The sequence below is a fragment of the Bombyx mori genome, chromosome 21, assembly GCF_030269925.1.
Source record: "Bombyx mori chromosome 21, ASM3026992v2".
Lineage (NCBI taxonomy): Eukaryota > Metazoa > Arthropoda > Insecta > Lepidoptera > Bombycidae > Bombyx > Bombyx mori.
This window is the reverse complement of record NC_085127.1, coordinates 12,109,892-12,254,070: the sequence shown is the minus strand read 5'-3', so window position 1 is coordinate 12,254,070 and position 144,179 is coordinate 12,109,892. Positions and strand designations below refer to the sequence as shown.

Sequence of the window (144,179 nt, the reverse complement as noted above, 5' to 3'; positions counted from 1 at the left end):
TCGGTACAAGACTCTGGGCTGCTAACTATTACGCCAGCGAATTAATCAAAAAGAGCATAAAATTCATTGGGTAACCATCACTATATATTTCTGCCGTGAAGCAAAATTGTGCAATGCGCTAAATTGAATAGTGGGCTAGGACAGCAGTTGTATAATAAAAGTATGCCTATGATGCCATATATTTCAAGGTCGGTAGGGCCATTAACTTGACAATGTCTATTTATTTATTTTATTGCCCTTGTAGGCAGACGAGCATACGGCCCACCTGATGGCGAGTGGACTTTAGCAATGCCCGGAGCAGAGCCAAGCCCCTGCCTACCGTTACGTACTCTCTACAAGCCTCGTTTGAAGAAGGAAATGTCATAGCGCTCGGAAAACACCAAGAAGGGGAGCTCATTCCAAAGCCGGATGGTACGTGGCAAAAAGATCTCTGGAAGCACTCTGTGATGATCGCAGTGGCTCCAGGTAGTATGGATGTACTCCCCATTGTACATACGATACAAAATACAGAGAGAAGCAAAGTTTCCCCACAAACCCAGAGGTTCCAAACGATCCGTCTATGGACTCGGGTAACCAAAAAGATTAGATGAGCAAACAACTTTTGACAAACATCACTTTGAAAAGCTTTCAAAGTATAGCTTTAGAAGTTTATGTGAAATTCTAGTAAAAGCGTATGCCGCAAACTTTGCGCTGTCTAGCTTGTATAGACTAATGCTTACCAAACCCCTTACTCATCATAAACCCTCTTACAATGATATCATAAGAACATACCAGTCTCGGTTCGGGTCAGATATTCATTGAAGTGGGACGTTAACCAATTTCGCTCACTATCTCTAAGTTCTTTTATTATAATTAGTTATTCTTTATAAATATTTTGTAGTGTCGGATAAATCCTCTTTTTTTTAAAGAATTCGCCCTTTTCAGTTCTAACAGCACGAACCATTTTCTATTATACGTTTTATGAAAAAAATTTAAAAAAAACTTGGATTGTGACACAACACACGAGTAAATGAAATACAAACACATACAGACTCTACAGTCGCTATCTAAATATTTTGTGTGTATTCAAAATAGTTAATACAGCTACATGCGAGTAGTTACATTGATATATTTTTTTTTATTGCTTAGATCGGTGGACGAGCTCACAGCCCACCTGGTGTTAAGTGATTACTGGAGACATCTACAATGTAAAATGTGCCACCCACCTTGAGATATAAGTTCTAAGGTCTCAAGTATAGTTAGAACGGCTGCCCCACCCTTCAAACCGAAACGCATTACTGCTTCATGGCAGAAATAAGTGTGGTGGTAGTACCTACCCGTGCGGACTCACAAGAGGTCCTAACATCAGTAGAGTTCTTTCCTCCTATCGCAGTATAGGTCAATATCATAACTACATAACCCAAATAGCGTTCCACTGTATTTATGTCTGATGATCATTAAGTAGATTTCAGTCTATCACCGCGCAGAGCGTCCTAATCCGATTAATTAATATTTTCATAAATAACCAACACCCTTTTGATTCCATATAAGCTTCCCAATTTACGCTTCGAATAGATTTAATAGATTTGATTGTCAAGAAAATTCCAGAAATAGTAGGCGCAAGCCCTTCTTGACATCGAAATGATCGGTACGAATTAATTTATGCTCCAGAGTGCCCGAAATTCTCCATATCGAAATAGATTAGATAAAATTAACGATGTTTAGAATTTCGGCTCGCAATTTGAAGATTCAAAGAAACAATCAGTTCCGAGTCACTATTCAAATGGTCTTACGCGTGCCTGATATTAGGTGATGTAACATATTTGTTGTATTTATTAGATTTAGGGTGAACGAAGTCACGGCCCACATGATGTTTAATGCTTACTGGAGCCCATAGATATTACAGCGACCACCACTCACGTTGAGACAATGAGGTGCTAGTCCGAATATTATTGTATTGTGGCTGTTTCGCCAAACAAATCGGACCGCAAGAGGGCTTTGCGTTTGGGCCATCGCCATTAGGTCGGATAGTGTATAGTGGTGATAGGGTATCTTGTGAGTCCGCACGCGTAGGTACCACCACCACACTTATTTCTGCCGTGAAGCAGTAATGCGTTTCGGTTTGAAAGGTTGGGCAACCGTTGTAACTATACTGATACCTTAGAACTTATATCTCAAGGTGTGTGGCGCATTTACATTGTAAATGTCTATGGGCTCCAGTAACCACTTAACACCAGGTGGGCTGTGAGCTCATCCACCCAGCCAAGCAATAAAAAAAAATTAAAAACCTTGAAGACCATACAATTCGCTCCAAACGAGCCCTGACCATGGACACTAGTGGAGTTCATGTTGAATTAGGCCTGGACAAAGATATTTAACAATATGGGGTAGTCACAATGAATCGATGGGTATGGGAGTAGTTGGTGTGGCCTTAAATTCCTACTGCCCATGACATTAACAATAGATAGTAGTTTGGCTACAATTGGTATTACTTACGTCCGAGATCTTCAAATCGATTTTCCCAATTGTAAAAACATCTCGACGGCTCTCGATGATCTTTCGCAGTCTGTTTGCATCAAGTCCGAGTTAGTCACGATTAGAACAATCCGAGCTTGGGTCACGATTTATTTTTATTTATTTTATTTATTTTTATTTTATTTTATTTATTGGGTACCAACATGTTATACATCAGCACAGAACATTACAGGTATCATATACATTGATTTCACACTAAATGCTAACACAGTTACAGGTACCGACTGCATGCATAAAAAAAGCGGTTCATTATATAAAAAACAAAGAAAAACTATATATAACATTACATGAAGACCCTACATTAATACACATTTACTACCAAATACGCTATTACTTAATTGAAAAAAACTCATTGAGCAAGGCTGTAGACTTCTCGTCTAAAACTGTCAACAGTGCCAACAAAAACGTCCAGAGAATACTTGTTATGCAAATTATTTAATTCCCCAACTAGTCTGCTGAGAGGCGCGTTCTTACCTAGGTTGGTGTAGAATCTGGGAACCCTGAACACCATCAACTTCGAGGCCCTTGTCGACGTCAGCGGCACGTTAAAGTTCAGAAGAGATAAGAGATCAGGGGCATCGTATTCTCCGTTAACAAGTTTATGCAGGAACAATAGATCGAGAGTGCGTCTCCGCTCCGAAAGAGAGCTCATATGGAAATACTTTAACCTAGCCGGGTAACTCTGAATGGTTCTAGCAACATTGCAGGAGAAAGCAAGGTGCCACAGAAAACGCTTCTGGACCCTCTCTAACTTCTTTTTGTACACGTCGTAAAAAGGGTTCCAAGTGACACTGCAGTACTCCAGGGTGCTACGAACGTAAGAGTTGTATAGTAATATTTTTGTTTCCGGTCTAGTAAAGTCCCTGCTGTTCCGCAAAACAAAGCCGAGGGACTTGAAAGCCTTCGAGCAGATCTTCTCAATATGGACGTGAAATCTTAATTCTCGGTCAACTTCTACGCCGAGATCCCTAATACTATCGACCTCTTTTATGATGCTATGGTTTATAGTGTAGTTGTAGTAAGATCTAGTTTTTCTTCTGGAAAAATGAATTGAATAGCATTTGGCCGGATTGAGGTCCATATTGTTGCGTGAACACCATGAAACCAGGCGGTCAATGTCGTTCTGCAGGAATATCACATCCGACGCACAATTTACAACCCTGAATATCTTCAAATCATCCGCAAACAGATAATGTCTGCAGTGGTGAAAGCAATCACCAATGTCATTTATAAATATATTAAAAAATAGAGGACCGAGATGGGATCCCTGTGGCACGCCAGAGGGTGTCGAGAAAGGGTCAGAAAAAAACCCGATGCTACGACCATTGATTGCCGGGCCGAGAGATACGATGAACACCAGCTCAGCAATGGCTCAGCGATGCCGTTATCAGAGAGCTTCTGCAAAAGGATTCTGTGATTCACGCGATCAAACGCTTTGCTAAAATCGGTGTACACAGCATCAACAGCCGAGCGCCTGTCGACCTCAACGGCAATTTCGTTAATGAAAGATGTCAGGTTTGTTGACGTAGATCTAGACTTCGTGAAACCGTGCTGATGAGGGCTGATTAGATTTTTGAAATGCCAAGCCAAAATCGGGTGGAGAAGTTGCTCGAAAATCTTTGCAAATACAGCAAGAATTGAAATAGGTCGGTAGTTCCTGATAAGATCCTTCGGGCCGTCCTTATGCAAAGGAACAATCAACGCCAGCTTCCAATCGCTTGGGAAAACACCGGTTATTAACGATTTGTTGTATATAAGACGCAACGGGTGAGCAAGTACTGTAGCGCATCTAGAAACAAATACTGCAGGAAGGTCATCCGAACCAGCTCCCTTATTCAGATCTAGTTTTTTTAAAGCTTTAAGTACCTGTGCGTCGTCAAATTGGATAACCGACAAGTAATTATTTAATAATTTTGCAACGTGAGGGGCCGAGGAGGGTAAAGAACTACTGTTGTATACAGAAGAGAAGCTATGGGCAAAGAGATTGCAAATATCATTGCCGTTCGAGGCACTCTTGTCCTCCAGAGTCATCCGTGCAGGGAAGAGGCTACCGTTCCTTCTTTTGTTCTTGATAAAAGACCAAAACAATTTGGGGTTGTATCGTAAGCTTGATTCGAGACGAGCAATGTAGTCTTTGTAGCATGTAACCATAAGGTGTTGGGCTCGCTTTTTAGCCAACTCGAAAGATAATTTATCCAAAGGGTTTTTATTGAATTTTTTAAGCTTGTTCCTATATTTCAGTTTTTCCTTAAGAAGTTTAATTAAGTCGCAAGAAAACCACGGAGGGTACTTCTTGCTTCTTGGTGAACGCTTCGGCACATGTTTCTCGATAACCATGCGAATATGTTTATAGAATACCAAAAGCATATCATCGACAGACGGACAAACTTCCAGTTCGGTGTCCCAGTCGACGTTTATTAAATCTCTGATGACGTTGTCGTAATCTGCTTTATAAAAATAGAGACGGTTATTGTTGTCCGGAATCAAATTGTTGTTACAATTTTTCCTACCACCATCAGATATGTTGAAAACAAAAGGTGGGTGGTAACGGTCAACCTTCGAAAGTGGATCACTGCTTGTACATAAATTGATAATATTGGTTCTGTTACTGAGCACTAAATCCAAGACCTTGTCGTCACTGTTGAGCGTGTGGTTATATTGCTGTAATTTATTCATCGAGCAAAAATCAAGAAGCATATTAGGCAATAGGTGATTACTAGACTTACAGTTAAGAGACTGCATGTTATTAGTTACATTCCAGGTTATGCAAGAGAGATTAAAGTCACCGACAAATATGACGTTTTCAATTTTATTTTGTTCCAAGACTCTATTGGAATTAACCAAAAAGTCCTCAAGAACATCCTGCCTAAGAGGTGAGCGGAGGTAAACTGAGCATAGGTAGAAGTGCATTTGCTGACCTCTCTCATTAAAGCTTTTGATTCGTAGCCAGATGTCTTCACAGTTCGATTCCAATTCTCGAAGCCGGCTGGAGATGTAGCATTTGGACACAGCCACAGCCACCCCACCCCCATCACTCTTACCATGAATATTGCTAGACTCCCCATCGCGTCTGTAAACCACATATCTGTCATCGAACAACTCAGAATCGAAGACGCTGCCGTCACACCATGTCTCAGTAATCACGACAATGTCGTAATTATCACAAGCAACCCTGCTAAAAAAGAGATTTGATAGACAGCTAGTCGGATGGGGGACAGTTGAAAAACATATCGATTATCGTGGACTCGATTGTAAATTCGCACTAATCGCAGATCTTTGTCACTTGAGCATCTCTAACTCTATTTTTAATCCCAGAATTTCAAATAGTTTACATGTGATCATATGAAAATAATGTCATCGGTGACTATGGCCAAAAATAGTTTTAATTGTATTTACCACACGCGAAAACATAAGAGAACACTATGTATCTCGTGTTTGCTATGATTCAGTGAAGATTCTGTTTGCTGGCACGTGTAACGAAGCTCTGACCACAATGGAGCAGTTATGTAGGAAGCGTCCGAATGATTGCGTTCTATATTACCTCATTATCGACAGAATCCTCCCCTTCTGCATCATCCACCAGAAAAATGATATCTATTATCAGCAAACTCTCATTTGCTCGTTACATTCAAGTACTCAATTCTGCTACCTAACTTGAAACATGAGGTTGGGTGGTCTATTTTTGACATGATCCCGCCTATTTCGGCCGCAATTAGTTGGATGTGAAGGGTGGGGCAGCTGTTACCGTAAACTAAATCAAACAAAAGATCCCAGTCCACATTGTGATTCCTTGAGTTTGTTTACCTGAATTAAGCAACAAAACATATTTAAGGTTTGGATAAACAGTTAGCTGTATTATAAGTCGCAAGTGAATATAGTAACAGACTATAGGGTTCCTTTATCTAAAAGCGATTCTGGATACTCCACCAGTTTGACCGGTTGTATTTGACCGATTAATTAGTTGTATGATTTTATCCGGTGTATTTTTTTTATCCAACAATTTTCAGATATAGCTATTTCATATTATATATAAATGGTATGTATCTGTTTATTGTATGTTTTAAGAATGTATTGTTAATAATACACCGCAATATATATTATATAATAAATAATATAAACAATATATTTTATTTTTATCAAAATTCCTGTTAATAAAACTGTTGTCTGAAAATAAATTCTTCGACCTCTACGTACCAGGCCCAAGAACCCACGGTAGCCCCAAGAAACGCTGATTGGATTTGGTAAAGTTGGGTATGGAGGAGAATAACCTCACCCAGAAGGACACTGAAGACCGGGCAAAGTGGAAGAGCTTAAGTTGGAAAGCGGACCCTGGCACTTGACCGGGAATACTTTTTTTTATTGCTTAAATGGGTGGACGAGCTCACAGCCCACCTGGTGTTAAGTGGTTACTGGAGTCCATAGACATCTACAGCGTAAATGCGGTCACCCAAGTTGAGATATAAGCTCTAAGGTCTCAGTATAGTTAGTTACAACGGCTGCCCCACCCTTCAAACCCAAAGGCATTACTGCTTCACGACAGAAATAAGCGGGGTGGTGGACCTACCCGTGCGGACTCACAAGAGGTCCTACCACCAGTAAAAACTCTAGGAAGAAGAAGAAAACGGCCATCTGGAACAGATCGCTTTTAGTGATAACACAGCCTACCGTACAAATATGTCTTATTGTTGACTGTTTTTTTAATGGTAATTGTGTTTCGTGTGCAACAAAATATATTATATTCTCTCTCTCTTCTCTTCAAATTAAAAGTAAATTACGTACACTTTGCTGTCGGTTCCGTTTCGTCTAACGTTACGAGCCTTTGTTAGTTAGCGCTACATAAATCTTCGAAGAGTCCGTTTCGACTAATGTATTGGCTGAGCGCAATATGCTCCACTGAATTTTGTATAGTAAAAGTCGGAAATTATCGAATTGTCGTCATGACATGAGCTCTTGGAAAATAAAGACGTGTGGCACTCGGAGACCGCCGCGGTAAAGCTATCGCATAGCATTTTTTATCAACTTATGTAATTATATTTATTTATTTATTTTATTTATGCAGTATTTTTTTCCTTTGTTTTTCTTTGATTCAAGTTACACTTTTTGAGCGTGGTGACCGATAAGAAAACAATTTTAATTCTTTTATTAAAAAAATGAGCTGTTAATATTGTTCAAAATATTTTTATTATCTTACAATACATGTAGGTTATTGAGGAATATTTATCATTGAAACTGTAGGTTTTTGGTAACTGAAATAAGAAACATAAGTTAAGCTTAAAATCATTACAGCTATGAAAGTTACATATAAGATCGATGTGCCAATTAAATTGGTGCAAACATCAGTCTTATACGAGGGTGGCACTGAAAATTTCGGGAATTAACGAAGTGACACAACATTACTATTTAAAAATGTATTTATTGCTTTTCGAAGTATTCTCCGCGAAATTTGACACATTTTTCCATACGATGGAACCAATCATTGAAGCAACCATTCCATTCGGAAGTTGGGGTCTCCAAAATGGCCGTTTTGTAGGCGTCCACAGCTTCTTCAGGTGATGAAAATCTCTGTCCACGCAATTTATTCTTTATTTTAGGGAAAGTATAGAAATCATTAGGGCTTAGGTCGGGGCTGTACGGCGGATGGTCTAATAATTCTATGTTTTCTTGCTCTAAAAACTCTTTTGTTTTGTGCGCGGTGTGAGAACTCGCATTGTCGTGATGGAGGATGATGCGGCGGTTGCAGTTCTCTTTACGGAGTTCAGAAACGACCTGTGGCAAACAAATGCTAGCATACCATTCTGCATTAACCGTTCTTTGTCCCTGAAGAGGAATAGTCGTAACATGGCCGGTTTTGGAGACAAACGTGGCCACCATTTTTTTTGCAACACTCCGTGAACGAACATTTTTTGTTGGCTTTAACCCATTTTCGAACACCCAAACTCGTGACTGGTTTTTTGTTTCGGGTTCGTACGCGTATATCCAGGATTCGTCACCTGATACAATGTTGTATACAGCATTTGAGGATCCTGCGTGGAATCTTTCGAGAGTTCTGACGCACCAAGTAACGCGAGTCGCTTTTTGCTGTTCACAGAGAGAATGCGGTATCCATCGGGAAAACCAACTTTTTTACACCTAATTGTTCATGCAAGATTATTTGTATTTGACTCATGCCAATGTCTAAAGTTGCCTGAATTTCGCGGTATGTCACATGTCGATCTTCCTCAATCAGCTTACGCACAGCATCAACGTTTTCTTGAGTGACTGCAGTTTTTGGACGACCTTGACGGGGATCATCACTGAGCTTGACACGTCCACGTTGAAACTCAGCAAACCAGCGATAAATTGTGGTTTTGGATGGGGCTTCATCACCAAATGCAGAAATCATCCGGTCAACACACTGTTTTTGTGTTAAACCACTTCGAAAGTCATAGTAAATCATCGCTCTTGAATTTTCTCGAGTCAATTCCATTTTCTCAACGACTAAACAAGTTTGACAAAACCTCGTGACAAGACCGAGAATCTTTTTTTAAATAAATAAATGGTATTCGATTTTTAAAACCAAGGAGTTTTCAATTAAAAAGATTTTAATATGACAGGAACAGTGGAAATATTCCATTCCCGATACTTTTAGTGCAGCCTAGTAAGCTGTAATACATAATTGCTTCGGGTCTCCAATCAGTAGGACCGTGGTATATATCAGTTCCAATCGGCTATTTATGTTTTTATTTTACCTTGGCAAATCCAGTCTACAGATATCCCGCCAATGGGAATCAGGCTCGATTATGTCAGACCCCAAGGCGACTATGACCAAAACCCATTGATCACTCTCCCAGTTATTTCAAAGTAGTTGAATAAAAGTAGTCGTAGCCTAAATGAGCGAGACCGTCCTTCTACTGAGCGACCTTCTCATTCGGTAAGTACCAATTTTCTTAATAAATTAACACATGTTCACGAATTAATTCCACGATGAAGGAATAATAGCATCTTTTAATAAATATAAAATCCGAAATAATTTCCGTAATCACTTGTGGCAGGGCTTCTTCTGGGGCCGCACTGGTACGTTGTCATATTTTTTTAATTGCTTATGTGGGTGGACGAGGTCACGTCCCACCTTGTGTGATGTTAAGTGGATACCGGAGCCCATACACGCCTACAACATAAATGCCGCCACCCACCGTGAGACCTGAGTTCTAAAGTTTCAGCTTTACAGTAGGGGAAAGTGGGGGATATACGAACACCTAAGGGAAAACTTAGATAAAACAATGGAATTTAATCACAGATTTTTTAATTTTTTTTTATTATAAAGTTTACTTATCTGTCTAACTTATTCACTAATCATCATTTATATTTTTTTAATAAACTGCAACAATATGAAAGAAAAACAAAACCCTTAGAGTTCGGCTTTGCCCGACATCAGTCGGGTAAATACGAACACCAAGTGGGGTGATTACGAACCAACATTATTAACGACATAGATCACATTTAAAACCCAACGATGTTGACTGTCCGTCAGTACAACTCTCGTGAGCCCATTTTTTGCACACATAGCACACAATCTAGTCTTCAACGGGAGGATCGATATATTTATCTCTACAAAAAATACAAAAGTAGTCTTTATTTTCTTTTTCGCCTTTTTCTTTTTTTTACGTATTTTGACTAGAGTCACTAAAGTCTTTTTTTATATTGTTCAAATTCTTTAATAATATTTCATACTTCTTGTTTGAAGGTGTTCTTTCATTACATTTCAGTCTTTTTATTTGGGTTCCTTTTTTGCCATCTTTCCGTTTTCTTCTTGATTTCTTACGTTTCCTGATCGTCTGTAAATAAAGGTTTTCATCCAACCATGGCTGTATTAACACTTCTTTCATTAGATGGTCAAAATTAGTGGTTTTTGGAACATTATATGTTTCTGCTGCTTTACGCAGGGAGAGTTTTTGGTTTTAACATCGTCTATAGCCTTTTTGAGATCTTCTAAACTATATTTCAGTTTGGTCTTTCTTTTGTAAGTACAAGGCATCTGTAATAATATTTAAAAAAAAGTTGAACGGGGTACTAACAAACGGGAGTGTCACGGCGAATGTTCGAGATTGCCCGACATGGAGTGTTCGTCTTTACCCCGCGGAATCGAAAATAATTAAAGGTCAAAAAACAATTTTGGTTAAATTTTTTTTGCCTCCTACATCATTATCATTTAGCTGAGTAATATGTGATTATTCCACTATGTAAAAGCTGAATTATTATTGTAGATAGAAATAAAGTTACATCAACTTGAATTTACCAAAAAATTACATCTAACACATACAAAATATTGAAAAATGCATACCTTTTTAAGTACGTGTGTCCGCGTCTCTCGTGTTATTGACTGGCATCAGTGGTGGCGTGATCTCCGAAACGGCGGCAAATAAAATTAGGATATATCTTTCTAACATATTAGAACCATTGAATTCGGCATTACCCAGCGTTCGCGTTTCCCCCACTTTCCCCTACAGTACAACGGCTGCCCCACCTTTCAAACCGAAACGCATTACTGCTTCGCGGCAGAAATAGGCAGGATGGTGCTACCTACCCGTGCGGACACACAAGAGGTCCTACCACCAGTAATTACGCAAATTTTACGGGTTTGATTTTTATTACAAGATGTTATTCCTTCACCGTGGAAGTCAATCGTGAACATTTGTTAAGTACGTATTTCATTTGAAAAGTTTGATACTTGCCTGGGCAATTCGAACACCGGTGCATCGCAAAATACGAGCGCACTGGACGTCTTATCCTTTAGGCCACAACGACTTCAAAAATGTACCACTACCACCACCATCCTGGTTATTTCTAGCGCGAAACGGTAATGCGTTACTATTTAAAGGGTTAGGCATCTGATTTACTACACAACAGAAGCTCGGATTTTGACGTCAAATCGACCATGAGCTTCACCAGTCAGTGGAATTTAAAAATAAATGATATTAAAATAATATAATGTAAAATTTAAAAGCATAATTTTACACAATCGAGTAAGGTATGAAGTAGTAAAATAAAGACCGATATGCCTTAAAAAAAAATTTTTTTTAGTGCTTAGATGGGTTGACGATCTCACAGCCCACCTGGTGTTAAGTGGTTACTGGAGCCCATAGACATTTACAATGTAAATACGCCACCCAACTTGAGATATAAGTTGTAAGGTCTCAGTATATTTACAACGGCTGCCCCACCCTTCAAGCCGAAATATCAGTATCATTTCGCTTAGGCAAGCAATTTTTCTAGAAGTTTCCGTGAAAAATTTGCAAACGTTTCCCGAAATATTTCACCTGCGAAACGAATGAGAAACATAACAGACAGTAGGCGCCCTGGCGATTTTATGAGACAACTTGTCAACTTCGGCGTAGCGTGCCTATTTTCGTATATTACCGCCCCGTTTAGTACAAGAGTATGAATAAATTCCTTTGTGCTTTTTGTCGGAAATATCCTGTGCAAGGACTCAGAAACGTTATGAACGTTAATGTTTTTAAACTCTTTTTTTTTTGTTCCAAGTCATAATAATATGATGACTCATTTTGTCAAGTCATATTATTATGATGACATATTTACGCAGTACTGTCTATACGTATAAATAAAATTGGAGTGTCTGTTTGTAATATTGAAATAACCACTTTTTACTACATGCCTATGAATACGGTACATACACCAAAATAACATTTTTTACAATTTTTGTCTGTCTGTCTGTTTGTTCCGGCTAATCTCTGGAACGGCTGAACAATAACCTTGGCTTGGCTCTGCCCCTGGCATTGCTGACGTCCATAAGCGACGGTAACCACTCACCATCAGGTGGACCGTATGCTCGTCTGCCTATACGCCAATAAAAAAACAAAAAAATCGCTGGTTACCCAATAATAAAATTTAATCTTTCCGAAGCGAAGCGAGGGCGGATCGCTAGTAAATAATAAAATAATAAAGAAATTAATGACAAAGTAATAAAATAATCAACTAAACAAAAAAGTAATTACACGGTGTGTTTGGTCAATTAATGCGCTGTATGTTTCATGCTTTTTGCGCAAACAAACAAGTTTTCTTCTTGATTTTTTAGCGGTTCCCAGAGTTCGCAGAGTATTTATGACATATGTTTTCCTAGCAGTGATACCGTCCCGGATAGACTCTTGAAACGATTTGGTTGTTAAATTAAGTTATCTTATTGAACATAAATAAATGTTACGACAACCTTCAAAACAAACTCAAAACTCCGCAAATGTAATAAATATGATATTCTGAGTAATAAAAGAGCATGAAAATATAAGGCTTTACATTAAGTTAGGTTCCATGAGCTCGGGACAAGCGCAATATCCGCTAAAACCGGACACCGAACGCCCAGGACAGAATAAGCGAACATCGTAACTGCGAAAAATCTCAGTTGATTTTTGGAATGAAGTTCCTCATGAGACGATGCGGAGGGGTACCCTATCCGAGAAAAAACGTCCGTAACGTAAGATTTTTATTATTATTGTGAGTAATGCACACAGTGTACGACTTAACTTTGTAATAACGTACAAAAAAATTTTTTTTATCATTCATTGACCACGATCTCAGAGCGTTCGTTTGCGCAATACACTAACTCTTATGTAAACAACCGTGAATGAAGTGTACCACAATAAGTTCGCACGTTACCGAATGACCGTGGGTTGTTGCGAAACCTCCAGTTTTATTTTCTTTATACCTCCAATAGAACTTAAAATTAATATTTTTATAGTAAGGAACTTCGTTCCTATTCGGTGTCCCACGACACTACACATCTTTTTTTTTATTTATATAAATATTTTGTAAGCACAAATTTGTTTTAAAATTATTTATATCTGCTTTCCGTAACTTTGACAACCCAGCAGATACTGTGGGACCCGACTGACATCAAAACGCGAGCACAATCTCCTACAACGGTGTGTGAGCGGAATGGTTATTTTTTAATGCAGTTAAAGCCATTCTATGCAATTCCAATCAACAAAGCATTTCTAATTAACACTGGAATACATTGATGATGTCTCATTTTATTATGTCGAAGTCGAGTTAATTTTTGACGTGACAACGTCTTATAATTCGATGGAGCCGGCTGCACGCACGAAAAAACATGACTCATGCGGCGTTACCTCGCTCTGAGGCGTTCCACGATCACGTGGCTAAACTTGCAATAAATTTTTCCAATTATTTGATGATAACAAAGACGCGATCATGAAACGCCGTAGTCGATTCGAGTCTAATTTGAACATTGAAAACGTCATGAGAGAAACTGAAGCGTCACGATCAATTCAATAGTGATTTCCATTTACCTCCTTCTCTATATCCATACAAAATATCTATCAAACAAATAAAATTAAAATTTTCTTTTGAAAAATTTAACCATTCCATCAGTATTTCTTATGACGTTGTCACGTTCAACTATTGTCAGTAAATCGACTTTACAGACAATCGATTTTTTGTTCAAATTTTATATAGTTGTAACTATCAGGCTTGAGTATAAAGACAGGATATAATAAAAAATCTATTTTTTTTTTTTATTATTATAAATAAATAAATATTTACTAACAATCACGCCACGTTAACTGGTCCCGTGATAAGTTCGTAAAGAACTTGTGTTACAGGTACCAGATATAAATGTAAGATTTTTATTATACACATACATATATTTAATATACATCCATAACCCTGGAAAATACATTTATATTTATCATACAAATATCTTCCCTTGGCGGGATTCGAACCCGCGACCCCCTTGTGTAGTGACCATGTCAATTACCACTACACCAGACGGCCGTTAAATCTATGTGCATAGCGTGAGTTTAATTCATTGGACAAAGAAAACTTATTGCTAGATACATATTCCTAATTTAGGACAAAGTAACATACACTTATACACATGAAGTAATAATGTGCTATGGACGACCGCTCTGTAAATATCGCCGAGTAGCCTTTACTTCCTTTGTTTAAGCTATTGGAAGGACTTTGAAAGCATTTGAATTTTAATGATGTTGTCTTCTAATGGGAAAGACGAATAGGCTACTTATCTGTATGATGTGTTTACAGCTTAAACTGATGCAGGTACGAACATTTTATAAATAAATCAATTCATAATATGATATGTGTGTTCACGTTTCAACAATGGTTTTTTTTTATTTTTTTATTGCCCTTGTAGGCAGACGATCATACGGCCCACCTAATGGTGAGTGGTTACCGTCGCCCATGGACTTCAGCAATGCCAGAGGCAGAGCCAAGCCGCTGCCTACCGCTAAAATTAAATTTTATTAATTAACATTAAATAATGTAATGAAATGATTTTGAATTATGAAATGTTAGGACTTGACTTCAGATTTCAAAAGGACCAGAAGATATCGCATGCGTAGCGACTGTGGTAAAGTCTAGTCTGTAGTAAGTCTAGTCTGGCTGTTCCTGTGGTAAATCGTCATTTGCTTCGGATTTCCCGAATCTCGAAAGAACGATTAAAATTAAAAAAAATTGTTATAGAATCTTATCTATACGAATATATAAATCTACAGTGGTTTTTACGGATGTTCCGTTATAACTACTGAACCATGCCTCAGATTGACTTGAAACTTGGTATCCATGTAGAAAATACGTGTACTTAATGGATAGGCTAATATTTATATGAGTGTTGGACTGCCTAATAATAATGACAATAAATAATAATGTTAATTTTATATGCCCAGCGAAGCGAACGAGTGCGGCTAGTAGGTTTATAAAACACGATGTTTTTTTTTATTTTTTTTTATTGCTTAGATGTGTGGACGATCTCACAGCCCACCTGGTGTTAAGTGTTTACTGGAGCCCATAGACATAAATGAGCCACACACCTTGAGATATAAATTCTAAGGTCTCAGTATAGTCACAACGGCGGCCCCAACCTTCAAACCGAAACGCATTACTGCTTCACGGCAGAAATAGCCGGGGCGGTGGTACCTACCCGTGCGGACTCACAAGAGGTCCTACCACCAGTCATTACGAAAAAAAAAACTACCGGCCCCTTAGTAGTAAGACTAGATGACATACACCAATAAGTCATTATAAAATTGCATAAAGCATAAAAATTTACAGTACCCTGATTACGGAAGAGGATGTGTACAGGACTCTATATTTAGAACGATAAAATATAAATTTACGTTGATGTTACTACAAAAATATCCGCGAACACGTAGTTCGTTTGCAGTGTATTCAAAGTGACCCAGTTTTGTTTAGACTCGCGTAACTTTTGGCCCGGGGACGGAAACGGGGTACCTATTTAATTTAGTTCCGTCCGTGTTTTTTTTTTTTTGTGCCTTAAATTCACTGCCGAGTTCTTTGGCTAATCCGAGATTCTTTGCTTGAACGAGAAAGTTCGAGGCGATTTTTTATTTTTAAATAGTTTAAATGTTTTATTAATGGGTGAGCATTCACCCAATTGCAGTTTTTTTTCCTGTCTATTTTAGTAACCTCGAGTGGTTATTCTAGATTCACCGAATTAGTAGTTAATCTCGTGGGGCTCAAACCGGATGACGTTGCTAACACTAACCCTAGCAAGAGCAGTGTTTCGCAGAATTTACCACCGGATCGGAAACGCGACCCACTGAGAAGATCCGGCGAGAAACATAGTGGGCTGTGTCTGTGGGTTAATTTACCTGTCGAGACCTTCGTCGCAAGCGACGCGTTCGTTATTAATTGGTGTCTCGATTGTATAGTATACTGCTTCGCATCAGAAAAAGCTAGAATGGTAGTACTTATTCGTGCGAGCTCACAAGCGGGCTTTGCTATTGCCATGCTATTTCCTACTTTGTGGAAGTAAATATGTCATTAAATACTTATTTCCTTATAGAAAATAATGCCACACCACGAGACATAATTGCACAGCTCGATATGAGTACCTCAGCTGTCTAATGCTTTAGGCCACGATGACTTCGGGTGCCGGGTGCGGGGATGCCCGGTACTCGGCTGTTGGTCCGGTGGTGAGGCGGCGCAAGGGGGCTCCTGTGCACCGCTTACGGTGTGTCTCCGAGACGACGTCCTGCGGGATTTTCCCGTGGATGGAGTGCCGTCCTATTAACAGGATGGGTACCGGCGACGGCGAGCCTTCGGCGCGCACTGTGCGGTACCGTGGGATTCGTGGAGTCGGAGTGGTGGGGCTCGATGGGGTTTAGTCGGTAGTCGTTCTGCGGGGCAAGTGCTTCGCGCCTTTTTCAAGGCGTAGTCTCCTGTGAGAAATTGGCGGAGGTGAAGGACCTCGGCCCTTCTCTTCTCCCCTTCTTCCTCTCAGGAGGCGCCGGAGTCTGACATAACTCGGTCCGTTACTCCCCTCGACCGGGTATCCGTAAATGGATTCCCCAGCGTAAAAAAAAAAATATATAAAAAAAAAAGACCACGATGACTTCAAACTACCAAGACTTGTATGAAGTTTTTGCTGCATATTAGTGTACGTAATGGACATGCGTGCTCTGTATCTCTTAAAACAATATTATCAACCCAAACTGCAATTTTATGTCCCAAGGTGAGCAGTGAAATACACGTTGCAGTTACAGTTATCGATGAACTATAAATGTGTCGTGTAAGCTCGTCTGCTTATTTAAATTTTATTCAATAGCTTAAAAACTAATGAAACACTCTTAAATAGCAAACAAAACTGAAAAATTAACAGTTTGTATGCTTGTTATTCTGTTCAGAATAGTATGCCAACGTTATAAAAATATCGTATCGTCCTTCATAGGTGAACAGATTTTCATGTTAGTCCGACGGGCATGTTAAATTTCGTGAAATTTACTTTCAAACATTTCGATTCGTAGTTAAGACACGGGATTGATAAAAATGTTGCTGTTTACTTAATTTATGAGTCTAACGTGTAGCAAAAGTCAGACCCTAAAGTCTTGTATAACCTTGAGTCCTCTTGAAAGTTCTATACAAACCTAAAATCACATTATCAGTATTACACTAATAAAGCGATTAATCTTCATTTCGTCAATCCTAAATAAACAAAGACACATTCCGTAACATTAATTATTTAACATTGAATCGGATAATTGAAATCAATTATTAAATTGTCTATTAGGTTCAGTGATAGATGCGTTTGGCTTTGAAATAAATCTCGTGGTAAATTAGATGATTTTTAGGTCAATTAACTGTTGGAGTTGCTTTCTATTCATTTAGACGGTCTCAAATGTCCAATGTTTCGAATTAAATAGAAATTCGGTCCTTCGAAAATGTATTACTAAATTTAATCTTTACAAATATGTGGTACCTACCCGCGCGGACTCATAGGACGTCCTACCACGAGTAAAAAGTTTCCTCCATTAGTTTTATCTTTCTTGTTTATCTGAGAGTGCCTATTTTTGCTTGTGGCTCATTCTTGAAGTCATAATTATAATAAGTACAGAAGCGACTAACTAAAAATGTAGATAGTGTTGTTTAGTCGTATCTTTTCCAAAGACAAGCTGTAATATTAGAAATATTAAAATTCATTATTGAAAATTATCACAATTTATGAAGGTTCCGTACTCAATTCAAATGTAACTGAAAGTTAAACGGTTTTTTTTTAAACTGAAGCATCTTTTTTATTTTAAAACTAGCGGCCCGCTCCGGCCCGCTCGGGCTTTTAACAAAAAAATTCAACCATATTTAACGTTGTTTTATTTTTTTTAGTAAAAGAACACTTATTGCGGCATAACTATAATAGTTAGACATATTATTATGCTGTCGCGCCCCTTGTTATAAATAATAATGTGTTCTACAAAGTCTTAGTACATTATTTTATTCTAGTCAATAGTTTTCGCCGGGCACGCGACGTAAATAATATTTTAGGTAGTTTTTTACACCTTGGATTACATTAGTGGAGTTTTAGTAAAGATTCCTAATTTCTTTCAAAAAAGATTATAGCCTATGTCACTCGGGAATAGTGTAGCTTCCAAACAGTGAAAGAGTTTCTCAAATCGGTTCAGTAGTTTCGGAGCCTATTCAATACAAACAAACAAACAAATCTTTAATTTAATAACTAGCGACCCGCCCTCGCTTCGCTTCGGAAACATTAAAACACACATGAAACAAAAAAAAAAATATTAAAAAAAGTAGCCTATGTTCATCAGGGACAATGTCGGCTTCTAATGGAAAAATAATTTTTCAAATCGGTCCAGTGTTTTCAGAGCCTATTCGAAACAAACAAACAAACAAATCTTTCCTCTTTATAATATTAGTATAGATTTCTAATAAAAATATTTACTAAGCGTCTCCATTAAGTTGTAAGACAAAATTAATGTTTAAGCCACTAATAAATTATCAATGCCAATAAGGTTCAATATACACACTAAATAAATATAATTATATTATACAGAACGGATGAAAGATGACACTGATTCTAAAGGAATTACTATGAATGAACTCAAACAAAATATCGAAATTTATGTATTCTTAGATAGACTTTCCTCGAAAGTCAAAAAAAAAACTCGTATTCCGAGTAATTCCTTTGATTTTCGTTGAAAATTCCTCGACGTCATGACAATATCATAAATTTTGAAAAAGACCTGTTTTATCACGAGACGCGTAATCCTTGTCGGGTTTTAAGTAAAATAGTCTGTTCCGGGGTCGAAGGAAAAATTTAAGTTTTTACTAAAATATGAATTACCTTCGCTGTTCGTCCCGAGAACAAAATAAATTACTTTATTTTCAGAATTTCCGTTTTCATATTATTATTATATGGCTTAGATATTCTTAAGTAGCGTGCACATAGTTATTATATGATATTTTATTTTCTCAACTTTTAAAACCCGTATTGGAGATGTTATTTATTTATTTATTTACTTAGACACACCAACAGCAATACACACAAAACATTCATTTGGGGGTCGATTGCTTCCCGCTTCCGTAGGTTTAACCCACGATTCCCTACAAGTGACCCCTGGGTGGTGCTAAACGGGAGCCGAATACATAATCGGTGGTAGGACCTAGTCCGACTGGCTGGCGACCACCCTCCAACTAGAGTCCGCCGCCAAATAGCCTAGCTGTGTTCCGGCGTGTGGGTTGGAGAGCCAGTTTTATTCCTTCCCTTTCCTCTTCCTTGTTCGGGGTGAATCTTGATGATACCTGGAACATGCGGAGCAGACGTGCGTGCAAGCTCGCGGGACGTGATTGTTTGACGGGGGTATAGGGAGACCCAGTGAAACGGTGTTCGCCGCCGCCCGCCGGTCAGTTGGGGACCTGAACCCGGGTGTCACTACTAAACTCCGCCCCGGGAAGCTGTCCCGCCAACCGGTGTAAAATCCTGTCGTGCGGTCGTCGTGCCGGAGTCGGAGACCGGAGTGGATCCCGGCGATCGCACGCAGGGTGGACTGGGGGCCCTTCCATGCCCTGCGTCAGTCTCTCACGCAACCCGTGGTCAAGCACGTACTGTGTTCCGCGCTTTATTCAGGTATTGTCATGATTTTGCCTCGAACTTCCTACCCCACCCAATCCCACTCTCCAAAAAAGAAAAAATATGACAGTTAAAAAAAGGAAAAGGTTTTTGTCGGCGATGCCCCATTCCACATTTAATGTGGATTTCAGCAATGTAAGGGGCCTACATAGTAACCTCGACGCCGTACACCACCATCTTGAGACGGCGCAGCCTGCCCTCCTTTTTCTGACGGAGACACAGATATCTGCTCCGGATGACACTTCGTACCTTGAATACCCCGGCTACGTATTGGAGCACAACTTCCTGCGTAAAGCCGGGGTGTGTGTATTCGTCCGGGCTGATGTCTGTTGTCGCCGTCTACGAGGCCTCGAACAACGGGACCTGTCCATCTTGTGGCTGCGCGTAGATGACGGGGGTTGTACCCGAGTCTACGCATGCCTGTACAGGTCCCACAGCAGTGATGCAGGTTCAGCTCTGATAGAGCATGTGCAAGAGGGGACTAACCGCGTGCTTGAGCAGTACCCATCTGCGGAGGTGGTGGTTCTTGGAGACTTTAACGCTCACCACCAAGAGTGGTTGGGGTCCAGAACCACTGACCTCCCGGGTCGGGCTGCCTACGATTTCGCTCTGGCCTACGGCTTCTCCCAGCTGGTGACACAGCCCACCCGTGTCCCAGATATTGAGGGGCACGAGCCCTCTCTGTTGGACCTTCTGCTGACCACCGATCCGGCCGGATACAGTGTGGTGGTCGACGCTCCACTTGGATCGTCTGATCACTGCCTTATCCGTGCTGCAGTACCGATCTCTCGTCCTGGTCGTCGAATGACGACCGGGTATCGAAGAGTTTGGCGGTATATGTCAGCAGATTGGGATGGGTTGCGTGAATTTTACGCATCCTACCCATGGGGGCGGCTCTGCTTTTCCTCTGGTGATCCTGACGTCTGTGCGGACCGACTTAAAAACGTGGTGCTTCGGGGGATGGAACTGTTCATTCCTTCTTCCAAGGTGCCCGTCGGGGGTCGCAGTGGACCCTGGTATAACAATGCCAGTCGGGACGCTGCACGCCTCAAGCGGTCCGCATACGCGGCATGGAATGATGCCAGGAGACGCCAGGATCCTAATACCTCTGAGGAAAGGCGGAAATTTAACGCCGCTTCTAGGTCCTATAAGAGGGCTATTGCCAGGGCGAAGTCGGAGCACGTTGCCAGAATTGGCGAGCGACTGAAGAGCTATCCCGCCGGGAGCCGTGCTTTCTGGTCGCTCGCTAAGGCTGCAGAAGGTAACTTCTGCAGGTCTAGTCTCCCACCACTACGCAAGTCCGATGACAGTCTGGCCCATAGTGCGAAAGAGAAGGCTGACCTTCTGGTCAAACTCTTCGCCTCGAACTCGACTGTGGACGACGGGGGTGCCACACCACCGAACATCTCCCGGTGTGATAGTTCCCTGCCGGAGATCTGCTTTACACAGTGTGCAGTCAGGCGGGAACTCCGACTCCTGGACGTCCATAAGTCGAGTGGGCCGGACGGCATTCCTGCTGTGGTTCTGAAAAGGTGCGCCCCTGAGCTGACGCCTGCGCTAACGCGTTTGTATCGCCTCTCTTATTGCACTAACAGGGTTCCGTCTTCATGGAAGAACGCCCACGTCCACCCTATCCCCAAGAAGGGTGACCGGTCGGACCCATCGAGCTATAGGCCTATCGCGATAACTTCCTTGCTTTCCAAGGTGATGGAGCGAATTATAAATATACAACTCCTGAAGTATCTTGAGGATCGCCAGCTGATCAGTGACCGACAGTACGGTTTCCGTCACGGTCGCTCAGCTGGCGATCTTCTTGTATACCTTACTCACAGGTGGGCTGAAGCCTTGGAGAGCAAGGGCGAGGCTCTTGCTGTGAGCCTTGATATCGCGAAGGCCTTCGACAGGGTCTGGCATAGGGCACTTCTGTCGAAGCTACCATCTTACGGAATCCCCGAGGGTCTCTGCAAGTGGATCGCTAGCTTTTTGGATGGGCGGAGCATCACGGTCGTTGTAGACGGTGACTGTTCTGATACCATGACCATTAACGCTGGCGTTCCACAAGGTTCGGTGCTCTCCCCCACGCTTTTCATCCTGTATATCAATGACATGCTGTCTATTGATGGCATGCATTGCTATGCGGATGACAGCACGGGGGATGCGCGATATATCGGCCATCAGAGTCTCTCTCGAAGCGTGGTGCAAGAGAGACGATCAAAACTTGTGTCTGAAGTGGAGAGCTCTCTGGGGCGAGTCTCCAAATGGGGTGAATTGAACTTGGTTCAATTCAACCCGTTAAAGACACAAGTTTGCGCGTTCACTGCGAAGAAGGAACCCTTTGTCATGGCGCCGCAATTCCAAGGAGTATCCCTGCAACCTTCCGAGAGTATTGGGATACTTGGGGTCGACATTTCGAGCGATGTCCAGTTTCGGAGTCATTTGGAAGGCAAAGCCAAGTTGGCGTCCAAAATGCTGGGAGTCCTCAACAGAGCGAAGCGGTACTTCACGCCTGGACAAAGGCTTCTGCTTTATAAAGCACAAGTCCGGCCTCGCGTGGAGTGCTGCTCCCATCTCTGGGCCGGGGCTCCCAAATACCAGCTTCTTCCATTTGACTCCATACAGAGGAGGGCCGTTCGGATTGTCGATAATCCCAATCTCACGGATCGTTTGGAACCTCTGGGTCTGCGGAGGGACTTCGGTTCCCTCTGTATTTTGTACCGTATGTTCCATGGGGAGTGCTCTGAGGAATTGTTCGAGATGATACCGGCATCTCGTTTTTACCATCGCACCGCCCGCCACCGGAGTAGAGTTCATCCGTACTACCTGGAGCCACTGCGGTCATCCACAGTGCGTTTCCAGAGATCTTTTTTGCCACGTACCATCCGGCTATGGAATGAGCTCCCCTCCACGGTGTTTCCCGAGCGCTATGACATGTCCTTCTTCAAACGAGGCTTGTGGAGAGTATTAAGCGGTAGGCAGCGGCTTGGTTCTGCCCCTGGCATTGCTGAAGTCCATGGGCAACGGTAACCACTCACCATCAGGTGGGCCGTATGCTCGTCTGCCTACAAGGGCAATAAAAAAAAAAAAAAAAATTCAAGCTTAAAATTAAAATGTATAAAATTAAGTACTGTATGTAAGCCAGTTACAGGCATGGTGCTTTCAGGTACCTCAAGCACCGATCACCGTTCTCGTCGAACCCGTCGCTTGCGACGAAGGGCTCGTCGAGTAAATTAACCCTCAGACACAGCCCACTGAGTTTCTCGCCGGATCTTCTCAGTGGGTCGCGCTTCCGATCCGGTGGTAGATTCTGCGAAGCACGGCTCTTGCTAGGGTTCGTGTTAGCAACGTCGTCAGGTTTGAGCCCCGCGAGCTCAGCTACTATTTAAGGTTACGCTGAAATAGCCTCTCAAGGCTATCAGCTTAGGTAGGAAAAAAAAACAGGCATATACAGCAATCTCTTATAACACACTATGACATGTTACAGCAATTTTACAAACAGCGGAAAAATAGGTAAATTTTAAATGTTGACAGTACGACATAAAAAAATAATTAAAAGTACATGAAAACAAGAGTTACTTAACATTCTCTCATCAATTTTAAACAAAGGAACTTGGATACTAGTTTGTTTTTGAGACCAGGACACGTGTCGTTAAAAATGTCGATGCCGTCAATTAATGCACATATTTGATTATATTCATTACAAATCTTTGATAAAGGGAAATATTTAAGAAGGTTTGTTCTACTTGCAGGAATATGGAAAATTTTAGTGTTAGGATACCGTGGGCAGTGGTATGGAACGCTAATGAAATAATTCACTTTGATGATTTCTGTAGAAATTATTGACTTATTATTTCAATATATGCTAGTGAATGAGGAATTGTGTATTTTATCAGCAAAACGAAAGAGTCGCAGTCATAAAACACAGGACGCTATCATTTTAAATCGAAGCACATCTTTGGTGTGAAATCGGGAAGCTCTCAGTACGAGTCGCAATAAATTCTGAGCTTTAGTCGGGACCCCAACGAAGACTTGTAAGTTATGAAGACACTGAAACATAGTAGTGATCCAGTCCACAGATGTTGTGAGAAGCAGGATTAAACTTTTCTACAAATATGTGACTGCCCATCTTAAGCAGCACTAGAAACCCAATCTAATATTTACTTCATATTTTCATTAAATTTAACAATATATCTGTGAATAATGGTTTTTACCACCGCAACGCCCGCCACCGGAGTAGAGTTCATCCATACTACCTGGAGCCACTGCGTTCATCCAAAGTGCGCTTCCAGAAATCATTTTTGCCACGTACCATCAGGCTTTGGAATGAGCTCCCCTTCACGGTGTTTCCCGAGCGCTATGACATATCCTTCTTCAAACGAGGCTTATGGAGAGTACTTAACGCTAGGCAGCGGCTTGGCTCTGCTCCTGGCATTGCTGAAGTCCATGGGTGACGGTAACCACTTATCATCAGTTGGTTCATAAGATCGTCTGCCTGCAAAGGCAATAAAAAAAAGTATTACGACGAAAGGAAATATCTTCCACCAAGCAAGTGATATTGCTTAGTAGACCGACGGTCCAAATGTTGTTGTTCGGAACTTGTATATATGCAAGCTTATCTTGAAAATGTCGTAAGCGAGATTCAGGCATCCGTCAATTATCTTGTGTTGTGTGATGGCTACCCGCCACATATCCCTTGAGATGGTCATAGTAAATCTTTTTCGGTCGCAATGATTGGTACGCTTACTACTACAAAACCACACGAGCAATCATAATCAAATTGTGTCATTTACTATTAATAATATTTGAAAATAATTCTAATACACGCAAAAGTAAGCTTTATTCTAAAGACACAGACTATATTTTAGGTATCACGATATTGCTCAAGCAGTAGATGACGATGAGTTTGATGCCCTATATTTAGGACATTATTACAACGATTGTTATTATTTAATATAAATGTCACAAAATACTTTGTACATTTTGTTAACAATTACAATAATAATCTTTTAGTGTTTTACTCTTGAAAATGCTCGACTTTGGTAGGATTTTTATTATGTACCTTTGTTACGGAAAAAATAGTTCTTTAGTAATATATAATATATAAACTATTATAGTACCTATTTACTAAGACAAACAAAAGCTATATTATCGTTTGAGGCGATACGTTGAAAACCAGATTGCAAAAGAATTTTCACCTAAAATTGCTTCCCAAAAATACATCGGTTCGAACGACGTTCAAATCTAAGAACATTAAATCATCCATTCCGAGCGAACGCCCCCCACTATTTTGACGGGAACCATCTGTCAGTATACAACGCAAGATTGATTAAGATCCCCAACGGAAGAAAACGTGTCTCCACCTCTCACACAATTAGCGTAGCCCGGATTACCCCAATCCACCATGTCGTGAACAAATGAACGGGGAAATTGAATGATGGCGCAACATTCCCTGATTTATTATGCCAATTTTTGTTGTTCGATCCTTATTATTCAGTGTTCGAGTGTTCTTTTTTTTCCCCGTTCATTATCCGAGAGGAATCCTGCTGAAATATCGCGAGGTCCTTGCTCGATTTAATGATGCCGAAAATTTATTTTCTTATACGCACATATTGCTCGTATTTTGTTTATATATTTACTTGCATTTTGCTGGCGGTAGGATGTCTTGTGAGTCTGCACGAGTAGATACCACTGCCCTGCCTATTTATGCCGTGAAGCAGTTATGCGTTTCGGTTTGAAGGGCAAGGCAGCCAGCCGTTGTACTATAAAAACTGAAACCTCAACTCTTGTCTTAAGGTAGGTAGCGGCATTTATGTTGTTGATTTGTTTAATTTACAACCAGGATTCCAGTTATAGAAATTTCCAGAGGCAGTATACTGTATTTTTAGCAATTTTGCAATGCCAGGGGCAGAGCCAAGCCGCTGCCTACCGTTACCTACCTACCACAAGCCTCGTTTGAAAAACGAAATGCCCTAGAGCTCGAGAAACCGTAGAGGGGAGCTCATTCCAAACCCAGTACGTGGCAAAACAGATATCTGGAAGCGCACTGGGGATAAACGCAATGGTTCTACTATGTTGACTTCTACTCCGGCAGCGAGCGGTGCGATGGTAAAAACGAGATGATGAGATCATCTTAAGCAATTCCTCAGAGTACTCTCCACGGAACATACGGTACAAAATACAGGGAGAGTCGAAGTCTCTCCACAGACCCAGAAGTTCCAAAGGATCCGAACGGTGATATCTATTGAAATAGGCTTACAATTCGCACCACTACATGCAATTAAGCAACTTTATAAATTTTAAGGGTTTCCTTTCATTTAATGTTCGCCCAATGATCGAAATTTGACCATAATCGACATTTGAAATAAAATTTGACATTTGAAAATATCAATATTTGGATTACGTAAACGCACTCCTTCATCTCAGGAGTCGTCCACATGGGAAAATGTTTACCTGACGTTTTCAAGCAATAATAATAATAATAATAATTTGGCGAGTGCAAATCCGCTAGACTTCGAGAACCACAGGAGTGTATGTAGCTGCTTCTACTAAAGTGTGTATTTGCGTTAAGTATTAACAAACAAATTTATTTTTGTGATAAGAATATTAATTCACGAAATAAAGATTAGGTACCCATGAGCGAACGCTATGGAGGAAAGCCACATGTGGTCGCGATCCTCAGCAGTGAGGGAACGATGATGATGAAGTAGAATTCATAAGGTTCAAAGGCATTACGGTGACGAGTACCAACGAGCAGCTAATATAAATAGTTTTGAGGTACACTGTAGATGTAGATGTAGAATGTAGAGACTGTACGCTCGTAGAAGTGGATAATTCTTACATCATTGCCATGAAGACTGTTGCAACGATGAATCGAAATCTGCCTATTCAAGTGATTATACAAATCGATATAGCTTAAGAACTAATCGAATCTAAGTACATTCTTATCTTTAGTGAGAAGTCGTCGTGGCCTAAAGGATAAGATGTCCGGTGCATTCGTATCTAGCGATGCAACGGTGTTCGAATCCCGCAGGTGGGTACCAAATTCTAATGAAATACGTACTTAACGATTGACTTCAACGGTGAAGGAATAAGATCGTGTAATAAAAATCAAACCCGCAAAATTATAATTTGCGTAATTACTGGTTGTAGGAACTCTTGTGCGTCCGCACGGGTAGGTACCACCGCCGTGCCTGCTTCGTGAAGCAGTAATGCATTTCGGTTTGAAGGGTGGCCCCATCCTGCCCGCAACGGCATCCCAGCCGTTGTAAAAATACTGAGACCTTAGAACTTATATCTCAGGAAGGGTGGCGCACTTACGTTGTAGATGTCTATGTACTCCTCTACCACTTAACACCGGACGGGCTGTGAGCTCGTCCACCCAACTAAGCAATAAAAAAATTAAAAAAAGCAAAATACTCTGAGTCTTTTAGATTTTTATTTTAATCTGCACTCATAATGAACTCAAAAAATCAACCAAATATGTTACCCTCAAAATTAACAGCCACCGAATAGATTGCATTTCCAAAACGAGCATGGCCACGTCAATTCCATGTATATTTTACTTCGGTTTACTGGCAATTTCAGCTACAAACAATGCACCGTCAGTAAAAGCGCGAAATTTGCTATGTCACGTGACGCTGCTATAAATAAACCGATTCCACGCTCACATCCGAAATTAACGATTCGTCTCTGATCGGTGTTATTAAATGTTCGGCAACTCGCGTTTGAAGTTCCCTTCTTAATTTAGACGATCATAAACCGCATTACGGAAGTGAGTTCCGCTCATTTAAGAATGAGGGGGCTCTCGGGAATGTTTCGTGGTAGAAGAATTTATGGTCCACCCAGGGCTCTTAGACGCGGTAACGCTAATGTTGATTACGAGACTCATGAATTCGCGGCAAAAATATACAGGGTTTTTGTAGCTAGATGGATGGACGAGCTCGCGGCCTACCTGGTTTAAGTGATAGTGAAGTAGATATCTACAATGTAAATGCCGCCTTGAGATAAAAGTGCTAAGGTCTCAGTAATTACAGTGCAACGGTTGTTTCACCCTTCAAACCGAAAATTTAAAAAAAAAAATTGGTATTAGAGGAATATTTCGAGGAATATTTTTTTATTTGTTAGGTGGGTGGACGAGCTCACAGCCCACTTGGTGTTAAGTGGTTACTGGTGCCCATAGACATCTACAACGTAAATGTGCCACCCACCTTGAGATATAAGTTCTAAGATCTCAGTATAGTTACAACTGGTGCCCTACCCTCAGACCGAAACGCATTACTGCTTCACGGCAGAAATAGGCAACCTACCCATGCGGACTCACAATACGTCCTACCACCAGTAAAGTGTTTCTATAAATATATGTTGATAACATTACCAAAATTCAGACCGGCCCATCTCAATGCCCGTTTCGTAGGTGACCAACGTGAAAGTAATATTACGTGTAATAATTCATTCTTCACCCTGGGGTCCCGCGACTTTGCGTGGGTCACCGATCGATATCATGATTTAGGTTGATAATGCCACAGTCGATACAAATTTATCGACACCCTCTTTTTAGGGACGAAAAGCTTTTAATGAATGAATTCCGTTGAGATTATTAGGGTGAAGGGAAAATTAACACGTTGAATGCCACATGAAAAATCGAGTATTTTCATTCAGGCCACGGTGCTCTTACTGAATCGTTCGGGCGATGAGGATCACCCGCGAGCCGCGTGAGGGTTCCTATGTAAACCCTTCCTACAGCCACAGATTTCAGCTATCAAACAAGACGCGTATGGAAGTGAGCCACGCACAATCCCACCGCCGTCGAGCGGGGGCTAGGCTAGGAACCGGATCTCGCCCAAACCTTGGCCCTCTAAGTGTTTCGGGTCTCTCCACATGTCGGTCTGGGGACCGGCGAGGGGGGCCTAAGAAGACGATGTGCAAGCTGCTCTGCGCACGTTTTACGCAAGAGCATCCGGGTGATGGAAGGCTGGCTATCCTCAACCTACGCTGGTTCTGGCCAGCGGGGTATTTCGTAGGATAACTCACTCTAACCGGCGCCATCTAGGCGGACTTCGGATAGCCTGCCGACAGAGAGGGCTGTGGTCGTGGCACCGACGACCGCCGGTCCGACGTCCCGAGGGAGAAGGTGATGGGAGGGATGTGCTTCGCACTAAACGCTTCACTTTCCCCCCTAGTTAGCGAATTTTATAAATTTTAGAACTTGAATCTCAAGTTGATAAAAATTACTGATTCCCTGATTTTGGCTTGGCCCAAATGGTATTGTACTAGGCCCACCGGTGAGCCGCATGGCGTTCAACCTGTTAAGTATGTTTTCTTTGTTCGTGTAGATGGACTACAAGGTCAGGGTGAAAAGTGGTGTATCAAACCCATAGGTACCATGTCGTGGAATCCTTTGCCTACTATAATACAAAGAATTTTCAATGTCGTAATAGTTCAGATTTAATAATGAATCAGAATTAGAAGGAAAAAAATTAAGTTGATAATTGATTGCATTTGACTGGAATTTATTGGTCATAAGGCACAACTTTGCACTGCCTTTGGTACCGCAGCCTTATCTATTTCGGTCGCAAATCAGTTATGCGTTCCGGTTTGCAGGATGGGATGGTATTCATACAAGCATTGAAACTTCTACCTAATGTCTCAGCGTTGACGGTGACATTTCCAATGTGATCTATGCGAACTGATATTACATTAAAATATGGAATCAAAATTTAAAATTCATAAAAACGAACATAAAAATCTCAAACGCCGGGCATCCCTCAATGTATGTACACTGAGGAATAAAACCCTCGTCACATCGCGTATCCGAAAGCAAAAGTATTGCAACAACTGAATATTTAATGGAATAAATTGCATTTCTTCGTTTATTTTACGACGCGGACGGTGGCGCGACGTCAAGTGGAAAGATATGTATAAATTATTCGATTGCAGAATGATAATTTTAGCATTTTTATTACAGGAAGGAGAACCGCTTCTATATTCCATAGCAAAGCATTTTTCACTCGACCGAACTTTACATATAAATTTCACGTCCACACTCTAATGTGTAACATGTTTTGGCTCTCCGCTTAACAGCAAAAGAAAATGAGAACAGATCTGCCGCTTTACAATAATTAGACTAAACAAATTTCAACTCACATGAAAAACTTTAATATTACATTAGATTACAAACATTATTAAGCTATTGCATAGCTTTAATCGCGAACTTTGAGCGCGGCGACCGAATCATGAAATTCCGTAACGAAAATAAAACCTAACACCCCCACTCCGCCTACTATATAGCTCGCGTTCAACACATTCACACGTTGCGCTTGTGTGGTGTTCGTGAATAAGCGCGCGGCGTGACGTCGCACTGCATGCGCATCATGAAAAGTCTAGCCATCTCTCTCTAGGATATGAGTCTTTTTAGTCTAGGATATGAGTATGAAGGGGACAGTTTGCTTTTGTTATTTTATTATTGTTTCAATATTAAATTATTATTGTCTAATTATAATTGCATACGTTCATAAAAAATGCTATGTAATAACTTTACCGCGGCAGTCCCCGAGTGCCACACGTGTTTTTATTTTATTTAGTTATTAAACTTCATGTAAATATAAATGTTAGACTTAATAGTTCACCGTTACTTAGACATTACATAAGCGTTAGGCTAAGGCATTCTTTACCAGTCAACCAAAGGTAAATGTATAGTAAATAATGGTAGGTGCATTAAAATTGACATTAAATTACAAATACATACATACCATACAAAAGTGCTCTCGCAGAAAAATCGTAAACCATTTTGAATATTTCGCGTGAAATATAAAAATCACCTTCGTGCATCCGATGTTGTTCATTTTAATACAGTCGAAGCGTTCCACGGTCATAGCTCCGTAACTGAAAATGTGTGTGTACCATTTATGTATTCCTATCTAGAATTTTCTGTGCTCAGTTTTAGCGAAATATGAAGGCTTTGAATACTAAAGCAGGAAATGACGTCAACTAAAGCTAAAATTCTCGTCGAAAGCACGGACGAACAGCGTCCCGGGGCTTATAGAAAAAACAATATATCATATAATATATAACATGTACATAAACTCTCTAAAAGTAATCCAATCCCGTTCCTGCAGGATAACTCGCGGAGCATCGTAAAACGTGAGGAATATCGACCTACAAGACGACTTAAATTTAGAACCGTTACATAAGTATCTCAAGAAAGCGTCAGAATGCTTCTTCGATAAAGCGGCGCGACACGATAACCCTCTTATTGTGGTCGTGGACGGGTCAACGCAAGCCTTGTCTGTCTTGTCTTCCGACGCATGTCTTTTTACTATAGTATAATCACCCCCACCGCCATACTACACTTGCTACCGGGCATTGGTGGTAGAAGAGCCCGTGCGGGAGGTAACCATCACCGTGACTATATCGGCCGCGAGGCAGTCATGCGTTTCAAGGGTGAGGGGTTATTCAATATAACCCCAAAGTAGATTGTGATATCCGATAGCCTCTTAACACCGGGAGTGTCTAGCGTTCATTAAAATAAACCAATAAAAAACACAAGGACTTATAAAAATAAAATTCCAATATTATGTTTTAATAATGTATTTATTCTTCGTAAACAGTCTTATAATCGAGCGATCAGTTTACACAATACGTACATAAACTCCGTAAACAGTAATCCAATTTGGCTGAGTACTAAGCGAATTTCTTTTACAAGAACTAATGATTACGATCGTTGTTTCTGTAAGGGATTTACAATTTATAACATCATTAAATAATTACTTACAGTTTATATATTTACACGAAATTGAAACATTGTAATTGAATTACGTTCCTTTTTAAGCATTTGTTTTGTGTCTGACGTCGAAAAAGGTGTACAGGCCGCGCCGATAATGTCCGTTCATCGTATTTGAGAAAGAGAAAGCACAATCGGCTCTGTAGAGCGCCGTCTCTGTCTTTCATTTGTACGACGTTTCCCTCTCATAATCGAAGCTAGCCGCTACCATTGATTCTCACATTTTTGAGTACGATAACCGTTTTTTGTTGAGCTTGTCATACGCACGTAATTTTTACGCTTATGTGACAAAAAATAATGCGGTTACGTGACTCTGAACCTTTATTTAAATTAGCTTAGCGAGTTATTCGTAAATGACATTTTTAGATCTGAATTCGCCGAAAAAAGTATATTAAATACTTTATTTTGATCAATTTTTATTTTCACACTAACTTGTGATTAATTGACTCATTAATAGCACTTTTGTATTCAAATGATTGTAATTTAACAAGAAACATTTGAATGTATGTAACGTCAGACACAAAAGTTTAAAACAACAAAGACAATATTATTTACATCTTAAAATAACTACGTAAACATGTATAAATACGCGAACAAACATAACGTGCACAAAAATATCCTGTTTGAATGGAGGAAGTTGGATGTATCTCCTTTAGCTGCTTCCGTTAGACCTGTTAAAAGGAAGGAAATAAAATTAAAATACCAAAATTTAAATTCGAGAAATCATAGTAAAATATGATACACTCAGTCTGAATATCTCCGATTTTGACTTGTTTTCTTCATACAATTTTTTTTTAAGGGATTTTATGACCTGGTAACTGAGACCTTTAAGTCATATTGTCTTATTTTAATTTATATTCATGTTTTTATGAAAAATGATATTATGGAGTGAAATGGAATGAAGATGATTAATTTGAAACAATTTGAAACATTAATCAACTGGGAAGAAATTAAATGAAATGAGATGAGATGATATGGGATGAAATATAATCTCAGTAAAATGGTACTAATATTTTTTCAGTGGACTTTTTGGAGGATCCCAAGAAGTTACGTCCAGCGGCTTTGTTTCATTTTCCCACATTTGTGCACTTTCACAGATATTAAACAGTTAATAAACCACCATTATTACACATTTAAACCCGAAGAAACACTAAAAAGACAAAATAAAACAAATCACACCACTTCACTCCTCGCGTTCCCGCCAAAAAGTCCCTCTTCATACAAAGAATCATTATATAAATGTACTATTGCAGGATATGCTTGTTTGAAGGATAAATAATTGGTATTAGAGGAATATTTCGTAAACAATTTGTATTTTTAATTAAAGTTTTAAAACTTCTTAAACGGCCGCTCTGATATTACGACATTTACAACTCACAACATACGACGATTTTTAAGGTATGATTGCTTCTAAGCCATGGTTCTGAGTTTGGGACCCGAAAAATATACTACACGCAGATATGTGTGCGTTAAATCGCGACAATTACTGATGTGCCCACAATCAGAGAGGGTTTTTTTTATTGCTTATATGGGTGGATGAGCTCGCAGCCCACCTGGTGTTAAGTGGTTACGGGTGCCCATAGACATCTACAACGTAAATGCGCCAGCCACCTTGAGATATAAGTTCTAAGATCTCAGTATAGTTACAACGGCTGCCCTACCCTTCAGAACGAAACGCATTACTCCTTCACGGCAGAAATAGACTGGGCGGTGGTACGAACCCGCGCGGACTCACAAAAGGTCCTACCACCAGTATATATAACTTTTATCTATTGCTTCTGGATATTTGACAATTTTAATCCGTATTAATCACAATTTGAAAAGACTTTTATCTCTAATTGAGAAAAAAAACGTTCCATTCGCTTAATCCCAATCAGATGCAATATGCAAATAAAACAGAGACATTCTTTTGAAATTGTTTTCATTACGGTGCACAAGCGAGGTACCTTGAAGAAAACTTTACGTGGAGTTCAATAATGGAGCTTGCGAATTATGGAGAACGGTTATCAAGGCTTACAATAAGCAAGGATTCCACATGACCACGACTTCTCTGACAAGAGTAACCGACTATGATGATGATGATGATGATAGAGTTCAATACCATATTTTTTTTCCAGTACCATGAGTTGAATGTCCTGTTGGAGTTAGGATTGTGTTTTTTTAGTGTGAATTTCTATAAAATATGGTGTCTCAAGATGTTTGGCGCGGGTTCCCATTAAAATAAAAGCCCCATTAACAATGTGGTGCCATGGAAGTTATTTCCTCGACCCGTAAACATGTATTTTTTTAATGCTAACAAGTTCTAAATCTCAGTTTTTACGGTACAACGACTGCTCCGTCCTTCAAGCTGAAACGCATTACTGCTTCACGGCAGAAATAGGCAAAGCGGTTGTACCTACACGTGCGAGCTCCATTTCCCTAAAACCAGTAAGATAAATCATAAATACAGGTTTATAAACTGTAAAAGTAATGATTAAAATCAGAACAAAACGGCAAAATGAATTTGTATCGGCAGGATCACTGCAATGCAGCTGTATTGGAGAGGTGAGCTGTGAATTCTCGTTCCGGTCAGACTTGTAAGAGTCGGGAGTTTTGGCGTGTGCATTATGCATACAGACTTTTACTACACCGATTTCATTCTGATTTCTCTCTGGCTCAATTTTTTTATTTTTTATTTTATTGCCAACGTATGGTGGACGAGCTCACAGTCCACCCGGTGTTTGATGATTACCGGAGCCCATAGACATCTACAACGTAAATGCCGCCAACCAGTTTGAGATATAAGTTCTGAGGTCTCAGTATACTTACAACAGCTGGCCCACCCTTCAAACCGAAACGCATTACTGCTTCACGGCAGAAATAGGCAGAGTGGTGGTAACTACGCGTTCGGACTCACGAGAGGTCCTACCACCAGTGAATGGTTTTAGCGCATAAAATTAATCTTAAATATCTAAAGTTTTCGTTGAAATGTGTTTGCAGATCTGGTCAACGAGGAGTGCTCCAAGTCTTTGGTATCCCGTAATTTCCTATAAACTATCTAAGAGTACTTCCTAAATTCTATACGATCTAAGAGTACTTCCTAAATTCTATGACGTATCCTTTTACAATCGTGGTTTCAGTCCTCAGCAATATATTTTATCTTGGCTTGGGTTTACTGACCACTCAGAGCGACGGTGACCGCTCACCAGCAAGGAGGCCGTATGCTCGTCTGTCAATCTATTCAATAATTAATAAGGAAACTATAGTCATTTTCATTGTGTGCTACGCACAGATCACACTGTGTGTTCATTATGTAAATACATATTCATATTATTATGTACTACCGACATAGCGATTCAAAAGATTTGATTATAGTCAACAATTATATAACATTAAACTAAATGAATAAATTTTATCATACAATTTATGAAGTTCAATAATAAAATAACCAGATTATGGAAAACGCACACAGAAATAGTACCAATAGTAATAGGAGCAACCGGAGTAATAGCCAAAAGCCTACAGAAATACATAGATAAATTAGATGCAAACATCAACCCACACATCATGCAGAAACAAGCTGCCATACACACGGTCACCATCATCACGAAAGTCTTGGGGGATACGGTCTTCGTAGGAGGGGAAACTGAGCCACCCTTTCCCTGAGGGTCTCGGGGCGGGAGCTCAGTAAACCGAGCCTAGAGCTCGAGTAGAGGAACAATAATAAATAATTATAAATAAAAGATAATAATAAAAGAAACGTATTTTAAATATTAATTTGATAGTGAAAATGTTGATTGAACAAAGCGAATGAATTTGTTAGTTAACTTCGTACCGTTATAAAGAAAATTGAAGTTTCATTGAACAACTCCCACTCAATTACAGTTTTGTTGAAGATAGCCTAATATTATTTGCATTTTCGTAAACTACAGATATTTATTTGTTTTTATTTTGTATTTTGATTTGTTTACGTGTGCTCGCAGTTTCTATTCAGCACAACAGTTTGAAACAGATTGATTATCATTTTCGTAGATAGAGAAGTCTATTGCACTACTAAGACAGTTTTTTCCCTATTCCTGCCGGAAAGACAGGCATAAGTTTGATCTAAAATGGAGGAGAGGTCATCTAGCACCAATGGGTGAAGTTTGATGTTTATAGACTCCAGAAACCATTTAGCAATCAGATAAAATTTAAGTAAATGCGGTTAGCGTGGTATGGACATGTGACGTGTAGAGAGAAGATGCATGTGACTAGGAGATGTATGGAAATGGTAGTGCAAGGTAGAGGGGAAAGAGGTTGACCGAAGAAGACATGGATGGAGTGTGTGAATGACGATATGAAAGAGAGAGAGAGGAGTGAGTGTTGAGATGACGACTGATAGAAGAGAATGGAAGACAAAAAATAGCTGTGCTGATCCATGATAAGGTAGAGAAAAAGAAGAAGATAAAGTTTAAATACCTTTAACAAACCTATAGCAAACATAGCTAAATACAGCTGCCGTATCAAGTGTTTTTAGAATATATGTATAATCATTTAACTCTGCAATGCATCTTATTACATGTCGAATTTTGTGAAGCCACAACAAAACGAGCGAAGCCTACACAGAAAAGATTTAAAATATTCATACCTCCGGCAACGCTGATTTGATTGAAGTCCTCCTGGTACGAGTTCAGTTTTATTTCTGTAAATTAATAATTAATTGTTAATTTTAAGACGAGTATAGTTGATTTTAAGACGAGATTTTATTTTGTAAAAGACTTATATTTATGTAGTACTCTTTACTGCATAAGTTGTAGTAGTGGACAATACAAGACTTCTGCGAGTGCATCATCTGCCAGAAGGCGTCACAGGGATCGCTCAGCTCTTTTGATGCCAAGCCACCGTTGTGAGGCCCTCATCTGAATATAAATCACTTGCGAATCTAGACCTTTTAATTTTAAGTACTTAAGTCCTCTTTCCTTTCGACTGTTTTTCTAGCGGTCCATCAAAATGGAATTGGGTTGGCCAATTTCAATGATTAGCCCGGTCGAACAAATAAGCGCTGAAGAATTGCTTTTTGCTATAATCTATTCATTAATATCATCGTATTAAAATGGTATTATTAAAATGTAAATTGAATTCTAAAATAATTGTCAAAGAAAACAAAGTCATAGATTTATTTCAATGTTAAAAATCTTACCCCTTTGTCATTCTGCCCAAAGTCATAAGCCCTTCGTTTTCTCCGAAACGTAATTCCTGTCACAGTCTCACCTGATTGGCATTTAGCAGTTCCATAAAATATTAATTAAACAATATTTCACATAAAACTCACCATACAATCTAAGAGTCCCTTCGCTTTTGCCGAGAGAATTCGTGCTGACACAGTTGTACGTCCCGATGTCATTCCTAGAGAACTGTCTAATTGTCAGCCACATGGATACTTTGTAGGACGCCTTCTCTTCTCTTATGGTGTATTTAGGCCTATCAAGAAACGAAAAATCAATACCATTTTATTAATATAGTTGAATTAGTCGCTCCCAATCGCCCCGGTGTTAAGTCACTACTGTAGTCCTTAGACATCACAATATGAATGCCGTTATCTCTCTTGTGACCACAAATTTAAATGTTATCAATGTTTGAAACGGCGTTCCTGAATTTTGTCCCAAAACGAATTATTATTTAGGTTAACACAATTATAAGTTATCACTATCCCACTATTTTGTACAAAGGGATAGATAAACCCATGAGCGTAATGCTGGTAACGCGGTTGCCTGATTTCGTAGAAACCTCAGTACGAGGTATGAGCTCGAAGACCTAGAATCTTGGAATAGCCGATCCATCCCCATCGAACCCCATCCGCTAACTCAAAAAGAGTAAATACACAAATATTTACCGGCAATCAATCATCGTGACAAACATTAACTAGTCTTAGTAAATTTTAAGGTAGATAATATAGTCCCTATCCGTCTGCAAACAAGGGTTCCAATTGTATTCGCTTATCTCTAGCATCTCCTATAGCTATAGACAGATCATATGAGCAATAGCTCTGCTTAATTGAGAACAAACTGGAAAAGAGATTGAAAACTAACATTTCAGATATTTTCTTACCCATCTAAGAGCATTTCTCCCCTGTTCTTGATCCAATAATTGATTGTATTAGGATAGGCCTCCACGTAGCACTTGAGTTTGACGTCAGTGCCTAGTGGTGCACCTAATAACTGGTTTGGCACTTTTACGGTAGGCGCGACTGTTGGCAAATGAAAAAATTAACCTATTGGGAAGAATAGGGTCATTAAACTATTATAGATAGGCTCGGAAAATTTAACCTACTAGCTGTACTCGTCCGCTTCGTTGGGCATTTAAAATTAACATTATTATATCCCACCGCCACAAAGATTCTCATCATTATCGCAACTGGTATAGGGCGTCCAACACTCATATAAATATTAGCCTATCCATTAAGTACATGTATTTTCCATATGGATACCAAGTTTCAAGTCAATTGGATGCATGGTTCAGTAGTTATAACGGAACATCCGTGAAAACCACTGTAGATTTATATATTAGTATAGATATGAAAGAATAGGGACATTAAACTATTATAAATAGGCTAGAATAGGATTTAAATTAGGCTTGAGTTTGTTGAGAAATTGATCAGTACATTAACAACGAAAACAGAATAATCCATGCACATTTTCGTGAATAGCGCACTCGTGACTATATTAAAATCGCGTGACGTCATAAATTTTTGACTGCCATCTATGAGGGAAAAGTTGGAATTTCCAAATGACAAATGAATCGTTCATTTTTTTTATTGTCCATCTTACAACTACACTTTACGTAACACGTATTCTTTCGTTACAGAGCGACGGCTTCAGGTCGAATGAGTTGGTGAAATTATTTCAGTGTTTTGTATTATTTGTTGTCTAAATTTTAAGTCAAACCAACAGTTTCACTCCGTCTCTATTCAATGCTATATCAAACTATATTTTCTATCTTTCCATTATGATTGAAAGTAAAAGACATAGCGCATTGTCACTATTTTTAGGTTACCGGCTTTTACTAAATAATAGTTGATCGATAACACCTTCGCGGCGCGGCGTCACAACAATGGGAATATATATATCGTGTCCTTTCTAATTATTAGCGCAGGATATGTCCAAAACAGGTTAACGGGATCCTTCGTCAAACTTGACATTTGATCGTGTTTACGCGGGTTTTTTGGGGGTTCAACGATTTCGTATGTCGTTATAAATTTTACTATCATCACATTATTTAGAATCATAAAGTTTTATTATAATAGTGGTATATTTGCATTTTGCTATTATGCAGATATTATCATATTTAGAATCAAAACGTTCAACTGAAGCAGTCGTGCCTAAGGTTTTCTTTATTTTTTATATATTTATTTATAACTTTATATACTAGACAGTATAAAGGCGGACTTAATGCCATAGGCATTCTCTGACAGTCTACCTTAGGGGAGTGCAGAGGTGAACCTTGGTGGGTGTAGTGTGATAGTGATATTACTTAAACATAATAATATGTGTATATATAACACACATAATATGTATAGATACAAATACTCGTACTTATTTAAATACATATACATAAATACATACATATATATATAAAGAAATATCAATTAGATGACTCTTTACTGATAGGGAAGCCTCGTCCTATCTTTCTTGTAGTAAATAAATTATGTTTTTCATTTTGAAGGGCGGAACAGATATTTTACAATAAAATTGACATGAAATCCTCACGTTCGTGTTACGGCCAGGTAACGTTCAAGCTCCTACACCGATCGATTGCAATAAAATAGTTTAATGGCTTCAGCTTTGAAATAGTTTTTCTATAAGTATATTGGAACGAAGTCTCTTATAGGACGACGCGGAGGGGTACCCTAACCGGGAAAAAACGTCCGTAACATAAGATTTTTATTATTGATGTATAGTCTTAGTATGATGGCTATACAGTGTCTAATGTATAGTCTACGTGATGACGGTTTTCTATGATAGAACATAATTAGGCTTAAGGGTTTCTTTTATATTATTATTATATATTTTTTATAAATCATTGTGAATAAAATAAAGTTGATAACTTTGTAAAGTAGTTTTTTTATATTTATCAATAAAAAAATCATAATAAAAATGTATACCCGAATAATTGTTTTCTTTATACCTCGAATAGAACTTAAAATTAATATTTTTATAATAAGGAACTTCGTTCCTATCCGGTGTCCCACGACACCACACATCTTTTTTTTTCTATACGTCACGTACAGTTGACTAGCAGTGTGATCCTCTTGCTGACCGCTGGAGGCACGTCGTTTGAAGCTATGCAGAGGAAAGCGCCCATCTGACGTCGATCCACGCGCCACAAAGGTAAAGAACTACCCACGTAGTTCTCAACTGTAGAGAGATAGATTAATAAGGAAATGTCTAGATTTCGTCCCCAATGAAAGATCTGATAGAAACTGAGGTATGAAGTGGAGTGAGCCACAAAATCGTCGATCGCGTTAGTTATGACTGGTTTCTGCATGGCATAGATCCTCATCGGGTCTCCGTGTGGCTTATTACGCGAATGATGTGTAGCACGTTTGCCAAGGGGATGGAATACCCCGAGTATTTTTCCACTGCAGGCATTAAAAGTTCGTTTAAAATCCACGGATTATCTATCTATTTTAATACAAAGTGTCACTGAAAAATTATCTCTTCAAAAGACACATTTAACCAACTAGGAAAAGGGAAAACAACTTTTAGGGTTTATTTTTACGTTTTTTTTGTCACTATATTGCAAAATTTTGAATATTTTACAGATTTCGTGGCTTACAATACGCAAAAATAAAAAATAACACTGAAGCAAAAGTCATGTAGATATTGACAACCTTACGAATTTAATATCCCAACACACTAAACGGTACCGAAATCGTTCTCTTCAAAATCTGTAAGTGAATATTAAATTTCTAACTCAATAATTTAACGGTGGCGTCCAATTAAAATTTGGCTTCGTTTCGTAAAGTACAAAGTTCTTGTTTGCAGGCGAACGAGTTGGTTTCGCGGCATTTACCTTTTAAATCCATTTTAAACGCGTCATCATCATTGATTTGCCCAATATTTTAATCAAAAATGCCATGGCATTGAAAATGTTTTTATGATCTAAAAATCATTTATTACGCTTATATTTTAATAATTCACTTGAAATAAGTCTGCAAAATTAATTTAAACAAGATAAAATTGTGTGTTATGATGTGATTTATTCACACGTAATTTTTTTTGTGGTTTCTTGATTGTCCGCATCTTCAAAATTGTTATGCGGCTTTTTAATAAGATTTTTCGGAAGAACGAATTGTGAAACTTGAAAATGAGGTACATAGTCTAACACAATCTTGAAATTCCTCCACTAAACACACACTTCGACCGAACGAATAACCTAATATTATCGTTCAGTTTAATATTAATTCTTAATCTAATTCAGTGAGGTTGGGTCTCCGCTGGGAGTCGTCACTGGTAATGTGGCTCGGTCAATTTGCAAGCAACACCTGCGGCATAGATCTGCATACGGTCAACCGGATTAACTCAGAACAATTCGTAAGAACATGTTATTGAGGCATTTAAGGGGTATTTTAGAATCGCCATATTTGAAGGGAAAGTAATAGTTAATATTTAAATATTTTGTAGCTTTAGCAGTGGAATAGCTGTTATATATTATTGAGATTTGGACTTTATCTCTCAGTGTAGTAGTCACTCTGCTATTCCTAAGGCTCTCAACCGTATGTCTTCATCGTGACCTGAAATATTTCGTTCACATAGCGCGCAAACACTTTAATAGCCCGGTTCATCTGGACTCAACCCAAGACTCATCGTTACCGATAAAATAAAAAGCCAAGAGGACAAAGCCCAAAACGGTGGTTTGACCAGGTGATTCAGTAGCTCGAAATGCCGATGAATTGAAGCTCTTCACCAGGTAAACGATATGAAGACGGGGTGAGAAACAGTGTGAAGACTACAGATGAGTCACGATTCTCAATAATAAGAGAAGACACTGAGATGAGGAACCTTAAAGTGCACGAAGCATATGCATTCTATAAAGAGAATTAAATTAAAGATTTGAGGTATTGTCAGTTTCCAATGGCTTTTTTTTTCAGTCAAAAATGTTTTTTTAATTTTGCTGTAAACCTCGACACGCTACCGCCAGTTATATTGCCAACGTCCACGGGGATTGTAAGCGCTTTATGTCAGGTAGCGTTGGTGTTGTACTGACCCTGATCACTGTCCTAAAATGTGGATTCGATAGAAGGTCGATGTCAATATCTTTTTTAAACAAATTTAATGTTTGCAGTGTACTTTATTTTGTGTCGTATTGCTCTTTCTGGTACTTATTGCCCTGGAGTTAGTTAGATATGTTTGAACCTGAGATCGTTAATTTGTTCGTATCAAATGTCATTTTATCTTCAAAATATTACGACTAGAAATATTACCTAAACAAGAATAAGTATTAATGTCTTGATAACAGGCTATTTAAAAGTTAAGAAGTTAAATGAATGTAAATTAGTTAAGTCAACTAATAGCTCTAAGTAGACGAGCTTACAGGCCATCTGCTGCCACTCACCTTGAAACATAAAGTCAGAGACTCAATTTTATTTCACTGTGACTCTCTTAACCTTCAAACATAAACGCTTGAACGTTTTCTAAAAATGCGTGAAATTTTTACATTCCCGTATGGGCCCTAATAACCTTACCTTTGTCAAAATCCCTCGACATGGGTTTCTTAAGCAGAATAGGTTCGTGGTCTTCCCTTCTCCACGTTATTTTGGGTGGGGGATGACCTGTCGCCTTGCAGGTCAATGTGGCATTCTCCAACTCCTGCACTGAGACATCGCCTGATGCATCATCACTGATGATATCTGGTGGAACTATAGACAGAACAGTAAACGCTTTAGTGAATCAAAAACACATCCAGTTTCATTTTTATAATGTCTTTTTACGTATAAAGTTTGACAAAAACAACATTTAGCTACTTTTTATGCGGAAAAATTTAAAATGCACTCGACATCCTTTACCCAGTAGTAGATAATATAACTAAATGTAAGACCTGATACTCATCAAAGCCCTTGAACACCAAAGTTATTAACCTCCATTCTCCTTGAGATATACAATTGAATCCAGTAAATCCGTTATAAGTTTGATGATAATTTCACGACCACTGTATAAGTTTTCTTGCACCTATAGTGGTATGGCATATTATTATAGTTCTAATACTACTGGTGTTAAAGGAGATAGAAAGTATAAAATTTAATAACGTTCATTTGAGAGGGAAGAAGATCCACAGTGCGTTTCCAGAGATCATTTTTGCCACGTACCATCCGGCTTTGGAATGAGCTCCCTTCCACGGTGTTCCCTAAGCGATATGACATGTACTTCTTCAAACGAGGCTTGGGGAGAATATTATGCGCTAGCCAGCGGCTTGGCTCTGCCCCTGGCATTGCTGACGTCCATGAGCGACGGTAACCACTTACCATCAGGTGGGCCGTATGCTCATCTGCCTGCTGGGGCAATAAAAAATAAGATGCGATATAATTAAGTTTCTTCGTCTGCAGTCTTTCTCGACACGCTTCGAAAAGTACCAACAATTTTCAAAGATTTTACAAGATCCAAATATTCCCTAAAGAGAACAAGTTAATCCCGTGTGCGGTACGCGAGGCTGGTGGAATTAAAAAAAAACTCGAACTCTAACGGTGAAGATTGTTGGCGCCTATCCAACACCTGTAATCCTCATATCGTGAAGATGAAACCCGAAGCAAAACAAACTGCTTCAAGAACTGTTAGTTGGTAATATGCGCAGAGGAACGTCAGTTACTAATTTGTATAAAAATCTAACAGAGAGCAATATCCGAATTACAGCGACCGTGAAAACATGCGGGAAACTTATGAGAATTTGACACTAAACGTAAGCGCCGTCCTAATTATGTCTATGACACCGATGAAAGATGAAGATATCGATTACAACACATGAATAATAATCGTATTAATTGCAAAAAACATTGAAATAATTTAAATGGCTTAATGGGTCTATCTCATAGATATTAGGTATACCGTGAATGGTGCCAAAAGGATTCAGTCATGAGATCAAAGTCGCAGTAATAATTGCATTATGTGACGGTAGTCCCATTTTGTAAACAGGAATGCATGATTCCTACACGACTGAAATAGGCGGAATGACGATACCTAATTAACCAGGCTTGTGCACGCCATGTCACTAATAATTAGAAAAAGAAAAGACAGTTTTACGGGTCTTTATTGCACTCCTTCATCATCAAAACTAATAAGTATTCGAAATAAATGTAATTATATCTTAAAGTTATTAAATCAATCACGTGGTTAAACTTTAAATGATTTCAAACACATAAAACAACTTTAGATCTGCAAGGGTCAGAGGCCTCTGACGCAGAAACCAGACAATCACAAATTAAGGTCACTGCCGCTGCCAGGATGATCTAGTTAATTAAAAAGTCTCTGTGTACCCAAGAACTAGTATCTGACGTATTGTACAGCACCCATATCATTAATACTCAGTCAACAAATTCAAAAAGGGTAAATATGAGCCACGCAAATCAAAGAGTATCACTGGGCCCAGTCGCTGATTGAACTAGTCCCAACCAAAAAATTACTTAAGACACTAATATCATAAAAAAGATGGCCACAAATTCCCCTTTTGATTATTATTATTATTATTATTATTTATACTATTTAAATGACAAAAACAGCTCATAAATAAATTCTTCTTCTTCTTTTTCTCCACCTTATCCCACTAGGTGGGGTCGGCACAGCTATTTTTTCTCACCCATTCTCTTCTATCAGCCGTTATCTCAACACTCACTCCTCTCTCTCTCATATCGTCATTCACACACTCCATCCATGTCTTCTTTGGTCGACCTCTTACCCCTCTACCTTGCACTACCATTTCCGTACATCCCCTAAATAAATAACTAAATAGCTAAATAATGAAATAATCATATAGCTCATAAATAACTAAATACAAATAATTTTAAAATTAAACGCCGAGATGTAATCGTACCGATTTTTTAGCCAGCTTCTCAAATAACTTCGATATGAAAAACAAATACAAATTATTAATAAATGGATTCCAAATTCACAAAGAGCGAAACGCTTTCCATAAATTGAGGGTTTTTCCTTCACCTTAAGAATAATTTATTCGAGTACGAAGTTCTCTTTGGTTTTTTTAACTAAAACTTTATAGCTAACCTTATTTTAATTAAGAGAAATGTATGGGAGATCGGGAGGGACGGAAAATTCAAAAACTCTCCTTTGGACTAATGAGAGTTAATTAATAAGTTTTACGTTATTTTTATTAACGATTCAAGATTGATAATTTTGGAATTTCAATTTATATTTTTGCTGTATATAATGTGGTATATGATGGGTGAAATCTCCATTGTCAGGAACAACAGGAACAGGTAGGCAGCGGCTTGGCTCTGCCCCTGGCATTGCTGAAGTCCATGGGCGACGGTAACCACTCACCATCAGGTGGGCCGTATGCTCGTCTGCCTACAAGGGCAATAAAAAAAAATAAAAAAATAAAAACTAATCCTGATTTCCTTCAGAATGGATTCTGTCACTGTTTTATTTCAGAAATTTGCTCAATAACGCATATTGCTAAGCTATTTATAGTGTATAATTTTTTCCTGAGTGTACATTTCTTCCTTATTTCTTGTGTGTAAGATTTGAGCCACGTACATAATATATTTGCATCAACCGAAACTTGCATAGGGCCCGTCATGCCTTACGCGAGTGAGGTGTTTGCTTGCACATAGGCACCTTCCAATTCCTACAATCTCGTTTTTGCAGATTAGCCGTTGGAGCTCCGTGGTTCGTGAAGAACGTCGACTTACACGACGACTTGGACCTCGAATTGATCCAAAAATACATGAAGTCCGCGTCAGAACGTTACTTCGATAAAGCAATTCGTCATGATAATCGCCTTATCGTTGTCGCCGCTGACTACTCCCCGAATCCTGATCACGCAGGAGCCACTCACCGTCGTCGCCCTAGATACATCCCTACGGATCCATCAGATCCTTGCATTAGACGCCTTCCGCTCTGCCACTAGGAGTAGAGACCCCGGTAACCGAACTCTTTGCTGAGTTCGACGAGCAACCTAACCTAAACATGAGCCCGTTGAGTTTCTCGCCGGATCTTCTCAGCGGGTCGCGATTCCGATTCCGTAGTAGATTCATTCGCGATGCAGCTACTCTAGAGTTGTTAGATCTTCCTTGGAGGCCCTCGGGTAGCTGTTCCCGCCTGTAGCAAATCCCGCCCCTTTTGGCTGAGCCCTTACTTGCCCAACTGTCCTTGTGAAACTGGAATGGTCTCCGGGCCACCAGTAAATCCTCAATCATAAAAAAACCTCGTCCACTAATCTAGGCAATAAAAAGGAGTATATCGAGCATCTTATCCCATTTTCGCAAATGAATTTTTGCATCCACGCATCTTATAGAAGATGACCGAAAGACTATAACCATATAAAATTTTCTATCTTAAAACCTTGTGTACAAGTACACGACATCGTATCAAAAGATCTTCCGAATAAAAGAAGAAAAAACAGAAATACTTCAAAACGTTTACAAGACGGCGGAATAAAAACAAACAGCTATAAAGCCGTAACTGAATTTAAATGTTAAATGCAAATGTAGGCTCCGACGGAACGTTTAGAGGGGCGAAAAGTTTCTTATTACGAACGAAAGAATGATAAATCAGGTGTATGAACTTAAGAAAAACCTTACCTTTCCTTTTTTAAGGAAGCTAGTTTCCGTGTGGTGTCAAATATTTTAGGGCCGGGTATTTAAAGAGAGGGAGAACGAAAATATACTTTTTCCTACAACAGATACATAACTAGATTTTGTCGAAAAATATCACATAAGAACGTTATCATGCGTTGACTCATAATTGAAGTCCTTAAATTAAATACAACATGGTAGTACAGTGCTTCAACGACAGGATAGCTAGGTAATTTTGATGCGAGGTATCAAGTAGTATGAATTGGTGATCGGTTTGGTGGGTCATTAATCATTTAAGATCCGTGACAACGCACAAAAGTACGACACTGGAATAACTGGTAGTAACTCTTCGGGCTCTCCTAAAAAGTCAATTGGACTCTCATAAATTCCTACTATTTAACTGATAGGATTTATATCATATTTGTCATTATCCATCATCTACGGCTTTGTTTTTAGCTGAAGTAAAAACGTTGATTAAGATGAGATTTTTCATTCATTGATTCCAAAATCAATTTCACTTAATTTCGTCTTTTGCTTATCCAATTAACAAATCGTTATCCACATTTTTTTCCTTACGTAATAGCTGGTAGCGTAAGGGGCTATTCCAGCTACGCTCAGGGTGGTCATCCATAGTGGCCATAGTTTATGGCCCCTTCTAAATATTTGACATAAGTTGGCGAATTATTTGGTAAGGTCATCTTGTGCGGTCTACGTTCTCTAATTTTGGTTTGATCCATGGTAATATTAAAGGCGCTGATGTTGACATATTAAATCATGCCGCAAGATGAGCGGCAATTTCATTGTTCCGATATCTACTTAACAACAGGTGGGCCGTGATTTCGAACATCAATCTAATTAAAGGACTTTGCGATTTCTTGTAGCCCACATGTGGCAAAGCGGTCAGTCACTAGGGCCCATAGGCACAAATTACAATCTCGATTCCTGTAATCAACACGGTGTCACTAATGAAATATAAACGATTCCTTTCATTTCATTTTTTCTCTCTTAAAATATCTCCTTCGTGAATATCCATTTCGCGAAATACCCTCAAGACTTACGACGTTAATTAAACTCGTTTTAAGGAATTAATATTTTAATATTGTTTCCCGAAATGTGTCCGCGTCGCGGCGTTTTGGGAATATTTATAATTTTGATATCATTTTATGGGAATGGTTTTATTTTTTAATATTTCTGTGGCGGGTAGCCATCATACAACGCAAGATATTTGACAAATGCCTGAATCTCGCTCACGACATTTTCAAGACAAGCTTGCATATACCTATATACAAGTTCCGAACAACGACATTCAGACCGTCGGTCTACCGAGCAATATCACCCACTCGGTGGAAGATCTTTTCCTCCTTCATCAAGAACTTTGGCTACCACAATTCCCGCATTCTCGCAGATAAAACAAAGTCATCAACAGTCATCCCACATTTCTATCATTATTAGGTTTCGTATTGCGAATTTTTTTGGCTTTGTCACGGTCACTAGCTTTGACTGACAAAAGGTCGAATCTCTGACCTTCCCATCCTTCAAAATAGAACGCCGGACTGCTTTGCGCGGATATCAGCAACACGATACCTGTTGGTGCGGTCTTACAAGATACCTTACAGCAAATCTAATTAGGTACGCTGTATTTTTGCTTTTCATGCCATAGTGCTTGGTTTAGTACTTCTTGTAAAAAGAAGGAAATTTTCGCAAAGCTTTAAGTTCTAGCATAGTCGCATCTATAAATTTTGTGACGTACACGAACAAACAAACAGATAGAGAATGATTTTATGTTACACGTTTTATGTTCATTATTGTTATTAAGTTTCCTATCTCCTTTCTATTCAGATTCAGAGCAATAAGCCTGCATTGAGGCATCTGTGTCGTGTGTGCTACACTAACAAATGGTAGTTTAAAAAGTAAATAAACATGCAAACCGACATAACAATTTATTTTCGTGTTGCTACTGGTCAGGTTATTAGAGAGAAGTTAAGAAATTACTGTAATGCTATCGGTCCTTGATGCTTATGCAAATGTTGAACTTAATCGGACGTCTTGACGTCCGTGAAAATGACGTTCAAAGATTGTATTACATACAAACATAGACACATACATATACCAGGGCATTGAAGACGTATTAAAAATTCCAAATCTTTCGTAATAACGTAACTCGTTTATCATTTCTTGACTGGAATATTACTGGAATTTCCAAATACCATTCTGATCTGTTCATTTCGGAAGAGGCGACTCGCGGGTTCCAGCTTTGGCCGCCAACTGAGTGAAGTCGCTCCATTTTTACGAAAGGATAGACTTCAAATAGTTTTTGAGACGGCATTGTTAATAGTTAGCAAATAATTATGAATTATCTTAATTTTTTTCGCAAAATATATTTGCATTTAAGCTATAAGAATGGTGCTACTGGTTGCAGCACAAGTTGCTGGTAGGTACCATAAACTTTCTGAATGAGGTAGCTCATCACTTCAGTCTTCGGTCTTATGTCGTATTTGAAAACCATAATTGTAACCAGGTTCTAGGTCACTGCTTATTCTCTATGTATAAAAATGAATTGCTGTTCGTTAGTCTCGCTAAAACTCGAGAACGGCCGGACCGATTTGGCTAATTTTGGTCTTGAATTATTTGTGGAAGTCCAGAGAAGGTTTAAAAGGTAGATAAATATAAAAATGCTCGGAATTAAATTAAAAATAACAATTTTCCGGACGGATTCCTTTTGTTTGTTTTAAGTTTATTTTATACAAAAGCTTAGGATTTTTATTTATCGATTGAGGCACTACGAAGTCTGCCGGGTCAGCTTGTTTTAATAAAAATAAGATTTCGACATCACGCCCCAGAGTGGATAGTGGCTCTGACATCGTGATGTCTATGGACCACTCAGCATAAAACTGCTTACGAGCCCTTCTGTTCAGCTTCCATTACAAAAAAAAAAACATTTCCGAAGAAAAGTAAGATATTTTCAAACGCAAAATTTTTGATGTCACCATCGTATTCCAGATTTATGTTCAGAAAACTCGCATCGTACGAGAATTATACGGCTCCCAAATTTAAAGGCCACATTTCTTTTGGATACATAAAAGATTCTCACACACTAATAGTGAAGCATGGTAACAAACGCCAATCATGACGACAGGGATCCGGCAACGTTTGATCAATGATCCATTGACAGGTTTTATACGTTTGAGGGGATCACGTCTATCAATCATGTGGGATTTAACTCAACGAGAGCGACGGCGGTGTTGCTCAATAAAAAACCATTGCGGAAATTCTGAATTTTTTGTAGTGTAAGTTAATATTTAAAATATAATGCGTCATACAATACAAGTGTTTTTTTTTTAATTTTTTTATTGCTTAGATGATTGGACGAGCGCACAGCCCACCTGGTTTTAAGTGGTTACTGGAGCCCATAGATATCTACGACGTAAATGCACCACCCACCTTGAGATATAAGTTCTAAGATCTCAGTATAGTTACAACGGCTGTCCCACCCTTCAAACCGAAACGCATTACTGCTTCACGGCAGAAATAGGCAGGGCGGTGGTACCTACCCGCGCGGACTCACAAGAGGTCCTACCACCAGTAAAGTTAATTGAAACAGGATGCTTAATATATTTTCATTGTTACAGTTTCCAATTAAGTTTGTTTCGTGTGAATATTAGATTTTAATTATAAAGTGAATAATTGAAAAGCAATGAAATTTAATGTATTTTTTAAATTATTAATTTATACTTTTATTCGGAAAATTTACTAAGCATTTCAAAATCTGTGATTGCAAAGTAAATTTTAATTGAAAGCTTCACTTGGTTTTTGTATAACAAAACAAATAATTTTACACTAAATATAATCAACAACATATTTACTAACAAGTATTTCTTAATAAATTTTTTAATTCAGATTTTTAGCATTCTCAGAATTGATTTCTTAGAGTGAATTCATTTTTTTTAAATCGTTTCCTGGTAACTCCGGCAGGTGTTAAGCCTTCATTGACAGATTGATGCCATAGAAGGGTTTTCAAATTGCTTTATTTTTGGAATATTTTATACAGAGTAAATTGCGTTTCAGAATTCACGTTAAAATGTTCTTACATCTAAAGGAGTTAATTTAGTTTCTTATTTAGGAAATAATTTTAACGAAATATGGAACGCTCGCCTCAAAATGTTAAATTGAAGTTGTTACTAAACAACTAATCTATACATATAAATAAAATTGGAGTGTCTGTTTGTAATATTTAAATAACCGCTTTTACTATATGCATATGAATATATATACGGTACATACACCAAAATAACATTTTTTTCAATTTTTGTCCGTCTGTCGTCTGTCTGTCTGTCTGTCTGTTTGTTCCGGCTAATCTCTGGAACGGCTGGACCGATTTTGACGGGACTTTCACTGACAGGTAGGTGATGATATAAAGAGTAACTTAGGCTACTTTTTTAGACTAGCTTCACCCCGTGGCGTCACCCGCGGTACGACAATAACTGCGGGTAGCATCGCGCGACTCAGCTAATCGTTATTATAATTTGTATACGGATGGGCGCGAATATATTATTATTTGTTATGCGCGTGCGAGCGGAGATGCGTGGTAGATGCCACTTCGGTGCTTTTTTTTCTATCTAAGCTGATAGCCTTGAGAGACTATTTCTGCGTAACCTTAACTAGTAAGTGAGCTCACGGGGCTCAAACCTGACGAATGCACTGCGCTCTCGGCGGCCGATTGTCATTGGAATTTTACTGTTAGGGCGTATTATGAACCAGTATCTGTGTGCCTGCCCATTTCTGAAAAGTAGCACTAGGGTTCAGGATTGGTACCCTATACACTTATGGCCAAATATTTATTTTACTGTAAACTCCTCGGCTTTGACAAGTGAATACATAAATAGGGTAGGTATCATTTCAACAAAACGCAACTTCTATGTGACGTACGGGTGGTAGGGCGTCTTGTGAGTCCGCATGGGTAGGTACCACCACTCTGTCTGTTTCTGCCGTGAAGCAGAAATGCGTTTCTGTTTGAAGGGTGGAGCAGCCGTTGTTGTAAACAAAAAAATGAGACCTTAAAACTATTATCACAAGGTAGGTGGCGCCTAGATGTCTATGGCCTCCGGTATCCACTTAACATCAGATGGGTCGTGAGCTCGCCTTCCCACCTAACCGATAAATAAAAAAAACGTGAACGCACAATATTAGCGGGTTCGTTTCTAAAATAAAAATACACAACTATCCTTTTTATAAATGGAAGTACTCCTTAACCTTAGCTACGGAACGATCGGTACCTACCCCGGATTACCATCACGCTAACATCGCATGACAACGAGCACGCTTCTTGCCACATAGACAAGGAAAACTCACACACCCTATTTGTTTTTGTAGACGAGTGGTCAAATCCACTATGGACGCGTCAAGGACTACGCAACGTGACCTCTATGTTGATTATTCCAACAACCTAAGCATAGATTTAATGCAGGATCAACTCTGTCATTGCTCGCTGCAAAAAGATTCTAACTTACAAGTCGCCAGCATCAAAGGTTTATGCAACAGCTTCTCCGGCTAAAGCACTCGCTTTAGTAATTTTTTATTAGTGAATTGGGCTTGAAAGCTCACGGGTTGTTGGTGAATGGTCTCTAGGACGTTGTATTGAATGCGTGCCCACAATATCTCCCATTATCCTTGAAACCATAATCCGTATTAAAATCTAACTCAATGTGGTCGTAATCAAGTTTTTTTTTATTGCTTAGATGGGTGGAAGAGTTCACAACTCACCCGTTGTTAAGTGATTACGGGGGCCCATAGACATCTATAACGTAAATGCCGCCACCCACCTTGGATATGAGCTCTAACGTCTCAGTATAGTTACAACGGCTGCCCCACCCTTCAAGCCCAAACGCATTACTGCTTCACGGCTGAAATAGGCAGAGTGGTGGTACCTTCCCGTGCGGACTCACAAGAAGTCCTACCACCAGTACTTACGACAATAATAATTTTCCGGGTTTAATTTTTATTGCCTTCACCGTGGCAGTCAATCGTGAACATTTGTTAAGTACGTACTAGAGGTCCCGCAGTAGTCGAAATTCGACTATAATTAATTGGAATTGTAAGTTTGTACACTATTATGATTGTATTTTGTACTTCTATAATCACAAATTGCGCCAAGACTACACTATAAAAAATATTAACAAAGACAAACAATATTTAATCCATTCTCAATTTGACAACAGACGTCAAGAACAAAAGTTTGACAATAAATAGTATGCATGCGTGTGTGCGTCAAATACATGGTATGTAGTGTGTGTAATATTTTCTTTATTGATTTAATGTATCTTTTATGCATTATTTTAAAAAAATATTAGCATTGTGCACTTCTTCTCTATGTTCTCTATAAGTGTGGAAAATTTCATACACCTCCGTCCGCGCAATTTTCGTAAAAAGGGATACAAAGTTTTTGCTTCACGTATTAATATATAGATAGATTGTATTGTATGTAAGTGGCCACTAGTCCCGCCAAACTAATTCACGAATGCTAAACTAAATAGGTCGTTTCAAAATGACAGCAGCCTATTTCATGACGCGCACAAAAAAAAACCGGAGCAACCACGAAATATAAAAAGTTTAGCAATTTTCTCTTTATTCGCGTCGACGTTTTGCATGTCTCGAGCGTCGAATGTCCCGCTTCCCATTCCAATTTCGAACTTGTTCAATAATAATCGAAAAGCACAACTTGACTTGCTTTGTAAATCTGTTGAGTTCTTTTTTTGTTTTTTGAGTATAAAATAAATAAAAACAGTATCGAATTTTAAATGATTTAAATGTAAAATTATGTATAATAAATAAAAAAGGATATTAGGTATTTTTTAATAAAATCGTTTTTAGGAAAACTAAGCTATTGAGCGTGCATGATATTCCTGGTAATATAATATAATAGCTGGTAAGGACTTGTAGCGAAAGACAAGAGACCAAAACGAATGGAGTACATGTGGATGGACCTACACTCAGCATTGGGTGGACTCAAGTTGAATAAGAGATTGAAGTTGAAATAGTTGAAGTAGAAGACATTCCGGTAATATTGCTGTTTTTTGTTTCTCAATTAACCTATAGGTAATCTATGTTGCACGTTGTAAATAATATTTCGGGGAGTCGTACTGGCTATGAATGATAATGATTCAAGAGAAGAATTCTAAATAGAACTTTGACGGCTATTTTCGATTTCGTTGTCACAGCAGTCGTGGCCGAGTGGTTCAGGCGTCTGACTCGAAATCAGATTCCCTATGGGAGCGTAGGTTCGAATCCTACCGGCTGCGAGTGTAGGTGAATCGCACGATTCGCTAAGTTTTTTCTTATGTTATTATAAATGCTACTCTGTATAAATGTATTTTCCATGGTTATGGATGTATATTAAATATATTATTATGTATGTGTATAATAAAAATATTACATTTATTTCCGTTATCTGGTACCTGTAACACAAGTTCTTTACGAACTTACCACGGGAACAGTTAACGTGGCGTGATTGTTAGTAAATATTTATTTATTTATTATTATTTATAAATTGAAGGAGGGTAATCTATATACGTGAAGCAAAAATTTGTAACCCTTTTTACGAAAATTCCGCGGAGTATGAAATTTCTCACAATTATAGAAAAGATAGAGAAGGAGTGCAAACTGCTATTTTTTTGTAATTATGCATAACAAAATCATTAAATCAATAAAAAAAACCTCACATTGCCATGTATTTGACACACACACGCATAACTCTATTGTTTATTGTTGGTCTGTGGTCAAATTGAGAATAGGTTGATATTGTTTGTTTTTAATATTAATTGTCTATAGTGTAATCTTGGCGAAATCTGTGATTATAGAAGTTTAATAGTCTTTGACAATAGAATCATAATAATGTTCTAATTTATAATTTTAATTAATTATAGTCAAATTTCTACTACTGGGAGACCACTTGTACCTATAAATAGAAAGAGGAAGCTAAAAGAGGGTAATTACAGCATGAGATGATTTGTTTGGATATTTGGAATGTCTGTTTGTTAGCACATATCCCCTGAACTTTACTGGTGGTAGGATCTCTGGTGAGTCCGCACAGGTAGGTACCACCACCTATTTCTGCCGTGAAGCAGTAATGCGTTTCGGTTTGAAGGGTGGGGCAGCCGTTGTAACTATACTTGAGACCTTAGAACTTATATCTTAAGGTGGGTGGCGCATTTACGTTGTAGATGTCTATGAGCTCTAGTAACCACTTAACACCAGGTGGACTGTAAGCTCTTCCACACAACTAAGCATTAAAAAAAAAGAACTATCAAATAAGTTTTCATATAACTTTCCCAGATCAACAGAGATTAATTTGAATCATGTAATATTGTGTTTTTTTTAAATCGGAAGTTATAAAAAATAGTTATTATGATATTTTAAAGATTTTTGGAATTTACTTTTACACTATACGATGTGTGAAGTTATCTAATGTAAAATATTATTAATACAAAACTAACTTCATCTGTATATTAAGTTATCAAGCTTAAACCGCTACACTTATTTTACAAAGTTCACAATTTTTTTTTTTTTTATAATGAATTTGGCTCCAACGCCTTTGGCATTGATTTTGCCAATGTCAAAGTATTTCCATAAATGACCGGTACTTAGAGGGAGAGGAAAAGTTCACAATTGGAATATGATTCAAGATTCATGAGAAGGAATTTAGGCTACTCTTCAATTCACCGCTGCGCACCGTGTTTCCGCCCACGCGATATAAAGTATCCATGTAAGTAAGGCTGCGGACGGTAATTTAATATGTACTTTAATTAGACATCAATTAATAAAGCAACATGTTAGGCAATAAAGTTATTTTGATCCCTAGACCAATGAAGAATGAAGAGTGTTTATAAAAAAGTATATTTCTTATCCTTGAAGTCGTCGTGATCTAAAGGATAAGGCGTCCGGTGCATTCGTATCTAACGATGCAACGGTGTTCGAATCGCGCAGGCGGTTATCAATTTTTCTAATGAAATACGTAATTGAGATATGTTCGCAATTGACTTCCACGGTGAAGGAATAACATCGTTTAATAAAAATCAAACCCGCAAAATTATTTTTTTCGTAATTACTGGTGGTAGGACATCTTGTGAGTCCGCACGGGTAGGTACCACCACCCCGCCTATTTCTGCCGTGAAGCAGTAATGCGTTTCGGTTTGAAGGGTGGGGCAGCTGTTGTAACTGTACTGACTGACGTTGTAGATGTCTATGAGCTCCAATACCACATAACACCCGGTGGGCTGTGAGCTCGTCCAACCATTTAGGCAATAAAAAAAGTATAAAAAAACTGTATTATTTGTGATCTTAATAAAATCTATACTAATATTATAAAGAGGAAAGATTTGTTTGTTTGTTTGTTTCGAATAGGCTCCGAAACTACTGGACCGATTTGAAAAATTCTTATTCCATTAGAAGCCGACATTGTCCCTGATGAACATAGGCTACTTTTTTTTATTTTTTTTTTATTTTTTTTTTTGGTTTCATGTGTGTTTTAATGTTTCCGAAGCGAAGCGAGGGCGGGTCGCTAGTCTATTAATAAATTAAATTACTGTCACGAAAACATTGTAAATAATCCTTTCACAAGTAACAAAACTCGAACAACAATATACGCGGTCGTTATAAAATTTGATTTCAATCCAATCTCAACAAAACGAGGCAATCACGAACTTCCTCATAAAATCATTTCTATATACACGTAATACGAAGTTGTCTGTCTACCTCACAGATAGAGTTCCGAACTTCGTTCGAAACTTACAGTGCGAATGCTCAGTTTTCATTCGTATCCTTTGAGAGGTTGTTGGGTTTACTTGGCTGTGTTTTTTTATTACAATACAACATTACTAGTATGATTTGCAAAATTTGTTTTAAGTATGTGATTTAAAGTAAAATTTACGGGAAAACTTAAAGCCATTAAGTGTCCAACGTAATGTAAGTTCTAGAATATAGCTTAAATAAATAATATCGGATGCATGATTCAGTAGTTATAACGGAACATCCGTAAAAACCACTGTAGATTTATATATCAGTATAGATAGATTGACAAATTTAACTATTCCGCGTCAAAGAATGATAGTGCTTCCTATTATATTTCAAAAAATTACTTATTATCTTTAAATACTTACGTGCTCATATACCTAATATTAAGCCGAAAATAAATAATAACTTTAAATAAAACTACTACACGGTCATCCAGCCCGTAATTAGGATTTCCTGTGCTATGTTATGTTTTTATTTATTTTTTATTGGTTAGATAGATAGACGAACTTGCGGCCCACTTTGTGCTAAGTGGTTACCGGAGCCCATAGACATCTACAACGTAAATGCCGCCACCCACTACCACTACTTTTACTGGTGGTAGGACCTCTTGTGAGTCCGCGCGGGTAGGTACCACCGCCCTGCCTATTTCTGCCGTGAAACATTAATGCGTTTCGGTTTGAAGGGCGGGGCAGCCGCTGTAACTACACTGAGATCTTAGAACTTATATCTCAAGATGGGTGGCGCATTTACATTATAGATGTTCATGGGCTCCAGTAACCACTTCACACCAGGTGGGCTGTGAGCTCGTCTACCCATATAAGCCATAAAAAAAAAAAACACCTTGAGACATGAGTTCTAAGGTCTTAGTTTTTAAACAGTACAACGGCCGCCCCACCCTTCAAACCGAAACGCATTACTGCTTCACGGCAGAAATAGGCAGGATGGTGGCACCTACTCGTGCGGACTCACAAGACGTTCTACCACCACTAATTACTGTAATACCAGCGGAGCTTGAGTGAGTTTCACTAATGCAACATTATTAACATCTGTTCGACCATTATTACGAAAATATTACTTTAAATATTCGATCCAAAAAGTTGTAGTTTAGAAGCAGAAATCGCAACAAAAACAACATTTTAGATATAATTAGATTAGTTATTGTTGTTAGTTGTGTCTAGTTATATTATATTTTCCAGTTGGAATGAGATGATTTTTTCGGACTAAAAGATAGCCTATGTCATTCACCTGACCTAAAACTATCACTTTAAAAAACATTAAATTAAAGACGGACCTATACAAAAAGATTTTGGCAAAAGTAGCTCGGTTTCTTGTTTCAAAACGTCCCGTTTATTAATACAAAAAAATGTAATACGTTCAGCTTGGTTAAATAAATAAATTAGTTTTTTTTTTTGTAAAGAGGAAATCGCCGGACTTCCGCCCTTCATTGGAGATGGCGGACGGAGCATGTCGGAGTCTTCTGTCGCTCAACAACCAACGTCCAAACCTCGCATGAGACAGAACTCATGAAAAGGCCTAAAGGGGGGAAAGTGAAGCATTTAGTGCGGAGCACATTTCTCCCATCACCCTCCCCCTCGGGACGCCGGACCGGCGGTCGTCGGCGCCACGACCCCCAGCCCTCTCACTCGGCAAAAGAAATTAGATAGCATCCATTATTTTCCAGTCACAAGGGTAGTTGTAATGTAAAATTTTGCATTAATTACCTCAGTGATAGATTAAAACAAGCACATTTTTTTCTCCTACTTATACGCTGATAGACTAAAGGGCTATCCCAGCTGCGGAAAAGGAAAAGCACAATTCTACTACAAAAACGAATATAATCAAACGTCTGGAAACTGTTAGCGACCACGCAATCGTAGAGCGGAGTATTCATGCACGCGGCTTTAATAAATAAAACTTTACATTCACGGCGAAATGAAGCATCCCTAAACTTTATATTTCGTCGTCGAGTTTGTGGGGAACATTAAAATGTTGATTCGTTTCTCAGCAAAATGCAGAGCTGTACCGGATGGAGTTTTTTTTTTTTTTTTTAAATAAAACGCGAATACGCTGCACTCGCAGTGCCGTCGACTACTATCGTTTGAAAACTCCATGAGATGTTTAAAAATTGAATTTGAGACGCGATCTAGATTGAGTTACGACTTTTTGACGGATGGAACTTTTCTTTTGCATAGAAACAAGAGAGCTGCCATATTCGTAGCAAATAGGCGTTATTGATGAGCAGTAGTAGGATGACGAATGACATCGAATATAGTCGAATAAAACTGACTGACTCGGAGGGTCGTGGGTTCGATTCTTTTTCTTTATTTATTGTTTAGATGGATGGACGAGCTCACAGTCCACCTGGTGTTAAGTGGTTACTGGAGCCCATAGACATCTACAGCGTAAATGCGCCACCCACCTTGAGATATAAGCTCTAAGGTCTCGAGTATTTTTTGTTTTTTTGAATGGCGGGATACTTGTTAGCCCGAAGGCCTTCTGAACTTCGCGTCATCTCGCGAATTCAAGACTTAAGCTAGACGGGAAAGGTAAGCCAACAAGCCTGGTCTATATAAATTATACACTAAAAATTTAAATCCTATTCGATTCAACTAATTTAACAAAATAAGGCTATTATTTCTCCGGAAGCATCAGCACGAAGACTAAGCTCGTATTCTTCATTTGACAGTATTTTATCAAGTTTGATCCTCTGGCCCAAATGTCCCTTAGATTAAAAATAATTATATTACATTTTGACATCAAAGCTCGAAAACACATTACGATATAATTTAGGTCATAGGTTGTGTGACAATAAAATATTCAAAGTAAGAATCGACCTGAACCCCAATCATCGTATTCATATTTAATATCTTAATTGCTGAAGAAAACAATACTCATTCTGAGACAGTGAACATTGCTCTAAGATTTTATACTAATAGCAGAAGGTGTATAATTATGTATGTAGGATTGGTAAGAACGGAACGTATGAAAAGAGTGTGGAACGCAGCGTTAAGATGTGAGAGTGAAAGAAAACGGAAAGAAAGGGAAAAAAGTATGACAGAGAAAAAAGAAGATGGCGAAGACGGTTAAAAAAAATGAGCAAGGCGTAATAAAAGTGTTAATTAATTTTTAATTATTATTATAACAGAAGATTTTGGAACATGAGATGTTTTATTTTATGCGCTGCGATCTCTATCCTACATATAGTACTACCTACTTGAGTCATCAGGTATAGCTAATCATTCAAATAGCCTTATCGTGCCAAATGCAGCATAAACACTACGAGTGTGTTCCACGGGCCACATTGCGGATCAAGCGAAACCAACCAGCCTCTCCTCTACTTCTGTGCATACGTTTTTACCTATTGTCTGATGATAAGGGCTTTACTCATAGCCGTTGGCAGTGTCACGAAATTGCTGCCTACAAAAAATACTTTTTATATTTATTTAAGTGTAGGCGATGTAAATAAAAGACGAGATTTTACTGAGGTATGAGCGCGTCTGATTGTCGTTCGCGCGGTGCCGATGTATCTGCCCGACAGACTGTGTTAAAAAATGCCACAGTTCTTCCGACCATCGTTGACGATCGGATGCGCTCGTGTATTTATTAAAGAAATAAACGTGAATCATAATTAACAATGAAAACATGTAAACTGTTATTATAGTATACTAGCTGACCCGGCAAACATTGTTTTGCCATATATAAGATTTCTAGGGAATTTCTAGTGTAGAAAAAAAAACTAACTTATTGTAAGTGTGTAAAGATGTGGTAAATGAGTGAAAGAGGTATGTAGTGCTGTGAACGATGAGGGAATATATAATAAAAATAACAAAACTTCATTCAACCACATAATACCTCATTATAACAAAAAAAAATGTCCAAATAAAAAAAATATGTTAAGGGTGGACAACCCTAATCACTTAGGGCTATGAAAAATATATAGTAGCCGATTCTCAGGCTTACTGAATATGCATAAAAAATTTCATGAGAATCGGTCAAGCGGTTTCGGAGGAGTATGGGAACGAACATTGTGACACGAGAATTTTATATATTAGATATATAGAACTTGATATGTGTCGCCTATAATAAGCCTCGTTTCAAGAAAAATAGCTTATAGCGCTCGGGAAATATTGTATAGGCGAGCTGATACGACCTATACGTGATACGTCCTAGGTACGACGTTAAACTTCCTCATCCTGGGTACGACGTTAAACTTCCTAGTTGCCAACCCGCATGCCCTGCGTGGTGACTTAAGGGCACAAACTCCCCAATGATAGGACACAAAATGCAACGGCCCCCAGTACCCGGCAGCTCTACTATTCCTGGCCACGGTGGCGGTCACGGTAACGGTAGGGCAGGGGGTGCGAAGAATCCCCGGTCGGCAGGCCACCATAAACAACTGACCATTGGCACGTTTAACACCCGGACTTTGAGGCGAGATGAGGATGTGGAAGAGCTGGAAGTAGAATTGAGGTCCATTAAATGGCATATCCTTGGGCTTTCGGAGGTCCGTAGAGAGGGTGAGGACACCGTCATCCTCGAGTCTGGAAACCTCTTCTACTACCGTAAAGGAGACCAGCTCTCTCAAGGCGGTGTTGGGTTCATCGTTCACAAAGCCATCGCTAACAACGTCTTGGAGCTATCGAGTGTGTCGTCGCGGGTGGTGTACATTATAGTTAAAATCTCAGAGAGATATTTACTCAAGGTCGTGCAAGTGTATGCACCAACGGCGACACACCCTGATTGTGAGGTTGAGGCCTTATATGAAGACATCTTTAAGGCCATTCATAACACCACCAAGACCCACTTCACCGTTGTAGTTGGCGACTTCAACGCCAAAGTGGGAATACAAGGGGAAGACGAATCCATAATTGGACGGTATGGTTTGGGGACGAGAAACCACAGAGGACAAATGCTTGTTAATTTTCTGCAGATGGAGGGACTCTATTTGATGAACTCGTTTTTCAAAAAGAAGCCCCAAAGGAGATGGACTTGGCAAAGTGCCGACAAAGTGACACGGAACGAGATCGATTTCATCATGGCGGATAAGAAGCGAATATTTACGGATGTCTCAGTGGTCAACAGGTTTAGTGCCGGTAGTGACCACCGACTTATTCGAGGAACCCTAAATATCGACATAAGGCTTGAAAGAACCCGGTTGATGAGATCGACTCTGCGCCCGTCTCTTCCCCAAATCATCCAAGTTTCCGAGAAGTTCCAATTGGAACTTCAAAATCGATTCAGTCTGCTGGATCCCACTGAGGACGTGAACGACGTGGTGGAGAACATGGCGGCGACACTACGTGAAGTTGGCGGAAGATACTTTGGATCACAGCGGAGAGTTCGTGAAGCCAAGCTAACCCCTGAGACTCTGGCATTAATGAGGAAACGACGAGAAGCCACTCCATCCACAAGAGCTACAGCAGAGTACGCAACCTTAAATAAGGACGTCCGGAGGATGGTGAGGCGTGACTACCGTAACTTTAATGCTAAACGCATTGAAGCTGCGATAGAGCGCAATAAAGGCCTTAAAGCCCTTGTACGGACGTCTAAAAGTGCTCCTCTGCTTAAGCTTAAGCGAGAAGATGGTTCTATAGTTACTTCCAAGCCAGAAATCTTAGGCGAGGTCGAAAAATATTATGGCAAACTCTACGCAATGCACACTTCTCTACCTACACCCGCCAACCGAGCTAGTGACAGCCGAGCACCGCTTACTCGGCATTACTCGGATGATGTCCCGGACATCAGCATCGGGGAGATTCGGATGGCCCTGGAACAGCTCAAAAATGGTAGAGCGCCTGGTGAAGATGGAATTACTACGGAGCTGCTGAAATCCGGAGGGGTTCCTATCCTGAAGGAATTACGGAGCCTGTACAATTCCGTCATACACAATGGGAATACACCATTGGCGTGGACAAGGAGTCGGGTCATGTTGTTCTTCAAGAAAGGTGATAAAACTTTGTTGAAGAACTATAGACCGATATCTCTTTTGAGCCACGTCTACAAGGTCTTTTCTAGGGTCATTACTAATCGTCTCGCCCGAAGGCTTGATGAATGCCAGCCACCGGAGCAGGCTGGGTTTCGAAAGGGTTACAATACCGTAGACCATATTCACACCCTCAGACAGATTATAGAAAAGTCTACAGAATATAATCTGCCACTTTGCGTGGCTTTCGTGGACTACGAGAAAGCCTTTGACTCTATCGAGACCTGGTCAGTTCTGGAATCCTTACAGCGATGCCAGATAGACTATCGCTATATCGAGGTGTTGAAAAGTCTATACGAAGCCGCGACGATGACCGTACAAATCCAGGATTGCCAGTCTAGACCTATCAAGCTGCAGCGGGGTGTCCGACAGGGAGATATTACATCTCCGAAACTGTTCACCGCTGCACTTGAAGATGTCTTCAAGACGCTGGACTGGAAAACATGTGGAATCAACGTCAACGGAGAGTACATGTCACACCTTCGATTTGTCGATGACATAGTCTTAATGTCGGAATCGCTGGAGGACCTCAGTCGTATGCTCAACGATCTCAATGCTGCTTCCCGATGCGTGGGACTGCGGATGAACCTTGACAAGACGAAAGTCATGTTCAATGATAAAATCGTCCCGGGCCAAGTTACCATCTCGAATGCAGTCATTGAAGAGGTAAAAGACTTTGTCTACCTCGGTCAGGCTATCCAGCTTGGCCGGGGTAACTTCAATACAGAGATTGAGAAACGCATACGACTGGGTTGGTCGGCATTTGGGAAATTCCGTGCAATCCTCACCTCGCAAATTCCTCAATGCCTGAAGACAAAAGTCTTTAACCAGTGCATTCTCCCCGCTATGACCTACGGCGCGGAAACCTGGACACTGACGGCAGGGCTGGCCCATAAGTTAAGAGTCGCACAGCGGGCGATGGAGAGAGCTATGCTAGGTATTTCTCTAAGGGACAAAATCCGGAACGAAGAAATTCGACAGAGAACCAAAGTCGACGACATAGCTCTCAAAGCTAGCAGGCTGAAGTGGCAATGGGCCGGACACATCATTTCAATCAATCAAGTCAGCGGTAGTACAGGAAACCGAAACCGGTTTAGTGGTGCTTAACTTCAAAATTAGATTCAGTATACCTATTGTCATTCAACAAACAATCTAGAGGAAATAGACTCCAGGTCGATTCTGTAACCTTGACTAGGGCTGCTACGCCCTACTAAAATGTAACGAAACTAAGTAAAAAAATAAGTGTGCAGAAGTACTTTTGTTAAAAATAGTTTTAAGTAGAAATTAGCGAAGAAATTCTCTTAACAACCTGGGAACTATATTGAGAGATCTATATTATTGTCTGAATTGGCTAAAAAAACTGCATTTTGGGTAACATTCATTCAAAATTCGCTCGTGTACCAAAATCTATATGGCATATAATTCAGTGACGAGATCATGCATTTTCTATTAGATGACAGCTATCGCACGAAAACGAATGATAACAGTTCAAATACAATAGAATCATGATAATGGTAAAGCCATAAAATCGCGTTGCTTAAGAAAAAATTAAATGTCATCTGTTGACCCAAAACGTATCTAAGTTTGAAACTAAAGTTAGTTATTGTAGAGATAAACTATTATAGACCAACTAACCGGTTTTTTTCAACGATAATGGATCAAAATTTTTACTGCGAAATTGTCTCAACTAACGTAAAAAAAACTCAATTAAATATAAATTAAATTTTAGGTCACAGCCCTAAAAACACAATCTACCGCACTTTAAAACTTTCAAAGTCACCGATCTAATCTCAAAACCGTATATAAATGTAAAGAGGACAGTCGAAAACTTCTCACGCAAACACTCTCAGAACTTGGCAAGCGTTTTATCTTTTTAAGAAAAGAAAAAAAAAACGTTTCCCGAACGTTGGTATTAGAGCCTCAGTGATCCGACTCAGCCTTGTCGACCCCACTGACACGCTTCCAATAAAGTAACGAACAACTTCTCAAATTGAAAAAGAAATCTTGCTTTGGCCCGCCGATGCAAATATCGGGGCACGGAATTGCTGAACTCGCTACGTAATACGGCGCGTTTGCACAGGCCAACTTTGAATTATTATTTTAATAAAGCTGTTAAGTTTCAAAGTTTAATGTGTGTACAACACATTCTGCCGTTTAATTGTTGCTATGTTTTTGGTTGTCAACGCGAGAGGCGTGTTCAAGTTATACTTTGGGGTTGTTTTAGGACACAAATTTCAATCTTAAATAATAGTCATTGTTTGTTTAAATTTAGTTGAAATCAGGGCTTTTCTGGTGTTAACGCTAAGTAGTTACTGAAGCCAATGTCCAGACTAGAGGTCAAAGTTGTAATAGTAATGAATTTTACTTCCCAACTTTTAAAATCCACGCACATGACTGCTTTGTAGCAAAAATAGGGGAGATGTTAGTTACTCATCTATTTGCTTTCAAAATAAGCCCTATTTAAAATCATTCGTGAATACGTGCTAGGTACGTTTTTCTTGCACGATTTCAATCCTGGCGTGATCATATCACTTGATAAGAGTAAGTACACCAAGTATAATTTCTTTTTGGTAATGAAGACTTAAATTTTTCCATTAGCTCTCCAATACAAGGGACTTGAGCGAATTTTGTCGACATTCGAAAAAATAAATAGAAACGTTGAAAAGCCAATTATTACATCATTCCTTTCATTTATATTGAACTCAGAAGTGTCACTGAAAAATTGCACATAATTTAACATCTCGCCTGTGCTTAGTATTCCACAGAGAAGGCTGCAAGTCTGGGAGTTGAAACGATATAATAATTTCTCTTAAAGTTTTAATGCGAATTCGTGGGCTCGTGTGAAATGTGCGAAGTTTCACGTTCCCGGGTACGATGTGTCTAAATCAAGATGATATTCATATTATGTCCCCTCGAGTTTGATGTTACGATAAGATGGGTACGGTTTGCGAGACAGTCAAAGCTTCTTTTATTTTTTTCCTACCTATGCTGATAGCCTTGAGAGGCTATTTTAGCTTCTCCTTGACGTGGTGACTTTACGTGGCTCAAACCGGAGTGTCGCTAACACTGGCCCCATCAAGAGCAGTGCTTCGCAGAATCTACCACCGGATTGGAAACGCGGCCTACTGAGAAGATCCGGCGAGAAACTCAGTGGGCTGTGTCTATGGGTTAATTTACTCGTCGAGCCTTTCGTCGCAGGCAACGGGTTAGGCGAGAGCGATGACCAGTGCTTGAGATACCTTAAAGCACCGTTGATGGATTGGGAGGATCTGTAATGACATGCTTAGGGCGACGTCAACTGTTTACCATTCGGTCTACAGGATCGAGTATGGCAAGACGGGAATGCCGCCATGCACTTTAAGACGAGTTCGAAGTTTTCTAAAATAGCTATTCCACTCTTTATCCAATATCGCATGAATACTTTGCAGCAGAAAAAGGTCGCACTGTGGTATCAACCTGCACAGAGGCAGTGGATTCAAAACAACTTTGTCACTTCTTATGCCTTTAGGCCCTGTGGGCATTGGTTCATGACTGACGCTCGTTGTGATGGATTAAGCTGGCTATTACGCTGTTTATAAATTTCGCTAGTTTTTGGTGAAAATATACTAATTATTATTCTTCCCCACTAAAATTTTGTTAATTTTTAAACGTGACTTAACAGAGTTAAGTTAATCCGGCTAAGAATAGATTAAACGTCTTGAGTATGTAGGTCACTTCGGCTAAGTGATAGGTGTGGCTTCTTGGTAGATGCAAGCTATACTTCAAATACAGGATGTTCATTTAGTGTTATTTATTTAAAATTGAAATTGCATATTTATGAATTTTGATACCGCACAACCCTAATTTAGAATTTATTAAATAAATACTGACAATCGTAAAACTATTACATTTTTTGATTGGTTTCGCTGGTAGACAACCTACGGTCGAACTGATGGTCAGTGATTACCATTACTCATGGATCCCGCAGCTTTTACAATTGAATGCGTTCTCTCGACAATAATTGACGGCTCATAAAACCGTGAAGTTCTGATAAATCTGAAAACTCGTAAGTCTGAACATTCATTCATTCATTGGACATGCAAAGGCAATTCGTGAAAGTCTATATAACATTTATAAAGCAAACCTATAGCTATATTATACTGCCCAATTTATAAGGCAGTAAAAATATTATACAATATAAATTAGTGATCTTACCAATCTGATTATAAGCTTCAACTCGTATCGACTATTCAGCCTAATTCAGTTACTCAAAACATCTTCAAAAGCTGTCACAGTAAATGGGGCTTAAGTTAAATTTCAGAACACTTTTGAATAGAACAAGTTGCACTTTTTTTATTGCACTAATGTTAAACGGATAAAAAAAATTGCGTTTACTACAAGCTTATTCGTGAAACAAAAACTAGAAGATTGGCAAAATAAAACAAATCACATGGCCCGACTTCGAGGTTGCCACCAAAAAGTTTCAGCATATTAACTAAACAAACCACGCTGTATATAAATCAAGCACACCTATCGATCGATCAGTGTAACATGGCCGACAAACTAACGGATATAAAAGGGCGCGGTGTCACATTGGAAACACAGCCTAGAGGAGTTTACGCTTTGGGAATATCGTTTGCGTACAGCTATGACTTATATAGTAAATGTTTTGACAAACACAAATACTGTTTGCTAGGTTTCATGAGAATATGAAAATCGAAAATATATCGCACATACAGCACATATAACATCACTTGTGTAAATTATGTAATTTTTCAGGAGAAGCGTTGGAAAATTAAACTCTTAATACAATTATGTAGTTCTTCGCGACTAAAGAAATAAAATGATAATATTTAAACTACAACTTTAAGCGTTATTATTAAAAGCGAACATCTCCTGACGTTTCAGAGCCTTCGATTCGCCTCGAAGGCTCCGTCGGCCGGGCGTCCTTGGGGTGAGTTGCGCCGTCTGGTTGTAGTGTTGACCGCGGTAACCTCTTTACCTCATCCGAGTTCTGATCTCGGAGGGGATCAAACGCTTGGGCGAAGAGTGCAGGGGAGTTATTTAGTGGGTAGGGCCTTGAAAACATCCTTGGGCCTGCGGTCTCGTAGTCGCGGACCAGTCCCACAAACCCCGCGCGTGCTTTAGGCGCGAGGACCTCGTAGAAGGTTCGGCAACAGACCAAAAAAAAAAGATATGATTCAACACAACTCACCATAAACGTCGATACAGCCAATTTGCCACTTCATATTTGGCTGTGTGTTTATCTGACACATGTAGCACCCTCTATCTTCGGCACGGAGGGGCCGGATCCTCAGCTGCCAAGTCCTCGGGGCGTCCAGGCTGACTGAATAGCGGGCACCGAGTACCGCTCTGTCGTGCATAGTTAGGACGGTCTGGTCTTCCGCTCTTAGCCACCCTACCTGTAGGAAAAATGTTTTGGTTAATTGTAATGCTCTTGAAACCAATTTGGACATACGGGATTCAACTATGGGGTTCGGCGTGTGACTCTAACATAAGTATCATACAGAGGGTTCAAAATTACATCTTGAAACAAATATCGAACAGTCCGTGGTTTATAAAAACATCGGAGATTCATGAGCACCTCAAAATCAGGACTGTTAAAGAGTCTCCTCTTTCCTCCTCAAGACCTGGAGTATGAAATGCAGGAAAAGGCTAGAAATCCATCCTAATAAACTTGCCACGCAACTAACCACACCGGACCTAATAAATAGACTTCCTAAGTCTTGATAGACACGTTTGACAGAGTGGAGCAGTCTTGTTGGAGATTTTGCTCTGATCGCCAGCTCTCAACACATCTGCTCACAGTCTAGCTGACTGATAGCAAGATAAAGGAAAAAAAATAAAATGTAATGCTCTAGATAATTTTGATTCATCCAAAAACTTCGGTCCGATTTTACCTATGTATATAGAAATCTGAATCAGCACAGCAAAAGTCAAGTTTGAAGACGACAGTTGCACGTTATACGTTATAGGATGTAGGGGATTTTTTTTAATTGCCCATTTAGGGAGTCGAGCAGCCTATTTGGTGGCGAGTGGTTACTGTTCCTCTTGGGCGCAGCAATGCCAGAGGTACAGCCAAGCTACTGTCTACCAAGCCAAGCCATTGCCTACCAAAATTTATGACCAACAATAAAATGATGCGTAATTCATTATTGTCTTTCATCATCATCATCATTCATGTTTATAGGATATGGCAATCATTCCTTCTTCTTGCTTCGATTTCCTCGATACTGAGGGTCGTGACCTCGCAACAAGAGTTTATTCCGGATCATTCCACGTCATTTGCCTCTATCTGCCGCCGAGTGTAGATCATCGTGAGCAATCATTCCAATACACCTGAGACTCCAGCCACCATTGGTGTTGGTCAATTGACTAATTTAGGAAGCACCGGCTTGATAGTTATTTGAGCCCATACATTAGCTCCCAAATAGAGTTTAAAGAAAAGTTAGAAGATATTGTAGACAATTTAGAATATGTCATTACATTACGTTTTTGTTTGGTACGTATCCAAATTTGGTATTTAATGTTTGCAAATAACAAGACGAATATTATGTTTAACATAAATCCAAATGTGGTAAAAGTCTTCGCGATATTTTGCGTTTTTAATATCAGTATTCATGAGAATCAAAATTAAACGCGTCCAAATATATTTTATGGTTTGTTTTGTCTGAATATTTTAATAGCCCTCGCTGGCGCCCTAGCCATGGTTTTATTTGCAATAGTCACTCATAAATATTTATAGCATTGGTGTGCTCCAGGATCTCTATCTACATTATAGTTCTTAAAATTAAATTAGAACGCGTCATTTTTTTCGCTGTGAAGTATCCTAACTTTCTTACATTACTCCCAAACTGATGAATCCGAAGTGATTAAAACGATAAAATCAATTGGGTACATTTTTTAAATAGTTGATTAGTTATGTTGATTGTTTGGAACCTCTACGTCTGCGAAGAGTCTTCGGTTCCCTCTAAATTTTATACGGTGTGTTCCATGGGGAGTGCTTTGAGGAATAGTTTCAGATGATACAATCATCTTGTTTTTACCATCGTACCGCCCGCCACTGGAGTAGAGTTCATTCATACTATTTGGAGCCACTGCGTTCATCCACAGCGCGTTTCCAGGGCTCTTTTTTGCCACGTACCATCCGGCTTTAGAATGAGCTCTCCTCTACGATGTTTCCCGAGCACTATGACATGTCTTTATTCATACGAGGCTTGTGGAGAGTATTAAACGGTAGACAGCGGCTAGGCTCTGCACCTGGCATTGCTGACGTCCATAAGCGGCGGTAAACACTCACCATCAGGTGGGTCGATTGATCGTCTGCCTACACGGGCAATAAAAAAAAAGTAATATGCCCACACGAGCAGATATCATGTAATTATTTTGAGTGTGAAGCAATCATGGTATACAGTTAGAAGAGTAAGTAACATGACGTGTTTGGGCTACAAGCGGTTCAGTGGTTGTTCAACGTCATTTGAGTATTTTGCTAACTACCGTCGAACATTTTATATTTAAATTGTTCATTGACACTTGTGTTTCCTTACACGCAATTAAAATTATATATTTTTATTTTTATTGGTTAGTTGGGTGGACGAGCTCACAGCCCACCTGGTGTTAAGTGGTTACTGGAGCCCATGGACATCTACAACGTAAATGTGCCACCCACCTTGAGATATAAGTTCTAAATATCGCAGTATAGTTACAACGGCTACCTCACCCTTCAAACCGAAACGCATTACTGCTTCACGGCAGAAATAGACAGGGCGGTGGTACCTACCCGCGCGGACTCACAAGAGGTCCTACCACCAGTAATTACGCAAATTATAATTTTGCGGGTTTCACTTTTATTACACGATGTTATTCCTTCACCGTGGAAGTCAATCGTGAACATTTGTTGAGTACCTACGTAATTCATTAGAAAAATTACCCGCCTGGGATTCGAACACAGGTGCATCGCTCAACACGAATGCACCGGACGTCTTATCTCTTAGACCACGACGACTTCAATATTTATATTATGTTACTAAATAAACACGAGACTAAACAGAGAAAGTATTTAATTAAGCAACATCATACAATATTACACAATAAGACAAAATCGATCTCAAAATAGATTACTTGTAAACCCTTTTCGTTTCAAGGTTTGATAATATGCTATTCAATATTGGAGCTATGTCTAGTCATAGATAGATATTATTATGATGACGTCGTCTATGAATGATTAGACCAATACTTTTATCTACGACGCAAGACTGTACGACATAAACAGGGTTTTAAAATATTGTTTTCCTTATCTCACTGATACTCGTCGTAACTACACAGCAAAAATACAATGAAAGTTTAGTAAAAAAATCATATTAACCTATAAGTAACGTCATCTGTTAATCATTTGGTAGTACTATTTAGTGGTACTATCTATACTAATATTATAAAGAGGAAAGATTTGTTTGTTTGTTTGTTTCGAATAGGCTCCGAAACTACTGGACCGATTTGAAAAATTCTTTTTCCATTAGATGCCGACATTGTCCCTGATGAACATAAGCTACTTTTAAAAAAAAAAAAATTATTTAATTTTTTTGGTTTCATGTGTGTTTTGATGTTTCCGAAGCGAAGCGAGGGCGGGTCGCTAGTCATTAAATAAATCTACAATGGTTTTTACGGATGTTCTGTTATAGCTACTGAACCATGCATCCGATTGAGTTGAAACTTGGTATCCATGTACAAAATACATGTACTTAATGGATAGGCTAATATTTATATGAGTGTTGGAGTCCCTACACCAGTTGCAGGGCGTTAATGAGGAGAATCTTTGTGGGGGTGAAAAATAATAATGTTAATTTTAAATGCCCAGCGAAGCAGACGGGTACATGTAGTTTTATTATAAGTATGTGTAAATATAAATCATACACAAATATTAAAATATTATTTTGATTGAAACTATGGTAAGGTAAATTTACAATCAGATTAATGCGAGTAAATCCACCATTTAGTGAAATTTTATTAACATAAAGGTATTTAATCGATTCCATATTGCAGCTATTAATAACTACACAATTTGATCGTATGTAAAATTTATATAGTATATAATTATAAATTTCGAGATACCACTGACTGTGGAACGTAAAATATAATAATCGAATTTCCCGATAACACCAGCAAGTAAGATTATGAGATATGTCGAACAAAATTTTGCGCCAAATTTAAATCTTCATATAAATTCAACACGCACAGCACAGATAACTACAGCACTCAAATATTTGATGAACGTCGCGACCGAAATTATAACATCGAAGTTAAATTATACTAGAAAAGTTTTCAAACAAGCGCGTGATTTTATTAAGACCGCTCAAGTTTTGATAGCTCTTTCGAAAAATATTTTAGCGTTTAGTACTGTTTCTTTTATTCACAGTCCTGGGTTTATTAAAATGATTTTATTTAACGATAGTGGCCCAGGGACTTTTAATAAAAGGTTTCGTAAAACGCTAATATGTTAAAGTAGCGATATTAAGACGAACGCATGCGATATTATTTTGAAAATACAGAAAGAATGAATAATTGATGTCATATTTTTATCTTTTTCGTAGTTGAATATTATAATTTCAATTTTAGTGTAAGCGTTTATAATAATCAAATGTATATTATTACCATAGAATCAAAGACGAATAAAGTAAAAGAAACACTAAAAGAAGAAACAGAAAAATTGACACCCTGTGGCGCCGTTCAATGGATATAACCCAAAGAGGGTTGACGTGATAAGAGGACACGCTGTATCGACTTCAGATAATGTAGCATTAGGACAAGAAGAAGAAGCAATCTTAAGTCGAGTGCAATCGAGTATTGTCGCGAAGTTTTCTGACTTCTACTTTTTCCGAAGTTTGGAAAACCTCTTGGCAGGAAAAAATCTTGAATACTTAAGAGGCAGTACAAAATGCCTTTGAAGACTGTTTGCTTCTATACACCTGACATCTTTAAGAAGTGCATTAAAGCATTGAAAAATTACCAACGCCCCGGCAGAGATACATCGATACCATGGGTGAATATTTCCATTGATAGAAATATCAAATAATAAATAAATAAAATGCTTTAACTTTCTGTATACTAAGCGCCAATTTCGTAGGTAAAGACCTAATATTTTGCAACGCTTCCCGAGTCTTCGACGGAAGCATAAATTCGCATAACACCAAACAATTTCTTATTAAAAAGTTATAACTTTTCCGTGAAACTTTATTTGTATCACAATTCAAAGAATTGAAGTATTTATTTCAGTGAAATCTTAACATCTGCAGTGCAAAAATATAACAAAGGCAACGCCCGTGTCTGGAGGCGGAGAGAATTTTAATATGAAGCTCGCTATCTAGGTGCACGAACAATGTACCGGAAATCTGTGACCGAAATATCGGAGTAGTATATAAACCCGAATGTTTAGACTTTATTTTTAATGCTCCGAATGGGTCGATAGCGTAAAAGTTAACCCAAATTTGTATGGAGTTGGAACGTTTGCCTGCGTTTGCTGCTAGGGGGCCGTTCCAACTGCATACAAATTAGAATTAACTTTTACGCTATCGAGGACGTTAAAAAATTCGCACTAAGCACACAGAACGTTGAAAACCTACCTACGTTGACCTACAATTCGTCCTAACGCTACTATTATACATTAACTACACCATTCACCCAGCTGCTCAATAAATTAAATAACTAAGTCGCTGTAGCCTGAAGGATAAGACGTCCGGTGCATTCGTATCCAGTGATGCAACGGTGTTGGAATCCCGCAGGCAGGTACCAATTTTTCTGAAATGAAATACGTACTTAACAAATGTTCACGATTGACTTCCACGCCGAAGGAATGACATCGTGTAATAAAAATCAAACCTTCAGAATCATAATTTGCATCATTACCGGCGGTAGGACCACTTGTGAGTCCGCACGCATAGGTACCGCCACCCTGCCTGTTTCTGCCGTGAATCTCGTATCTGAAGATGGGTGGTGCATTTACGTTGTAGATGTAGATGTAATCCAAGCAATAAAAAAAAGCAAGAGCAAACTTTCAATTGTCTGAAGCTTTCAAAGACATAATCTTAAGACCGGTTTAATTTATCTAAGTTCATCAGATAAAGAGTGATAGGGCCTCATTTTTTTAGCCATAAATAAATTGTGACAGAAATAAAGGCAAATAAATACTTTTAGTGGATAGCCGCTTGGCTGTGGTCAAATTGCCGATTTCTATGAACAATGGTGATCCCTTAACATCCAGTGTCATATAACCCCCTAATACAAGTTTGCCTAAAACCTTTGTAACGTGAAAAGGTATGTCCAAAAGTTTATTGGATTAACCGATGAAAGCTTTTAAGCCTCTATTGGACTGGGGTAGGTTATTGACCTTTCCTTTGATCAATGAAAAAGAAGAAACAAAAGGTTCAATGCTATAAAGGTTCAATTCAATTTTTTTTACTCTTCTGCTCTCTTCCTTTCATTAATAATCCTCAACGCTGAGGGTCATGGCTTCTCTGAACAACTTTCTCTAGGTCTATCTTGCCCAGCTCAGTCTACCTGCGGACTAGGCTGTTGAATGTGGAAAGTATCTGGTCCGACCAGCGCTTTGGACTTCTGCCTCTGAGCCTTCTTCTATAATTTTCTATAATATACAAATCTACAGTGGTTTTTACGGATGTTCCGTTATGACTACTGAACCATGCATCCGATTGACTTGAAACTTGGTATCCATGTAGAAAATACATTTATTTAATGGATAGGCTAGTATTTATACGAGTGTTGGACTCCCTACACCAGTTGCGGAGGCGTTCATGATGAGAATCTTTATGGGGGTGAGAAATTATAATGTTAATTTTAAATGCCCAGCGAAGCGGACGGGTATGTACAGCTATTCTTGTATAATTTTCTATTATTAATATTATTTACTCGTCGCGGAGTTTATAGAACATGATCTGTATACGTTTTGCCTAAAAGCAACTGTATAACGGTTGATTGAGTCACGCTATTTCAGACTTAGTAGGACATCGCAGTAGGACGTGTTAGCGGTGCCGTCTGTAAAGGCTTCGGATAGCTCGCCCACTAAAAGGCCCGGACTCTGGGAGAGATGCGTTCCACACCAAAGGACGCTTTGTCGACGCATCGTTCATTTTATTTCTGGTGTAAGGTATTACGCGCGTTCCAGTTTGATGAAGGTATTCTAGAATGAATTCCTAAACTACAGGCATTATTGACATTACTGATTGCATAGGGAATGGTTTGCGATTCGAAGACTTGCTCAGCATCATCATCATCATCATCATCATCATCATTAACAGCCTATTTTAGTCCACTGTTGGAATAGGCTTCTCCTAGTGCACGCCACGAGACCGGATACTGGGCCTATCGGCTCATCTTCATCAATAAATTGATTAGTTATACGTTTACATAAAATATATATTCAAGATGATTCTAAGAAGGTCTCCTTGTTAGGTATAATTTATATAAATATATGGCACAAGCGTTACGATCTAGGTTATTGCCCTGCGTTCGCAAAGGAGTTAAATAATAATTAGAAATGCGTTTCAAATTCAAGTCGAATAATGTAAGCTTTGGTGAGAATTTCACTGATCATTTAAAAAACTTTTTATCTGTGGCGGACTGCTGGACAAAATACTACGTCACCCCGATGTTGGTCTGCGAAGTCCTCGGCAGCATTCAGTGGCTTATTGGAACAAATACATACTCAAGCCTGATATTAATTAAAAAAAAAACACGTGTGGCACTCTGGCCGCGGTATAGCATTTTTTTTAACTTATGCAATTATAAGTAGACAATAACAATTTAATATTAAAACAATAAGACCACGCTATATTGATAAACATTAACAAAAGCAAAACATTAACTGTCCCCTTCACACTCATACGCTAGACTGCGCGAGACAGATGGGCAGACTTTTCATGATGCGCATGCAGTGCGACGTCACGCCGCGCGCTTATTCACAAACACTACACAACCGCAACCTGTGAATGTGTTGAACGCGAGCTACATTGTAGGCCGATTTTTTTTTTTGTTCCTACCTATGCTGATAGCCTTGAGAGGCTATTTCAGCTTCGCCCTAACGTTTGTAGGTGAGCTCGCGGGGCTCAACCGGAGAGTTGCTAACACTGACCCTAGCAAGAGCAATGCTTCGCAGAATCTACCACCGGATCGGAAACGCGACCCACTGAGAAGATCCGGCGAGAAACTCAGTGGGCTGTAGGCCGAGGGGGTGGTGTTAGGTTTTATATTCGTTATGGAATTTCTGGATTCGGTTGCCGCGCTCAAAGCCCGCCATAAAAGCTATGCAGTAGATTAATAATACGCAAAAAATATATATTTCTTCAAGGTAAATTCAAATTACTTTTTTAACTATAAAATATATTTGTCGCAACGTTTTTTGAGCTCCAGTGAGTGACAGTTATTTCTCAACGCCTTTAGTTGTTTACGTGCGACCCGAGGTGGTTGTTGCCTTGTTATTTCTTGTTACATTCTGTTTATATTTACGTCTTGTGCTCGTTAATTGTTAATTGTTATAGAACCAAGTAATTCTTTGTTATGTAGTTAATAAATGTGTAGTTGTGTAATGTCTATGTTTGTCACGTAGGGTTTACTTACGTGGTCCGGTTTGAAAGGTGAAACAGTCGTTGTGACGTTCAATCCAGAATTTCGCCTCATTTTTAAGGTCTGGAAAGGGCATTCCCTGGATCTTGTACGTGTTACGGCAACCGCTTATGTTAGGTAGGCCGTCTTATCCGACCGCGATGGGGCAACGTAAATCCGTCGTCGCCCGAAGCATGTCTTGTCAGATTCCCTGGATTCACTCTCGGTGTTTTAAGGACCCTCAAGCACCGGTCATTTTCCTCATCGTGAACTAACCCATAGACACTACCCAGTGAGTTTCTTACCGGACCTTCTCAGTGGGTTGCGATACCAATCCGGTGGTAGATTCTAGGGCTAGTGTTAGTTAATTCTCTCAGGTTGAACCCGAGAGTTCACCAATGAATACGTAGGGAGAAAAAAGGCCGTGAGCTCTTTAGGCTATAAGAAACAAAAAAATGCTATCATACGTTCAACGTTACTTCCCCCGGTGAAGGTCAAGGGGTGACCTGACGGGGTTGAGTACTCTAGCGCGCTGCCATGGAGTATCATTGGGATAAAAGAGCAACCGGTTGGTGGTGTATCGTGTCCCGACCCGGCAGGCTGATTCTAGATTCTAGTCCAGTGGGGTATTCCGGAACACCAGCGGCACCGTCTGGGCGGCCTGATGGGCTGCCGTACCGAGACGGCTGACGTTTCGGAACCTTCGATTCGATTCGAAGGCTTCGTCGGGCATACGTCCTTCGGGTGAGCTGCGCCGTCTGGTTGTAATGCTTATAGCATTTTTATGGTTTGACGATTAGCCCCTTTTTTTTTCTTTTTTCCTACCTATGCTGATAGCCTTGAGAGGCTATTTCAGCTTCATCCTAACGTTAGTAGGTGAGCTCGCGGGGCTCAACCGGAGAGTTGCTAACACTGACCCTAGCAAGAGCAGTGCTTCGCAGAATCTACCACCGGATCGGAAACGCGACCCACTGAGAAGATCCGGCGAGAAACTCAGTGGGCTGTGCCTATGGGTTAGTTCGCTCGTCGAGCCCTTCGTCGTAAGCGACGGATTCGACGAGGACGGTGACCGGTGCTTGTGGTGCCTAAAAGCACCGTTAATGGATCAGGAGGATCCGTAATGACGTGCTTTGGGCGACGTCGACGGTTTACCATTCGGTCTACTGGGTCGGGTATGTAATTTCCAACGGCTACGATGAGAGGGTTCTCATGTCGTGCCGCCTTCTCAAAATAGCGCACCCGATTAGCATATACCAAAACGACGAGCGGGGGAAACGAGCTCACAGCCCACCTGATTTTAAGTGATTACTGGAGCCCATAGACATCTACAACGTAAAGGCGCCACCCACCTTGAGATATAAGTTCTAAGGTCTCAGTATAGTTACAACGGCTGCCCCACCCTTCAAACCTAAACGCATTACTGCTACACGATGGATAAGGACATCAAATGTACAAACTTCAACTGTTAATTTACTTTATAAATTAAAATTTCAAACTTTAATTTGCATATTCAATAATTGTTCGCACGCTAATCTGAACAGACGAGTATGACAGTTAAGTTAAACTTAAAACACTTTCGTTTTCATGACGACTTTGTCGGTCAAAAGCTTTTCTGAAACACCCGAGAACCAATTAAATTAATTATATTTTCAAACTTTCGAAAGCTCGCAAAACGATCGCGTTTTACAATTGATTCACAAGTGACTTTATAGCCGAGAGGATTATTAAATAAAATACAATTTATATTCGCTTGTTTGATTATAATACAAAGATTGCGCGTCGCAGCATTTTATTTTAGGAGTTTGCCAAGATCATATCTCAGTACCCTATACTGTTAATCCTTTAAGTAAATCGTGAATAAAGGTCAATTTACTTTGCCGGTTTTACCAGTTCTTGCAAACCTTTACCTGTAGATTAGTTACATAATTATTTTCCCACTGAAACCTTGTGGTTTGTTATTTGTCGTTAGCATTCGCGGGATATTTTACTCCGAACATATAAAAGACAAACACACAATTTGAACAATATCTATAATGTGTATGACGGCGTTAACAATATTTCTAATAAACATCACGTGCAACAGGCGTGACTCACACAAGCCGGGTGCGCCGGCCGTGTCGTTCCACTCGTGCAACAGAAGTGACTCATAAGCCAGCTGCGCCGGCTAGTATAAAAAGGCGGTGCGTGCCTTGCGAGAAACATTCGTTGGACTGCGCTTGCCTGGTGCACTTACTATATCCTTGTTACGTTGTGTGATTCAGTGACTGTTGTACGTACTGGTTAAAGTTGGACAAGTGTTAAAGTGAATTGTTAAGATAACATATTGTTGATTAAATCAGGAATCAAAAAGTGACATCGTTTTACTTGGTGTTCAACAAGATAATATCTACCCTCAAGCTTACATCAGAAGTGGGATCAGGACTCTACTCTCACTGGCGTGACGTGTTTGAACATGTTCGAAGTACAGCAAAAAAAAACATGATGCAGATCAGAATACTAGTAGTGGTACGCCACAAGAGCGTGAATGCAGCATACGTAAGTCGTGTAATAACGTCTGTTACCTCGATGGAAGATCTGAGCCACGAAGAAATCGTCACATCTTACGTTCTGGCTCATGTTGCCCAGTTTGACTGTCGACTTCATCACATGGCATTTACTAACGGAAATACAACACGTAACAAGCTATTGCAAGAAATTAAGGCAAGTGCAAATCTCAAGTAAAACTTCGATCGCAATAATGGATCTGTCATGACGAGTGGGTAGTTCCGACACGAATCGTTTTTAAGCCAATGACTACTGCTAGAGTTACATGGCACTAGTACAGTAAACCAGGACATGAGACTGTGAATTGTCGCTGAAATTTTAGAATCTACTCAATTCAATACCAATAACACTACACGTTCGATGACTTCGGGCTCCAGCAAGCAAGCAAACAAGAAAGCAAGCAAGTTTCCGTGGGGAAGAAAAATTTACACATCTGAAGTCGTCGTGACCTGTAAGATAAGACGTCCGGTGCGTTCGTGTCTGGCGATGCGGCGGTGTTCGGGTTCCGCTGGCGGATGCAGGTTTTTCCGGTGAAGTGCGTGCTTGTGCGTGCTTGACAAGTGTTCGCTGTTGGCTTCCTCAGTGTGGGAGTAACATCGTGTAAGAGAGGTGGAACCCGTAAAATTGTAGTTTGCGTGGTGGCTGGTAAGATTTGTTGCGGTAAGAAGTTTGCATGGTGGTAAAATGTCTTGTGAGTCTGCACAGGTAGCCGGAGGTGAGACTTCCGCGGTCGCGGCCCACCCAGTCCGCGAGAACCGGGCAGATCGCCTCGACGGTACGGAGGCCGGCCGACGGGTCCGCCAAACGACGAGATCACGCCTCCAGCACGGACTGCCGATATTGGAGCCCCCGCGCTCCGGCTGCACTTGCGCTAGGGTGCGCCGCCTCGTAGGAGACTGTGCTGTGGCAGGTCCAACCAGAGACGTCAACGTGTGTTCCAGAGCTTCAGTGTGTTACAGATAAGTGGTTTTGGCATCCCCTTTATGTTCCATTCTAGGTCAGAATGAAGTCTTAAAAAAAAAAAAAAAAACAAAGCCATAGTAATTTATTCAATGGTAAGCGGTTTCATGAACAAGTCACTCTTTGATCTGAAAGTAACTCGGACCAATCATGGCAAGAGCAGTTAGGGGATATTCAACTCGCCCTTAATAGTACACGTTGTCGAGTAACAGGGTTTACTCCAATAGAATAGATGTTTACCGTTCAGGGTAGTTCACTTGAAATATCTAAGTTTCAACAGTGATAATCCCTCTAGATTAGATCTTGATTTAGCACGGTCGAAGGCCTGCGAAAACAAAAAAAAAAAAAACAAAAATGGGCACAAACAGAAGCTTGGTTTAGTCGAGGCAAAGCTAAAGTCAAACTCTTTTCCGCTGGGGGTTTTGTTTTCGTAAATTAGACCGAAAATATAAAGGTCCCTTCAACATTACTGCACCCCGAATCCTGATCACGCAGGAGCAAGTCACCGTCGTCGCCCTAGACACGTCCTTACGGATCCACCAGATCCAATAACTCTTGCATTAGATACCTTCAGCTCTAACACTAGGAGCAGGCTGAGGAACCCCGGTAACCGTACTCATCGAACTCTACAAAGAGGTCGACGTGCAACCTAACCCATGCATCAGCCCACTGAGTTTCTCGCCGGATCTTCTCAGTGGGTCACGATTCCGATCCGGTAGTAGATTCATTCGCGAAGCAATTGCTCTTGAGTTGTTAGGTCTCCTTCGGAGGCACTCGGGCAGTTCTTAGCAAATCCCACCCCTCTTGGCTGAGCCTTTGCTCGCCCACTCGTCCTGGTGAAACGGGAAAGGCCTCCGGACCACCAGTAATCTTTCAATCATCTGCAGTTTTGGAAAACGATAGGTATAAGTTGAGACATGTAAATGGTTCTAGTGTACAAAGTTTCCCATGAAAACTTACGCGAAGTACCTCGAGGCCCGTCAGGCCTACTAGAAATTTCTGAAAATTATAGTGACGATGACGTGACGGCGTACACAGATGGGTTAAGTAATCTTGTTCATGAAACTGATCTTAATGATGACTACTCTATCACTGACAATAGAAGCGACATTTTTATCCGCAAATAGCGATACAGCAAACATAGTCTGCGGGTAGTGATACAATGTCTGTAAGCTCAGGCACCTCAGGTGCAGGTGTTGGAAATGTAGAAAACGATGGTCGGTCTCGCACTATTTCTGAAGAAATTCCGTATAAATGTTCTGGTTTAAGAGATGTTTTAACAAACGCTACCGTACACGCAGATTAAAAAAAAAAAAAAAAAAGAGTATTGTATGTGGCTAGAGAGATGTCGAAACTAAATCCAGACTAGCAAAAAAAAAAAAAAAAAAGAGAAAAAAATGTAGGTCGTTGAAGGGTGTATCCGGTCCAACGACTTGGCTAAAGGGATGTTGATCCGGACTAGCAAAGAATAAAAAAAAAAAAGAGAAAAAAAAAGTGTGAAGTCATTGAAGGGTCTGTCCGGTCCAATGGCTTGGCTATAGGGGTTTTCATCCGGACTAGCCACAACAATTAGCTACAGGGATTGCGATCCGGTCTAGCATTATCCGGTCCAGTTCGAAAAACTGAAGGGATAACAATTCCGATTTAAGTTAAAAGGGACATACTTACATACCTGAAGAGATTTAAATGAACTGGCCCAGGTATGTAAGCAGTCAGTATTTATAGCCAGTATAGGATTTTCTGAAGAATTATGCGAACCGAACCGTATTAGATTGTTAATATCATAGACCACGTTTTAAGTTGCATCCGTTAATGTCAGGATGAACGAATACGCTTATTGTCTACAGAACAACCATAAAAAGGCGCACGAGGACGAGCGCATGTCAGTATGGCCGTGACGGCGTTAACAATATTTCTAATAAACATCACGTGCAACAGGCGTGACTCACACAAGCCGGGTGCGCCGGCCGTGTCGTTCCACTCGTGCAACAGAAGTGACTCATAAGCCAGCTGCGCCGGCTAGTATAAAAAGGCGGTGCGTGCCTTGCGAGAAACATTCGTTGGACTGCGCTTGCCTGGTGCACTTACTATATCCTTGTTACGTTGTGTGATTCAGTGACTGTTGTACGTACTGGTTAAAGTTGGACAAGTGTTAAAGTGAATTGTTAAGATAACATATTGTTGATTAAATCAGGAATCAAAAAGTGACATCGTTTTACTTGGTGTTCAACAAGATAATATCTACCCTCAAGCTTACATGTACAATGTTATAATATAAACTAAAAAGGGTAAACAACGCTAGACACTACAATTACGTTTTACAATAAACTAAAAATCGACGCGCGCGAATCTCGTAGCATGACGTGCGCGTTCGGGAACTCCGATCGCGTCCGATGACGCCCGAGTGCGACCGAGTGTTGCACGCTACAACCTCATAGATCGTTTCAATTAGAGTTTGAAGAGGAACAACAGTTTTTTGGAACGAAGTTCCTTACGGTTGGAGGGGATAGGGATTTTGCTGCGCGACCGAACTGAAAAAAATGTGATAGTAAAACCGTAAGAAAAAATCCGTGGAAAAAAGTGCGTGGAATAAAACCGTTAAATGAGACGTGCGCAGGCGCGATGGTCGTATACACAAGCGAGTAGTGTATAATACCTTTCTCTTTCTCCCTCTTTCTTTTCGTTCTCTCATCCCTTCTCTCTCTATTTTGTAATTATTTCTATTTCTATGTTATTTTATGTTGTCAAACAAAAATAAAGAGACATATTTTGTTATTTTAATTGATAATTTGAATTACGATTTTATTTTTATTTTACGTAATTTATTATTTTCTAAAATACTGAATTTCCTAAATACTTTCCTGTACTTAAATAAAAACTAATCAGCAAAATTTAAGAGAAAAATCAAGAAAACCAACATAAAATTGAGCACGATTTTTTTTTTACAAATTGTGTCGATTCTACATTAGCCGAAGGAACTTCGTTCCTAACTGGTGTCCCACGACACCACATTTTTAGTAGATTAAAAAGGACATTAGACCCCCCCGCCTATTTCTGCCGTGATGCAGTAATGCGTTTCGGTTTGAAGGGTGGGGCAGCCGTTGTAACTATACTAAGACCTTAGAACTTATATCTCAAGGTGGGTGGCACATTTACGTTGTAGATGTCTATGGACTCCAGTAACCGCTTAACACCAGATGGGCTGTGAGCTCATCCATCCATCTAAGCAATAAAAAAGAGACTCCATTATTTTGTCATTAATTATATTCATACTGCACTAAATATTTGTAATCAGGTAGGTCATGGCGGAGTTTGCCCGTGTGAAGTATTTTAATTATTGCAAAGATGGGTGAAATTTGACTTAGGCTTCATGTTTCGAGGCTTTGATATCTATGGACTTCTGTATGCTCCTAAAAACAAATTGGTCGTGAGCTCTATCATGCGTCTATACAACAAAAAAAACTTTTCCTTCGTGGTAAATTATTACAATCATTTCGATACATGCATCATTAAAACGGGTCGAATATTCTCATACACTTAAAATAATTGTTGTATTTCTTTCTACCATTTACTTTAATGGCAGGAACGTGTTTTATAAAGTGAACTCAAATGACTGTTATCACGATACGATTAGATATCAAAAATAAAACAAATTATTATGTACACGTTTCAAGACTATAATTATCTTTAAATGTTTTAGCGCCTTTTAATCTATATTATTGGTTCCTTAAAATAAAGAAGGTGGTGAGGGACTTTATGCTTGTATCTGAGTAATATTAACTGTATAACTTATAACCGAAGTTGCAGGTTTGAAACTAAGCAATGACTATTTTATTTTCGTTATGTCGGTAAGCTGTATGCATGATACCTAAAATATTGTTACGCGCTAGGGTACGGGATAAATAAATGTTCCACCAAAGTACAACTAAAAACAGTATTTAACACTTAGAACGCTTAAAACACCCAACAAACACTTTTAATTCTCAATTCACTTCTTCCGCTTTGCTTCAGGTAATCCGTTCGCTGTTTCGCTTCGAGTAGTTTCGATTACTAGCTAACTGCACGCCATCTCTGCAAAGCTTTTATAGTCGATACGACATCCCTAGAATCGTCGAGAACATTCCTCACAAGTCGAGTATTTTCGATGTGTGTGTTTCCGCTATCTGACAATAGATGGCATTGTCTTAGATGTTACTAGATCATTTGATATTCGTTTCGGCTATTCAGCGATAGATGGCGTTACTCTTACCGGCTTAACAATATGTTTTGATACTTGCCCGATCGTCAGGCTACTGCTATTTCGATAAGTGCTAGCCCTATTTAAGGAACCAATAATATAGATTAAAAGGCGCTAAAACATTTAAACATAATTGTAGTCTTTAAGCGTGTGCATAATAATTTGTTTTATTTTTGATATCTAATCGTATCGTGATAACAGTAATTTGAATTCGCTTTAGAAAACACGTTTCTGATAAAGAACTCGTTGAATATCGACTGTTAAATAACTTTTGGAGCCCTTATAAATAACAAATCGGCTTGCGTGAGTTACGCCGTACGGTTTACGTCCTTATTGCGAGTTGTTAAGATAGAAAACAGATTGTTAGGAATGGAGCTTGCAGACTAGAGGTAGGAAAATAGTAAAAATATATTAATACTATGCCCGGGACACCAGGCTAAGTGGCCCCTTGCTGTGTTGTGCTGTGCAGTCAGTGTGTGCCCAAAGTGCGTGTGTTGAATCTAGCGGTGCTGTTTCGGGGTGGAGACATTCCGAGCAGTAAAACGCGGGACCCGGGACCAGGTAAGTGGATCGACACTTCTTTCTTTAAACACCAGTTTAATACGGGTAGGTGTCGACCAGCCTGTGAAAGCTGCGTCGCCGTTTTATTTGGATATAAAACCGGCGAACGTTAGCGCCATCGAGTCTGGCCTCCCTGTGTCACTCCCAGTCCTCTCCTACCCCTCGGGGTTAGGCGGGGCGGTCGCTAAACCCGGTAAATTGGTCTAGTTATTAAGGTTTGATGGCGCTGGAACCCCTGTAATACCAGTTTAGCTTAGTTAAAATTTAGAATAGTTTAGATTAGTTTCATTCATTATTTTTACAACTTAGATTAAATTAAATTAAATTAATTTTTGTAATATAGTACTGTGTAAATAATTGGCGCTGCTGTAGCTTTAAAAAAAAAAAAATTTTTTTCATATCTACCCACTTTTAGCATAATATTTTTTTAGCATTTAATTTTACGTAGATAGTAAATTCTGGTATACCGGCCGACCTTCTTAAGTGGTCTCTTATTAGATACAGTAATTATTTAGTTTTCCTTTTGTTATTTTTTGTAGTTTTAGTAGGGTTCTGGTAGGGTGTTCCCGCCATCCTTTTGTTTACAGGTTCTTCAAGTTTTATGAAATTTTGTTTAGGTTATAGTTTATTTTAATTATTATTCTATTTTAATTACTTGGTTGACTGGGTTGCTGCGGGGTGTGGTGTGGCTGACCGGAAGGTGGGGATTTCACGGTCCCGAATATTTTTCGGAACCGTCAAATCTGGGACCACCGGTCTGTCGACATACGCTGGGGTAGTCCGTGTTGGCCGGAAAGAGGAATAGATATAATTACATATATATTTACACACATTATACTTCTTATTCATTTATTGATTTATAGTAGCGTAATTAAATGTTGTTTTATAGAATTGGTATTATTAGTATTATCAGTAGTATTATATTTAGTTTTTGAATTCATTTATTATTATTGTATATTATTATAGCGGTGGATACTCACTGACCCCACTATTGTTCCATATCTTTTAATGTACATTTGATTATCATTACCCATAAATAGTTATTAGTCCATTTAAATTACAGTCTTTTAATCTTATTATTTAATATTAAATTTAGTTACTCTAATTCAATTTTTGTTTACTGTTACCAATTTACTTTGAATATTATTTATATGGTCGGTCGGTAACTAGCAAAAACATTCAGCTTGACCGAATTGATTTCCCTGGGGATCTAATGACCAATTAAGCCTGCTAGACCTTAATATCATGTCTGGGGGAAATTCACCCCCGCTCATCAGCACTCCCGGCCCGTCTCACAAGGGACGACAGGTGATGCCTCAATCAAGCAGATACCAACCAACGCCAGCAGCTCGCATAGGCTCGATGGGACTCGGGACGGACAGTCTGCCCGGGCCTTCGGTCGCGGCCCAGAGGACTCTGAGGATCGAACCGGAGGAAGATAACCTTCCTTCGTTGACCGATCCCTCTGGGCCCTCTCGGCCGCGGAAGAAGGCCAGGTCCGAGTCTGACCGAGGCTCATCGAGCGATAAGGACAAGCGTCCCAGACTAGGCCCTTCCTCCAGATCGGAGGGGGAGGATAGTTCGACCACGTCCTCGGCTCATTCCTCGACAGAATCAGTCACTCCCTCCTCGTCCAGATCTTCGTCCCCCTCTGGGAGTCCAATCCCAGCTAAACCAACTCCGAAACCTAGGGCTCCCACCAGGACAGGGATAGCCCTAAGGCAACAACGATCCCCTCCTCGTTCTCCCTCCCCAACGCTTTCCCCTATCCCGGTAGACTCAACCCGAGGTGCCCCCGCCCTAAGCGGCACGGCGGGTAACCTGGATTCGACCAGGTATATGGACCTCGAGTCTACCAGACCACACGTCCCAAAGCCCAATCCCACTCCTTCTACCTCCTATGCTGCCATGGCAGCTAGGCCAGGTGTTCCCACCACCCAGAGGACTTCCCAATCCTCACAAATTCCTCCCCCGAGGCCGAAGGGTCGTGCCCAGGAGGTACTGCGCCGACACCCGCCAATTATGGTGGAGGCCCTTCCAAATTGGTCCCGCCACATGGCGGCCATTAGGGAGCGCCTAGGCCGCGCCCCCTCGGCGCGACCCTTCGGCGCCGGTTTTAGATTTCTGCCGACGTCGGTGGAGGAGTATAGGGCGGTCCAGGCCTACCTGTCGGAGGCCTCTGCCAGGGACAGTGCCATTAAATGGTACTGTTACGCCCTGGCGGAGGAGATGCCTTCGAAGGTGGCGGTCCGGGGCCTCCCTGCCGACACCGACGAGGCAGAAATCGTCAATGCCCTGAAGGAGCTGGGATTCCCGGCTCGATATGCCAGGTGCATTAGGTCCCAGAGAGGGCGTCCGGGCTGCGTGTTTCACGTAGCCCTGGATCACCTCTCGAAGGACGGTCTCGCCCGCTTGTACGCAGTCAACGAACTGCTGTACCTGCCGGGGGTGACGGTGGAAGGATGGCGTCCAACCCGAGGACCTGCGCAGTGTCATCGCTGCCAGGGCTTCGGACACGCCTCCTACAACTGTCATCGTGCGGTCCGTTGCGTAAGGTGTGCCGGGGAGCACATCGTAGCGGACTGCCCGAGGCCGAGGGACGGCCCATTCTCCTGTGCTAATTGCGGGAAAGACCATTCCGCCGTCGACAGACGGTGTGCGGTCTACCGCAAACGGGCCAGGATGATGGGAGTAACCGTCCCTCCTCCTGCGCCACAGGCGCCTCGAGCGGGGAGTGCAGCTCTTCCGGCATCTAAACCAGTACCAAAATGGAAGGGGAAGGGGAAAGGGAAATCTTCCCAGCCCCCTCCCCCTTCCCACTCCGCTCCGTCTGCTGTGGTGGTGGAGGCGTCGCCATAGGCGTCTACACTGATGGCACAGGCCAACCCGCCACGGCAGACAACCAAATCCAAGCCTACTCCTGCTCCCCGTGGTCGAACTACTGCTGCTCCATTGCCACAACAAACACCTTGCCCGACTGGCGGTCTTACGACAACAAAAAACAGGGAAAAGAATAGACGCAAAAAATTGAAAAAAAAGGCAAGGAAAAAGGAAGAGAAAGCAAGAAGGGGCATACCAGAGCCTATAGTGCCGGATCCCCCATCGAGAACCCATGTCGAAACCATGGAGGTCTCTGAGGCCTCCCCACCAGCCCAATTACCGACAACAAGCCCGCAATTGCCTTCGGCCCATCCGGCCGAAGGTAACTTAGATAACTTAAATAGTCAGCCCCCCCTTCCCCCCCGCCCTCAGCGCGAGCGCCGCAGCGGTCGACAGGCCTCTCAGCCTGCCGGCTTTGCTGCATGGCTGCTGGCACTCTGGGAGAACTTGGCCGAGGTGATCTCCGGAGTCATCCGCGAGATCGCCTCCGGCGCTAGCCCTATCGGGGCTATCCTGTCGGGGTTCTACCAGTTGATAGCGAGGCTCAATGGCTAGCCAGGAGCTTCGCATCATCTATTGGAACCCCGATGGGATAAGATCCCGAAAAAACGATCTCTTGGTTCTCGCCCAGGAGTACAACCCTGAGGTTCTGCTGCTGGGGGAGACCTTGTTAAAACCTCAGGATGTGTTCAGGATTCCCAACTATTTCATGTACCGACGTGACGAGCTTACCCCTGCCGGGCGGCCGTTCAGGGGCACTGCGGCCCTTGTCAGGCGGGACGTGGTGCATGATCAGTTGGATTTGCTGTCCTTCACATCGACAAGGTCAGTCGGTGTGAGGGTACACACCGCGGGGGGAGATATGCGGATTTATGCCGCGTATAGACCCCCGGGGCCTGAATTCCATCCTGAGGATATAAGACGGGCCCTGAATTACGACAGCCGCCCAGCTCTGCTGGTCGGGGACCTCAACGCGAAGCACGTCGCGTGGGGTTCCCGACTTAACACAGCAGTGGGCAGGCGGCTGTTAGAAGATGCCGATAGGGGCGACTACTCTGTGGTCGGCCCTGATGAACCCACGCACGTCCCGACCGCCGCGCGATACCAGCCCGATGTGCTGGACGTGTGTGTTCATAAGGGGCTACGGTGCCCCGTAACGATCGAGGCACTGTACGACCTGGGTACCCCACATCTCCCTGTCCTGGTGACACTGGGAATGGGGCTCACCCGGGTTGCGACTTCGCCCCTACGACCGAAGGTCGACTGGGAGCTCTTTAAGAGACGACTAGTCGACCTTCCCGTAATTCAGGACCCCAACACCCCTGAGGGGGTCGATGACGCGGCAGTCCGCCTTATCGACTCCATCAGGGGAGCGATTGACCAGGCGACGACTCTTGTGCCCAGCGGCGGGCCCAGAGGTAGACTCCCGGCCCATCTGAAGGCGATCATTCGCCGGAAGAGGGGCCTGAGGAGGCTCTGGGCGACAACTCGTTGTCCCAGGATCAAGCGCGAGCTTAATGAGTTGGAAGCGGAGTTGGCGGCGAAGATTAGCTCCTTTCGGGGCTATGCGTGGGAGGAACGGATTGAGGAGGCCCGTGAGGACCCCTCTTCCGTGTCCCTCCACCGACTTTGCCGCCAGCTCTCAAATCGGCCTGCCCCGACTTGTCCACTCGTGGACGAGAGGGGCAACCGATGCTTCTCGGCTCAGGCCCGCGCCGATGTCCTGGCCGCAATGCTGGAGCGGCAGTTCGTTCCGAATGACTCTGCACCCTCAGAGGCCGCATTCCACCAATCGGTGGAAGAGAGCGTAGCGAACCTACTCTCCTCCCCGGTGCCACCGTTGGGAGATGATGTTTTCATCACTCCCAGTGAATTGCGCCTCTCCATCAAGCGGATGAAGAGGCGCAAGGCGCCGGGTGAGGACGGTATTCCCTCCCTCGCATTCTTCCACTTCCCTGAAACGGTCGTGTCATACATGACACGGCTGTTCAATTCCATTCTGTCCACAGGACACTTCCCGGGAATTTGGAAATTGGGCAAGGTTATCGCCTTGCCCAAACCCGGCAAGGATAGGAGAAATCCCTCCAGTTACCGTCCGATCACCTTGCTGTCGCATGTGGGCAAGTTGTTCGAGAGGCTGCTGCTGAGAAGGGTGTCGCCGCACATCCTTCCCAGACCCGAGCAGTTCGGGTTTCGCAGCGGTCACTCGACAACGCTGCAATTGGTCCGCGTCATGCATCACTTGGCGGATCGGTCCAACGCGCGCCAGTACACGGCCGCAGTCTTTCTCGATATCGAGAAAGCCTTCGACCGTGTCTGGCATGCGGGACTGATCCACAAGCTGGTGCAGAACACGGACCTCCAGCACGCCTACGTGCGACTGCTGGGGTCGTACCTGGAGGGAAGATCCTTCTTTGTCGCGGTCGAGGGCGCCAAGTCGTCGGTGCGCCCAGTCACGGCCGGAGTTCCGCAGGGAAGCGTCCTGGCCCCACTCCTCTACGCTCTCTACACAAACGACATTCCCACGCTCGAGGGTAACCTCCAAGCGTGGGAAGTAGACGTGAAGTTGGCGCTGTTTGCCGACGACAGCGCCTACTTCTCGTCATCCAACGTCCCCTCTGCGGCCATTTTGAGGATGCAGAGGCTTTTGGACCTACTGCCCCAGTGGCTGGACCGATGGAGGGTCGCGGTCAACGTGGGGAAGACTGCGGCTATCCTCTTCGGTCCGGTCCGCACAACAGTCGTCCCGGGACAGCTCAGTCTCCGTGGCGCTAATGTCGAGTTTAGATCCAGCGTCCGGTACTTGGGGGTCGATATCGACCGGAGTTTGAGGATGACCGCCCACGCCAATAAGGCGTTGGCGGCCGCTCGCTGTGCGAGATTCCTCCTCCGGCCGGTGTTGGCCTCCAGGTTGCCGGTCAGGACTAAGCTCGGCATTTATAAGACGTATGTCCGTTCCCGTATCACGTACGCAGCTGAGGCCTGGTATCACCTCATCCCGCAGGGTATGCGGGCGAGGTTACAGGTCCAGCAAAATCTGGCTCTTCGCACGATAGTCGGAGCAGGGCGTTACGTCAGAAATGACGTAATCGCCCGGGATCTAGATGTGGAGTCGCTCGAGGAGTTCATCCGGAGGCTAGCTCGTAATCTTTACGAGCGGGCTGACGGTGGACCCCACGAGCACCTCCACAATATAGCTCCCTTGCACGCCAGACCACCTGATGGTCGGGCGCTACCAAGGGAGCTACTGGAACCCCCGGCTATGGTAAGATAGTCGGCTTAACCGGAGTGATATGGGAGTGCTCATAATGAGTGCCCCCATGGGACTGAGCTGTCCACACTCTTCACTTCCCCCCACATCGTTGGGGTGCCCCCCTATGGGGACCCATTTTCCACCCCCGTTGGGTGGACCACTCCCCCGTCTGGGGAGTGTTTAATATCGGTCCCTCCCCGCGATGGTCTTCCCCTTTTGGGGAGCCCAGAACGGGTGAGCGCCAAACTAGTGCCGCGGCTCCTCCTCTGGTTTGTAGAGGTGGGGCCGCGGCATGGGGCCGGTGGCGGGCCTCACGGTTGCTGACTGTTGTCCCTGTTGTATATAGTAGTTTAGTTAGCTTTAGTTTAGTTGTAGTTAGTTGTAGTTAGATAGTAAGGGAAAAAAAAAAAAAAAAAAAAAGAAAAAAAAAAAAAAAAAAAAAAAAAAAAAAAAAAAAAAAAAAAAAAAAAAAAAAAAAAAAAAAAAAAAAAAAAAATTTGCTGTAAGGAAGCAGAGGACAGCAGCCGGCGCCGGGGTGTCACCGCCGCGGGCATCGAGCCGTCACCAGACTGCCCATCGTATTATATATATGTATGTATTTTTGTCGATGTGAGTGTGCCGAAGCACACTGCGAACAGCCCTCCCCCCAATCCAGTCCTGCATCTATTTCACCCCTGCCCTATGTGGCAGGGAGCGTCTGCCCGGGTAGTGGGGTTTACCCCGAGGCCCGCTCCGTGCCCCCGTAAGGGAGTACGACGACCCCGTATTATTATTATATTAATACTAATTGAATCATTAATAACTTTTATCTAAATATAATTATAATGCTATAAAACGATAAATTATATTTCTTATATTTCACGGATAGGTACATCTAGCTTATTTCTGACGCAATAATTAAGACTTCAAATTCAAGGTGTGTGTCATTTTTACGTTATACTATCTACAGTATCAAATAAATGTGCAAACTAATAAATTGTTAACTCGTTAAGTGTAAAAAAAAGGATTGTGTGGTTTTATGAAACCACGGTAAAAGTGAAACTTTTTTTCACATTATACACATTTAACTCTGACAAACAACATTTACATTAAACACTGAGAAAAACAAACAGAATAGCGTGGAGCACTGACACAAATGAGTAATAGTCTATACTACACGGCCAGCTGCTGCGAACTGTAGGCGCCACCATATTGGCCTTGGCTGCTCTGACGAGCGCCTTTCACTTTATCCCTACTCCGCGGCCGACCGTCACACGACATGCAACACACAGACGAAAAAGTTTGAGACGATGTAACACATACCTTATGTTTTCCAAGATTAGTGACAGCGCAACCCAAAACTGCTTCTCGTCCAAGGAAAAACGTGTGATTCCCAATTGGCCGCTCGAATTCTGGCTCTTCGGAAAACTTCTTTGTAGTCATCTGAGCATCTGAAACAATATAAAATATCATAATATATTAAAACTATATTCGATACGGCAGCAGTGTTAAACAAATTGCTCAGTGCCATATGGTTACTACAAAGAATTTTTTTTTCAGATTAATTATGTTATTTGACACATAATTATAATCTTTTGTACATTATTTGTGTAGTTGACCTTCGAAAGAAAATTCCTTTTGAAGCAATTAAGGAAACATAAGCTACCTAGTTGTTTAATTAGTATTGTTATGTTATATCGTTCGTGACCAAGAAAACTGTACAGTATTCGACATGAAAATAATCAAATCAAAATAAATACGAATCGAAATTTCAGTACCAAAATACAAATTGCCATTGTGTTTTAAGCTATTACATAGCTTTTATCGCCGGCTTTGATCGCGGTGACCGAATTAAGAAATTCCGTAACGAAAATAAAACCTAACACCCCCCCACTCCGGCTACTATGTAGCTCGCATGTTTGTGAATAAGCGCGTGGCGTGACGTCACACTGCATGCGCATCATGAAAAGTCTGCCCATCTCTCTCTCGCACGGTCTAGTTTATGAATGTGAAGGGGACAGTTAATGTTTTGCTTTTGTTAATGTTTATAAATATAGCGTGGTCTTATTTTATTATTGTTTTAATATTAATTTATTATTGTCTAATTATAATTGGATAAGTTGATAAAAAATTCTATGCAATAGCTTTACCGCGGCGGTCCCCGAGTACCACACGACTTTTTTATTTTTCGGTTTTGCGAGTCCGCAGATGCAATTGATATAACTTTTACGGTACAATCTCGTTTTGTTTTTTTTTTACTGACCACGAAAACTACGTATTCGATTCGTATTAAAGTAGTCGAAATGGTGGAAATAGTAAAATTAATATAAAAATTTCGAGTTCAAATCGTAAAATTACTTTTAAATATATATGTCGTCGTGGCCTAAAGGATAAGACGTCCGGGCATTCGTATCGAGCGATGCACCGGCGTTCAAATCCCGCAGGCGAGTACCAATTTTTCTAATGAAATACGTACTTAACAAATGTTCACGTTTGACTTCCACGGTGAAGGAATAACATCGTGCAATAAAAATCAAACCCGCAAAATTATAATTTGCGTAATTACTGGTGGTAGGACCTCTTGTGAGTCCGCACGGGTAGGTACTACCGCCCAGCCTATTTCTGCCGTGAAGCAGTAATGCGTTTTGGTTTGAAGGGTGGGGCAGCCGTTGTGACTATACTGAGACCTTAGAACTATATCTCAAGGTGTGTGGCGCATTTACATTGTAGATGTCTATGGGCTCCAGTAACTACTTGACACCAGGTGGGCTGTGAGCTCGTCCACCCATTTAAGCAATATTAAAAAAAAAATAGAATTTCCCATTATAGACTAGTTCTAGCTACGATTTGACAAACCGATTTGTTAAATTCATTAGTTAGCTCTAAGCTAATTTTTATTCTTTTTAATACAGAATAATATGAAATAATTCATTTTTACGACAAACGCTTTCACTCTTAAAACTGATTTAAATAAAATAATGAACTATGTCGGAAACTCTTGCAAAGCTTGAAACTACAGGAACTCCAAAGCTATGTAAATGAGAGCTTTTTCTAAGCTGTCAAAACAGAGACTACGCTATTCGAAGCTCATCGTGCCTTCATTACTATAGTATTTTAAATAGTCTCCTTAAAGTTCTGTTTCCACTATGATAGTGAGGTATTTTGTCTAATTATTGTCAAGAACTTTGTAGGCAGCACCATAACTTTACCCTCGGCATTGCCAATGTCCATGAATACAAATACTTTCCCTTAGGTGGAATGTAAGTGGGAAGATCGGTACTTTTTTCTAAATTCACCCTGGCACACTAGTTTTATTTTAAAATAAGAAAATATAAATGTTGGAAATAAAATTGACATAACGATGTTACGTGTACACGACCCGGTCTGTATGGCTGTTTCCGAGTCGTGTAATAATGGTTTTTGCTGTCTGTTTGTGCGCTGGTAGAAGACGGCTGTTTCTTTCGATGGGTATCGGCTTCTGTAGCGAGGTTTCATAGGTAATTGTCTGGTTCACTGGTAGCTGATTCACTGGTGGTAACTGTACTATCGGAGAACTGCTGGTAACTGTTTCTGTCTTGCTGATGTTTCTTTGTCGGAGAGCTTCTGAGAACTGTTTCTGTCTTGATGATCTGCTGAGAACTGTTTCTATCTTGCTGATGGTTCTTTGTCGAAGATTCACTGGGAACTGTTTTTGCCTTTTTTTTTTTTTTTTTTTTTCCTACCTAAGCTGATAGCCCTAGCGGCTATGTCAGCGTAACCCTAACTTTAGTAGGTGAGCTCACGGGGCTCACCTGACGATGTTGCTAACACGAACCCTAGCAAGAGTCGTGCTTCGCAGAATCTACCACCGGATCGGAAACGCGACCCACTGAGAAGATCCAGCGAGAAACTCAGTGGGCTGTGTCTGAGAGTTAATTTACTCGTCGAGCCCTTCGTCGCAAGCGACGGGTTCGACGAGAACGGTGACCGGTGCTTGAAGTACCTAAAAGCACCGTTAGTGGATCGGGAGGATCCGAGATGACGTGTTTTGGGCGACGTCGACTGCTTTCCATTCTGTCCGCAGGATCGGGAATGTAGTTACCGGCGGCCACGATGAGAGGGTTCTCGTGTCGTGCCGCTTTATCGAAGTGGCGCATGGACGCCGACTGCAGATACTTACTGATGGACTCTAAGTCCAGGTCGTCATGGAGGTTGACATTCCTGACGAACCACGGGGCTCCGACGGCTATCCTGCAAAAACGGGATTGAATGATTTGAAAGGATTTTAAGTGTATGCGGGCCGCGTGAGCGAACACTACACTTGCATAGGTCATGACGGGGCGTATGCAAGTTTTGTAGAGTGTCACCTTATTTCTAAGGGACATTTTACTTCGCCTACATATCATCGGGTAGAGACGTCCTAGGATGAAGGCGGCACGATCGCGTACCGTCTTGATGTGGGGGCGGAATGTCATCCTACTGTCGAGGGTGACGCCTAAATATTTGACCTTCGGGGCCCACGGTATGGGCTGGTCGAACATCGTGATTGGGCGAACGGCGGGGGCGGGGGTGTTGACGCGCCTAGTCGGGAGAGGGATGCTCAGCGTGGTGTTCGGAGGGCGACCCCTTTTGAAGAGCACCGCTGTGCTTTTCGTGGGGTTAATGTCGATGCGCCACTTCCGGAACCACTGTCCCATGGTGGTAGCTGCGGTCTGAAGTCGTCGATGAAGCAACGCCTTCTTCCTACACGAGTAGTAGATGGCGGTGTCATCGGCGAAGAGCGCCAGATGGGTCTCCGGAGACCGGGGTATATCGTTGATATACAAACTGAATAGTAACGGGGAGAGGGCGGAGCTTTGCGGGACTCCGGCTGTGACGTGACGGGGCCGGGAACGCGTTCCCTCGACTCGATATCGGAACGAACGGTTCGACAAGTAATCTCGTATGATGAGCACGAGTCTGTCTGGCACTCCCATGTTATACAGTTTGTATATCAAACCGTTGTGCCAGACTTTGTCGAACGCCTTCGCTATATCGAAGAAGAGGGCTCCTGTCGGAATGGGTTTCCGCCTGTTCAGCCCTAGTAAGATGTGCTCCGTGAGGCGGTGCACTTGATGGACGCACGAGTGTCTGGCGCGGAATCCAAACTGCTCGTCTATAAGAATTTTATTCGCGGATACGAAGTCCCAGAGGCGTTTACGAAGGAGCCGTTCGTATAGTTTGCCTATCGCCGGGAGGAGACTGATGGGGCGGTAACTCGCGGTTTCGTTCTTCGGTTTGCCCGGCTTGTGTATGCCGATAACGTCCGCTTCTTTCCACGCCGCGGGAAAGATGCAGTTCGTCATAGCAGCATTTAATATGGTGGCCAACATCGTTATCAGTTGGGCTGGTAACAGTTTAAGCGCGCGGTTGCGGATGCCGTCGGAGCCGGGAACTTTCCGTGGTTGTAGGCTATCGATCGCCTCCTTGACCTCGGAAGTGGTAATGGGGGGTAACGCGTCCGAGGGCGGCAGGGAAGCTCTGCGCTCGACCTCCCTGTCGACGAACTCGGTGTGTTCGGGGTCCGCGTGTTGAGTGCTGGTGGTGCACTGCTCTTGCAGTGCATCGGCCAGCAACTCTGCCTTGTCATCGTCATCGTAAGCCGGTGATTGGCCTGAGGGGCGTACGAGAGGCGGCATAGTGGCTATAGTTTCGGACTTGAGGGTCCTAGCTAGTTGCCAGTATGCTTGGTGAGTGGGCGCGAGTTCTTCTAAATAACTATCCCAGTTTTCGTTTCGGGCGTCGCTTAAGCGGGATCTGACCTCCCGCTGTAAGCGACGCATCCGAGTCCGGTTTGAATCCGTGGGATATCGATCGTAGGCCCGGATTGCCGCGTTTCTAATTCTAACGAGGTCCCTAAGATCGGGGGAAAGTCTGATGCGGTGGAAGCAGTCCTCCACATCGACTTGTTTCGAGGATCTTATGATCGCCGTCGAGACGTGATCAGTGAAGATGTTTATGGATTCGACGGTATCCTCGGGGGATGGAGTTGAATCCGGGCCGCAAGGGAGGATTGGTGGAGCGGTGTCAGCTAAGCACGTGCCCAGCTTCTTCCAATCCACCATGGTCCTCGTATCTGGTTCGCGGTTGAGTGGGCGACCGAGCTGCATGACGACAGGTCGGTGGTCTGAGTCGAGTTCTGACATTGCCTCGATGGAGCGTAAGCGCAGAGTTACGTTCCTCAGCAGTGCCAGATCTATTGTGCTCGGACGACGCGCGGCGTTGTACGGATAGTACGTGGGGGTCGGGGGGTTGAATATTTCGAATGTGAGGTCGTCTATGAACGCGTCGAGACGCCTACCGTTCACATTCGTGCGATGGCAGTTCCACCTAGTGTGGTGGCAATTTAAATCGCCTGCCAGGATGACCGCGTCCCCCATACCGAGCAGTGTCTCGAGGTCACTGCTCAGGAGGGGTTTGTCAGGGGGGAGATAAATGGATGCGATGACGATCGGCTGGTGTCCCGTCAGCGCGATGCGGCACACTGACGCCTCGATATGTAAGAGCGAGGGAGTATCGAGAGGGACGCAGTGCAGGGCCCTCCTATAGTAAATGACAGTCCCGCCCTTGCGGGCGGAGAGTCTGTCATTCCTAACCATGACGTAATTCGCGACTTTGGGGTCGCGACGCGAGGGCTTTAGGAAGGTCTCCTGCACCAGAAGGATGTCGATGAGATTGTCACGGAGAAACTCATATACTTGATCGCGCTGACGCGCGAGTCCGTTAGCATTATAAAATGCTAACTTTAAGGAACGCGGTTTTTCCCTACCGTTGTTGGCCATTGATTACCGGTAATCAAGCCAGCGTACGCTGGACGGACTCGATGACGTCCATATGGTCGAACGTCGCGTATAGGCGGTCATCGGCCGTGACTGCCCTGCGCATGGCGTCGGCGAACGAGCGCATGCGATCTATATTTATCGCGGCGATATAATCACGCACGATTGAAAAGTCGTTAACGGCTGGCCGGGCGGGGCCGGGGCGAGGCGCGGGACCGGGCGCGTGGGCGGGGCGCGGCGCGAGCAGGGGCTGGGGTGCCGGTGGTTTCCCTGCCAGCGTGAGCGGCAGCGGTTTTGCCCACGCGGAGACGGTGGGCACCGGTGCCGGCACGAAGGCAGGCTTCGGCGCACGGGGCGCCGAAGTCTTTGGGCCGACGGTTTTTGGAGGCGCGTTGGCCAGACGCTTCCGCGGGGCCTTGGGGCATCCGCGGTAGTTGGCTGTGTGGCCCTGCTTCTGGCAGAGCACACAGCTCGGAGGTTCGGTTGCGGTCTCTTTGACCCGCGAACAGTCGGCTGTCGCGTGGTCACCGAGGCACTTTACGCACCGTGGACGCGCGTGGCAGTTGCGCGCGGAGTGGCCGTAAAGCTGGCAGCAGTGGCACTGCCCGGGAGTGCCTTTTCTATATGGGGCCTCGACGGTGACCCCGGATAAGCCGCAAACGGTGCGGAGGCTTGAGGCAATCCGTTTGCCTTCGGCGGTTGGTTCCAACGCGACGAGAACCATATTATACGCGAATTTGTCGCGCCCGCTGTGCATTCGGTGCACGCTTACAATCGGGTACGCCTACCCGATGAGGTCCTCCTTGACCAGCTCGACGTCGAGCTCCTTCGGTACTCCGCGTATTACTACGCGGAGCTCGCGATCCTCCTGGAGCGCATAAGTGTGGAAGCTTATGCGTTCCTTTCGGAGGTGGGCTGTCAGCGCCCTGTGGTCGTCCGGTGAGGCCGTTTTTATCTGTATGCCGTGCGCGATGTTACGCGCATGGATGACGTTGACGTTTTGTGCCTTACAGGCACGGGATACGCGATCCCACGCGGTCTTATCTTGTAAAATTACCGGCGGCGGCGCGGGAATTTTGCGGACGGACGCGGGTTGGGGTCGCGGCGACGGGGTTGCGCGGCGAGGGGAGTCGGGTGAGACCACGACTTTAGGCCGCGACGCGTTCGCGGCCTTGGGTTGTTTTGGCGCCGCGGACGGTTCCACGGCGCGGGCGCGTTTCTTTCCGCGCGTGACGGTTTTGAACCCATCGGAGGTTCCGGGTTCGGGGCTGGCGGCCGACTCGAACTCCATCTCCGACTCGGAGTCGGAGCCGGAGCTCGATGCCGCGCAAGACGCGATCGACGCGGGCGCGGGGGTGGGGGGCGACATCGGCGAGTCGCGGAGTGCCGGCGCGGGAGGCGATAACGGCGAGTCGCGGATGATAATCGCGGCGGCGGCGGACGAACCATCGGGGTTCGATTCTAGCGTGGCCTTGTAGGCCTCAAAACGGGACATAATGTCCGGGCATATTAATTGCACGAACTGCGCGAATAGCGCGCTGTTCGTGTTCATTTTGGTTTTTGCCCGGGGGGGGCGTCCCCGGGACTTAAAGCGACTCGCCGAAAGGCGAGTCCCCTGAGTGGGAGTTTAAACCCCCTGCGCTGTACTTGCCAGCAGTGATTTGCAGGGGGGGATGCCTATGCCGTGAAAACGGCAGTCAGCTGGGATTGGGGTGGAGAGTTTGGGAAGGTGGGGCCCCACTGGGTTGTGAGTGCCACAACAAGCGGTGATCGCAGTGGGGGTTAGTCTCGAAAGAGACTGTTTTTTAAAATGATAGATAAATAAAAATAATAATGACAATGAATTGGATGTTTTGGTGATAATATGAATTTGTCGTTTTCGATTGCAGAACTACGAACTCGAAATACGCTTTCCTGATTCAAGGTCGCGATGCCAGCGACAGAGCGTCCGGAATGCAAAACAAAGTCGCGATCAAAGCGACAACGACGATGTCGTGCAAACTAGACACACAATCGCGACAGCAGCGACAATTTTTCAGGAAAACGCGTCCGGGCTCAACAGCGTTGCGATCGGAACTGTGTGTTTTTGCCTATAAATGGCCATCCTTTTATATTTATTTCAGTACCCCATCTCTCGACGCGCTATCGACGCGCCACTTTTGGAGGGTCCCTTGATCTGTATGTTACCGTAGTGAAAGCGATCCACAAATCGTTCCTATTGGTCTATTTACATTCTCTGATCTGATACACTAACATATTGACTATAAAATAACTTAAGATTATACATTTATTACGTAATCACTTATTAACGGTTAAATTAAATCTATTTGTTTCTTAAACTATAAAAAAACCCTATTTCGTCCTGCACATTACGAATAGTATTTTTTGAAAAAAAAAAGGTTTTTTTTTTCTTAGATGGGTGGACGAGCTCACAGCCCACCTGGTGTTAAGTGGTTACTGGAGCCCATAGCCATCTACGACTTAAATGCGTCACCCACCTTGAGATATAAGTTCTAAGGTCTCAGTATACTTAATAGGTTGTTACGACGGCTGCCCCACCCTTCAAACCGAAGCGCATTACTGCTTCACGGCAGAAATAGGCGGGGCGGTGGTACCTACCCGTGCGGACTCACAAGAGGTCCTACCACCAGTAATGATTTTGATAATGGGTTTGATGTTTACCTAAATATCCACTAGATTTCGCCATACCATACCACATATATATATATAATAAAATGTTACTCAATAATCAATACCAATAAAAAAATATATGTAGTTGATCTTTCTCTCTCCTTAACTACTAGTGCGAGAAAATATCAAATAATCCTCAAATTCAGAAAGCCAAAAAGTTGGGGTTAACTTCTATGTTGAGCGTTTTGAAATGTATTTTTTTTTTTGGTGTAGATGGCAAAAATACTCCTAACACATCCAGCTTGAAGCGATGCAAGCTTAATTATTCAGTGATGAAACTTTTTCATAAAGAACTTTACAAAAGAACCACGACTTCTATGATCACGCCGATCTCTTAGATTCAAAATTAAATCTTTAAAATTAGAAACGCTATTAATAATTATCTTAACAATCACTACAAAGCCAAATAGTATAAATATTTTACTATATTTAAACAATAATATGTACTTATTCGGACAAAAAAAAGGACCAGATTGTCTTTTAGTATCGTATATTTCATTCTTTGGTACAAATTTTATCCCCTAACTTATTTTATCACTGATCAGTTACATTATATCTATAAAACAAGAAATCTTTTAAATTACTCGTACTGAATCAAAAAAATAGCACCCTGTATTACTGTATCGATATAAAATCTGTAAATCCTTTATTTTATGTTGCCGGTATTTATTATAACTGGATAAATAAATAATAATGTGTTAAACCACAACTATACGATATGAAAACACGTTTCCCCGGAATAACCAATAAAAGGCATCTTATCCCACCTTTCACCCGTACCGCATTTAACAAGCAATCATCCTAAAATCGCAATCAAATAAAAACACAGAACTCGCGAAAGCGCGGAAACCGCTCGAACGTACAATAAAAACGAAAATGGCACTGTAATAAAAAGGTTACATAAAAAACAACGGCCTGTATAAAGTTGACGTGGCGGCGAAACGTCAAGCGTCACACGAGCGTCGATGGCGGTACCTAGCACCTGTCACCGAATGCTAATACAAAACGCGTGTTATATACAGAGGCTTAGTGAAACCCATTTTTTGTTTAATTTTCTTACGCACCTTTTAACAATAAGGATATTAGGTTAAATACGGACTATTAGTAGAATACATCCTAGATTTTACAACGCCTTCCTTATCACCAGAAACAGAAAGAGATAGAAAAAAATCGTGCGAGAGAAAGTGGAACAGAAAGGTACCTATATATTTACACATTCAAAAAAAATTTATATTGTCAATCGATATTGTTATCTTATTCACAACCGCTCTTAGGCAAGTTGTGTTCACACCCGAAAGGGTGAAGTCTATAATCTATATATTTTTTTCTAAATAAGTTCAATGGTTATGTAGATTTTATCCAGTTGTGTGAACATAATAAATAGAAAAAGTAGGACAAATATTATGTAGTATATTATTGTTACAAAATCGAAGAAATTCGTTTGTATGTGGGCGTATTAACTCATAGCTTCCAGGGTACATACACATCACAAGGTAATCTGCGGGAGGAGTTCGGAGAAAACGGATTTAGTTATTCTAGCTGTCATTTAATATAAGATGTTTGACAACGACGTGAATTGCGTCAACGAGATTTTCAAGGAAATCTTCCATATGTAGAAATTATTATCCGGGCCGGTTTTGCTCTTGGCACAGCCCGTTGGGTTTATCGCCAAATCTTCCCTGTGGGTCGTGATTAGGTGTTAGCAAACTTTTCCCCTCCTAGCCCTTCTTGGGTTCGTCGGCCCATCCTAGTCCGGACAAATTGTCTTTGCAAAAAAAAACGAACCGTTGGTCTGCTAAGCTATGACGCCTAGCTGGTGGAAAGTGACCTCAAGCAAGATTTTATTTAAAATATACTTTGGAAGATATCTTCTGCAAAGTGTTATCCCCGTGTTTTGTACCGTATGGCCCTTATTTATCACTACCCCAGCTAACGCTGAAGCAGAGGCCATCCATATCTTGTAACTACGTGTTCTAAGAGATCATTTCTAGCACCCACCATGCGGCTCTGATGAGCTCGACAAGGTAAGGACCCTATTTAGGGTCCGATTTCCAGAATCTACGGTCTAGATGTGCTTATTTTTATCTGTCTAGCACGAATATGTGTATGTTTTCAATCCCCATTTCATTATAGATAATCTTCGCTTACAATTATTCTGTGAGGATATTTGGCAGAAACAAATGACGTCTATTTTTTATGAATATAAATCGGGATAAGACAATTACGATATGAATTATGCTCGTCCATATGAAATTCCAGTCTAACTGTTTTGAAGAAGCCTTCGCTCGATGCCTGTAATTGGCCTAGTAGTGATATCTCGGACTACTACCTGAGTCAAGACTAGCAATTTAATGAACTAATGGTGGTAGGACCTCTTGTGGGTCCGCACGGGTAGGTACCACCACCCCACCTATTTCTGCCGTGAAGCAGTAATCCGTGTCGGTTTGAAGGGTGGGTCAGCCGTTGTAACATTACTGAGACCTTAGAACTCATATCTCAAGGTGGGTAGCGCATTTACGTTGTAGATGTCTATGTGCTCCAGTAACTGCTTAACGTTAGGTCGGCTGTGAGTTCGTCCAACAAATTAAGCAATAAAAAAAATTATCATCTTATTCGCCAGTCGTCGAAGAGGGATACAGAGCTATTCCTTCTATAGACTCACTGCAGCACTGTTCTTCTAGGTCTACTGTGAATAGCTTGTATAATGTGGATATGGAATCTATTATATTAAATCATTCAAACATTTAATTTTTACTACATCGTATGTTAAAAAAAAATGCCCAGTACTATCTGATATATCCCGTCTGATAGCCAAAAAATTCACTCGAATTTATTTGCTTTTTACAAAAATTCAATTATACTTTTGTTCACAAAAGAATATAAGACAAAAAAGGGATTTGCAAGCCTGTACTAATAATGTTTTTTCTGGAGTATTAAATATATCTCATAAATAACAGCTTAATCGAGCTTAACGAATGTTTATAGAGCGATATTTAAGCATTTTTCGAAGCTTTTGCATCGGCCTATAAGTAGAGCTTTGGGTGTTTACTGTAAATATTGTTTACATGTAAATGTTGATTTCATTTATTTTGTTGCTTTATAGCAGACGAATTCTAAAGCTTAAATGACCTTAAGCTTTGCCTATTTCTAGAACGAAGCACTAGAGTTTTCCGGTTTGAACGATAGGACAGAAGTTGTTAATACATTACTAGTTGTGCAATTGAGATTTTATTTATTTATTGCTTAGATGGATGGACGAGCTCACAGCCCACATGGTCTTAAGTGGTTACTGGAGCCCATAGACATTTACGACGTAAGTGCGCCACCCACCTTGAGATATAATTTCTAAGGTCTCGAGTATAGTTACAACGGCTACCCCACCCTTCAAACCGAAACGCATTACTGCTTCACGGCAGAAATAGGCAGGGCGGTGGTACCTACCCGCGCGAACTCACAACAGGTCCTACCACCAGTAATTATGCAAATTATAATTTTGCGGGTTTCATTTTTATTACACGACGTTATTCCTTCACCGTGGAAATCAATCGTGATTCGTGAATCGTCAATTCGAACACCGGTGCACCGCTCAGCACGAATGCACCGGACGTCTTATCCGTTAGGCCACGACGACTCTGATTTCAGATTCTGATTTCTACTTATGACCAGCCTATCCCACAGTTAAAGTATTCATTTTAATGTAACAGCTGCTTCACTCCTCAAACCAGAATAGATTCTTGGTAAAAATAAACAGGATGATGGCATCTGTCTATACGTGCTTCCAGTACCCCCTATTCCAGTTTCTCGGTAGCAAAAACAACAGTTTTTTTGATGAGAACTGATATAACGCTAAAACCGTATGCTTGCATGGCCGTCTAAATTAGTCGGAAACCCAGTGGTGCGACGTCACAAAATGATTAATTAACAAGCTCAAATTTATAGTACAGAGCGCAGGAATTGTTCGAGATGATACCGGCATCTCGTTTTTACCATCGCACCGCCCGCCACCGGAGTAGAGTTCATCCGTACTACCTGGAGCCACTGCGGTCATCCACAGTGCGTTTCCAGAGATCTTTTTTGCCACGTACCATCCGGCTATGGAATGAGCTCCCCTCCACGGTGTTTCCCGAGCGCTATGACATGTCCTTCTTCAAACGTGGCTTGTGGAGAGTATTAAGCGGTAGGCAGCGGCTTGGCTCTGCCCCTGGCATTGCTGAAGTCCATGGGCGACGGTAACCACTCACCATCAGCTGGGCCGTATGCTCGTCTGCCTACAAGGGCAAAAAAAAAAAAAAAAGATAATCTCAGCTGATTTGCTCAGAAACTGAATGCCAACAAAGTTAATAAGATATGAATTATAAACCGTCTACTTTAATGAAACTTGTATTAATAATGAGAAATTTCAAGTTTTTTTGATTTCTGATGTGTTTTTCAAAAGTTTCGCGAGAACAGTATGGGTTCAGTATTTTTATAACGTCACGGGTTCGGAACGATAACTTTGTGTACTGATGCGTACTGATGCCATGTACTGATGACTGGGATCGGTATAATAATAATAATAATATGTATGTATAGATTTTTATAATGAAACCAATGAGATTCGTGATAAAAAACAGAACATAATTGAATTGGAGGAATTATAATATTATTGGAGGTCTAGTTTGATCGATTAACAATAAGTATAAGCTTATTTAAAATAACATAAGTCCAGAAGCGGTGAGTTTGATGCGCTTCGGTTTGGATGATGGAGCAGCCAATGGTACTTAAAAACTGAGACCTAGGTAAAAACGGAGGTAAGACTGAGGTAAAAACTGAGGCTTGATGTGATTGATGTCTATTGGCTTCGGCGACCACTTTACACTAAGTTAATGAGTACTTGACACTTTACACTTTTACTGGTGGTAGGACCTCTTGTGAGGCCGCGCGGGTATGTACCACCGCCCTGCCTATTTCTGTCGTGAAGCAGTTATGTGTTTCGGCTCGAAGGGTGGGGTAGCCGTTGTAACTATACTTGAGACCTTAGAACTTATATCTCAAGGTGGGTGGCGCATTTACGTCGTATATGTCTATGAACTCCAGTAATCACTTAACATCAGGTGGGCTGTGAGGAGGTCCACCCATCTAAGCAAAAAAAAAGTTGGGCTCGTCCACCCTATTAGCAAAAAAAAAGATGTGTGGTGTCGTGGGACACCGGATAAGAACGAAGTTCCTTATTATAAAAATATTAATTTTAAGTTCTATTCGAGGTATAAAGAAAATAAAACTGGAGGTTTCGCAACATCCCACGGTCATTCGATAACGTACGAACTTATTTTGGTACACTTCATTCACGGTTGTTTGCATAAGAGTTAGTGTATTGCGCAAACGAACGCTCTGAGATCGTGGTCAATGAATGATAAAAAAATATGTATTTTTTTACGTTATTACAAAGTTAACTCGTACACTGTGTGCATTACTAATAAAAATCTTACGTTACGGACGTTTTTTCCCGGTTAGGGTACCCCTCCGCGTCGTCCCATAAGGAACTTCGTTCCAAAAGAACCACTTTTTTAGGTTAGCCTACCTTTCAGGGCCATGGTGGGTAACAAAGCCAGGGCCTGCAGCATCGACCAGAAGCACGTCCTCTCGATCCTCATCACGGATACATTAACTATTCACAAAGTATCACCACGAACCGTACGATTCACATAGCACTCGCCCGGTCTCCCATTTAAGGGCTCATTAATTTCCCGGGTGAAACTCATTTATTCCTTGGCCTTTCATTTATTTTATAACACTCGAGAGATTAATTTAATGTTTTTTTATTTACCTATAACACACAGTAAATGTAATATTTTGAGCGGAGCAATTTAATTATTTTTTTACCTACTTCAAAAAAGGAAGATTCTTGTATTGTGAACAGTTTTCTTTTGATTGTTTGAAAGCTGATGCTTCTTATGTGTTCCCATTCAAATTCAGTAAACAAGATCTGACTAGTAATTTTTAAGTTATTTTTAATAATGCATTTCTGTCTTCGACTGCATTGATAATTTACTTGAAATTGTTTATTTATAAATTGTATTGTATTTTTATTATTAATAACTACAGTGCTTAAAAACTTCATATAAAAGCTAAAATGTACTTTACAGTACTATGTAATCACAAGTTATACACACTGATTTAGACTTGAGGTTTGAGCTTTCCAAACAAGCTCCAAATGCTACACTTAAACAAACAGTAAAAGTTTATTAATTAATTCATTCGCAACTTTCAAAAGTCAACATAATCTCACTCAAATTTGTATTTGTTTTATACGAAGTTCAATGTGAAAATTTGCCATTTCATATATTTCTATTCGTATATATAAATATATTTGTGAAATTAATTTCGAGAACAGAAGATTTGATTCTGAATCTGGAACTGTGTGAGATATCTTTATATTTATTATACTTTAAATTGATTCTCTGACGTTTTAGTTATTTGGTGTATGAAAAGCAGATTGATGATATTTTTGAACGAATATTTTTAGATACGTATTTTTCTTATCAGAATAATAAAGTCTTAACGAATTTTCTCATACAACGAACGTTTTTGTCTATTGATAACATTATATCAATACTTCTTCTTCTATATAACAAATATTTCTTCTATAAAGAAAGATACGTTTGGTAGACTACAATATTGACGGTAGATTGATGAATTGTAATAAAATTAAACAAAACATTTTTCATTTTAAATCTTTGTTTAAATGAATACCGTAAACATAGTTAAAATATGTAATTTTCATCTAAATAGCTTTCGTTACTGCAAGACATTAATCTTCTAACCAATTACCGGATTTTATCAACAAACGCTTTGCTGTGCTCCAAACATAATTATGAACCCTCATTGTTTTCCAGAATATTAGAGAAATTCCATTGTAAGACTAAGATAAATAGCCTTCAGGAATTTTATAATATATATCTACGTTCCAAGTAATAAATCAAACGGTATTCCTGTACCAAAAAATCCTTTCGTAAGGCTACCGAGATGTTTAAGAAAATTCTGTTTATCTTCGACAATAAAACTAGTCACTACAACTAATATTATACACAATTCACGAATATTAAAAATATTACACCAAAATTAGTAGTTAATTTAGTTTGCATTTATACACATAGATCGCAACAAGTCGCGTATCAAGCCGTAGGAGAGCGTACTGATACGCGTCCGCTTCGTATCGCGTCCCGTAGCACACTGAGCCGCGTAGTCTCGTAGCGCACACAGCTACGCCGTAGACACAGCTACAATTCACATGAAAAGGTTACGCTCCACCGTTTAAACCTTGCGCCTTTTGCATGAATAGGATACGAATGTATGTTTTTTCCGGAGTTTCATTTACGAAACAAAGGCCGTTTGGATTTCCTCGTCTCATTTATGAAACATAGGCGTTTAAATGGCTGCTGGTCTCGCGGTGCTCATTTCATTTCATTACACCTCATTTACACGCTAAAATAACGGTTTACGGGCCGATTTTAATAAGTATATTAAGTTTAACATTAATTTAATGCAGAACCGTGCAATAAGTGTGCTTAAACATTTGCATGTTTGCAGCGTTTGGCGTTTTTGTGCTTTCACGATTAGCACATACCAAAGCCAGTTTGCTAACGTACAGTTAAAAGTCAATACGGACTCGTTCTTGATTTCATTGACGGATTAACTGATAATATACATCAGAACAGTACCTCCACTCACGTAGGCACATGAGATCAAAGACTCTTTAAAACATTTTTTTTTACTATAGTTGAGTTTTGCTAGTGTCCCGTTCTTGAAACTAAGTGCTTGATTTTTCCGCGACAAATTTTTTGGATGGTATTGTGATTTATGCTAAAGTGTAGCCAAGCCATTAAAATAGTAGATAAATGGATAGATAAATAGATTTTAAAAACCACTGCTCGAACAATCTCTCTCGGTACGAGCGAACCGGCTATTTGTGCCATTATCCACGGATTTCTAAAAAGCCAGCTCACCTACCAACATCACTACATAGTATAAAACAAAGTCGCTTTCTCTGTCCCTATATCCCTATGTATGCTTAAATCTTTAAATCTTGAAAACTACGCAACGGATTTTGATGCGTTTTTTTTTAATAGATAGAGTAATTGAAGAGGAAGGTTTACATGTATAATAACATCCATTAAGTAGTGGAGAAATACTGTTATTTTTGAGGTTTCTAATGTGATGTCGTAAATAATCAATAATAAAATTTAATGTTTCCGAAGCGAAGCAAGGGCGGGTCGCTAGTAATCCAATAAAAACAAAATACAATCTATCGTCGTATAATCCAAAACCATAATATTAAATATTATAATGAATCAGATAGTTAATAATAATAATAATAATAATAATAATAAGCCATTTATTTCTTGCTTTTACAAAGTTTAAAAATAATAATAAATATAAATGTATGTATTAGTATTTAGGATGTAAAAGAGAGTTTTGTAATGAAACAGTAAAATTTAGTAAGCAAGAACCCCGGATCGGGTAAAGGCCTCCTCCAAAAATGCCCAAGCGTCTCTATCCTGTGCTACGTCTATCCAGTTTGGGCCAGCTGTTCGTCTAAGATCGTCTTCCCATCTGGTTAGTGGTCTCCCTCGACTTCTCTTGCCCGTTGGGCCGCTCCAAGAAGATAGTTACCAAAACAAATAGATTATTAAACGCAAATCAAATAATCGTGTACTGTATCCATGTTTTCTTTGAATGCTTTTTAAATGTCATATTCGGTTAGTGAACCTTTTACCTTGACTTGTTGGCTTTTGGTTGAAGAATTGTGAACATAACCCCGGTATAAATAAAAAGAACGCGCTACTGTTAAAAACTGAGACGCTACCCGGATAAAAATCTGTTACGCATTTCTTATTCTATTTTTAGTGTGATTAAAGAATATAATTTACGGTGCTGAGATGAATTTGGATGCGGATGAACAATTTTCAAATCTTAGGATTAATATGTGAGTTAGTTTACATAGAAAATCTGTGTGAAAATTACAAAAAAGATTACAGTATGTAAAGTTATTAAAATGGCGCTGTCTTTTGAGGTTATGAAAATTCATATTAAATAGAAAATAAAGCCAATATGTACTACTAATAATTTATTCAGTGTCAGTACAAAATATATAATTTGATGTATAAAACACCTAAACCACAATGATCAAATGATAAAAAAGGTCAAGTCGCCTTCCTTTCTTTCGACAAAATGTTCGACAAATGAATTAGTAATGTCCACTTTTGACATTCAATGTGTTTTTGTCGTATCATCCAATTATTATTGAAATGTCAAAAGTAAGTGGTAAGTTTGTTTATTTCGATTAAAGGATTCGAATCAAAAAACGCTTATGAAGGATATTATGTGTTAATTTTTATTTCATGTATCTTCTTTTCATACTTTGGCTATTGAGTTTTTTTTTTGTAATCATGAAGCCATTACTAATGTTGTGGGTTTCTGTATTCTAACGTACTATAGTTATTAGAGATAATTTTGTGTCTATAGCCGTTTCATGTTAGAATAGCTATTGAGATTTTGAACATGTATCTGAAACTGAGTTGACAGTCGTGCCCAAACATAATGACCACCATAACTATAAGATCATCTCCCACAGCAGTCCATACTTCGCTTTTCATTTTTTAGCTTATACAGTACTGTATTCATCTATTTTTTCCTCTACTTATTCGCTGGTAACCTAAGAGGCTATTTCAGCTACGCTCGGACGGATAGGTGAGCTCACGGGCTCGGCCTGAGAGAATTTGCTAACACTAGCCCAAGCAAGAGCAGTGCTTCACAGAATCTACCACCAGATCGGAATCGCGACCCACTGAGAAGATCCGGCGAGAAACTCAGTGGATTGTGTTTATGGGTTAGTTCGCTCGCCGAACTCTTCGTCATAATCGACGAGTCCGACGAGGAACTGTATTGATACATCACATCGGACTAGAGACCATACTATATAAAACCACTGCATTTATCCACAGTGCATTTGCAAATATCTTTTTGGCGGACCATTCGGCTTTGGAATGAGTTCCCCTCTACATACTTCGGGAGCGCTATGACCTGTTCTTCTTCAAATGAGGCTTGCGGAGAGTAATTAACGGTAGGCAGCGGCTTGGCTTTGAGCTTGCATTTCTAACATCCATGAGCAACCGTAAGCAATCCCCACCAGGTGGGCTGTATACTTGTCTGCTTACAAGGGCACTAATTTTTTTTTAATAAATGTAGAAGAAATAAAACAAACTTTTTAGACAACCAGGTTTTTTTTGTATATAAAGTAACTCTACTTATATGTAATCATAATTATTCGATTTTACTAGATACAGATATTTTTTTAGTGTAAGTACCGCTGTTTGGACAGGCAATGGCTGTCCCAGGGTAAAATACCGCAATTAATTTTGGGTACGTTCCGTCACAAAAAAGACAGAAGCATTAGTGAAATGTTAAACAGATATTAATTATTTGTGTGAAGCATACACGACCAAGTGATATGGTATGAAGCGGATTGGCCTCTGATATTGTTGGCGTCCGTGAATAACGGTGGTTACTAACGGTAACTGGTGATTTACTGGTGGTAGGACCTCTTGTGAGTCCGCGCAGGTGGGTACCACCACCCTGCCTATTTCTGCCGTGAAGCAGTAATGCGTTTCGGTTTGAAGGGTGGGGCAGCCGTTGTAACTATACTTGAGACCTTAGAACTTATATCTCAAGGTGGGTAGCGCATTTACGCTGTGGATGTCTATGGGCCCCAGTAACCACTTAACACCAGGTGGGCTGTGAGCTCTCCACCCATCTAAGCAATAAAAAAAATTCAAATTAGATATGTAGTAGTGATCTCTCCTCCTTGCATCGATAATCCTCAATGCTGACGGTCGTGACCTCCTTCAATAACTTTCTCCTAGATTATCCTACGCCATCCCTACTACGCGAATGGCATCGTGGACTGAAGTGTTGAGAGTAGAGCGTATCTGGTTCGACCAGCATATAGGACTTCTGCCTCTGGCCATCTTTCGCATACCTTGCGTGTTGCAAGCATCTTTTCTAAATTGTCTCCTCTTTTTCTGGCTACTAGAGTTTGTTAAAAAATTGACGTCATAGTTGTAAAACAACCAATCTTTTAAGACACTAGACTTCGATAACGGATCCGTACAAACACGATACATCAAACGTATAAGCCATTACACGAAACTGAATAAACATTGTATGAGCAAACCAATATTTTCATCCATCAAAGCACAACCTTGTCCGTTCGAAAAATCTTCCATACAAATAGGTACGATTTTTTTTTCTGTTTTATCTACGCAAACTCACATAAAAATTTTTGTTGTTTGCTCTGTAAGAAAAACAAGAGCTTATGAGTCTTGATGCGCCCACGTGTGTGTACGTTGCCTATAGTTTATTTTCATTAGCAATATTTTTACTGGTTATATTAAGGTACGTGCGAGCATAGTTTTATTGCAATATGTGGCTGCAAATCTTACAGGCAATATTTTAACTGGTGTTAGTAGCAATATGCATCGGCAAAAAATGTTTTTACTGGGAAATATAGCCAACGTGTTCAGTGTTTTGTTGGATATATCTCAAATTACTATTTGCGAGAATTCATTTTTTATTCATTTGAGATATTACGAACAAATTTCTTTGTTTTTATGTTTACGTATTATATTGAGACTTATAAATGTTGCGTATTTAGGCAAGAAATTACTAGTATCATAACATAATAAAAAATTAAGTCGCAAAATCCCTTTGTCTATATTTAGGAAGATTTTAATATTTGAAACATTCACAGTAATTGTATTCAAGAGGCCAAAGATGCTTTTATAACTAAAAGTGCATTTCAAACCTACCTAGCTATATCAAAAATACAAGCCGTTATCTGCTGATTTACCTATTTGTTTACCTATTTTTTACTTTTTACCTATTTATTTAAACGAATACTCCTTTCATACGCATCGACAAATGTAACTTTTTTTACTAAAACATTAATTGTCCTTAAAATCCTTCAAAACTAGACCCAAAGAACATCCATACAAAATGTCAAATACCATACATGTATTGCATTCAATAAATCAAGAGTGGCAACAAAAGCCAATTTACAACCTATACGGTTTCAGAAATACCATTAAATCTGCCCGCACGAGGTACTGTTAAGGTAATTTTGTATATATTAAGTCGGTACGTTGGAAACTTTGGTCATTAGAATAAGGCTATGTGTGAGTGCTGGGCGGTTGTTATATCTGCGGACCGCGGGCAGGTGGGACCACATTTGTTTGTGGTGCAAATTACAAGATTTAGAACTTTTTAAAACAATCCGCGCACGAACTTTCATGTGTGTCGGTTTCTGAGAGTTAATATTTCGAGACATATTATGCTTTTGACGTCGCCTGTAAACCCAAGTGACTTTCGAGATATTGGGCAGTATTTAATTGGGCAAAGTGTATTCTTTAAGCTAGTCTCAGATTATTCTAAAACCTTTATATTTTTTTTATTACTTAGATGGGTGGACGAGCTCACAGCCCACCTGGTGTGAAGCGTTTACTGGAGCCAATAGATATCTACAACGTAAATGCGCCACCCACCATGAGATATAAGTTCTAAAGTCTCAAGTATAGTTACAACGGCTGCCCCACCCTTCAAACCGAAACGCATTACTGCTTCACGGCAGAAATAGGCAGGGCGGTGGTACCTATCCGCGCGGATTCACAGAAGGTCCTACTACCAGTAATTACGCAAATTTTAATTTTGCGGGCTCGATTTATTCCTTCACCGTGGAAGTCAATCACGAGCATTTGTGGAGTACGCATTTCATTAGAAAAATTGGTGCCCGCCTGGAATTCGAACACCGATACATCACTCAGCACGAATGCACCGGACGACTTATCCTTTAGGCCACGACGACTTCGAAACTACGCGTATTTCTGATAGAGATATCTACCCAAAAATTGATTTCTATTTCCAATATTTTAATCTGATTTCGCAAGATGCTCTAGACTTTTTAAGCTATTGCATAGCTTTTATCGCGGGCCTTGAGCGCGGCGATTGAATCATGAAATTCCGTAACGAAAAAAACCTTACACCCCTCACTCCGCCTACCATGTAGCTCGCGTTCAACACACTCACACGTTGCGCTTGTGTAGTGTTTGTGAATAAGCGCGTGGCGTGACGTCACACTACATGCTCATCATGCAAAGTCTGCGCATCTCTCTCTCGCGCGGTCTAGCTTATGAGTGTGAAGGGGACAGTAAAGTTTTGCTTTTATTAATGTTTAATATAGCGTGTTCTTTTGTTTTATTATTGTTTTAATATTAAATTCTTCTTCTTCTATATCGTTCCCTCACTACTGAGGATCGCGACCACATGCGATGTACTTCCAATGCACCCGATCATGGGTGGCATGGACTGCATGGTACAAACTACCACCGAGTGCTTCTCTTGCTAGATCCGACCATCTGGCTGGTGTTCTGCCCACGGCGCGCTTGCCTTCTATTCGACCCGTAATTAAAAATTATATTATCATTGTCTAATTATAATTGCATAAGTTGATAAAAAATGCTATGCAATAGTTTTACCGCGGCAGTTCCCGAGTGCCACACGTTTTTTTTTTTTTACCTTAAGATATTTGTTCTATCCATATTATACTAGAGAGAAACGAAAACGATATGCATAATATGTCCAGAATATTTAACTGAACCTTTGTTCTTTCGCCGCGTCACTCGTCACCAAAGGCCGTAGTTAAACTATTTGGAGCTTATATGGATGCTTTCAACCATTTTTTATTCCTTATTGGGCATAGCCAAGTTGCTGCCTAACGTTGAGAACTCTCTGCAAGCGTCGTTTGAAAAAGGACATGTCTTAATGATCTGGAAAAATCGTGCACGGAAGTTCACTTAGACCCAGCACATGGCAAAAAGGATATCTGGAAACACACTTGAATACTAAGACTAACTGCTGTATTTCAGTGATATTAAAAATAATCATATCAAGATATACCTATATTCCTGTAACACAATTTGGTACTATGCCTAATATAAACATCAAAGCAAACCCTATAGTAATTAAATTGATACAAACTGATGCTTTATATTTGCTCAAGAGTAATGTCATTACAATTTCAGCTGAAGTAATTTGTTTATCTTATCGGAAATATGATAAAACAAGATTCGGGTGCCGACCGTCATCACACCGAGAATGTAAAACAAATTTTATAACAACAGATCTTCGAGTATCTTCGGTCACGAAAGCTCCTGCTGCTTATACCGCAGCGAACCTGTCAGTTATCAGAATTCATTATACCATTCCAAAGAATGTTGTGTTAATTATTCCTTTCACAAATTGGACCGCACACTAAAAGCTTAGGCTCGCTAACTACCAAACTTTTAGCTATTATATGTCAAAACAAGTTTCATCGGTCCTCGTGTAATACTTAGGCTGTTCTTCTCTATCTCTGTGTCGCATACGACAACATTAAGATTATGGTCATACTTCTGCAAGCTTCGAAGTTTTTTTTTTATTGCCCTTATAGGCAGACGAGCATACGGCCCACCTGATGATGAGTGGTTACCGTCGCCCATGGACTTACCGCAATACCACAAGCCTCGTTTGAAGAAAGACATTTAACCCCTCGGAGACACCGTGGAGGGGAGCTCATTCCATAGCTAGACGGTACGTGGCAAAAAAGACCTCTGGAAACGCACTGTGGATAACCGCAGTGGCTCCAGGTAGTATGGATGAACTCTACTCCGGTGGTGGACGGTGCGACCGTAAAAACGAGAGATAGTAACATCTCGAACAATTCCTCAGAACACTCCCCAAGTGATGGTGCAACTAAATTAGACACTACAGATTCACATACTCAGATTTATTGACATTTCTTATTAAGGAATTGTTGCTATGACATGTGGACGGTTAAGGTACATCAACTGGTAAGCTTTAATAAAAACTCTATTTAAGTTAAGTATCATGAGATAAATATTACTAAAATAACTAACTTCTTCACCTTCATTCCGAATCGTTATTGTCACAAAGCCAGTGGATTAAAATGTAGGATACGGACAACAAATTGATGAGCGCCGAACAGTCGATAGGCAGATACGAAGGAATTTCCGAGATCTCATTTATATACGCCCTTTGACGCCCTCACTTCAACTCTGCACAGTAGGGTTTGGTTTCGGATGCTTCAAGAAAAAATATTTTTATTTTAAAACATTCGTGTCTAAATACAAAAAAGAAACTAAAAATGTACCTTTAAATGTTTTTTATTGTTTAAAAAAAATGCCAGCCCACAAGTTCAGTCTTCTTTTTATTGCCTAGATGAATGGACGAGCACACAGCCCACCTGATGTTTAGTGGTTACTGGAGCTCATAGACATCTACAACGCAAATTCGCCACCCACCTTGAGATATAAGTTCTAAGGTCTCAGTATAGTTACAACGGCTGCCCCACGATTCAAACCGAAACGCATTACTGCTTCACGGCAGAAATGGGCGGGGTAGTGGTACCTACCAGTGCGGACTCACAATTGGTCCTACCACCAGTAGAGTCTTGAGACGGACAGCTATTATATACCAATAAAACGGCAACTAAATAATGCGCGGTGTACCTCATGTTGCGAGCCCGGGACACCAGTGCTAAGTGGCCCCTATTGTTTGTGCTGTGCGATTGTGTGTGCCCAAGTGTGTGAGTGTTTAATCTGGAGTTGCTGTCTCGGAGCGGAAACGCCCCGAACAGTGAGACGAAGGACCCGGGAACAGGTAAGTGATCGACACCATCTATTCCTTAACATTGGTTAATTGCGGGTAGGTGTAGATCAGCCTGTGAAAGCTGCGAAGCCATTTTATCTAGTGATAAAAATCGGTTTTCGTGAGCGCCATCGAGTCTGGCCGCCCGTGTCTATTCCCAGTCCTCCCCTACCCTTCGGGGTTAGGAGGGGCTGCTACTAACACCCGACAGGCCAATCCTTTCACAGGTTTATGGCGTCGGAGCCCTTACAGGTAGGTTAGTTTTAGTTTAATTCATTATTTGATTGTTGTCTTAGTAAATTTCTATATCCATACTGTATATTGATTGATTTAATTCGCTTTTGTTTATTAATCTTAAATTATTCGTCCATTCATATGTAATGAATACAATAGATCAGTTAATTTCCTTATAATACATACAATAGTTTCCTTATCTGATAGCTAATAGGAGCAATTGCTCAAACAAAATTTAATTACATAGCGTACTTTTACCTTTTTTTTCAATTCTACCCACATTTGAAGTTATATTTTTTTATTTACCAATTAATTTTAATTTTACTTCACAATTTAGTATAATCTGGCATACCGACCACCTGTCATAAGTTGTCCCTATTGCATTCCCTTATTAACTGTAGAATCACCGATGGTTGCATGCTTTCTAGGTTCCAGTCGTGTTGTTTTTGGTAAGTAGTTCTGTATAATATTATTTTATTAGATGTACATATTTAGTTATAATTTAGAACAGTTGGTGAGGCCCAGTGCCGGTTGATGAAGTTGGTGGTGTGATTCTGATGTCTGTGGTCCCCTCGGCTGTGGTCCTCTCGGTTTACTGATCTCAAAACTCATTTTGAGATCTTGAATCGGGGGTCTTCGGCCCTGTGAGCCATCGGACTGAGGGATCGGACCCCGGCCCCCTTCCGTGCCCTTATTGTTGCCACTGTTACTCTTTATTGAACCTTTTGTTTCTTGTTTTCTTAATGTACTTAAATTGTTGATTTCTAGGTTTTATTATTGCTACTTATTATAATTAATCATTTTTCAAATAATTCCGTTGCTATTATAATCAGATAGTCGGTTAGTATTAATTTAATTATTCCTTATTTTGATAGTTTGCAGTTAATTCTGAAGATAGTCAGATCTATAAATACAAATCATAGTTATTAGTATAAACATTGGTACAATAGCACGCTCCTGGAGCCGGCAGTCGCGGCCATTCTTGTGTCTTTAGTTGTGTTCGTCTATTTAGTTTATAAAATTAGATTAGATTTTCATCTAGTTAGTAGAAGTCGGCTTAATTCCACTCCACATTAGAGTAATTGATACAAATATTTTCCCTTACATTAATAAATTTACTTTATGCTATTACATTAACTAATTAAATTTTCTTCCTTTTTCTTTCACTTTTTCTTTCACCATTTGCAACCTTACGCCGGGAAGGTGATAGGGCCTTGTGACATAGGTCAACATAACTCATCTAACGGCTGGCCTTCCAGTGAGAGCACTGATGACCGCGTGACCAGACAGGATAGCCAAATCATGCCTGGTGGGGCCTCGTCTCCGCCCATAATCAGCACTCCCGGCCCATCCCGTAAGGGACGTAAAGCGGCGGCAGTCATTTTTGCCCACCGCCCTTCATTCATTCCTGTCTCAGGTCGTATGGACCCTGATCCGGCAAACAGGCCTGGACCTTCTTCGGAGGCCCGGGGGTCTCCGAGGATCGGGTCGGGGGAAAGTTCCTTTCCAATTCCGGCAGATCGCTCGGGGATCCCTCGGCCTCGGAGGAAGGCCAGGTCCGGATCGGACCAGGGCTCATCTGGGGCGGGCGATAAGCGCCCTAGGATTGGACCGTCACCACGGTCCAAGGAAGAGAGTGGCAGCGACGAGTACTCCTCCCCTGCCACATCATCATCCTCTTCTCCCTTATCCAGTGGCAGCCCTTCTCCCTCCCCTCCTGCCAAACCGATACCTAAACCAAGGGTTCTTGCCAGGGCGGCGGAAGCCCAAAGGCAATTGAGAACCCCCCCCTCGTTCCCCCTCACCTCCCATATCTCCCATACCAGCGGTCCGGCCTCGAGGTACCCCTGCCCTAAGCAGCACGGCAGGCAACCTCGAATCAACGAGGTACGTGGACCTTGAGGCTACCCATTCCCATCCATATAACGCTGCTCAATCACAACACTCCCAACCAAAACCATCCACATCCTATGCAGCAATGGCTGCATACCAATCATCCGGCCCCAAACGGCCCTCTATTCAAGCCCAAGTTGCCCCTCCCCCGAGGTCGAGGGGTCGTGCCCAGGTGGACTTACGCCGTCACCCACCAATTGTAGTGGAGGCCCTCCCTAATTGGCCTCGCCATATGGCGGCCATTAGGGAGCGGCTCGGCAGAGCTCCCTCGGCGCGACCCTACGGCGCCGGGTTCCGATTTCTCCTGTCGTCGATCGAGGAGTACAGGGAGGTCCAGGCCTACCTATCGGAGGTCTCTGCCAGGGACAGTGCCATTAAATGGTACTGTTACGCCCTGGCGGAGGACATTCCTTCGAAGGTAGTCGTTCGGGGCCTCCCTGTCGATACCGATGCGGCCGACGTAACCCAGGCCCTAAGAGAGCTGGGCTTCCCGGCCCGGCATGCCCGATGTATCGAGGCCAGGAGGGGTAGGCCAGGCTGCGTGTTTTTCGTGGCCTTGGACCACCTCTCCAAGGACGACCTCGCTCGCTTGTACGCAGTTGAAGAGCTGCTGTACTTACCGGGGGTGTCAGTGGAGGGATGGCGTACAGGTCGAGGGCCTGCGCAATGTCATCGTTGCCAGGCCTTTGGGCACGCATCCTCCAACTGCCACCGCGCGGTCCGCTGTGTTAGATGTGCTGAAGAGCACGTAGTAGCGGACTGCCCGAGGCCGAGGGATGGCCCGTTTTCTTGCGCCAACTGCGGAAGGGACCACACTGCCGTCGACAGACGGTGCCCGGTCTTTCGCAGAAGGGCAAGGATGATGGGAGTCACCATTCCCCCTCCGGTACCTCGGGCCCCACGGGCCGAATTGCATCCGGCTCCGGTACTCCCGTCCTCATCTCAAGCTCCTAAGGGGAAGGGGAAAGGGAAAGGGAAATCTTCCCAGCCCCAACCCCCTCCCCAGTCCTTGATCATCCACCCAGCCGTTGTGGTAGAGGCCAAGCCGTCAGCGGCAACGCTGATGGCAGAAGCCAATACTCCGCGGCAGGGTCCTAAACCTCAACCTGCCCCCCGCAGTACTGTCGCTGCCAGTCTATCACAGCCAGTAAAACAAAACCAAAAGGCCCTAAAAAATAAATTAAAGAACAGGAAGAAAAAAGAAAGAAGAAAGCTCCAAAAACAATTACTTGTAGCTGAAGTCCTCCCTCTATCTGCACCAATTGCACCAAATTCTACGACTATGGAGGTCGATATTAATCTTTCCCAAACGATCGAGAACCAAGCCAACGATCCATTGCCTGAGCCTGGGGAAATTTTGCCTCAGACCCAGCCGGATACATCTCAGCCCCCTCTTCCCCCCGCCCTCAGCGCGAGCGGCGCAGCGGTCGGCAGGCCTCACAACCTGCCGGCTTTGCTGCATGGCTCCTCGCGCTCTGGGAGAAATTGTCCGAGGTGGTCTCCGGAGTGATCCGTGAGATCGCCTCGGGAGCCAGCCCTTTCGGGGCTCTCTTGTCGGGGTTCTACCGAATGATTGCGCAGTTCAATGGCTAGCCAGGAACTGCGCATCATTTATTGGAACCCCGGCGGGTTAAAACCCCGCAAGAACGATCTCTTGGTTCTCGCCCGGGAGTACAACCCTGAGGTTGTGCTCCTGGGCGAGACCAAGCTACGTCCTCGGGATGTGTTCAGGATTCCAAACTACTTCATGTACCGACGTGATGAGGTGAGTCCTGCCGGGATGCCGTTCAGGGGCACTGCGGCACTCGTCAGGCGAGACGTGGTGCATGATCAGTTGGACTTGCTGGCCTTCACATCGACAAGGTCGATCGGTGTGAGGATCCACACCTCGGGGGGAGATATGCGGGTTTATGCCGCGTATAGACCCCCGGGGCCTGATTTCCACCCCGGGGACATAAGACGGGTCCTGAATTGCGACAGCCGGCCAGCTCTGCTGGTCGGGGACCTCAACGCAAAGCACGTCGCGTGGGGCTCCCGACTGAACTCAGCAGTGGGCAGGCGGCTGTTAGAAGATGCCGATAGGGGCGACTACTCTGTGGTCGGCCCCGACGAACCCACGCAGATTCCGACCGCCGCGCAACTCCAGCCCGACGTGTTGGATGTGTGCGTTCATAAGGGGCTACGGTGCCCCTTAACTATTGAGGCACTGTACGACTTGGGTACCCCCCATCTCCCTATCCTGGTCACACTGGGAATGGGGCTTACCCGGGTTGCGACCTCGCCCCTACGACCGAAGGTCGACTGGGAGCTCTTTAAGAGACGCCTAGTCGACCTTCCCGTAATTCAGGACCCCAACACCCCTGAGGGTGTCGACGACGCGGCAGTCCGCCTTGTCGACTCCATCAGGGGAGCGATCGACCAGGCGACGACTCTTGTGCCCAGCGGCGGGCCCAGAGGTATACTCCCGGCCCATCTGAAAGCGATTATTCGCCGGAAGAGGGGCCTGAGGAGGCTCTGGGCGACAACTCGTTGTCCCAGGATTAAACGCGAGCTTAATGAGCTGGAAGCGGAGTTGGCGGCGAAGATTAGCTCCTATCGGGGCTATGCGTGGGAGGAACGGATTGAGGAGGCCCGTGAGGACCCCTCGTCCGTGTCCCTCCACCGACTTTGTCGTCAGCTCTCAAATCGGCCTGCCCCGACTTGTCCACTTGTGGACGAGAGGGGCAACCCATGCTTCTCGGCTCAGGCCCGCTCCGATGTCCTGGCCGTAATGCTGGAGCGGCAGTTCGCTCCAAATGACTCTGCACCCTCAGAGGCCGCATTCCACCAATCGGTGGAAGAGAGCGTAGCAAGTCTACTCTCCTCCCCGGTGTCACCGTTGGGAGATGGTGATTTCATCACTCCCAGTGAATTGCGCCTCTCCATCAAGCGAATGAAGAGGCGCAAGGCGCCGGGCGAGGACGGTATTCCCTCCCTCGCATTTTTCCACTTCCCCGAAACGGTCGTGTCATTCATGACACGACTGTTCAATTCCATTCTGTCCACAGGACACTTCCCGGGAACTTGGAAATTGGGCAAGGTTATTGCCCTGCCCAAACCCGGCAAGGATAGGAGAAATCCCTCCAGTTATCGTCCGATCACTCTGCTGTCGCATATGGGCAAGTTGTTCGAGCGGCTGCTGCTGAGAAGGGTGTCGCCGCACATCCTTCTCAGACCCGAACAATTCGGGTTTCGCAGCGGTCACTCGACAACGCTGCAATTGGTCCGCGTTATGCACCACTTGGCGGATCGGTCCAACGCGCGCCAGTACACGGCCGCAGTCTTTCTCGATATCGAGAAGGCCTTCGACCGTGTCTGGCATGCGGGACTGATCTACAAGCTGTTGCAGAACACGGACCTCCAGCACGCCTATGTGCGACTGCTGGGGTCGTACCTGGAGGGAAAATCCTTCCTTGTCGCGGTCGAGGGCGCCAAGTCGTCGGTGCGCCCAGTCACGGCCGGAGTTCCTCAGGGGAGTGTCCTGGCACCACTCCTCTACGCTCTCTATACCAACGACATTACACGTACAGTACACGCTTGAGGGCAACCTCCAAGCGTGGGAAGCCGACGTGAAGTTGGCGCTGTTTGCCGACGACAGCGCCTACTTCGCGTCATCCAACTTCCCCTCTGCGGCCATTTCGAGGATGCAGAGGCTATTGGACTTACTGCCCCAGTGGCTGGACCGATGGAGGGTCGCGGTCAACGTGGGGAAGACCGCGGCTATTCTCTTCGGTCCGGTCCGCACAACAGTCGTCCCGGGACAGCTCAGTCTCCGTGACGCTAATGTCGAGTTTAGATCCAGCGTCCGGTACTTGGGGGTCGATATCGATCGGAGTTTGAGGATGACCGCCCACGCCAATAAGGCGCTGGCGGCCGCTCGCTACGCGAGATCCCTCCTCCGGCCGGTGTTGGCCTCCAGGTTGCCGGTCAGGACTAAGCTCGGCATTTATAAGACGTATGCCCGTTCCCGTATCACGTACGCAGCTGCGGCCTGGTATCACCTCATCCCGCAGGTCATGCGGGTGAAGTTACAGGCCCAGCAGAATCTGGCTCTTCGCACGATAGTAGGAGCAGGGCGATACGTCAGAAATGCCGTAATCGCCCGGGATCTGGATGTGGAGTCGCTCGAGGAGTTCATCCGGAGGCTAGCTCGTAATCTTTACGAGCGGGCTGACGGTGGACCCCACGAGCATCTCCACAATTTAGCTCCCTTGCACGCCAGACCACCTGATGGTCGGGCGCTACCAAGGGAGCTACTGGAACCCCCTTCTATGGTAAGATAGTCGGCTTAACCGGAGTGATATGGGAGTGCTCATAATGAGTGCCCCCATGGGACTGAGCTGTCCATACTCGTCATTTCCCCCCACATCGTTGGGGTGCCCCCCTTATGGGGACCCATTTCCCACCCCCGTTGGGTGGACCACTCCCCCTTATGGGGAGTGATTATATGTCGGTCCCTCCCCGCGACGGTCTTCCCCTTTTGGGGAGCCCTTAGCGGGTGAGCGCCAAACTAGTGTCGCCGCCCCTCCTCTGGTTTGTAGAGGTGGGGCCGCGGCATGGGGCCGGTGGCGGGCCCCACGGTTGCTGACTGTTGTCCCTGTATTGTATATAGTAGTTGTAATTAGGTTAGTTAGTTTAGTTAGTTTTGTAGTTAGTGGTAAGAAGAAAAAAAAAAAAAAAAAAAAAAAAAAAAAAAAAAAAAAAAAAAAAAAAAAAACCTAGGAAGCAGAGGACAGCAGCCGGCGCCGGGGTGCGTCGTCCACGGGCATCGTTCCTCCAAGCAGAACATCAGCCCATCGTATTATATATAAGTATACATAGATGTAAATTGCAGCCGTGCACGCTGCGAACAGCGTACCTTCCCTATAGTCCTCCCTGCATTTACTTCACCCCTGCCCTATGTGGTAGGGAGCTTCGTCCCGGGCAGTGGGGTTTGCCCCGAGGCCCGTTCCGTGCCCCCGAAAGGGGGTACGACGACCCTTCTTCTTCTTCTTCTTCTTCATGTTGCGAAACCATGGCGGGAAGAATATGTAGTGATTTGAATTTACTTGGTTTGCACCTTATGTAATTAGAACATTGAAATTGAAACCCAATGTAAGATTACAACTAAAGGACTGATCTTTAAAGATTCCTTAATATGGTCAATATTTTTTTTATTAATGTGGCCCAATCAACCGATGAAATTTGAGACACATGGATAACAGAGTCCATAGATATCCTAATATGTACGCTGCCGATCGAAGAAGCTAATCTCAATACCACAGGAATGTTCTATTCTACCCCTCAAACCGAAACGTGTAAATGCTTAGCAGTTAAAATAAACAAAACCGCGCTACCAAGAGATGCGGTCTCCCATTAGCTAACACAATATTTAAGGTTCAAATCACTGGCAGAATCAGGAGAAATGTAAGAATTAATAATGGAAAATCAATCGGTATGAAATACGGGCTTGAAGAGATCAATTCGCATATCTTTAGTATACCAGTTGGGTAGAGCTATGTAAGAATCAATTTAGGCAATGTACTTCAATATCTCTGAATCGTGTCAAAGTATTCAGGCGTGAACATGAATTTGAAGGTTCTATCTTTGTGTCATCCGAACGATAACGATAATATTGGGCCTGTGAAGTATTACTTTTTACTTTTCCGTTTTCTAATTTCGAGTGCACCACACCTTTAGTAATCTAACCATTTTCTTAACTGTAAACCTTCATAGACCGGGGTCCAATAAAATGATGCTATAAATTTATTCGGGTTATATTTATGGCTATCAAAATTTAATAGACAAAACACTTAATTCATGATAAAATAAAAAATTTGGAGGGTATTTCTAAAAATTAGAATAAAAATCGTGTGCATGCAACTTGGTGCACGTGAAAGAAGTGAAACTTCTTTGCCGGTGGTGTGGTATGGCGGTTTTCTTCATTTTTCATCCTTAAATCAAATTTCTTTTGCAATAGGAAATGCTGTGTAGGGTAAAACCTGGATAGATGCCGCAGCGGGATAGATGCCTCATGTTCTAAAAACCTAACTTCCTGCACTCATAACAAAAAAATAATTTCATAAGTAGGAACCACAGTCACCCTATACCTTATGTATCATTTGACAATCGCGTGGTAACGAAGTGTTTTCCTCGTGCATGTAATTTTCTCCGCGCGGAATTTCACGAACACGTCAAAGATTTAAAGGTTAGTATTTAGCGTGGTATAACTTTATAATTAATGTAAAATTCCATTATATTTTTTACTACGTGAATATATTGGTTCATTGAGTCTGCATCTAGGTGTAAATAAATGCTATTATGTTTATAATTTATTTACAAAAAAATTGGGTATCTATCCTTATCACAAAGGATAGTTGCCCTGATTTTTTGGGGTATAGGTGCCTTTAGGGGCATCTATCCCTCCATACTCTGCCATTTCAGAATATAGCAGAAATATGCCACGAAAACATAAAACATGAACAAATTATTTACAGTTCAAGCAGCGAAGATGAGGACAATCCACTTAACTATAAAATGAAAGGAAATAAAACAATAGATTTGCCCCTAAAGAAATCTAAGGGATAAACCTAAAACGCATGTAAATATATCTGCATTGAATATTTTGAAAACTATAAAAATACGAAGTCGCAATCCGACTGGATTCAATGTTTAATGTTTCAGAACTAGCTACATGAAACGTGTTTTTAGAAATGATGTAGAAGATGTGGAAAATTGAAAGCACTATCCAGTTAAACTTCAATTGGACAAAATAATAAAGATATCTTTATTGTGTTAATTTAATATAAAAAAATATGATTTGGCAATGTACACATTGACACTTAATGTGAATATTTTATAAACAATTAAGAATTTATATTTTTGTTGAATAAATATTTGTAAAATTTAATTTAATAAAAAATAGGATAATGCATATTGAAACAAAAAAAAATGTAGTTTAGCTTACGCTTACTTAACGCTTTAAAATTTTAATTATGATCATTTGTGTGATATGAGAATTATCTTTTAATTATAAACATTCAAAGATTTAAAAAATACAAAATATTTTTTATTATTATGACCCATGTTTCTTGGAGACAATTGCTCTGTTAGGAATATAACTTCTTAATATTTGGTTTGGTTTTTTCGTTTACATGGTATAAAGGGCATCTATCCTGTACTGCAGGCATCTATCCTACTCAGTATTTTCTTGGTGGGGCAACTATCCATACAGGCAGGCATCTATCCTCCAAAAAAAGGTTCTACGAAAAACGAATTTCTGCAAAATCTGTATTTGATAGCTTAAAAAAAGTTTACACTAATTAAACATAAAGGATTGAGCTAACTACATTAATAGAAATTATTCGTATAAAATTAATATTTTCAAAATTACATGACTATTTTAAAAAGTGGGGCATCTATCTCGGCTTTACCCTATAAGAGAAACGACCTAAATCACTTTGTCCTTTTCTTCTCTCCACGGTTGAGTGGTTCGCGAAATGCTCTGTCTATTTTCGCACTCTCGCTCATACTAAGTTATATCTTTTTCTGTAGTCGTAGTGAATCTGTCGTGAGATAAATTTTGCTAGACTGGACTAGACTTAGTTATTTAGTGAAGTAAAGTGAAGTTATGAAGTGAAACTTCATAAATAACTAAATCTAGTCATTCCAGTTAAAGAAATGATGCACTTACACGTTCGCCAACACAAGGCAATTCGCTTGCAAACTTTGAACATTAAACAAAGAGTTTTTAGTTAGAATTAAAATAATATACTGTGTATGATGAGTGCAAAGGATCCCTTACAAGGCTGATGATATTAGGTAGTTTACTGATGGATATCTTAAAGCTTATATGTTGAAGTGGCTGCACTTATTTGCAACTAACTTACATTTGACCCTACACTAGTATGGATGTATCATCGTACAGTAATTACAAATTGATTGAAACATTCCCGTTTTGTCTCTTTTATTTACCTTGTAGGTAGACGAGCATATGGTCCACCTGAATGTGAGTGGTCACCGCTGCTTTTTTTTCCCTGCCCTATGCTGATAGCCTTGAGTGGCTATTTCAGTTTCTCCTTGACGTGTAGGTGAGCTCACAGGGCTCAAGCCGGAGTGTTGCTAACACTGGCCCTAGCAAGAGCAGTGCTTCGCAGAATCTACCACCGGATCGGAAACGCGACCCAGTGAGAAGATCCGGTGAGAAATTCAGTGGGCTGTGCCTATGGGTTAATTTACTCGTCGACACCTTTGCTTATGACATTAGCAATAACGGGGGCACAGCCAAACTGCTGTGTACCGAGTATCTTAAATGTAGCTTTAACAGTAGATTATAAACTTATACCTCTTCATAAAGACAATGTTGTGAACGTTGAGTGATGTTAAAAAAGTTTTTACAGTTAAATAGTTTTTTTTATTCCCAATTTTGTAGTTTCGCTCCTGTTAAGAATCAGCGTGAGATTCGACGTTTGCTCTTTTACAAATGTAGAGGTTACATCAAATATACAAAGTATCATAAATCTTTACACACGTAGATCACGAATAGAAGATGTGTTTGTACTACAGAGCACTGACCTAAAACTGACGCCTAAAATTATTTACCTAGGCGGCACTGAAAATTTCGGGAATTAACGAAGTGACACAACATTACTATTTAAAAATATATTTATTGCTTTTCGAAGTATTCTCCGCGAAATTTGACACATTTTTCCATACGATGGAACCAATCATTGAAGCAACCATTCCATTCGGAAGTTGGGGTCTCCAAAATGGCCGTTTTGTAGGCGTCCACAGCTTCTTCAGGTGATGAAAATCTCTGTCCACGCAATTTATTCTTTATTTTAGGGAAAGTATAGAAATCATTAGGGCTTAGGTCGGGGCTGTACGGCGGATGGTCTAATAATTCTATGTTTTCTTGCTCTAAAAACTCTTTTGTTCTTTGCACGGTGTGACAACTCGCATTATCGTGATGGAGGATGATGCGGCGGTTGCAGTTCTCTTTACGGAGTTCAGAAACGACCTGTGGCAAACAAATGCTAGCATACCATTCTGCATTAATCGTTCTTTGTCCCTCAAGAGGAATAGTCGTAACATGGCCGGTTTTGGAGACAAACGTGGCCACCATTTTTTTTGCAACACTCCGTGAACGAACAATTTTTGTTGGCTTTAACTCATTTTCGAACACCCAAACTCGTGACTGGTTTTTTGTTTCGGGTTCGTACGCGTATATCCAGGATTCGTCACCTGATACAATGTTGTATACAGCATTTGAGGATCCTGCGTGGAATCTTTCGAGAGTTCTGACGCACCAAGTAAAGCGAGCCGCTTTTTGCTCTTCACAGAGCGAATGCGGTATCCATCGGGAAAACAACTTTTTTACACCTAATTGTTCATGCAAGATTATTTGTATTTGACTCATGCCAATGTCTAAAGTTGCCTGAATTTCGTGGTATGTCACATGTCGATCTTCCTCAATCAGCTTACGCACAGCATTTTCTAGTTTTCTTGGGTGACTGCAGTTTTTGGACGACCTTGACGGGGATCATCACTGAGCTTGACACGTCCACGTTGAAACTCAGCAAACCAGCGATAAATTGTGGTTTTGGATGGGGCTTCATCACCAAATGCAGAAATCATACGGTCAACATACTGTTTTTGTGTTAAACACCTTCGAAAGTCATAATAAATCATCGCTCTTGAATTTTCTCGAGTCAATTCCATTTTCTCAACGACTAAACAAGTTTGACAAAACCTCGTGACAAGACCGAGAATCTTTTTTTAAATAAATAAATGGTATTCGATTTTTAAAACCAAGGAGTTTTCAATTAAAAAGATTTTAATATGACAGGAACAGTGGAAATATTCCATTCCCGATACTTTTAGTGCAGCCCTCGTATTTTAATTTTATTTAATTATTTTTATAATTTAAATTTGGAGTCGTCGTGACCTAACGGATAAGACGTCCGATGCATTTGTGTTGAGCGATGCACCGGTGTTCGAATCCCGCAGGCGGGTACCAATTTTTTTAATGAAATACGTACTTAACAAACGTTCACGATTGACTTCCACGGTGAGGAAGAACATTGTGTAATAAAAATCAAACCTGCAAAGCTATAATTTGCGTGATCACTGGTGGTAAGACGTCTTGTGAGTCCGCACAGGTAGGCACCGTCACCCAGCCTATTTTTGGCGTCAAGCAGTAATGCGTTTCGGTTTGAAGGGTGGAGCAGCCGTTGTACTGTATACACTGAGACTTTAAAACTCATATCACAAGGTAGGTGGCGCGATTTACGTTGTAAATGTCTATGGGCTCCAGTAACCACTTAACATCAGGTGGGCCGTGAGTTCGTTCATCAATCTAAGCAATAAAATATAAAAAAATAAAAACGCATAATTGTTTATATGCGGAGTATAGCTTATACGTGTAATGGAAGGCCAAGCATTACCTAAGCAACCAATCCTCATTACAATAATGACTCAATCTTAACTCGAAACAATTCGACATAACCCACTCCGGAACCCTAGGGAAGCTCCCGAAGGAAATATAAATACTGTATTGAAATATCGCATAATGTGTATCGGAATCCCCTTTCCAGGGTAACGTTCAGACGCCCAAGCAAACGAGACCTCCTCCGCACCGCGTTTCCCAGATTTATTTAGATCGACGAGGGGCTGCTTAGATGAAGTTTGAAGGTCTCCATAAGTCGGACAAGTCGTAAACGTTCGATAGGTCGGGAGCTACTTATGACTATGAATATTTATAACGTATTAGTCGAACGTCGCTACGCTGCCACCGGCGGCGGTTAAGTTAAGGGGTATGTTGACAAATACTAATATTATCAATAGATATACGTATTTTACTGGTACTGATGCCAGGGCGTATTGTGAGCATTACAGTTCCGGGTTTGAATGGTAGGACAGACATTATTAAATACATTTGAAATTGAAACAGAAAGACTCGAAGAAAGAAAAAATGTCTCAATGTGGATGACGGTTGTTTGTATCGTGTGTGATACACGAATCAAATACAGGGAATGTGACCAATTTTGTGGAAATTAAATTTAATGAGGCATTTTAATTAACCAGTTATGGGATTAGATTGAAGTGTTTCAGGTCTTAATCATACGAATAGATTACAAAAACAAAGGAGAGCTTCCGAAACATTAACACGTTGGATATTACAAAAATGTGAAAACAAACTTTGTATTTGTGGCCTAATAAATTAAGGTAGAGTACAGGAAATAGGTCAAATCATGGTCAGGTTTTTTTTAATTATTACTACTTAAGGCCACAGTTCATAATATGATGACGTCATGAACTATGCTGCGACTGTCAGGGTGAATCAAACTCCTGGGAAATGACGGATGCCTGTAAAATCGAAAATTCAAATTCCACTTTAAAGTAGTCATTCATTCGTTTCGGAAATTTAAACAACTGTTATGCAATGCAAATTCCTATTTAGAAGAGAGAAAAATTTAGAAGAAATAGAAGAATTTAGAGTCAACACGAGGCTGAAGAGGACTTCACTGTCTGTCCACTAAAATAACAACAGTCAGTGATGATAATTTTTAGATATTCATAAAAAGCTGCAAATTCTGTTGACCATAATCCATTTTTATTACATAGATGAATAAACTAGCTCACGGCCTAACTAGTGTCAAATAGGAGAAGCCCATAGACATCACGAGATGATTACCACCCACCACTTTGAGACGTTTCGAACGACGAAATTTCAATTATATTATACAGTCTGCCGATCTTCGAGCTGAAACTGCTTCACAACATAACGGTGGCCGGGCGATCTCAAAATCTAAACCATCAATGATCAAATCACTCTTAGAACATACTTACCTATGATATCCTATTTCAGTACTGCACCGAATCTATCCCTAAGTCGTAATAAAAATATACACTCGCCGTCACCTTAAATGCAAATAATAAATGTTTATATAAAGAGTTCCATTTATATTCTAATTTGGTGGGAGTCGGCGGGTAGGTGTTTCCGATCACAGCGACCGTGTAAATAAAGTCGTTAAGCTTAAGCGAGACTTTATCAACTGAAGATGCGGTTACAGATTACGACTCATTTAGATTAAGTAACAAAGGGACTAGTACATTCTTATTTGATATATCTCGCTCTATCTTTCTCTCTCTGTCTGACATATTTTGGATTATAAGATTCTTTGGATATTGAAAGATATTGGAAGAAGAATATATTGGAAGATTCTTTAGATAAAGAAAAGGCTAGTCATTAATATTTTCAACGGCTACATTTCAAACCGGAAAACATAATAGCTTCGCGGCGGAAATGGGCAAGATGATGATTCCCTGGTACAGGCTTGCAATATCTGTAGTAACGGAATTTCATAAATTTCATAAGTACTGATTTATGTTTTACATGGTTATTTCTTCATCTTCACATGGACATGTGATGCGTAAAGAGGAGATGCATGTGACTAGGAGAGGTACGGAAATGGTAGTACATTCCCACCACCTCCCATGGTCCCACCAACCTTGCGGTTATTAGGACCGAAGCATGAACTTCACGGCATCAAGGTACCGATCGGTTCTACAAACTAACACCGTCCCCTTCACTCCACTAGCATTCTGGAAATGGTAGTACAGTGGGACGAAGTCGACCGAAGAAGATATGGATCGAGTGTGTGAATGACGATATGAGAGAGAGAGGAGTGAGTGTTGAGATGAGGGCTGATAGAAGAGAATGGAATATAAAAATTCGCTGTGCCGACCCCATCTAGTGAGATATACTTGAGACCTTAGAACTTATATCTCAAGATGAGTGGCGCATTTACGTTGAAGATGTCTATGGGCTCCAGTAACCACTTAACACCAGGTGGGCTGTGAGCACGTCCACCCTTATAAGCAATAAAAATAAAATTCGAATAATCCGAGACTAGCTTAAAGAGTACACTTTTCCCAATTAAACACTCCACAATATCTTCAAAGTCACTTGACTTTACAGGCGAAATATCGAAATATGAACTCTCAGAAACCGACACACATAAAAATTCGTGCGCGGATTGTTTTAAAAAGTTCTAAATCTTGTAATTTTTACCACAAACAAATGTGGCCCCACCTGCCCGCGGTCCGCAGATATAACAACAGATGGTATTTCTTCACCTTGAAAGTCGCTCGTGAATACATGTTTAAGTGTTTTCTGCTTTAGCAAATTTGGTGTGTCTGTGGGGTTTGAATCCCGACATAGTCGCAATTCTCGATATCGAAGAGTATCGAAAGTATTATATTTCGTTAACGAAGACTTATCAGCAGACTCCTCACTCAGCAGAGTACTCGTGCGATGCATATGACAACATCTAGTCGGGCTTGGCCAAACAAGGGGTTCGATGTTAATGGCGCCGACGACTGCCAGTCCGAAGACAACTATTCCAATTTTTAACCAACCAAAAAACCGGAGTGGGGTTTTTGGTCAAAGAACAGCATTTCAGTCATGTTATCAACACAATCGAACCTCAAGGGTATTCCCGTGATGAGCATGACATCAGGTAACAATCATTTACACATATTATTTATATAGTTATAAATACTTCAAGATAAAAACGTTTTGTTATCAAACATGGCTAAGTTGGTACTGGAGTTCATATACATCAATTTGAGACATGGTGCTGAAGTTGTTAAGAAGAATACAGAGTAGAAAAATAGAATAGAAAAGAATAAGCGATACTCAACTTTTCAATATTGCGATATCATTACCAAAAAATTAAATGACATGTCTATTCTGTTGTGGTTCTAGGGCAAAGGTTGTTTGAAGCGGGTATATAAATAGACTTAAGACTTAATTGTAAAACTACGACGCATTAGATCTCAAAAATAAGGATAGAAACAAGCAATTACTTAAAAAATCAACGATTTATTTTTAGGTATAGAAGTTCGAGTTGACGATTATCAATTGTATATCGCACTTGCTAATCTAAATTGTTAATCATTTTACGTCGTCTGAACTCCAGTAAGACATATACATTATTCACAACGCATTTATTTCAATATGAAGGTCATTTAACATATTTATTTAGTCTAATTCAATCTATTCTAGTCAAGGAAGCTTGACTGTTTGATCATTAACAAAATTGGACTTAGAGTATTATGAATACCATTCCTTTTTTTTTATTGCTTAGATCGGTGGACGACCTCACAGCCCACCTGGTGTTAAGTGGTTACTGGAGCCTATAGACATCTATGCCGCAACGCAAATGCGCCACCCACCTTGAGATATAAGTCCTAAGATCTCAGTATAGTTACAACGGCTGCCCTAGCCTTCAGACCGATTACTGCTTCACGGCAGAAATAGGCACTACCCATGCGGACTCACAAGAGGTCCAACCACCAGTAATAATTACTTAGGGTATTATTTAAACTTTGGCGTATCAATTTGTACATCTTTAACGGTGCGCGCAAAACAATAACTCTGATAATGCACTGTGGCTCAGATCAGAATTTAAATGTGTTTGCATAAGGGGTTTTCAGGGTTTCACTATATATCTGCCTGTCCAACTTACCAACTGTTACGAGAAACACTTCTCAATATTGGCCACGTTATCTTCAATAAAACACTGCGAAACAGCACTAGACTGTGATTTTTTATTCAAACCAATTCGAATTTTACAATCTTAAAATTATTTAAGTGACCAATCGTGTAGTATTACGAAAATATCATTTAACGATATTGCTTGGTTGTGGCTCGATACTAATATCGATACAAAGAACTGTTCAACCAAACAATACATAGATAACAGAAAAACAATTAAAGCCACGTTGTCAAACATTTTAAAACGTGCCGCGTTAACACATAATTCATCAAGCATTTTTATATGTTCATAGTTTAAGATCCATGAACATATCATAGGTCACATACTAATTTGTAATATTGTTCAACTGGCTGTTACCTTTTTTGTATTCATTTAGATGTTTGCATACATTATTGACAGCTCTTTTACTTTCTAAGCTGCATAGCCCATTAACTGGAGCAGTGACTTATCCTTGACAACGAGAGGAAAAAGATTTTCATCGTCTTTCCCTACTCCGTTTTCCTTGTTCTCTTCCACTGGGTTGTTGCCCTCTGAGACGGGAGGCTCAGTCTTGACTGTAGTTGAATCTGTAGTAGTAATCGTTGAATCAGTAGAAGTTTGAGCATCCGTAGTAGTAATTGTTGAATCTGTAGTAGTCTGACCTTCTGTAGTAGTTGTTGTGTCTACGTTGATTGGTGTTGTAGTTTCCAGAACAGAAGACGTGGTCAAACGGTGCCTGAGATCGTCCACCTCGGCCGTGAGCCGATTCCTCTGCCCGGCCAACGCTAACGTCGAAACAAACAAACAGAATGACAGTAATGAAAGAAACACTATCGTTTTGTTGTTCAACATCCAACCCAGAGTTCTTTCCGTGTAATACTTGCACGCGGTTGAATTCATTTCGTATGATTATTACTCTGGATTCTTTTCGATTTAATTCTAATAAATATTCCAGCACGTCCCAAATGTTTCGTCACTGTTTTCGACTGACTATTTTATCGCATCGATATCTATTTTCCCCTATCGATATACAGTTTGTACAGATAACTATCGTCACTTTTATCGCCTTTATCTGAATCCGTTCGATGTAATTTTACTTTTAAAGGTTTATCTGTAGGGTCTAGTTTGGTTCGCGACCGTTGATATTCATTATTTTCAAGCCGATTTCCACATTATTCAGCATAGGAGATTTAATGAAAAATAACGATAGATTTGCTCGTAAAAACTCACTTTAAAATGACGATTCCATTTGCTGGTGGTAAGTGTAATGTCAGTAAGTGTAATGTGAGTAAACGAAGGTACTACTATCCACGCCTGATAGTTCGAACAATGGAGCAACAGTGTAACATTACAATTGAATTCTCTCAACATCAGGTCTCATAGTCACGTTATGATATCTACGAACTCCAATTTTCGCCTAACACAAGATGGCTCTTGAGTTCTTTCATATACCCAAGCAATAATAAAAAAATTGTGTAAACTATGTGTTAATTATTTTTTTATTCCATGAGTAATTTTGAACTCTACCCAAACGTAATAAACACTAAGTGTGTGTTACGTCACGAATTTGCTCCGTCACGTTTAAGGTTAATGACGTCATCAGAATGACAGATTGCACGAATTTATTTGAAACCCTACGAACCTCGCCCTATGTCTTCAAATGAAGTAATTTCTAAGAATAATCTGACAACGCTGTAATCCTTTACTAGAACTTCCAATTACAATACAATTAAAGATACCCAACTCCGAATGTGAAATGGTAAGAATTTTTAGATTAATTTAGACAGAACATTTCATTCGATTTTCTTAGCTATTGCATCACTTTACGTATTAATATAGAACGTACATACTATTTAAGTAATACGTATTCTGAAGGATAGACAATAAAACAATTAGGTTTTTCGTATCCGAAAAAACCCTAGGAACAATAATTAATCCTTATCTTTAGCGCTTGCTATCTGTAGTTGCATGAGTCTGAAAATACTTTTTAGATTTTTGAGTTGGAATTTCGAGTCGAGATATCGCATGTCAATTGGACGTAATAAAGTGTGTACATGCTGAACGTCACATTTATAGACAATCGGGGAAAAATGACACCCAGTCATGTAGCTCAAAGCGAGGATACCCTGTAGTATGGGAACCAAAGACTTACTACATACACACTTATTTAAATATATAAATGTGTGTGTGTGTGTGTGTGCGTGCGTGCGTGCGTGCGTGCGTGCGTGCGTGCGTGCGTGCGTGCGTGTGTGTGTGTGTGTGTGTGTGTGTGTGTGTGTGTGTTCGGCATTTTTTTAATATTTCTTCTGACGCATTCATTCCACTGACATTAGTCTTTGACATTCACAGATAACTAATTATATCGAGTAGATATAGATAATAAAAACCATCAATTTCTGATAAAGTTTAAACAAATAGAAACAAAAAGTTATATTTATATAAATAACAGAGAACAAACAAACCTTTTCATCACAGGTATGCTTGCCCCAAGTGGGAATCGAGCTTTCGGCCCGGCAGTCAAGGGTGCGAACTGCTGCGCCATCCAGTCAATTAAACGAAGACACCATCGGAGACAAGACGGCATCGATCGAGCGATCAATCGATTCAGCCGTGACAACTCGATAAAATTATATTTATTCGTATTTATTATGGAACTATATTGAGGTTCGAAAATCATTTCGATTTCGTCAAAGGTACAATGTAAAACCAACGTCGTCCTCATCCAGCGCTATAGGTCGGTGTTATTCACGAGTGCGCTACCGTGCCATTCCCTTATCTAACAGCGTTCATTCCTCACATCGAACCAACGACAGGCCATATTTGTCTCGCTACCGGATGTACCGAACCCTTTGTATTATGGCGCAACCTCCATTCAACATGTATTCCGCGAACATAAACGCCTTTTTTTTCAATTTCAACTGAGCATTTTCTTATTTCGTTCGTAGCCATCCTTGATTTCGAATTGAAGATTTTTTGCTCCTTTTTCAAATGTATTCATTGTTGTTCTACAAAGCGTGAAACGAAACGCATATGCTATTTCTTTCATAATTATTATCTGTGCATTTTTCACCCACACTCACGACTTTGGCGCCACTTTTTAAAATTTTCAAATATTTTATCTAATTATTATTGTCTGATTACAAGTATATAACATCACTACCACAAACCGACTTATTATTTGTCCCTAGCATGGAAAATTGCTTACAAAACTTTGTTTTCAATTCTCGTAACCGAATGTCGATTTTGTTTAATGATAGTTAATTTTTTTCACAACACCATTCCAGTCTAACACGAAAAAAGAAATTCTCCAAAACTTTCTTATAACACGTTACTTCTACAGCACGATAACGATATTTTTGTTTAAAATTATTTAGGAAATTACATTATGCACTATGAACACACACTATATGGGAATAACCAAAATTTCGCTGCTTATTTTTTAATATGAGTCGACTATTATCAAAGGCGGCAATCTGACTTTTGGACAATGATTGGTAAATCAGAAAAACGAATTATTGACTTTGTATTCCATTGGCAGTCACAAAACTCTTCGGAACGACATCTTAGATAAATAACAGGTTAACTATTAACCTTTATTTAATGCAGGTTTTGAACCGTATTCTTTGAAGGAGACGATTATATTCAAATAAATCTGTATTGACATATCAATAAAAAAAAATTGTCCAAATGTACAGATTGCCACCTTTGATAATAGACGACTCATATATAACACGTAAAATAATACAAAAAAGTATAGTTGAAATGTTTCATTCAGAAAAATTACACTCCTAACTGTAATGGCTTCTAGTCTCATACAACACGGCTTCGTATAACACGGGACTTTGTAGGAACGTATCTACCGTGTTATAGGAAGTCGTCGTGGCCTAAAGGATAAGACGTCCGGTGCATTCGTGTTGAGCGATACACCGTTGGATTTTTTCGTTGGATGCGGAAGGCGGAGGACCGCATTATGTGGAAGGCATTAGGGAAGACCTATGGCCAGCAGTGGGCAGATAAAGGCTGATGATGATGATGATGATAATGCACCGTTGTTCGAATCCCAGGCGGGTAACAATTTTCCTAATGAAATACGTACTCAACAAATGTTCACGATTGACTTCCACGGTGAAGGGATAACATCGTGTAATAAAAATGAAACCCGCAAAATTATAATTTGCGTAATTACTGGTGGTAAGACCTCTTGTGAGTCCGCGCGGGTAGGTACCATCGCCTTGCCTATTTCTGCCGTGAAGCAGTAATGTGTTTCGGTTTGAAGGGTGGGGCAGCCATTGTAACTATACCGAGACCTTAGATCTTATATCTCAAGATGGCGCATTTACGTAGTAGATGTCTATGGGCTCCAGTAACCACTTAATACCAGGTGGGCCGCGAGCTCGACCACCCATCTAAGCAATAAAAAAGAACTTTAACATAGCATTCGCAAGGAAAAAATTTGCTAGAAATCTTTGGAAAATAATCGCATCAATGCATTTTATCTTCGTGTGAACACGCGAAACTTAAGCTTAAGATAATCTCATCGGAAACTCTTCTCGTGTAGATCAGACGTATTACGAAAGGGTCGATTTGCTAAAAACAATATCGCAAAATAAACTCCCGACCAGCATCAAACACATGTCGTGTTGTCAAATGTCATAAACGAAGAACGAACGACTTTAAATCAAAGCACAAGAGAGATAAAAGTGAAATTCAATTGACACGCCCTCGGGGGAAATCAAAACGCGAAGGGCACCTGATTTGATGCTTTGCCAGCAAAATAAATATTTTATTGATGATTGGTCCGTACTTTGATCTCCGTAAACCTTTAATGCTGATTACGGAGTCTACATTTCGACTGATTACAAACATCTCTAGCGAATCGCTATTATGTTTGATGTACGATTAAAAACGTAAAAATAATAATATTAGGTTTACATTAAAATCAATCAAAATAATCAATTCGATGTTTTAGCACAGAGCTTTTTTAAAAGCCAATAAGTTCCATTATTGCGTCAATTAGTGGTACTAATTTGAAATCGACTTTTGAAGTCGCCGTGGCCTAAGCGATAAGACGTCCGGTGCATTCGTGTTGAGCGATGCACCGGTGTTCGAATCTCAGGCGGGTGCCAATTTTTGGAGTTTACTCCTTTAGAATCGATTTACATATATAGGCCCGGGGTATGAAAATTATGGGGACCAAAATCGTACTAGCATGTCACACGAAATGCGTTATGCGCCTGATTGGCTCCTGATTGCGTGATGCGTGCGCGCGCCAATCAGGAGCCAACGCGCGGCCGCGTTATCGCAGGTGACGCCGGGCTGCTGCGCCGGCAGTCCGCCACAAAGCCTCGTACTGATCGCGCGTTTCTCTCATTATTGTATTTTCATATATTTGTTAGTCGTTTGTTTTGTGTCTCGTTAATTTGTTAATAATCTGTAGTGTATCGTGTTGTCGTAATATAGAACTATTTCTCGTATTGTTTCGTTTAATTTTTTATATCCAGTAAACTCCAGTCGTGCGTCGGAGCGGACACACACACTTTTTTCTAATGAAATACGTACTCAACAAATGTTCACGATTGACTTCCACGGTGAAGGAATAGCATCGTGTAATAAAAATCAAACCCGCAAAATTATAATTTGCGTAATTACTGGTGGTAGGACCTCTTGTGAGTCCGCGCGGGTAGGTACCACCACCCTGCCTATTTCTGCCGTGAAGCAGTAATGCGTTTCGGTTTGAAGGGTGGGGCAGTCGTTGTAACTATACTGAGACCCTTAGAACTTATATCTCAAGATGGGTGGCGCATTTACGTTGTAGATGTCTATGGACTCCAGTAACCACTTAACACCAGGTGGGCCTCGAGCTCGTTCATTTAAATAAGCAATAAAAAAAATTAGCTCGTCCACCCTTCTAAGCAATAAATAAAAAAAAACGAACTACATTTCATTGAAGAATATGTTGGAAATTCTTGTCTATAATTTTTGGTTCTTAAACAAACTTTTTTTACCAAAATGAATTTAATAGTAAAATCGTTATCTATCCGTAATTCGTAATGAGTGGCACCAGAAAAATCATTACTAAACGTGTCTTAAAAGAAAATATTGATCTAACAATATATTCACCGTAGTTTCAGAGAGCTGGAAACATTACTAACAGTATTTTCCGAGTGAAATATTTTTTGTATCAAATGGTACTATCGCGAATATATATTATAATATTTAAATCTCACCATATCCCATTAAAATAAACACAGGTGATTTCTTTCAACGTACGTGACAACAACTGTGAATATCCGAAATGCCATAAATGAAAATAATGCATGAAATCGAATTTTGGAATATTTCTAATGTAAGTTAGGTCCGACATATATTATTAACTTTTACGAGTATAATAACATAGAGGTGGATGTATGTATATATGTGTATATTGTGTTGGCTTTTTGTCCTCCTCCTTGCGCCGATAATCCTCAATGGTGTGGGTTGAAGCCTCCTCTAACTTCTCCTGGATTATCCTGCGCCACTCCTGCCTATCCTCGGCTGTGTAGATAGCAACGTGGACTGAAGTATTGAGAGTGCATATCTAGTCTAGCGCATTGGACTTCTGCCTTTGGGCCTTCTTCCGCATACCTTCCCTGTTACAAGCAGCTTCTCTAAGTTGTCACCTCTCTTTTTGGCAATGTGTCCAAAGAACTGGAAACTCCTCCGCTCGTGTTTTATTTTTATTTTATTGCTTAGATAGGTGAACGAACTCACAGTGAGAGAACTCACACTCAGGTGGGCACCTGGTGTTAAGTGGTTACTGGAGTCCATAGAAATCTACGACGTAAATGCGCCACCCACCTTGAGATATCAGTTCTTAGGTCTCAGTATAGTTACAACGGCTGCCCCGCCCTTCAAACCGAAACGCATTGCTGCTTCACGGCAGAAATAGGCAGGATGGTGGTACCTACGAGCGCGGACTCACAAGAGGTCCTACCACCAGTAAAAAGTGGTGAGGCGTATCGGAATTTTGAGCTCGGTAGGAGGTAGGATTCGTTGGTTCTGTCTGTGTCTGCCGACACACATTACATTACGCCTTTTTTGTAAACTTAGATTTAATAATTTATTTTTGTTTGTTCACTTTTTACTCATGTGTGATTTTAATGGCGGGAACTTGTTTGATTGATTGTTTAGATAATTTTAATATATTACACGTTTGTTTTACACAGTTGGTCTCCAAAGTAAATAAATAAAGTTGAGTTTGACCTGAGTCATCGTCTTAATTTTGAGATACCGTGCTCTGAGGAATTGTTCGAGATGATACCGGCATCTCGTTTTTACCATCGCACCGCCCGCCACCGGAATAGAGTTCATCCATACTACCTGGAGCCACTGCGGTCATACACAGTGCGTTTCCAGAGATCTTTTTTGTCATGTACCATCCGGCTATGGAATGAGCTCCCCTCCACGGTGTTTCCCGAGCGCTATGACATGTCCTTCTTCAAACGAGGCTTGTGGAGAGTATTAAGCGGTAGGCAGCAGCTTGGCTCTGCCCCTGGCATTACTGAAGTCCATGGGCGACGGTAACCACTCACCATCAGGTGGGCCGTATGCTCGTCTGCCTACAAGGGCAATAAAAAAATTAATTAGAACTATTCAGCATCTAGGGCATCGAATATCGGAATTCAGTCTTCTTCTTCATCGCTTCCGCATCACTGAGGGTCGTGACCACCTTGGTCTAGTTTCTGCACCAGCTTCCTCCAACGTTGCCTGTATTCGGCCTGCTTAATGGCGCCCGGGACGCTGGTGTTTGTGGCCTCCTTACAAAGTCCGTCCACCTCGTTGGCGATCTTCCTCGATTTCTCTTTCTTTCCTCGTGACCTACAACTATTAGCTTTTCCAAGTTGTCAGGATTTCGTCGCGCCATGTGGCCGAAGTACTTGAGGAGACGCTGCAAATAGACCGTAGATAGACGGGTCTTGATGTTTAGCTCCGAGAGAATTGACACATTTGTTCGACGCTCCGTCCATGATATGGCCAACATTTTGCGCCAACAACACATGCGTCAATTCTCGATCGGATCCGGGCCTTGAGGGTCCACGTCTCAGAAGCGTACAAGAATATGGAGAAGATAAGGGTTCGCATGAACAAAATCCAGCATCGAATACTAAAACTAATCCGTTCAAATTCTGCAGATAGCTACAATCTATTCTAAGTGATGAAGATTAACATTGTGTATAATAATAAAGTATAACCAGCAAAAGTTTATAATTTTCGTATATACTTGCAGTAGAACCTATTCCAGGCCCGCATGCGAAGTGTCCCTCTGTCTGCCACGAACCAGCCATTCGTTTCAATTTGAAGACTGGGACGGTCACAAATGAGACTTCGATTTCATGATGGCCACCCAACGCCAGCAAAACCATGAATTTCAACCAACTTTCATACATATTTATAATAGACTAGCTGACCCGGCAGATTTCGTAATGCCCCAATCGATAAATAAAAGACCTAAACTTTTGTATAAAATAAACTTAAAACCAAAAAAAAATATCCCGCCGACGGGGGACACATCTGAGCAAAAACAAAATTGTTATTTTTATTGAATTCCGAGCATTTTCATATTTATCCACCTTCTGAACCTTCCCTGGACTTCCACAAATAAATCAAGACCAAAATTAGCCAAATCGGTCCAGCCCTGCCGTTCTCGAGTTTTAGCGAGACTAATGAACAGCAATTCATTTTTATATATATATAGACTATTAGATGTATTTCGAACTTCTGCAATTCAATACTAAACTAAGCACTAAACTAAGCTACTTATCTGCATAAGCTACACGCTAACTTGAAAACGAGTTGCTTGTTGAGACTATGTTTACCAGAATCGATATTGCATTTCTAGTTAATGCATTCGAGTAACTATTTTAAGAAATCTCACGGCCTTAATTTTCTATCAATATGGGTATGTTGAGAATCTGATTGAGCATTTTTTTATAGGTATTATTGGTAACTAATACTATTTTAAATTATAGATAACTAATACCAATAACAACAACACGAGGGAATAATAACGTAAATAGTAAATACAATGTGTCAATAATTAAGTACTGGGCAAAGAATTCCAACAATGTGTGAATAATGACGATAATGGTGAAAAATTCCAACAACACAATGTGTAAATAATGATGTTTTGGCATAGAATTTCAACGCGTAACGTGTGAATAATGACGTTTTTGGCAAAGAGTGCCAACAACGCAATGTGTGAATAATGACGACAATGGTATAAAATTCCAAAAACACAATGGGTAAATAATTACGTTATCGGCAAAAAAAAATTAGCAGCACGTGTGAGTAAATATTGACAAAGAATAACAGAAACACAATGTGTGAATAATGACGTTAATGACAAAGAATTTACTGTTGAATTTACTTTATATTAAATCTAAGTTTACAAAAAAGGCGTAATGTAATGTGCGTACAGAACACAGCACCAATGAATCCATTCTCAAGATTCCGATGCGTCTCACCACTTTTTACTGGTGGTAGAACCTCTTGTGAGTCCGCACGGGTGGGTACCACTACCCTGCCTATTTCTGCCGCAAAGCAGTAAAGCGTTTCGGTTTGAAGGGCGGGGCAGCCGTTGTAACTATACTGAGACCTTAGAACTCATATATCAAGGTGGGTGGCGGTATTTACGTTGTAGATGTCTATAGGCTCCAGTAACCACTTTTCACCAGGTAGGCCTCGAGTTCGTGCATTTAAATAAGCAATAAAAAAAAATGAAAGGTCATAAAATGTGAATAATGAAGCTTTAATTGCCATTGAATAAATCAGGTTTCTAAATTTTCTCAAGCATCACAGCAATTATAATGTACTTAAATATTTCGGACCAAAATACCGAAAAGACCCTTCGATCCCATTATAATCCGATTTTAACGAGTTATCGACTACATTGTCTGGCTTCAAACACACAGTTTCGATCGTGAACACTGTGTGAAAACCTGAAGCCACAGAGTAAATTCAACAGTAATGCCGGTCACTCACGGCCGGCATGAAGGGCCGTCATACATTCATTCGCAAACTTAACGGCTGTGCAACTGGGTTCGGTATTCAATTTGCGAACCCGTTTGCGCTTCCTCCCACACTTGTTTACGAATGTCTCACGAATTTCTCTTCTTTTTTAATTCTTTCCTAGGCGTCCCTTGGTCGTTAGCCATTCTGTTTTTATGGGATTTCTTTTGAGGGTCCCATATGGTCGATTCATTTTGCAGGAGTTCAATGAACTCCATCACCTTAGTGCTGTTCCAATCCATGATTAAGGTACGCTACACAATAGACGTCACGAATTATGAAAATGGCGAAACGTCCGTTACCTTCGCAATCGTGGGCGCAATTGGTTACACGAATGTGTGGGAGACTACACGAATAATCGCGGTTCGCGTGCTTTGATGTCCGTTGAAAAACCGACACAGCTTGGAAAACCACGAATGCAGCGAAAACTTTGCATAATCATTTGCAAATGTCGTCCTACACTTGCGGGTTTGCGTATTCGTGCGAATGTGTGACCGGTATAAGAGTGTGGACCACAGCTAGCATTAATGTTAAAAATTAGACGTTGAATTCCCTTGTCGATGAACGAGTTTGCCAAATAAATTAAACATATTTGAAGTCAACAGTCCAAACAACTAATTTACATGTAAAGATCGTCCATAATCTAAACTGTTTATCGCGTCGTTTCTGACTACTTAGACTGAAAATAAGTTAATAGGTAAGGTAATTTGAAACATTGTAGCTGAATTTTTTTTCAAATAAAAAAACCAGGATTTTGTCATTATTATGTAATTTAATATTATAAGGCGCACATCCCTATTTTGTTCTACTCGTGGGTCTTAGAGGGGCATGCATGCGGGCGGAGCTGCAGAGACGCCGCCGGCCGACCACGAAGCTTCGAGACACAGTCAGTCGATATAGCACCAACGAACTATATCTTACATCGATATCATTAAAATTGTACACCTTAAACTGGGATAGTTTTAATAATTCTTTTTAATATTATTTTTTACATTAAATATAACGAACGAAAATATAACGAAATTAATGAAGCCCATAGACACCATAACGTGAGTGCTGTCACCAGTCTCCAGCATGAGATCGGAGTCTCCATTGTAACATGGCTGTTTTAATCCTCAAACCGGAATAGATCTTCAAACCTCCCGGAAAATAGACAATATACCCAAACGGGCCAACATTATCAAATTAAATCATTTTTTTTTAATTCTCCATAAATTAATGAAAGTACATACTCGTTGAACGTCAAAAATAACTACCGCCAATTCACAAAAACTAGCCTCCTTCCTGAGAAGAACTGGCAAGAAACTCAGCGGGCATGTCTTTTTTTAAGTATTAGATATATTTTTTTTAATGTTAGATTTTTTTTAAATATTCATTTTTACAATGAGTATTATAACGTAACAATTATTGTAATATTGAAATGCCCGGAGCGAGCAACTCATTCCCACTATCACCTATCACCAGTAGGGATAAACTTAATAATATTAATAAAAATAACTTAAAAGCTTATTTAACAATATCTAAGTGACTGCACTGTGAATAAACTGTGCTCAAGTGCCTGTCTTTTAACTTAAGAAGCTAAGCCGGCGCGCTATCGTGCCTGGCAGACCGCTCGGCGATTGTTAGCTTAAACGCTTAATTAGCTGTGGCTCAATTGAGCGGGATTACTCAATCAGAAAATATTAAAAGCGCAGATTCAATATCATAGTTCGAAATATATAAGATTAAAAATACATAAAAAAAAAATTTGGCTTGTTTCTTTCTTACGTGACTTCGTAACTGAAACTTTAGTTTAATCAGCCCACAGACGTCCACTGCTGGACATTGGCCTCCCCCAAGCCTCGCCACAAAGACCGGTCCTGCGCTGCCTTCATCCAGCGAATCCCCACAACCTCAATAGGTCGTCGGTCCATATTGTGGGAGGCCTACCCACGCTACGTCTTCCGGTACGCGGTCGCCACTCAAG

General features: G+C 41.0%; 2 protein-coding genes, 1 long non-coding RNA gene and 1 other non-coding gene across 5 annotated transcripts; 1 reads left to right on the top strand and 3 right to left on the bottom strand.

Moving 5' to 3' along the window:
- Window positions 1-9,779: 9,779 nt before the first annotated feature.
- On the bottom strand, window positions 9,780-10,999 carry LOC134200882 (uncharacterized). Its single transcript, XR_009975980.1, has 2 exons — window positions 10,835-10,999; window positions 9,780-10,528 (listed from the first exon to the last, which is right to left on the bottom strand). It is a non-coding gene; the product is annotated as an uncharacterized LOC134200882 (long non-coding RNA).
- A 20,492-nt stretch (window positions 11,000-31,491) lies between these two features.
- Window positions 31,492-106,982, bottom strand: LOC101746439 (limbic system-associated membrane protein). Of its 2 annotated transcripts, none has more exons than XM_038018541.2 (10): window positions 106,718-106,982; window positions 105,301-105,546; window positions 91,576-91,703; window positions 67,422-67,629; window positions 42,403-42,576; window positions 39,944-40,072; window positions 37,767-37,905; window positions 36,991-37,139; window positions 36,307-36,360; window positions 31,492-32,371 (listed from the first exon to the last, which is right to left on the bottom strand). In XM_038018541.2, the coding sequence occupies exons 2-10, from the start codon at window positions 105,371-105,373 to the stop codon at window positions 32,268-32,270; spliced, it is 1,158 nt and encodes a 385-aa protein (XP_037874469.1). In that variant the 5' UTR covers window positions 105,374-105,546; window positions 106,718-106,982; the 3' UTR covers window positions 31,492-32,267. The 2 variants fall into 2 exon arrangements, with proteins under 2 accessions (XP_037874469.1, XP_037874470.1); XM_038018542.2 differs by having other exon boundaries at window positions 106,835-106,978.
- On the top strand, window positions 53,672-53,753 carry TRNAS-CGA (transfer RNA serine (anticodon CGA)). Its single transcript has one exon. It is a non-coding gene; the product is annotated as a tRNA-Ser (tRNA).
- Window positions 106,983-132,217: 25,235 nt separating the features above from the next.
- Window positions 132,218-133,205, bottom strand: LOC101747082 (uncharacterized). The gene is made up of 2 exons (XM_004929671.5): window positions 132,829-133,205; window positions 132,218-132,753 (listed from the first exon to the last, which is right to left on the bottom strand). The coding sequence occupies exons 1-2, from the start codon at window positions 133,064-133,066 to the stop codon at window positions 132,599-132,601; spliced, it is 393 nt and encodes a 130-aa protein (XP_004929728.1). The 5' UTR covers window positions 133,067-133,205; the 3' UTR covers window positions 132,218-132,598.
- Between the last annotated feature and the right edge of the window lie 10,974 nt (window positions 133,206-144,179).

Coding starts and splice junctions, on each gene's coding strand:
- LOC101747082 (XM_004929671.5), bottom strand. CDS start 133,066: ATGAATTCAACCGCGTGCAAGTATTACACGGAAAGAACTCTGGGTTGG. Junction 132,754..132,828: donor CACAACAACTACTACAGAAG/GTCAGACTACTA, acceptor TTACTACTACAG/ATTCAACTACAGTCAAGACT.
- LOC101746439 (XM_038018541.2), bottom strand. CDS start 105,373: ATGAGGATCGAGAGGACGTGCTTCTGGTCGATGCTGCAGGCCCTGGCT. Junction 42,577..67,421: donor TGGCTGTATCGACGTTTATG/GTGAGTTGTGTT, acceptor TTCTGTCTATAG/TTCCACCAGATATCATCAGT. Junction 32,372..36,306: donor TCAAATCAGCGTTGCCGGAG/GTATGAATATTT, acceptor TCCTTTTAACAG/GTCTAACGGAAGCAGCTAAA.